The following is a 144,179-nucleotide window of genomic DNA, read 5'->3' on the forward strand; positions in this document are numbered from 1 at the left end:
GGAGGGATCCAACTGTTTGTGTCAAAATACTTACCAAACAGGGGAAACTGAGTCACATTTTAGTGCATCAGATAAGTAATGGAAACTTCTTGATTCATAAATGCAGTACTATGAAAATGCAAAAGCTGCTTCATGGAGACCATGCGACTCAATGACAATATTATGGGGGCTCAAAAAACAGTGTAACTCAAATCAATTTCCTGGAAGTAATTTCAGCTTACATTTATGTATCACATGCAAGTTTACAAAATGCAGCCCATAATAGCATTTGCCGCAATGACACTGGGAGGGAGATGGGGTCCAGACGGCCATTCCACTCATATGGTGTGGACACTGAGGCCTGCACTAACTGCCGCGTGTCCATTTAGGAAACAGACAGTGGGTCCTTACTAGGGACCTGGCTTTAAAGGGACCCGGCTTTCAAGCAGCACATGGAAACGAAAGGCAGTGTCTCTGCCGTCACAGCTCAGAGCTCCGTGGGAGAAGCAGGGGGCTGACTGTCAGATGCTGTGCTAAGTGTCACGATGGGGACAGCCAGCCTGCTGTGGGCCCAGATGAGAGGCACATGCCCTCGCTGGGGAGGGGACAGGATTGGGGGCAGGTGGGGCAGCAAAGGCTTCCTGGGGAGGGTCTCTCTGACTGGAGTCTTGTTGGAAAGAAGGTAAGTAAGAGCAAGGCACCTTCAAGAAACGCGAAGTGTTTGGTATTGCATGGCACAGGAAGTATTCCAGAAAATTCCAGTGGTGGCCATACAGGGAGAGTGAACTGGACGGGACACAGTCCAAGGCAGAAAGCTGTGGTGGTCTCCCCAGGCTCACAGAAGACAGACACTGAGGCTGGAGCAAGGGGTGGAAGGAGAGGCTGACCTGCCCCTCGAGTGGACAGGTGTGTGACTGAGGGGAGACGTGCTGTGTCTGACGTTGTCTGTCAGAGCTGGGGCCAAGCTGAGTGTGGTGAGGACCCACTGTGGATGGAGACGACCTGGGCTCCAGCCTGGGTGGACAGAGGGAGAGTGCCATGTGAAGGAGAATGAAACTGAGGAGAAAGGCCGAAAGAGCAGGTGAGACAGCCAGGTGAGGAGGGAGGCTGCAGAAGACATTCCATGGGAAGATCAAGGAATGTAAGGAACGCGATAGTCCAGGGATAGTTTTCAAAATATGCAACCCTTGGAGAAGCGCACGGAAGTAGTTCTGGATGAAACGTCACGCTGACTGGAAATTATGTAAAACATTCAAATCAAAGCCACCATAATAACAAAGGAAAAGGTAGCAACATATCTTGGCAAATGTAATTGTTGAATCTGGATGATGAAGAATATATGGGTCCGTGTGTGTGTGTGTGTGTGTGTGTGTGTGTGTGTGTGTGTGTGATTTTCAATAGAGAAAAGTTAGAATGCAGAATAAAAGGAAAGATAATTATTCAACTATAAGGTCCTTGTCTGCCTTCGCATGAGACGTTTCCATAAAGTGGGTGGTGGTCTTCAAATCTAGAACCGGAGGGATAAAGTGATCACAGACCACTTTTTTAGGAAGACTGACTTGAAAAGACAGGACAGGTGGGGATCAGAGGACCTAAGAAAGTTTTTACTTGGTGGTTTCCTTGGGAAGACAATGTCTCGAGAGTGAAAAGAAGAACCAACAGAGAAGGAAAGACAGAATCTGGGAGAAACCAGCTAACAGATGCACACATTCTATTTATGACACACCTGGAACTCACACCCAGGTCTTCAGAAATGTTACTGTCCCCGTGTATTGTTAATTCTTAACTTACAAAAGGTCAGCGGAACTTTGATCCCTCTGAGACAAGAGCTCAGAAATGCAACAAGTCTTGCTCTGATCCAGTGTTGGTCCTGCGTCCATCCCTTGAACAGGAGTGACAGTGTCTGCACCTCTCAGCCGTCACCCAGGGGTCAATGGCTGTCCAAGTGCTTTGGAAGCAGTAACGTGTCACACACACACCGTCATCACTACTGACCTACATGCACTGCATAGCGGAAGAACAAGAATGGGGGTGCAGGTCGAGCCCTCAGCCACTGTGGTGTCCCCAAGTGATTGGCTGTGTCGGTTTGGGTAAGTTGCCCGTCTCTGGTCTTCTGTTTTTGTCACCTGTAAAATGAGTTAATAATGCCTTGTTGGAAGCGTGCTGTGAGACGTGAATGACATAACTAGATGACAACATCGACCCCAGTCCCTGGCACACAGGCAGTCCTTTCAAACATTAGCTTTCTGCTGCTGCTCTGAATTGACCTCTCCAGACCGAAAGGTTACCACCTGCACCTAGACGGAGACACTTCACTGTCTGAGCCGTCAGTGTGACCAGGTCCTCTCTGGACTTGTCTGTCTTAGCTGAAAGCTCTCACCTCTTCACGCTTCCCCTTGCACGTTGACTGTCCCCTCTGGTTTGTCCCTAGGTCTTTGAACTTGAATGATGACAGGTACACACCGGGGCCTGGGAACAGGGCACGACAACTCCATTCAGTGGAGCTATTCTGTGGGTTTTGTCGCAGTATCTTGCCTGCTGATGCACTGTTGTTAATCTCTTTGCCTGAAGCCTCACTTTGAGTTAATGTCATCAAGGACTAATTGACAATGATCTCGGTCCCTTTCCTCTGTCAGATTTGACAACTCACAATATGTTCTGAACGCACTGTGGGGAGTTTCCCAAAGTACGTTTCCTTAGGCTTTGCCTTGCTCAAGTTCACGTGTCACTTTTCTCTCTCATATCAAGATATTCTTCTAGATTATCCAAGTCAAGTAAGGTTTGATTTCAGGTGCAAATTGTTTTAATCGTAAGGCATTACCTCAATCGTTTTACGAAATGAAATTGTCTCCAAAGCTTCAGGCCAGTGGCATCTGGTCTTGGTGACATGTGGGTATTTGGGTGATTTCATTAGATCCCTGACCTCTGTCCCCAAGTGGACTCCATGCATCCTCCAGCCACTTCCCTACAGCCTGTGTCCACTGATTTGAACCTGCTTTGGTGTCTGCTTCCTCCCCCACTGTGAGAGCACCAAGGCAGGGTCCACTTGTCCATTTTCTCTCCCAGTACCTAGAGCTATGCTTAGTGGTGGCAGGCATCCAGAACTGGTTGAATTTATGTTACAACCTTTCTGTTTGACTTCTACAGTTTCCAAGGAGCCTGGAATCTTTGGATGGGACGAGGCCAGCATGTCCATGGGATTGCGATTCGCTTGTCTGTGCAAGGACCCCAATAATGACTTCTTCAAAAAGAAACACCAGGCTTCTGCGCAACCTCCCCGGGGTCTGGGAGCTTGTGACTGCAAGGGGCGGAGTGTGCCACTGTCACAGGGCCAGGTCCTCAGGAGTCCCGGGTAAAGCCCAATGCAGCGGGCACCTTGCTCCACTGGCCATGGCTCTGCGATGCAAACCCCCCCCACACACACACACACACGTGTCAACTTGCTGTTTCTCACCGTAGACTGCAGAGACCACACGACTGCCCTCCGGTCTTGTGTGGAGCCTCCCTTCCCTAAGAGACCCCCCTTTGCATTCCTGTCACCCTGTCCTGGAAACATTCGTTTGTCTTCACCGCTCTTTAATGTGATTCCAGAACAAACAGAACATGACATAGGGGACTGGTGAGGCACATGGTCAAGTGGGAATGAGGTTTCTTGTGTGACCTGAATACTCCTCTTCTACTGACAAATCTGGGTACAGAAAAAGTGAGATTCTTCTTGTCCTTTAAAAGTTGGCACTGGTGGCAACCAAGCTAAGGAAGTGTACGGATGCCCTCCTCTCAGCAAACCTCCATTCCCAGGGCAGGGCTTGGAGCAGGACTCAACGGAGTATCTTCTTCCATTGAAAAAAGGGGGAAAGAAGAGAGGCTTCTCATAGCAATCTTCCTTTATCTCTCTCTTCCTCTCCCCATAAAGGACAGTGACTGGAGAGGTGTGTGACTGTCATATGCTCCCAGGTTCCTGCAGGCTCCCCACAGCCTGGAGCCCCACTACGGCCTGTGCACCAGCTGGCAGTGAGGAAAGGAGACAGTCCAAGGACTTGTCACGCAGGCAAAGACCAGAGCAGTCCACATTTTCTCTGAATAACTTGGCTAATCTCTTAAACAGTAACTTACCTTTTAGAAGGCTGAGAACATGAACTGCAGATTAGAGATGCACCACGGCTGTTTTCAAACAGCATGGCACTGAGCGAAAATGAGGTGCTGTCGTGGTGAAGAGCAGTACCCAGGTCCCAGGCAGGCTGTGTGCATGTGGCCATGCCCAGCTCCTGTGTCACGCACGCTAAGTGACAAAGGAGACACAGCGAATGCTCACTCGCCATCTTCCACATAATTCCCGCTGGCCCAGGACAACCTCTGGTGCACAGGGGCACATCGTGTATTCACTATTTGGTGACCAGTGGGTGGACAGAGAAGAAAGCTGCTTTCCTGGAGGAAGAAGCATGGTCACTTGCAGGACCCGAGAACTGGGGAAGGTGTGTACCTGGGGTTTGAACACGGGGTCATCACAGCCACGTCACCTGGAAGGAAGCGCCAGCCACCTCAGCGGACACAGAGCTTTGGGCTGGGACTGTTTTTGTCGCAGCACAAGCACCACCAGCTTTTCAGTTAAATCCACTACATGTTGGACACCGGCGTCACCGCTTCTTCAGTCCTGGAGGAGTTGGGGTCTCACCCACCGCGTCTCAAACCTCACCTCCGACGAGGTCTGTTCTGCACGCTACAGAGCTGCCGGCTCCCATCCCGGAGGCTGGAGGGGAGGCACCGCCAGCTGGTTAGCACCCTGCGGACCAGGCACCGCCCCAGCGACTCACTGTGCATCCCCCCCCCCCCCGCGCCCCCAGCACAATCTGAAAGCCACGTTCAAGTACCTACCTCATCCCTTCTTTTTCCTGCACATTGAGACAGAGTTATACTGTTTAACTTTAAATGCATTTTATCTATTTAAATTAAAATGCTGTTAGTGCAGCTGAGGGCCCCAAGTCCCGGGTTTGCTATCTAATCAGAGAACCCCAGCCCTCGCCCCACTGCATCCCAGGCTCTGATACAAGAATTTCCTCTGGTTTGTGTCCATTCCCGTATGTGCTGTGTGGTTTATATTGCAAGTACAAGAGCAGTGTGTGTGTTTGGTGTGAAAGTAAGTATTGTGGGTGGGGGAGAAAAATGAGAAATACATAGTCACCTTTCAAAAAAAGAAAACCAGTGTGCATATATCCTGGAGTCCACGAAAGATTTGGAAAAAAAAAAAAAAGAAGAAAAAAACCACTCTGGCCATCCCGGCATCTTCTTAGATGACCTGTCTTGTGATTCATCCTGAAAACTCTTCCGCTTAAAGAAAGAAAGAGCACGATTTCGGTTTGTGTTCCACCAACAAGAATAAAAACCACAGATCAAAACAGGCTGTGAAAGGATTTCAGCCACCTCCCAAAGTAGGGGAAAAAGGTCTTACAAAGCTCGAGAACGCCAAGATGTTTTTATTGATTTAAAATTCCAATAGAATGAATATGTTTTATCTAAATAGTTTATCACACAACTGAAACAATTGAATTATTTTTTTCAGAAATAGAGTTAAATACATCACTCTAGTTACAAATTCTAATATAAAGAGTACAAAATATAATGTTATAAATTGTATTTAAAAAAGAAATACAAATTCTATGGTCTTTTGCATTTTACCGCCTCAAAGTATAATCAGCAAAATTCATGAAGAATGAACACTCGCCCTGCGTCACTGCACAGGCGGCCATGTGTGCACACGGCGTGGAAAGCCCTAGCCTGTCGTTGTTTCTCTGTCTTCGCGCAGTAAGTAGAATGTTCTACGACGAGAACTCAGGAAAGCTAAAAGCAGTATAGCAACACATGCACTTCAGACACGGAGACAATCCCAGAGAGGAAAGGGACAGCTGTACAAACGTGGTCCTCCTTTGTGTACATTTCTGAAACCTCTCGGGGTTTGGGGTTGGTAATTCATCTTGTTTTCATGAAGGAATGTGGGTGAAGAGAACGTGGCCATGAAAATCCGGGAAGTGCACTGTCTTCCTAGCACAGACTAAGAATGGCTGTCACTTTCTGTGACACAGAAGACACTCGTCCCCTGAGCTGCACTTTCTCTCGGTGGAAAGAATGCGCAGCTGCCCAGACCAGCGCCATAAAGAGGCGAATCCTAGCACGTGCTGCATCCACGGCCCACCTTAAGGAGTGCCAAGTCCCTAGCCTACCAGTGCATGTGCCTTTACAGAGATGTTTCTAGAACGTCACAGAACCTGGGGCAGAGTGGCCAAACGTAAGCACGGCTCTTGTATGACATACTCGGCAAAATCACCCTTCCTTTAGCTTACCAAGTGGCCATATGGAATTCCCAGTGCAATTTCTATGAAAATCTTCTTTGCAGGAAACCAGTGTCTTCCTTGGTTTAAAAAATAAATAACTATTGGGGGGACCTCTTAAAGCATTCCATACGTTTCAAAACAAAAAAGGCAAAATCCTCTTGGCTTGAAAATCGGTATTTTTTTTTTTTGACCAAGGTGAAATTTATCCATCTAAGATTGCCATAAGACCTCCCCGGCAGAAAGTGACAGCTCAGTGGACGATTTCCCAGAGAAGATGCCTAACAGCTGATGTGTCAGAGAATTTAAATGTTCATTCTTCGAATTAAGGAATATGAGTGAATCACCTGAAAGATTTCTACAAGCTCATTATTTGTGCATTACTTGAATTCAATGATGAGTAGGAGACGTGAGCGGAGTGGAGAGGGTGAGGACAGCAGCCCCCAGCAGGAGCGTAAGCCAGAGCAAGGTGGGGGCGGGGGACATACACGGAGAAGCTGCAGTGGAGACACCAAACCCTTTATTGTCTAAGTTACATCAGACGCCAACACTGTAAAAATCCTGTGAAGAATCAAGGAAACAGCAGATTGCTAGAGGTAGTAGAAAGTCTGTAACAGTCAGAAGGTGACTTACAGGACAGCTCATGCGGAAATCATCATTCGAAAAAAGCAAATCAAAACATATTGGCTAAATAAATAAGGAAACACAAATCATTAAATACTATGGTCGAACTGACATAAACGCGTTTACAAACCAATACAATACTGATGATCCAGGGAAGAAAGGAACCACAGTCAGGCCAAAAAAAGCCCTGTCTTGGAGGGGGGGCATTCTCGGAGGGTCCCCTCCCATCTGTTTAATTAAGCAAACACCTGCTTTCTGAACTCTATGTAGCTCACGATCATTTAGACGGGTTGGGTCACACACTCTGCAGCGGGGCTCCAGGAATGCAGCCCCTCTCCACCAGGCGCCCTGGAGAGGAGTCTCGGGAAGACCTCCCAGCTCTGCGTGCCAGCTGGGCTCCCCGGCCGCTTCCGAAACAGGAAGAATGGACACGACGCCTCCGTGTCACTTTGGGCACAGAATTTCTTTTAATAACTAAAACACAGAGAAACCGACGGGCTTAATCACTATCCCCTGTGCGTTCCTAAACGGTCACCGTTCACTTTCAGCCAAGAAACTAAAAGCCAGGAAATGCAGAAATTATCATTTGGGGAAGAAAGTATCAAAATAAGCAAACATCAGTCAACAGAAAGGCATTCGGATTTCTAAGGTGGACAGAGGAATGTATCTGCAGCTTTGCTCAAAAGCACTTCACAGAACAGTCAGTTACAGTCGCTCAACAGTATCTGTAAGGACATTCCTACTTATGCCAATACGACAGGTCACTCTGGTACATACCTGGTGTAAGAATATCAAGAAAAAAACAAGTAAAAAAAATTAGAGATATACACACACATATATATATGCGTCTATATGTATGTGTGTATATATGCACATATATGTATATATAAGCTAGCCAGTTACTTTGCATTGTTTGCAAGTGTTGCAAAGTAACTTGAACCGTCAAGTAATTTAATCTCAGTAACAAGGAGAATCCAGAACCAAACATTAACTAATATCAACAACAACAATAATAATATAATAACTCAACAAATCATTAGAACAAGAAAACCACACTTTAGGGTGTGTGTGTGTGTGTGTGTGTGTGTGTGTGTGTGTGATTAAACACATCTTTGTATCAGAAGCCCATTTTCTACAAAACCTGCGCTAATCCATTACTGCATTAAGTAAACGGTTGCTCTCACCAGTATTAAAGGTTAGGATAATTTCTGTACATGTAAAATTATTGCTTTTTTGAAAAATATATTTAGCATGCTCCTTTTAATCCATTTCCTGCCTTTACAAAATTTCACAATTAAAAAAAACCTAGTAAAGCTCTTGCAAAAAATTTCACAGAACATTTTCATTCAAGGCAGCAGTAACTTTTGATAATGCATAAAATCATATGTGCAAAAATCTGAAACTCTCAGAAATGTTACCATCACACATAGTGTCACGGTGCTAGGAAAAGGAAATATTTATATCTGTGGGGTACACTTTTCACTGCATACAATGCAAGGCTTACGGTCCTTTGTCACGGTCTTAACCCCCCACAAAAGCTTTGCATTTGTGTGACTGAGGAAGAGGTATATATAACCACCCACCCCCAGGGGCCTGGGGACCTCCACACTCTGGGAACAAGGTGTTCATCCTGTGGAGGGCACCAGGCCCACAGAGGAAACACACCTGCTTGCTGGGGTGGTACAGGGAGAGAGGGAAGGAGGGAGGGCAGAAGGTTCCAGAGCCCCAGCACCCTGGTGATCTGGGGCCCCCAAACCCGCCCAGTGATTCTGCTGCCGTGACTGACAAGGGGCCAGACTGGGAGGGTGCAGTAGCCAGGTAACATGTTAAGACGGGCAGTCTTCCTTTGTGAGCAGTTTGCAGAATGTAGCCCTGTTACAAAAGGTCCTGAGAATAATCAGAGAAGCCTGCTTTTCTTAGTGTTCTACTAGCGCTCTTCCCGAAGCACAGCATACGCACTCCCGCAGCCGAGCTGCCTCTGCCGGTCCGCTGGGCACACATGGCACCAAGGACGGATGGCGCATGTGGGGAACGCAGCGGGCTCCCGAGGGGACAGGGGCGCCATCGAACCATGGACCAGTGAGGATCTGCCACCAGCCCTACCGCGCCAAGCCTGGTTCGCACAGCACCCGAGCCACCTTCTTCCTGTCTTCCATTCACTCACACACCCACTGAGACGAGACAGGAGGGGCCGGAGTAGAAGACTCGCAGGCTGGGCGCCACCATGTGTCCCCACAGCCCCCGGCAGTCCCGCGGCCGGGGCAGCTTCCGTCACCGTGCTGAGCGGTGCACTCTGTCCAGTACATGCAAGAATCCTTTCCAGTGTCTCAAACTTGTCTTCAACAACACAGATGCCTGGGACTCCTGCCGTGCCTGCCAACACCACTGTTTATTAGAAGGAAATACAGGGCTCTGGGTGACGAGCACATAAATGCATACAGAGTATCTACATGAAATCCTAGAGCATAGCATCTTCATTTACTTCTAAACGTTCGACAAGGAGAGGCCTCGCCCGTCACGCGCGCTCCACGCCAGCACAGCAGCTCCGGGACTGGACGTGTTGGGTCAGGAGTGCTCCAGCTGGCTCACGGGGCAGTCAGGGTCACTGCTGGGACATCCAGGAGGGGCTGCTCGTGGCTGTCACAGGGCACCGGGGTGTGCTGGGAACGAGTGTCTAGGTTCCCTTTCTGAGAGGCACTGTCTGGACGGTGTCTGTGTTAGCATGGTCTCTCCCCTGGAGGAGAAAAGAGGACAACAGAAAAGTTCATTTCTGCCGTTTGGTTTCCAAGTGCATTTTTCCTATTAATTTGCTCATCAACACCCCAGAACACAAACAATGACCTTCACAGAGCAACCTAGTCGGGTCGGCAAAGACGCCTGACTTTAGCTGTAACTGACTGTACACGAGCATGGGCATTTCTAATATGACTTTCGGCCTCACCGAGGCAGCTTTTACACAACCACCTCCCATCACTCAGAGGACGGTCAGATTCCTATCATGGTTTCCCTTCTAAGAACGGCAAATACTCCTGTCTGAACCAGCTCTGGAGAAAAGGCTCAAGAGATGGCAAGGCAGGCTGGGGGCGGAATCCAGAAAGCAAAACTGTAGTGCCAAGTGGGTTTGCAGGTGGATGACAGAGCCAAAACAAGGCTGAATTTGGGGGCCAAACCAAGAACAGCACAGCTCTCACACAGCCTGTCAGAACCCGAGCGCACATTCTCCAGTTTCCATAACTAATCACCATGTTAGGGGAATAGCAGGGGCGTTCTGAAGTCAAGCGCTCTGCAGGATGAAAATGAGAACAAATGTGAGCCCGCAGCTTTTAGAGAGCGCTTACAAAGGGCACTTGAAGCGTCGCTGTTTGAACAATGGAGTTTACAGTCTGAGGACAAAACAACAGGCGAGATTAATCTTACTGAACTGCGTTAACCTTCAGCAGAAGTCTTGATGAAGTGAGACCGACCACTCAAAATTAACATGCACACATAAAACAGAGCCTCCATGGAAAATTCTAGCTGGTTTCCAGCCATGCCTCTAGAAGCCCCAGTTATGGGGGCCCAGGGGTCTGGTTGACAGAACGAATTATGTGCTTTGCGTTCATTAATAGTTTCAGAAAATTCCTATTTAAAATTAGCCCTGCCTTCATGACAGCTATCAGACCTACTAGTGGACGGACATCCAGTGGACCTCAGAACAACCATCAACAAAACTCTCTGGGGGCTGGGGGTCGGCACAGTGGTATAGACAGCAGTTTATCTGAAATGTAGGAGGCAGGAACTGCATGAGAGATGTGAGAAAACTTCCTTAAGCAGGTGGTAAACTCCTGCAGTAAACAGAGAGGGGTTTTCCATTTTTGCACAGTAACATCACGCCATGGAGAACAATCAGGAATAGGGGTCTCTCAGAACTGGTTCTAGATACGATCGCGGAAGGGAAACAGCCTTTGAGTTCACATGAGCTATTGTTGTTAGGTGACTGGCCTTGGACGTCTCTAGGACGTGAGTGTCCGTACCAAGCAGACCACCCGGGGCTTTCACGAAGTGCGCAGAGAACGTGTATGAGCATGTGTGTTGTGTGACTAGATTTCGTGTACACAACATGATCACACCCCCAGGCATTCACCTGGGCGTCTCTTCCTTTGGACCAGGAAACACACACTTGCACTTGGCAGAGTAAAAATGGCCATGAGAGAGGTAACAGGAAGACGGCTCTCTCCACAGAGGACTGACGATTTAAACTGCAGGACTCAGACACTTTTAGAAACATCTATGTTAGAAGGACTAGAAAATCTGGATAACCTGAACAACACGGGCGTTCAATTTAGTTCGTGAATCTAGACACGTAGGTGCCTACTTTCTCCTTACAACTGAAGGGTTGTGTTCAAACAGAATCTCATTTTTGAAGAGGGTCATTTTCACTTGCTCCGTGGTGACCAGCATTCATTACTGGGCACAGCCTGTGTAAGAAAGGAAGGACGTTGATCTGAGAAACCAGGAGGGGAAAATGCAGCTATGGAACAAAGGAGTCACAGAAACACGTAAATTAAGAGGAGACATGATATTTGGAACATACACACACGTTGCTGTTTTCTTCATACAAAGTAAGAGTCATCAGAAAATAAGAAGAATGCTTTCAGAAAATTTGGCTTCTCTCTTTTGCAGCTGTGTGAATAGTGGGCTTTTCAGTAACGCGGAAGAAATATTATCTTTCTCGAAGGCATTTTAATGTTGTGAGGATGGATATCAACTTCTGGAGCGTCACGAGGTCTGCTCTTCCCTCTTCTGTCTTTATAAGGGAAGGGAATCTGTTTGTGCTCATGTGTGGGGGTCGGTGGCATATACACAAGAGAAACCTGCCCCCGGGGACACACAGGGACCCCGCAGCCTTCAGAGGACTGTCAGTCCCTGCAACAGGGCTTGCATCAGGCACACGTGGGATGATGTCACTGCGTAGTGATGCCACATATCACACCTACTGAGCACAGCCTTCATCCAACTCGCCATAGCAACCAGGGGCTCAGGTTAACGTGGGTCATTCTGGATAAGTCACTAGTAATAATCATGAATTTCGTTAGTACATCATACTTAGAGAAAAATGGGTAATGCATTGTAAGATGTTGGTTTAATAAGACAAATGAGCTGAATTTTGACATCTGCTCTGTGATGCTGAGAACCTAGAAAGTTTTGAAAAGAGATTGTGTGTATGTCCAAATACACCAACCTACGTGATTCCCCCACCATTGGCATTATAACACACATAGCTAAAAACGAGACAAATTAGGTTGCCATTTGTTTTCTCATTTCCTGCTATTTTGATTAATGGAATTATTTCTCCAGCTTAACTATTTTAAAACAACATTTAGAATAATAAGAAATAAACTATTAATCATAGTCTTTAAATTTTTGCAAGGAATCTATAAACAAATCAAAACTCTAGTTTTCCTATTTTAGCAAAAGTCGGTCTGGTCTTTTAAATCCTAAAACCAGAAGGTTTGGGGGAAGAGAGGGTTAATTTTTCTTGGTTTTAAACTTTAACTTCCTTTTTTTCAATTGAAGTGTATTGGGGTGACAATGGTTAGTAAAGTTACATAGGTTTCAAGTGTACAATTATGTAATATGTCATCTAATTTCTAATGTTTAATAAACATATAATAGAAAAACAATTTATCCACAACACTGAGAGATCCTCCCAGTTTGTTTGTTTTTTCTAACACCCACAGGACAGTGATACCCATATTTTAGCACATTATTTTCAAAAACTGTTCTTTCTAATGATGAACATTGGTGATTGCTAGAAATTAAACATCTACCCAATCGTGCTAAATATGTGACAAAGCATAGTGACAATGACAACATGCATGAACTCCCCTTGGCATTCAGACCTCTGCTTGGAATCTGAGCTTCCCTATGACCAGACTTACCTTCCTACCCTGTTTCCCCAAAAATAAGACCTAGCCGGCCAATCAGCTCTAATGCATCTTTTGGAGCAAAAATTAATATAAGACCCGGTCTTATATTATATTATAGTAAAATAAGACCTGGTCTTATATTATAGTAAAATTAGACTGGGTCTTACATTAATTTTTGCTCCAAAAGACACATCAGAGCTGATGGTCTGGCTAGGTCCTATTTTTGGGGAAATACGGTAGCACACAAACGAGAGCCTTTATTCCCAAGAGTTGGAAGCACTATCCCCACAGCTGTGGATGCTTCAGTCGTAAAGACAGCCCAAACCCTTTCAGCATAAATGCGAAAGAATGAGCCGCCAAGAGCACAGCGAGTGTGACCATGAGCCGCCCATCAGAAACGCTGTATTTAATCCACTAACTTTCTCTCTGTTCCCCTTCCTCACTGCCTATCAGAGGCACGTGCGTTGAAGAAATGACTGCTTCTGGGATCTCCTACATTAAGTGCATGTTTGTAACACAGAAGAGGCTTGACCGGCGTCTGTAAAGAGATCGCTACCAAAACACATCCAAAGGAAGTTACTTCATTCCTGCTCAAAGCTCACGTTCATCCTGACCTACCTGACTTAAAGCAATGTCTGCATGTGGACCTGGGCCTGATGCCCATGGAACTGCCTCACTGAGATACAGGGTGTATTATGATGCTAGAATGAGCCAACACAGAACAGTAAAATACTAACATGGCAAAGCAGGGCAGGTATATACATGGAAAGGTGATATCTGTCCACCAATGTGGGGTCTCCCGAGTGGAGAGCAGCACATCAGGAAACCTCGGCTAAGCTGATCACACTGTTCCCAAACACATCATTCTCCGTATCCTGCCTTTAAGGAACAACCAGCCAACAGTGAGAAAATCAAGCCAAGCCCACACCACAGTGCAAGCACGCTGCAGGGTTCTGACAGCTGGGAGACACCCAGTTCAGAAAAGAGCCGTGAAGGTTAGCTCCCTAGCACAACCTGCTAGCCAGCTCTCGGGGATGGGTGGGTGGACACAGGCATAAATGTGTACATGTGCACTTCACACACGTGTACACCACACAACTGCTCACCCTGTGCCTGAGCTTCCGCTGGCTATTAAGGACGATGGTTCACTTTTAGAAAAAATGACAACAGCTAACGTACCGTGTGCCAGGCATGGCCCGCTTTCCATTTTAATTTTCACAGCGAGAACATAGGAAGTGCTGCTGCGGTGACTGTTTTATAGACGCGACGCAAGCGAAGTTAACAAGCCTAAGGCAGAGGGTCCAAGTAAGTGCCGTCCACTCAGTGACCCAGTCTCTTAACCACGTGTGTTATCTCAGTCTTAGAACAGCATCAGCTGAGCTGGAGGGAACTGAAACGTCGGTCGGTAGCTATGAAACACAGGTCTTTTCCTCCAGGATCATGCTTCTCCACTTCAAACCCTTTTATAACCTGCCTGTTGCACATTAACCTGCCCACTTGGATCCCCAAGAGGCATCTCAAACATGATCGGGAAGTGGTTTTGTCCCCCCAGGCCACATTCCAGGCTCAGGGAATGGGGCCTCCTGGGAGCCGTCGTCTTGAGCCGGGGCCTGGGGTTGACTGACCCCTTCCCGTCCCTCACATCCCACATCCGTCGCTGTGTCTGCCACGTGGCCAACATCTCCACACCGTCTGCTCCCCCCCAGCCCCACCATGACGTGGGCCACCTCTATCTGTCACTGGGTCCCCAAGCACCTCCAAAGCTGTGCTCAGCCAACTCCAGCGGCATCCATTTCCACAGAGTCCAACCTGATGCTGCTTCTGGGTACGACACCGACGATGTCGTCCCTGGCTCAGGGTGCTCCACTGCGATGGGGAGGAAATGCCCAAGTCCTCGCACAGCTGCCCGGTGCCTGTGCGTCTCCCAGGCTCGTGGCCCTGGTTCCCGCCCACCTGCTCCAGCTCGCCCTCCTCTTCATGTGGTTCCTGCAACAAAACATGCCTTCCAGCTCCACACGGGCTCCCTGACCCCAGCACAGCCTTCCAGACACCCCAGGGCCTTGTCCTCCACTGTTTTCTTGTCTAAACCACCCACCGGCCTTAAAAACCATAAAAGCAGGAAAAATATTGACCGTTGTCTCCCCAGTACCTTGACTGTCACCCCAATGTTACAGAGCCTGGCACACTGTAGGTGCTCAGTTAACGAGTGTAAAACTGAATTCCCAAACATAGTTTCACTTACATAACTTAGCATCTGGTATGTCTATCTGTCAAAGTCCATCACCTTTAGGTATCACAGTGAGTAACTCCTGCACGAATACACAGGACACTGAACTGAGTGATTAAAAAATAAAAACCCGTGAGCCATGCTTCCAAAGCCCACAGGAAAAGAATCTGATTTAAATACTCATTAGGGAGTGTTGGTACAGCACACTCAACGTAGAGAAGAACCTGATTGATGAGTATAAGGAGTCCTGTTCTAGACTTAAGTGACATAAATAGCTACAGAATCGTTCCATGAACCCACAGTGTACCCCAAATCTAACACAGCAGCCGTGATGTTTGTCAGCACGGAGAACTACGGGATAAGAACGGACATCAAGATGTAAGCCCCTGCCTGTTGTTGAGGTGTTGTTCAGTCATCCTGGCAGACACATCTCCGCACAAATACTTCAATTCCAAAGGATGTTAAGGAGAATGGAATTTCCTTAGAGAACGGAAGATCCACTGATCAACCAACAAAAGCCACTTTAAATGTAAAGGAGGACAAAAAATACTATCAGAGGCCATGGTCTCAAATATGGACTTAAACAAACTGGCCACCCTAATGTAAGAGGCATAAGCCCAGCTCAGTCTTCCGGTCATGGCCTGAGCAACCATAGTGGTGACACCGAGGGCTTTGCACGGAGAGTAACAGTTACTCAGCCGCCGTACGTACGCCGGAAACCAAGAGTTTAGCTGGTAATGAGTCCAAAGCCACAAGGCAACAATACAAATACACCTTTGTCTACCACTATCAAGGGTAACACTGTTACGAATCCCCAGCGTAACTACAGGCAACCCAGAAAAAAATGCAAACACAGCCTCAGTGGCTTGCTTTGTTGATGTACTTCTCCCTCTGACAGAAGCATTTTAAAGAGGCTGAGGCAGAATTAATATGCAGCAAATAAACTGATGTGTGTTCCCGGAGAAATCTCACTGAGTTATTCATAGATGTGCCTGGCACTCCTGCCCCTGTCAAACACTCATCAAAAAGCCACGTCTTAGGTGGATTTAATGGGTCGCCTGTGCATGCAGGAACCCTTTGGATTGACTCCAGTTGTAATCTCAATATGTAATTCTCCAATTATGGCATGACCTTGCTGTGACTACATCCCACAAACACATCAGTGGCTCTTGTCACAGGAGGGTTTGATTTCTGTTAAAAAGGAGAGTGCTACCTAATTCCAGCTGAGGTCACACATGTTCGGAAATCTTTTAATTCAGCATTCAGCGAGCTGTTATTTACTTCATGAAATGTCACAGCATCATGAAATAACTGCGTTACATTCTAAAACTACGGGTTTTTGTTAAGAGAGAGAAGTCACTAGAAATGGTAACAAATGGCAGGCATTTGTCGATGATATATGAGGAAGGGCTTTTACCAACAAATGGGAATTCTAAAACTGCAAGAAAAACAAAGAGGAAATCCCTGATCGGGGACTCTCCATCCTAGGGCCAGTTCCATCATTAATTCACGGTAGGCCCTCGGTAAAGCCGCGTCATATCTCTTACCATTCTCTTCTGACGTCTCAATAACCCTCACCATCATCGACAACCATGAACCCACCGACGGTCATGTTGGCTAGCGCAGGGCATGCTACCTCAGTGACCAGCTGACACGGGCATGGATGTCTACCCTGGTGGCACAGAAACCCCTCTTCATTTACAAAGGGAAACATCTGCAGTTACAGAATGTTCTAAGGCAACTGGCGAGAAGGCAAGAACATTGTACCAAAAATGCTTCTGGGAGAAGGAGAGGGTAGGCGTGGCATTCTGCAGGAGGGACAGAAAGGAAGGAGGCTGTAAAGCGCGGCTCTCGGCCCACCTACGATGGCGTGTGCGTCCCTCCTCTAGAACAGTGCACTGAATGCCAGTCCCTCGTATCCAAGAGTCCTGCCATGCAGCGTGGACACTGAATGGTTACGTATGAAGGCCACACGTCCACGGTAATTACTACGCACTGCGTGTGCACACACAGGTGCTTTTATGCATCGTGGCCATGCGCCTGGAAGCGACGTGCCAAGGACCCAGCCGTGAAACACCAAACTTGGTGAACATTTCTTAGGCTGAAGAAATGGGGATGAGGCATAATTTCTTCTCAAGGAAACTGAGATGCAAAAACACCTCGGGTGAAAAGCATGTCTAGTGTGTTAAGGCACCACCAGTCTCTACCAGTTCCCTCGCCCCCAGCAGGACCGAAAGCAGCTGCAAATCCTGGGTCAGGCGACCTGCCGTGTCTCTCGGTCACCTACTGCTGTCCCAAAGGCAGGGCTCTAACACAGCACGTGAAGGTATCTGCAGACGTGGGGGAAGCACCTTCATTCGAACCCAAACCTCCAACCAGCCGGAAGACCTACTTGTTTGGGGGTGTCTGTGGAGGAGGCGTGGACGTCTGCACCTCGGAGACCATTGGACTCAAACACCACTGTGGGAACAAGGGGAGTGTTAGCAATCGATGCACGTGTCCTCCGATGCCCCACTTCACGAGCCGTTACAGATTAAGCACTTGCACGAAAAAGATGCCAGCGCCAGCCTGTGGCTGGTAAATACCAATTTACCGGCACACTTACTGGAAGGCGCTGTGACAGAGCTGCCTGGGGCCACTGCCCTTTTTAATTCCAACTTCCTGCTGAAGAAAGCTGTCACTGACAACAGTAATTATCAGTGTGTGTGTAAAGGGACCGTCCTCCCGCATTCCTTGCCATTTGGCCCCTGTCATTTTGCATCAGACTGGCTCATGCATGACCCTTCCCACTTCGAGAAGGAGCCCTCCAGCCTCTGTTCTGCCTGGGTCCATGCAGGTCACAGGCTCAGCTCTCAGCCTGATAGGGTCTCAGGCAGCATGTTACAGAGAGGCCAGCGACTATGCATCCATCACTGACCGGTCCGAAGGGTCTGGGTGGACAGCAGGGCCAGTGGGGGAAACCGAGCTGCACGTCTCACTGAATGGCCTGTGATGCCGGTATGTGTGGCTGGCAGCATAGCTCATTAGCATATTCACTTCTGAGCAGTCTACTCTAATTAAAATGGAACATTTGCAAACAGGCTTATCTCAAATTAAACTACGTGGCACTGGATGCAAAGAGAAAACCATTTCAGGGGATGGATGAACAGTCTGGCGTCTAATCACAGAAGGGGGTGCGTCACCCCTCACCTCATAGGGCCTGAGGTCTCAGTATGTCAGGGACTGTGGAGAATGAAACCACCCGCAGAAGATGCCCCCACACCCCATGCCCCTGGGTACCCGGACAGTCAGAGGACCAGGGACCGAGGGCAGGCAGTACCTGAGTGAGCCCGCATGTGGGCCCGGAGGTGGCTGGGCTGGTGGAAGCACTTCCCACACTCCACGCAGACGAAGTCTCCTTGGCGGGCCTGTGTCCGGAGTGTCCCTGGGTGGTGGTGGCCGTCAGGTGCAGGTGGGGGGAGGGAGGAGAGAGGAAAACATCATTAGTCTGTCTGATGTGTCGTGATGGGAGGTACCTTCAGGCCGTAGGTGACAACTGTCAGCCTTCCTCCAGGCTCTACTGACAGCCCAGGCACAGGCAAGGCCGCCAGCGAGCATAAATTACAAGGAATTAAAACCGGCTCCCACAACGGGCCCACCCTGGTAGCTGTCAGGTGTGCGGGGCTCTGAGCAGCTGGATGCTCGCCCAGCCATCGCAGGCTCTGTCAGCGGCACGTCAGGCATATCGGAGCGACACAGGGCCCAGACCAGGGGCGGGGACATGGAACCAGCAGGGCTAGGCCTCTGTCACTCACCAGGATGCTGGGCCAGGAGCCAGGGGGCTGAGCCATCAACACCCCGCCCACCAGGCCCCTAGCTGTGCGGCCCATGCTGTCCCCGGGGAACCCAGAGGGGACGGCTGGGAATGAGGCCCAGCTTCCCACACTGGCCTCACATTCCCTTCTGACCCTAACTGACGCTCAGCCTTTGTTGGCACAGGGCCGCAGCGCACGCCGACTGGTCTGCCTGCCTTCTCTGTGTCTGGGAGTCTCTCTGAAGAACAGGCTGCTTTTGCATGGAACGGTAGCCCCACAGACACTTCCCTGGGCCTGACTTTCACAGGTCGGCTCAATGGTAACTCCGCTCACTGGGAAAACATGAAAACAAAAATACGAACTAGAAAAAGGTCGCGCTGTAGCAACGCGATGCTCACTGGGCTGCCGTCCATGGACCGAAAGTCTGACACTGGAATGAAAGGGCAGCGAGAGGGTGACAAAGGGTCTCAGTCACATTAACTGGAACCGAAGCAAGAGGCTGCTCCCTGTCCTCATTCAGAGGCCTCAACAGGTAAAAACAACATCACACATTCTTACATTACAGATCACGTTCATGGAGATCAAACAAAGAAAGGCATGAACCACAGGGCAGAGCGCGTCAGACTTGTCCCGTGACAAATCATGACCATGAGCCTCAGAGAAACTTACGCAGTTGCCCACAAGGTTCTCGATTTCCCACGGCCTCTTTCAGGTAAAAAAAGACTAGGACACATTTTAACGGCTCCTCGCCCCCCGTCGTGCGTGGGACAGCGCTTACCAATGGTGACAGGGTGCCCCATTCACTGTAAAACATGAAAACCAGGACTCAGCCAGTAGCTTCAGGGACCGGCCTCTGTGCCTCCTCCTTGGAAGTTTTAACGGAGCAAGTTGGTGGAGGAAAAGCGCAGGAGGGCTGCCCCTACCCATCCCTGCATCCTGGGCCCAAGTGGGACTGGAGGCTGCTGCAGGTGCCACACGCCCATTCGGAGCTCTAAGTACACATCTGGTGTGCACGCCTCCACTGCCGGCTCTGTCGAGAGCTAATATGTCTTTTAAGAGCGCCATTCCTTCCTCGTATTTTGGTCTAGGAACATCTGAACTTCAAAGCAATTTGCTCCCCAGTCCTTTTCATTGTCAGCACACGCCAGCGGGACACGTATGGGGCATTGAGAACCCTGTGCTTGTCTGGGCTTTCCGAGCAACAGCCTGACTGCATCTCAACGTAGCGCCTCCCTGTGGCTACGCAGAACACCAGTTAGCGATGGACACACAACATTCAAAAACTAAGTCACTATAATACTTTTCCTAAGTCATGCCTATCCAAGCTAGCAGCAGAAAAAACACAGCACTTTCACTCACCCAGTCTTATTTCCTTGCATTAAGTATGCACCAATGCGTGCACACGTGTGCACACATGCACACACACAGTTTTCCCATGCATTTTCCCATGCCATTTTCTCTTTACTTTTTAAACAAAAGACCCGTGCCTTTTATGGTCAATAATATTATGCCAAAGCTACTCCAAAATTCTGAGTTAATTAAAAAGGTTGCAAACTTCATTTGAATTGAAGACTACCTGGTGAGCAAACAGCTCTGACACTCTGACCTAGAAACTCAACGTGTATGTAGAAAGTGGACTCAAAAGTGAGGAAGAGGCCAGGCCAACCTTCCAGAGGCACATCAGACTCTTCTTTGAAAAGATCCTACAAAGAGTCTGAAAAGACTCAAACAAAAGAAGTACAAATCTTTCATCTCCATCGTATGTGTCCTGGGTATAAGTAATTTTTTGAGTCCCAGTAAGAAAGAACTGATATATTATTCTATCTAGCAGTATCCTATCCTATTACCGTTAATTTTTTATTCTAAAATTCATATTATCACATAATATAGGCTGACTACAACTTCTGCAAACACAGATGATTTACTATTTTATTGCTGCTCTACCAACACACCATTTACGTCATATGCAAATGTTTGCAGACTTGGTAGCCACACTGTCACATGGTTACAGAAAATGTAGCGCTTTTCAAAGGGTTAATCAGTGAGCCCCTAAGTGAAGCGACAGAGGTCATTTCCACATGAATCCTTCCTCTTCTGGCAGGGTTTCCAGATTTATTTCCACACATCATTCAGTCAAAATGCATGTGGGGAAGAGGTCCCTGAGAATTGTCTTAACTTCTGAAAAACCTGATGTCTCAGAGGCATCAGCTGACAGCAAAGTCCTCTGTTTGAAAGGAAAACATCCACAGATGACAACACAGAGCCTCACTTCAAGCTCCTGTGATGTTACAGACACAATATGTAGCTCTTCCTTTGGGAGAGTCTCTTCCAGTATTTCTGCTCCCAACTGCAAGGTGGTGCAAGGTGGTGCAAGGTGGTGCTACAGCAACATGCTGGCTCAGTGACCTGCATGAGAAGGGGTAACCTTCACTCTGCAGATGACACCCCACCACGAGAGAGAGCGAACGCGTCAGACGACAAAATAAGATCCAAGAAGTGCTGACAGACTCGTAGGGTAAAGTCCAAGAGATTATTTTGAATAGCAGTGAATTAAGTAAGATTCTAGATTTGTGATGCAAAACTCGAGTGTCCAGGTGCTCGGAAAGAACAGGTGCCCAGCAACCCGTGGGAAACAAACACCTCAGTCACAAGACCGTGCAGACCTGTAGCTGCACACACTTCCTAAAATGCAGTCACAGAACTCTCTCCATGACAAGAAACAAATCCTCTGATCACCTCTCAAACACACAGTCAGACCACATCAAGGCTGCCGCACTTCCCTCCGGATACAACATTTTAAAACCGTCATAAACTTTCAAAGGAGAAAGGAACCAGTGATGGCCCTGGAGGCCAGGTAGACACCCATACAGGCAGGAGGGCTTCAGCAGGAGGGCAGCCAGGAAAGGCTCAAGGGACTGTCCTGTGGGAGAACTCGACTGGTTCTGAATGGCCCCCAAGTTGGCACCAGCAGCCACACGGAAGTCCAGAGGAGGGAACGGCCTCCGGGGAGCGGTCTCCCCCCTCGCTGAGCCTCAGATCAAACAGCATGGCCGCTGCACAGGCTCGCCAATGCGAGCTTTAGCCGAGCTGCCCTCAGTCCCTCCCTAAACATGGAGACCGTGATCCTGAAACTGCACAGTGGTACAGAGCAGCCACAAAGTTTAAAGCATTTCCCCCAAGAAATCCTCATCAGTGAACGGAAATACCACACATGGGGCTAGACCTTACCGTATTTCAGTGTGTGCACTAGAACCGGAAATATCCAAGAGCACAAATGCATTACGGACAACTGAGCACTTTTTCCTTTTAAAAATAAATATTTAACCTCTCCTTTTAAAAAAAAAAGCCCTAATTCATTTTTTAAAAAATTAAAGACAAGGAAAACATCTCAGGCTACTTTGTATTTCAGTCTCCATCACGTGAAATTTTCAAAACCTTAACTTCAAACTGTCTTCTTTTATTGGAGGAGAAACTAAAACACAAAAACGCAGGCCACAGGGAAGACCAAAGAGCCTTTAAAAGAGGGGGTTATGTCCCCTAGGTGTGAACTGGCAGGTTTAGGTCTGCGTAGTCCGTGCACGTTATTAAGAATGTAACCAGCTAAACTCCAGTTTACTGGGTGGGAGTCATTAAAACACGGGTGCAAAATGTCTAATTCACTTGCTGGAAGGGTGGAATCACAGGGAAGGACTGCACAGACAGGTGACAGTCACCAGGATCACAGGTGCCGACTGATACTCACCTGTCCTCTCGTGTCTAAAACGTCCTGGCTTTAGAACTCAAGAAAACCCATTTCTAAAGAACAGGCTGGCATCAGATCCAAAAGGCCAACCACTAGACTCTATTCCATTTCCTAGCAAATAATCTGCAGGATTGGAAAATATGGCTGCAACTGTATAACTGCAATCTGAAAAAGTGAAAACACTGGGCTGCACAGTCGCCGCGTTTCACCAGCTACCGAGGGCCGTCTGCCCAGGTACAGCCTATGCACAGAACAGCTGTGCAGGGAGACGGGACGAGAACATTAAAGGGGACACACCGGTGCTCACTGAGTCACGTGACCACCTCGGCATAAAGCCTCTCACGGCCTCTGGGCGTCCAGGCTCTCGGCTTCTTTCTGGAAAATTCACAGGAAGTGCTGGCCCTGAGCACATGCCACAGGGCTCAGTGCCCCTCGGCAGAGGAGCAGAGGCCAGCCTCAAGCAAGGATGGCACAGTCTTGGAGCCCGGGACACTGGCGTTTTCTCCTAGTCAAAAAACACCCTAGTTTTTCCCTCTAACGCTGACCCAGAGGCATCGCTTGTCACGCCCAGGTGGCCCAGGCACCTGTGGAGCTGGGCAAGTACCCAAGTCACAGGAAAAAACCAGGAACTTAGTAAGAGACCGGCGCTGTGTGTCGGATACCACACACGGTAGACTTCAGGTGCTCTCTGCTGACACGACATCCCCTGAACCATGAACACGTCCCCCAAAGTGCTTCCAGCTTCCTGGACTCTGAGGGACTGGATCTCAAAGGTCACTGTGAACGGTGAGCTGCTTGAAGAAGGCACAGGTGTGTGCTGTCCAAAGCCGGTTAGGACCACTCACGCAGTGAAGGCAGACTAAGCGCCGTGGGGCTTTCATTTGTATGAAGTTTTAACGGGAAACACTCAGATTTGCAAGTGTGCTGACTGTTAAGTGACAGCGACCTTCAACTTACGGTCAAGGGCATGGTCAATAGAGGTGTGGAAAACTGCTGGCAATGCCTCATTATTACTACTTATCAATACTGCGGTAGTGGCAGAAAAGGAAGATTACGATTTAAAGGATATTTTTTCCAGAATCTTAGCATAAGTCAATTCCCCAAACTTTATATGGTACATTCATAGTCTGCAAGGCTTTGCTTACTAAGGGTGGCATACTGGTATTTTTTAAACTATATTTGTATGTATAAAAAAGAAAAAGTAATCACTTTTTGAACATGCTTGTCTTTTTGAGAGACCAGGGACAATAAGCACATACAGATCCTGTTTAAAATGACCAAGAAAGTGAAGTGCCATCAAGGCTGCTGCTCCCGTCAGATGTCAGTGTGCCAGGGACGGATCTGCATTCGTACAGGAGCGTCACCAGGGGAGCGGCCCTGCGGCCACAAGGCCAGGTGCCCGAGGACAGCAGGTGGCACTTGCCAGCAGCAGAATTAGGGGGAAACCGAGCTGGGGCGGGCAGGGTGACACCGACCGCTCTGGTCTGCTCTGGGACCACAGATGAGGCACGGACCTCCTGAGGACAGGCTCCTAAGGGCGGGAGCCCAGTGAGGATGGTGGTGCCACAGTGCCCACGGCACCCACGCAGGCGGGCAGGCGGCCCACATGGCTTACCTCTATGCTCCAGTGCAGGGCCGTTGGCACCCCAGCTCTGGTAGAGAGTAGCAAGGTCCTTGGGAATGTACGTCTTAAAGATACTGAGTACGTCCAGAGGCTTCTCGGGGCCCTCAGGTGTGGGTTCCTGCTTGACGGCCTGCAGGACAGACGAGGACCGCAGGGCAGCGTTCCCTCTGGAGCCCTGGCCCGCCTTGGAGGGGGGCTCTCGGGGAGGTAGAGGGGGGCCCCCGTCGCCTTTCACGTGAGGCTGACCCTGAGGCTGAGGGCTGAATTTGGCTTTCAGTGGTTCCGGGGTACTGTGCTTATTTGGGGGGCCAACGCTGGCCCCCGCCGGCGGCATGATATACTTGTCCCCCAGCCTGCTGGGGACTGGAGGCTGGGAGCCTGCCCGGGCGATGACCGTGGGCGTGGGGGTGGCACTTCTGCTGGACCCGCTGCCACCTGCTGTGGGTCCCGGTCTACAGCCGGCCTCCTGCTTGGGCCTCGGTGGGGGCAGCTGGGCCAGGGCTCCCGGCTGCTCGGGGCCCTGGCTGTGTTTGGTCTGCCGAGGCCCCTCAGAGCCAGCTGCCCAGAGCACACAAGGGCCCCCAGGATGGCCCTCCCTGCTCTTAGGTGTGCCAGTGGCCTTGGTCGTCCCACCCAGGGGCAAGGAAGTGCCTTTGAGCCCTGGTGCCCCTCCCGGCACCTGGGTACGCGTGAACCGAGCGATAGGCAGAGGCTGGCACTCTTTGCCCCCGAGGGCAGGTGGGGGGCCCGTGCGTCCGCTCCGGACGAGGAAAACCAAGTTGTTTCTGATGCTTTTATAGCCATTGGGCGGGATCCATGGTGGGGCCACAGAGCTGCAGCTGACCCGATGCCAGATGCGCTCATGCATCCACAAGACCTCGGGGTAGTAGGTCTCATGGCTGCAGTAAGGACACGGGTGGACGGCCAGCGCCGCCTGCAGCGAGGATGCCAGCTCCCGGTGGCCGCGGTCATCCCGGGTCGACCGCTCACTGAGGTCCAGCGGGGTCAGTTCTGGGGCCAGCGCCCTCTCCCCCCCGGCAGAACGTTCCCTGTTGTGCAGGTCACACGGCTTCTCCTTCCGGGACGAGAATTGCAGATCTGCTCTTTCCGGAAACATCTGATCCGAATGCAAGGGGAAGCCTGCCATGTCCCTGGGGCCGGGGCCCTCCTGCCTGGGGTGGAACACTGGCATCTGCAAATCCATAGAAAACCTGGGCTGCTCCGGCCTCTTGCAGCTCTGTCTGCCGCCGTCTCCGAGGAGGGACACACAGGCCGTGGTGTCTGCCCTGGGCCCAGCGCTGTCTTTTCCTGATGGGTTATTTCCAAGGGTGTGACTTTGGTCTCCATTGGAGAGCTCAGTCGGGGCTATGTCTTCGGAAAAGCAGCAGCGGTGTGGCTTTCCCCCTGGAGGATCAAATGTAAAACGTGAAGTTACCATTTCTCATCAGAACAGAACAGGGAACAGAACCCGGCACCGTGGCACGCACGCGGAGAGGCACGTCCGCCTCTGAACTCACAGCGACTCTGAGGGTCTGCTGGCGACAAAGCTCTGTGAAGAGCTGGTCAAACTGAAGGGCAACTGTGGTATTTTGGGTGGGGCTTCTTTTTCCAATGGATGAAAATGACTCGAGAGACTGTAGGGAAAATGAATCGGCTGCGTGTCTAGTTCCCTGCAGCTGCACAATCCCTAGTGAACAGAGGGTGACGGGTTCCCCTAATACCAGGAAAAAGACTTCTTGGCAACAGCATAAGGCTTCCCATGATTTCAGAGAATCTCCTAAATTCAGGCACACCGGGGGTCCCTCTGGAGTGCCACAATCACCCTGACCACTTTAAGGTCAGGAGGCGCAGAGAGGCTGACACGTGGTCCGCGGCCACACAAGGCAGGGCCAGAAACAGCTTACTGCGCCCAAGGGACCCCAGCTGCCTCAGAAACCCCCACCGATCAACTTGGCCTGATCCCCAAAGGGTCCCTATGACTCACTCTCAAAAGGTCCAACATTCAAGTCCAAAACCTAGACACCAAAAGTTTCCCTTGGAGGCATTAGAGGAAAGGGGTGAATCAAGCCATTCATCCCCTCCCTTCCAGGCAGGATGCCCGAGAGAAACAGAGTACCTCTGAAGGGTCCTGCCGGAGTGCCTGTGCGAGAGAGATGGCCTGGGCGCACAGAATGCCTGCCCCGGGAGGGCTCGGGCTGAGGGGGGCCTCGTCTCTTCCCAGATGGATGCCACATGCTGGTAAGACCACTGCCTGCCATAGGCCGTGCCCCTGACCTTCTGAGCCAAGGTTTTAAAGCCTCTGCAAAGTCAGACGAGACTACAGCCAAGTGGGTTCAACAGGACTTAAGAAAAATTCCTGAGTTTGCACTGATGACCTTGAGTTATTTAAACCTAGAAGTCAAAATTCAGAAGGTGTACAAATGTCTCTGGGTCTCTTAAACCTTCCTCATCAATACGCCCTGGAAAGAGGGCTGTCTAGTCACGGCTGTGCCACAGAGGGATGAACGGAACGTGACGTGTTCTCTGGTGAGAAGGCCCAATACTGCTGGCTTTGAAATAAGATTTCTTTGGGAGATTTTAACATTCCCATGGAATGTCGGTATCTATGTACCCAGAATGCTCTTTAAATATTTTCCAAGTCTATTTTTAGCATTAAGACTCAGGAATCCCCGTCTATTCTGACGGGACCCTCAGGAACCTGCCAGTCACACGAGGGAGTGCAGACAGAGGCCCGTTTCCAATTAGCAGCAGGTAGTGAGCCGCTCACAGGCAATTCTAAAGGGTTCTGTCCACGTAGGAAACAGGGCCAGTATGCAGTGGTCAGCAGAATGGTGAGAAGATAAGGCAGGGGAGAAATACACTTTCTGACTCCTGCCGGTTCCCAAAAGCTAACACTGAAGTGCAGTCAGGTCCACTCATCTGTCTTCTGATGGCTGGTCTCCGTCAGAAGGCCCTGCTAGGGAACAGGCGTGTCACCTGCAACTGGAGGGGAATGACTCAGCCTTTGATTAATTCAGTCTGATGCTCGCTATGTGAAATTCACTTTTAAATTTTCATAGAGAGCAGCATCTGGGGCTAGGGGACTGGTGTTTCCTGTACTAAAGGAATGTGGATTTGGGAAAACACATGCCAAAGGCTGTTAGTGGAGCAGGGCCTGTGCAACCTGACACTGTGCGTCTGTGGGGTTTGCAAAGCATCTGCCAAAGCCCCAAAGCACCACGTGCTCCCAAGGACTTTCAGACACCACAGCAGAAGACCCAGTGCCTCTGACCAGACGCAGAGTAAGAAACTGAAAGCAAATGACATCACACCGAGTTATCGAGTCATCATGGGCCAGGGGCAGGGCTGTTATCTGAGGAAACTGAGAAAAGACCGTGCTGTTTTCCAGTGGCCTTCTCACTCGGGGAGGACAGTTAACAAGGGGGCAGGCACATGGATAATTTGAGACCAAATGAGGAAAACAGGAGGGCAGCTGAGGTGCTTCTTCAAACTGGGCAGCCTGAGGTCATGACCCCTGGAGCTTTCTAAGGGCTTCAACTTCAAAAGCAGACTCTTGCTCAACTCAGAGAAGCACCAGCGCCTGCCCTCTGCTCCCCGCACCGCCGCTGAACGGCCCCTGGAATAAACCTACTAATTGAGGGGACCGCACAGCACTGCCACCTACCACTGTGCCGCTTTTGCAGGCCCAGGTCAGGCAGGCCGAGATGACCTCCAACCCCTACACCCCCACCACCACCCCCAGTGGCCCCAGAGGGTGTAGGACTCCGTTGTCTGGTCTGCTTCTCCGGTGCCACTTCCAAGTCTATGCACAAGGGCACTGCATCTGCAGGGTGGACTTCCCAAAGAACTAAGGTCCACCACCTCCACCATCACAAAACGGGCCTGGCCCCACACTGTCCCCATGACCAGCAGCCCTCAATTCACCAGGCACCCCCAGCCACCAGACGCTACTCTGCCAGTTCTCACGAGTCACCATGCTCAGTGAACACACGGCCCCGTTAGAAGCAACATGCACAAAACACTCTACTGGACTTACATGAGGAAAAAGAGCTAAGAGTTTCAAGCATGGCGTGACATGCTTTAGGTAGATAAATGAACTTGACCATGACCAGGAAGCCAAGAGCGGCATGGAGGTGAGAACACAGGCTCAGACAGCAGCTTGTCAGGGCCGGTACACGTAGCTCAGCTCTGCCATGCGCCACCCCTGGGTGCTGCAGCAGGCGGAGAGCCTGTGGGGCACCAATGTCCCCCAGGAAGCATGCAGGGCATTTGCGTGACCCCACACATGTGCATCGCACGTGCAACACACCAGAGTAAATGCTGCCACACATGTGCACACACGTGTACACATGCACACACATGTGCACAGTCATTTTCCCATGGCCTGCTCTCTCCTCTCCTCAGCCCAGCTGGTCCTGCCCATCACCCACAGACACTTTCCATTCCTCCAGTGCTTTCTAAATAGGACCTTCCCAGATGTGGTTTTAAAACTCCAGCACTGAACAGACCCACATCCCAAGTCTGGGGTTGCCGGGCTCACCTTGCACACACTCACATACACACACACTCACACACACACGCCACGACCTTTGGAACATGAATGCAGTGACCAAGGGCACTTCAGAGAAAAAAAACACTCCCCTTTCGTTTTTTTCTTTAATTATTTTTTATTGTGGTAAAACGAACATAACAAAAAACATACGTTACCCATCGTCAGTGCTCCCTCCACTTGCATGGCTGCTCTGGGCTTCGCTGTGCAGGCTGGATTTCGTCTTTACACCCGTTTGGAAAGGAGTGAATTCTTAGTGCATATTAGGGCCCCTTCTTTTTTCCCCCGCTCACGGAAAACACACACGGAAAGCAGGCCTGTGCACGGTGTGCACCAGAGACCCTCCGGTGCCCAGAAAACAACAGCTGGGGGCCAGCACACCTGGTCCTGTCCCAGCTCAACTAGGGGTCCGGCACAGAGCTCGGGCACTGGGCTCTCCTCCTCGGTGGCACACAGGAAGGGAGGTGGCATTTGCAGAGGACCGAGGACCCCATGAGAAACGCGTGTCCTCCCCTCGTGCTCTCAGCTTCCGTTTCTGCAAAACGGGCCCTCGGATGGTTAACTCTCTGCCTGCAATGCTGCTTCTCACATCCTCTAAACGAGGCCCCTCTAGTGTCTGGCTTCCCTTCCTAAGTGTGTCCCCATTTCTGCCCCCCTTCATTCTGCTTCATAAAGGTTACTGCGGTATTTACTTGCATGAGTAAAGGACACAATGTATTAATCCCATAAATGTACAAGATTCTCCTGTCACCCAGACTCTCCAGGTTGCTGGGAGCACTATGACGTCCTATCCAGAGATCAGGCTCTGCCAAGGGTTGGTGACACACAGCGCAGAGGGTCTGGTGACACCAGGGCAGCACTGCTGTGGTAACACTGGATTCTGCGTGATTGCTGGAGCTGTGGACCCTTTTGCCACCAAGTTAGTAACGCCACACTTTGAGCTCTTAGAAAGAGAGGGCTCTCCCCGGCTCAGTGGGGACTGAGAAGTGAATGAACAGACAGGAAACTGCAAACACTGCATTCACACTGACATCAGCGATCGAAGTTCAGGAGGATAAATGGGGGTGGGGTGGGGGCACCATCTTAAAGGCTAAGAGAAGGCAAACATTCAAAGCTACTAAAATTATACAGGGAAGAAAGCTTGAGAGTCATCAGGGAGAGGCTTTAAAAAGAAAAGTCAGTGAAGCTGCCTGAATTCTAAGGCGTCGCGGGAGCAGTTTCCTCCTCTGACCCCAACAACGGTGAGAGGGTCACCATGAAGAGGCCCTTTTGGATTTTTCCACTCATGTTCACTGTAATTTCCTTTCTGACAGATAAACTAAGAGAGCCTAACACTTTAATATTTTTCAGTGATAGTCTACAACCAACACTTTCCCCCACATTTGACACTTTACTTATGTAGTTAAGCATCTTAAATGTTTTATTACGCAATTCTGGCAACCACAACTCAGTTGCACAAAACACCCAGATACTCTCCACACCCTCTTTCCACAGGACAGAGGAGGAGGAGACTGGGAGGATGAATGGACCCTGGGAATCAGATTCTCAAGGGACCCACCTCCTGGCTACCTGCTGGAACCAACGGCCCCGCCCCTCCCAGCCTGCTCCCCAGGGAACCCATCTGGCCTGCGGTCTTGCTTCTAGGCCTTGGACCTGGGCGAGAACAGCTAGGGATTCAGAGGAGACACACAAGACCTGCCAGCATCCCTTCACCTCAGCCCAGCAAGCGCAGGTCAAATGCATTTGTAAATAAATCCTTTTTTTCCAGGCCGACCACGGGCTACAGAATATGGAGCGACGTGGCTCGTGTGCACGCCTCACCCAAGGGCAGTGTGGCGCACCTGCGCACTGGCTCTCACACACCTCACCTCACTTGGCACGGCCGAACGTGCATGCCAGAGGGTAAGCGGGGTGAGGGTGGGAGATGAGGGGAAGGGGGATCAAATACATGGTGATGGAAGGAGAACTGACTCTGGGTGGTGAACACACAATGGGATTTATAGATGATGTAATACAGAATTGTACACCTGAAATCTATGTAATTTTACTAACAACTGTCACTCCAATAAATTTAAAAAAATAAATTAAAAAAAAAAAAGAAATCACACCGAACGGCAAAGGAAGTAGTGTGTAGAAATGTTAACACAGATATAACACATTTTTCAACTGAGCAGGTAAAGCCTGTCTTGGCGTTCTGGTTTATAAAATAGGAATAGTTTCAAAATATGTATCCCAGGTTTAGGGGGAAAAAACAAGGGCACCATGAAAGCTTCTCATGGTACAATACGGTTTTCCCTTCATTGACAAACAGCACACTGGTCCGTCAGGGGCCATCCTGACCATCTCGGGGACAAGTGGGGACGTGGCTGGGCTTAGAACACGGAGATGAACTGGGGGCCAGGACCCCAGGGACAAGCGTCCTGTGTGTGCTGCAGGCTGCCCTTCCACAGCCCCATCCCCAGTTTTCACTGTGACCTAGAGGAAGAAACGGGACTGGACGAGCTTAGAAGGCCCAGGACTGACACTCAACTAAAGAGGGAAGTCCAAAATCTTCATCTAAAGATTTCAACAGGGAACAACACTCAAAACTAACAAGATAAGGAAACACAAGAAAGGAACGGTCTGGCTTTAGAGCTGTGCTATGAAAAAGACTCCAGGTTCCTAGGGGACCACAAGCACAGTGGGAGCTGCCCTCTCCAGGGTTTTACACCAAGTGACATCACCCTCAGCCACTGCCAGGGCCCAAGGGCACAGACCGGAGCACAGACAGCTATGGAGCCCAGCCTAGGCTCTGAGACACACATTAGGGAGACACAAGGTGAGTGGCTGCATGTCCAGTGCAGGCCTATGGGCAGACATTTCTGGAAACCAAGTCATACAAAGAGTGACTGCAGGACCTTGGACTGTTCCTCCTAAAACAGGGCGGTGGTTGGCCTGCTGCAAACCTTGACATTCACTCAGTACAGAGTGAACGAACGAACAAAGGAGTGAACTAGTTCATAGAGGGTAGCATTCTGGCTGCACACGAGAATCTCTAGGTAGAACATGAACCATCACTATTAAGAAATTCCCTAGGTCGGTGCCTAGACCATGAGCCAGACTTTGGGGGAAAGGCCCACGCGTCCATCTTCTTCTAAGAAACCTCTGGGCGACTCTGATGGTGGCCAAGCTCAGGAATGTCGGGGTCACTACAGGATGAGTCATTGCGAGTCACTGAGAATGGGTTTTGGGGAGGCCGACGCGAAGGCAGGGCTGCCGGAGCACCCGCGAGCCCTCTCACTGAGAGGTGCAGGGAAACTGAAGCCAGCCCCAGGGACCAGGGCCCGCCCGTGCACCCGGCTGCCCGGGGTTGCCTGCAGTCCTTCTGCTCCGAGGTTCTCAGAACTGTGCGCAGAGCGCTGCCCAGCTGCTAACAGCAGCCAGCCGCAAGTTCCCACGCCGTCATCAGTGCCAGAGGCTCTTTCCTGTAGGAGTCACTGAGCCTTACTGGATACTGCAGGCATGTTGGAGTGATGGAAGGGGGACACTTTTGTTAAAGAAATGCTTTGTCATTGCTTAGTTTATAACTTTAAAAACAGCAACTTATTATTCCACCCTGCAGACCTCTCCTGGCGTGTGCAGGGGGGCTGGCCTCCGGTCTGCCAACCACTAAAGAAGGAAAGAAACCTTTCCTAATGCAACACACCAAGCCCAAAGCCATGACGCCTGCTCTTACTGTGAGTCTTCCCCCGGTTACCAAACACCCTCAGGAGGTCCCTTATCTAAACCTGTGGTCACCGCAAGCAACTCTGTGTCCGGTGTACATAGGACGTTTTGTACGGGTTGACGTCTCGCTGTCAGCAGATTTTTGACCAGTCTCCCCAGTTCCTCACCTGAGACAGCTCAGTTGTGAACACAGGTGATGGATTCTGATATGAACACAAGCAACTCTTATTATTATCAGCTACAAATGTCTATAGTGGAGTCAGAGGAAACGGAGGTTGGTTTTTCGGTGCCGTGGTGGGAACGACACAGGTGTTGGTCCTCACCTTTAATGAGGACTCGAGCTTGCTCACTAACCCAGCCTGAGCCACGCTGAGCCCTCTGCACCCGTGACCTGCCTCCCGCACCCCATCCAGGAGGCAAATGCCAGAATCTCCATTTTGCAGAGAAGGAAACCGAGGCAGAAAGCAGGCTAAAGGCCTGGGGTTGGGAGGTGGTGGGCCCAACCCCACACGTCTGTGATAACCCTGCCTCGCTGTCCACAGCCTCACACACACCTGCTGCGTCCACCGCTCGGAGGCCCAGGGCCCCAAGGAGGGGCCTTGCAGACGGAGGAACATAGCTGGCCTGGGGGGGTGGGGGGGGGAGGCAGGTAGGGTCTTGGAACTGAAGATTCTTCTACTAACACGTGTAACCATGAGAATCACAGGTTCTGGATAATTCCTTAGGGAGTCACTTTCAGGAGGCTGAAGTTAGGGCACTTGTCCCCAACCACAACTCATATCGGAAAATCGCCTGGGAAACCTTTACACCTGTAGGCGCCTAGGTCACCTCCAGACCTATGGGGCTGCATTAAAGAACATACACTGCGGGAGATGGCCGTGGGTGGCCCGATGGTCAGGGGAGGCCGGACATGAAGGTGTCAGCGTGTCCACTCTGGCCTCAGCCCCCCACCCCCGGGGAGCCACACTTGAGCGAGCCTGTAGGCCATGATCCAGCAGACAGACCAGGAAGGCAGGAGGGCACAGGACTGGGCTGCAGCCCTGTGTGGCCGAACAGAAAATGCCAAAGGAGTGACCGTGTAAACAGTGTCCCATAGCTCAGCCCCAGCTCTCGGCTCTCAGATGTACGCACCTGAACCGCCACCAAAAAGAATTCTGTTCCAATGCAGAAAGTCAGCTGAGGACTCAGACATGACAGCCCTCTACAGGGACCCAGCAACAGGAGTGACGTTAACCCTTTGTTCTCTGTCCCCATGAACATGAGGTTGGACAGAAAAGAGGGAGGGCCGTACATGATAAAGAACTCTAGTTTCCAAAGGAGACGAAAACGGTGCGACAAGTGGGCCGTGTCACCACAATGACTGCAGGTTCAGAATCACTCAGCAACAAACAAGGCTCTGCAGTGGGCAAACAGGGTTGTTCACCCAGGAAGTGGCGTGCACAGGTTATAAAGATGCTCCAGGTAACAGAAGTAACGCTCACCTGGGAGGAAGTGAAGCAGAGCTGAAGGAAACCTCAGAGCAGGTGCCGAGGTGGAGGAGGAGACCACTGACCCGCACACGACCATTGCCAACCGCCAGGCTTCCCGTCACACTGAACTATGGGGAGTGAGGGGGGACGAGAACCACGCTGCAGCTGCACAGATCTCAAGCTTTGCCCCTCCCTTGTAACGTCTTCTGCTCTAACTAAACCTGTGAATAAGCATCTGCTCGAACGAGGCAGGGCAGGAAGACTTTACAAATTTTGGAACAACGTCACTGGAAAATCCTGCATGACACGTTAAGATGTAATGGAACAAATGCCAACGTGACACAGGGACGTCCACTCTGCTCACGCGTGTGCACAAACATCACCCTGGCTTCCAGCCCACCACGGGCCTCTGGGTTGACTGTCCCCTGACACACTGCCCCCAGACGTCAGAGCTCCACCATGCAGGAAGGAGCCACCCCTGCCACCGCTGCGAAAGCAGCACGCTGCGCGCACGCACCCCGGCCTCGGCTCCTGCACGTCCCTTCCTTGGTGTGTGTATATGTCATTGTCCGCCTCTCCCCAATGGATTTGAGCTCCAAGAAGGCAAAGCATGTTTCAGTCCCTGCTTAGCGCCAGCACGGGCACATTGGGCATGTGGCAGAAGGGACACCATCATGTGCTGACGAAAGGGGTGGAATAAGTCACTTCCTGTCCAAGACGGCTGTGTGAGGAGACGGTGTGCACACCAGCAGCGTGAAAGGACCAGCGCAGTAGGAGTTAATTCAGCAAGAACTCCCGAGGGCCTGCAGCGACCAAGAGTCAAGTGCAGGCATGCGGCCCCCGGGGCGTAAGGGGCGAACTACTAAGCCAGTGACCAGTCTGGTTGTGGGTCCCTTTGAGTGGGTCCTAGGAACACAGCACATCTAGTGCAAGGCCACTTCCCGAGGTGGGGTGAACATCAGGAACCCAGGCTCCCGGCGGCCTGTTCGCTCTCTGCGGGATGCCGTCCTGCGTTCCTCACACCTGACAGTGCCAAGGTGACCCACCTTGGGAATTCCTTGCTCCACAAGTGAAATCGGACACCTGCTTGGGATTCATGAAAAAAGGTCTGGCTGGGGCAATGCCCTCTGTCTGGCTTTTGCAAAAAAGTTAAGACTGCATATTACTGAGGACTTCTGTCTGCGGCCAAGTTCCCACAGATCCGAGAACTGAACTCTGATTTGTGTCACGGCCACAGCATAACTCAGGCCGTCTTTGCCGAGAACTCCCAGTGTCATCAGCTGAGCCATGAAACGGCATGCTGATAACCAATGAAATCAGGACTTGATCCGTGAAGGTAAACTACGGTACTGACCGATACCCTACTCTTGTATCCCCGTAGACTGTCTACAAAAAAGATAAACAAGATTGTGTAATGGTTGTTTCAATGTGGAGTGAATCTGGAATACAAAAGCACTATTTAATCTTTCGTTTCCCGGTTCAGACAGGGGCACACTGACACGAGCACGTGTGTGAGATGGGAACGCGCTCGGACTCACAGGGGTCCGTCGGTCTGTATCGCGGTGTCTCAGGGGATGTGGGATGGGCCGCTCCTTTCGCATGTGGCCCTGTCGAGAAGATGCTGGACAATCAGGTGCCATGAAGCCCTGGTTGCTGTTTCCTATAACTGAACCAGATTTGGGTTGGGTGCACTTCAGGCAAAGCAGTAAACCTCACGTGTGCAGCAAGTTTCCAGAACTTGCCAGACTGGACCCCAGATGACTTCGGGTCATACAATTCTAGAAGAGGAGCTTCTCTCCAAAATAGGATACATACGCACATGACTGCCCTGCCACCTCCTGGGCCCGGATGTCTGAGACGGGGGACCTCACGGCTCCCCCCCAGTGTGCTGGGCAAGGCTGCCACTGAAGCAGGCAGACACGTTTTGTTCCAAGGCGCTCCTGACCAGAAGGCCAGCCGGGCACAGCCTGAGGGGAGCTTCTATTAGCACCCCCATCTCCTCACTTCAAATCCTGACATAGTATTTGTAGCGATGACCTCAAATGCCAGCCAGTACTCGGGGCTGGCAGCAGACCTCACGTTCAGGTGCATGGTTCTGCAGCCCCACCAGCTGTAGCTGTGAGACGGTCATCATGTCCCTCCTAAGTGTCCCCTTTATTAAAAAGATCCACCAAACTACGTCTATACAAGTGTGTGGGGGGAGTAGGCATAAAGTAGCCCAAAGCCAAATTACACTAGCAGACTGGTACAATGTCCCCCCTCCAACGACTGCAAGAATTCCCGTAATAGGAACTACTCTATTAAAAAGATCTTTGAGATTTCAGCAGTTAATTCTATTGCTTGTGAATTTCTAGTCACTTTTGTAACAAATATTATAGCTACTACAGTCTTGATGTGACAGCAAGAACAGGACAGTTTTAAAATATGTTTCTCAGAAGATCCTTCATCTTTTCACCTTTTTTTTTTTTTTTTCCACCTGTTTTAAAAAAAGAATGACTGGGAAACCAAAAAGGATACAGGGCAGAATAAAGGTTCAATGTTTTTGAGAGAAATGAGAACAACAGGCATGATTTAGTTGAAATTTGGGAGTTATTAAGATAAATGAAATGCAAGAAATTAAGTAAGAGAAGTGGGCCAGGTGTCTGGGAAAGTCCGTGGAAAGACATTTCAGCTAATGAATCTCAGAAACGAAACAACTGATCCTCAGCGAAATGTGGTGAAGAGCTATCGTCCAGCTCAAAATGAGATGCAGGAGCATTACTATCAGGAGATGTTTTGGATATGAAGTAGAAAATACTTAAGAAAAAGTTTGGGCTACAACACCCACAGGGCTTTTCACTGAACAAACCGGATTTAAGCTTTCTGCGAAAGAAAAGAAATGCTGAAAAACACTGCCACGGGCTGGTTTAATCTGGAAGCTCTCCTTCTGGAAAAATAAAGGAAAAACAGCCAAAGACAGACTTAGCATCCGTGTGCTTATGCAGAGGCCACCAGGAGCCTGTGTCCCGGGGACCTACTTCAGTGGCTGGTGAAAGAGGAGGCTTCCAGCAAACAAGGAGGTCCTGAGATTCCCAGGACCAGAAGCACCACAGCCACTGAGGTGCAGGTGAGGACAGGGCCCGCTCCTCTCCTCACAAAAGGGCAGCTTCGTTTTCCACAGGCACTAATAAAGCAGTGCCTCTAGTAGCCCAGTGTCTGTCAAGGATGGTTCAGGCCTACAGTCAGAAAAGTTTCTTTTGAAGAAGTGCTTTAAAGCTCTTTCACTTACTATGCATGCAATGTGAGCTACAAAAATAGTAAGAAGAAAGTCTAAGTGAAAAGGAAACTGTCTTTTAAAGCTCTCTGACTTACATAATGATATGGGGGCAAAAAATGTACACATTTTAAGAGATGTTTTCTATGTATTACTTTTCAAAGTTGAATTGTATTACAGTAGCAATATGTAGTATGACATTCACACAAAAGATGGTGTTAATCAAATGAATGCCAGCGTCAGTCATTGCATTACAATGTTATACAGTTTTTTTTCCTTTCTTAAAATGTGTACACATTTCTTTTGGCACCCTCTGTATATAATACTATAGAGAATACATACACTGTGAACTATAAAAATGATAAAAATAAAAAAGTGTAAATGATAAGGAAACTGACAGGGCTAAAAAGAATATGTGACAACTGAATAGTCATATTTTAAAATTTTTATGTGAACATATATTTTATTCCCTAAGGTTTTCTGTATGATTGAATACAGTTTACAAGTTTTCATTTTAAATAATTAACGTGTTAACATAACTTGCAAAACTGTAACTTATTTACATTAATAGAAAAATGTATCAATATCTTAGCACCTTGGAAGCCATGCTTTGATTTCTCAAGAAAAACAGGTCGAAATTAAATACAGCATTTCTGACTAACCAAAGTAACCACATTACACAAGAAAATCTAATGCTTAGAATCTTGAAAATAATTTTCTCAAAAGCTTTCGTAGCCGGTGAGTACAAAATCAACTTTTTAAAGGTTAATCAAATATCTCCAGGTCCACCCACAGCTGTCAGTTACTAAACACTAGTCTGTCCCACCATAAAACAAAATCACATTCCAGAAACCTAGGGTTTACTAACTGCTTCCTCATTGGCTAGACCATAAAAACACGTCACTAGGGTTGCTGTGGTTGTTTTGTTTTAATCTAATCCATGCTGAAGTGAAAGAATTCAAGTCTATTTTCAATGTCTCTGGACATTTCATACGCTTTCCTTCACCTCCAACATCTAATAGCAAACTGTAACTTGTCTGTTTGGAAAAAAAAACAAATGCAAGGAAACGTAAAAAGAAAAATGGTTAAACAAAACTCCACAGATGATGCTCTTCACGAACATTTCCATTTCACACAGGTAAAAAGAAAGTAAATGAAACCTTACAAGGAGAATCCAAGTAAGTGTTGCAAAGAGCCACTTAGAGAGCTTACGACGTGGCCAAGGAGGCGAGCGCTACGGAAGAGGGCTGGGAGCTGAGCACAAAATGCTGTCCGTCCTGCTCCACTGGTCCTGCTTCCTGCAGAGAGGAGGCCAGGATGAAGCATTAGGAAGAGGGCTCTTCACTGAAACTGCCCGGGGTTTCTGCTTCCACACGACGCGTTAGAAGAGACCAGGAGCCGAGCGAGGCTTTGGGACACAAGGAGCCCCGAACCCCAGCAAAGCCATGATTTCTACGAGCACGCCTGTGGTTTCAAAGTTTTTCTGCAGTTTAGTTATCCAGAAACACAAGGTTCAAATTCTGTGTATTTACAAGGAAATTATAATGATCTGTTTTAAAAAAAAAATCAAGAGCATGGACTGGTGTAGTCTCCAGATTGAAAAGCAGGCACGTGTCTGACTGGCTGAACAAAGGCCGTTTGGCAGCCTGGGCCTGTGCGGGCTGGCGGTGCGGGCGCAGCAGCGGCTCCCGGCGCGGGCGGGACGGCCCTGCCCGCGCGTCACCACCAGGTGGCGCCTGCCCGCAATGTATGACCGAGCGGGGCCTGGCGCTCGCGTGTGGTCCCGGACGGCGGACGGGGATGGAGAGGCATCTCCTTCCAAACGACAGGTTTGCGTCAGCACAGGGCGAACAGCGCGAAGGTGCTTAGAAACTCCCCGCGCGGCGCGGGTTCCTGCTCCTGACGCCGCTTCCACGCTGGTTTGCGCTCCGCGCAGTGTCTTCAGAGGATTGACAAGCAGGGCGCTTTCAACGAAGGGCGCACGGAAGAATGTGGCAAAAATAAATCCATAGGCATCACACATCTATGCGCATCACACGCGGGGTTATGTCACAGCCAGCCCAGTACCTTCAAAGGTCGGATTTTTTTTTTTTTAATTTATTCAATGATTTAGCGATTGACTTAAAATATTTTAGTAGTTTAGTAACTGACTTGAAAATGTTTTAGTTTTTTGTGTTTGTTATTTTTGTTGTTTTTCTTTTTTTTTTTTTTTTTTTTTTTACCTTGGCTTCAGAGCAGTTCCTTTCAAAGTTAAAACATAGAATGTCCTAAGGTGTGTGAACACCGGATCCACTCTAAGAAGTCGGGCCCTTGTCTCTGTCACCTGGAGACTCGAGTCTAGAGGTCTGAGTTCCAGTCCCAGGGCCACGCTGATGCGATGTCTGTATGGAAAATCCCCTCGTCCCCTCCAGCCCAGCTCGGGGTGACTGCCCTTCACTCAACAAGTGAGGTCTGCCCAGCCGTGTCCTTCCACATACTTTCACAAGCAGACCACCGTAGGCCAAAATTAAAACCACGCTCATCCTCCGAGTACTGTCATGTATCTTCTAGACGACAGACTGCACGTTCTGGGGACAGCTCTTCCGGAGCGCCGGCAGGATTTGCTGCCTACATACGCTCCAAGGCAAAGCTTCATCACGGCCAACTAACTACAGGAACGAAACCTCTCACCTGGTCTCGCCAAGCGCCTCCCTGAGGGCCCATGGCCCCGACCTAGCACTGAGTTAGTGCGTGAGACAAAGCCAGAGCACAGAGAGGTGGCCAAGGGGACTGTGCACCGAGTCAGCGACAGCTTGTCTAGCTGGTGATCTCGTCCCCACTGGAAGGCTGGGCACAGTGGTCTTACAGCCTTTTATCATTATAAACATGTGAGTGAGTATAAAATATGTATATTTTCCCTCTCTCCCACATGAAGAGTTCAAATTATTATATAAATATTAAATCTCAAAAGTTCCACTCCACCAGAGACACTCAGTAGAAAGAAATGCTTTGTATTTTACTTAATAATGCAGCAGCTCTTCCCCAATCCCATCACTAAATGGTTTCTGTAGGAGGAAATCTGTAATCGCGAGCAGCTTCTAAGCCGCATTATAAGCTGAAACAACAGGGCTGTAATTACAGTGTTCTTCGTTAAGTGCAAAAAATTAAATTAAATTAAAAAGCATATACGTATACATAGCTCTTCTGTGAACGTCTTCATTCCTTAGGTTTGGTTTTCTCTCCTTTTTTATATAAAGACGAAATAAACGTATTCTCCCTTTATTGTGTGTATTTAGTTTTGCTCCGAATTTATAGCGTATCTTCAATTCATCCAGTTTTTAAAAAGTCAAGACAGAAAGATTACAAGCCGCAGGGAAATAGTGTCGCTCAGAAAATCTCTGGAAAGCCCCAGTTACTAACGTTTGTTTTCTCAATCATTTAGTCATATTTCTATTTTGAGAAGGAGTTGCAAAATCATACTTCTGTGATTGTTTTCCAGAAGCACTTGGCTAAGCAGGAGCCCTGAATCTATGAATTTAGAAAAAAATTAAAGCCAAGTGAAGGGTTTTCCATCAAATTCTATTCGCTGAACTGAAAAGAAGTGCCCTCAGCCCTGTCCGTCTGCCTCCCACAGGCCGGCATCCCCTCCCAGGCTGTCTAAGGCGGCTGTGCAGCTCCAGACCATGCCAGCCAGCCCGAACTCCTGGGCCCACTACAGGGAGGGCAGGCGTCTGGGGCAGAAGTGAGGGGTGCATGGGCCAGGAAACAGCTGGTCCCTGGTGTTCATCCAGCCACCGACACTCCGAACCCTTTCTCCCTGTTTAAGACCGTGAGTGGCTCTGGAGAGTAATGCAGAAAACCAGCACTTTTTGAGTCCCAACTGTGTGTAGACAGTTTCTCGACAGCGATAATAATATGTGCCTGTGTGCGCACGTGTGTGTGTATATGTGTATGTGTGCATGTGTGGGAGGTAATGGGTGGCCATCCCAGAGGGTGCAGCCCTCTGAGGACATATTCTGAGGGCACAAGTCACGTCTCCGCCCCATTTCTACTTGCTAAAGATGTCATGGTGGTAGGTGCTTATTAACTCATTTAAATAAAACCTTAGGTGTCACTGCAATTCCTCAGGTGAATTCAGCAATGAGCAAAGCACACAGAGCCTGTCCCCGAGAGCGAGATGGGTGCCAATCAAATAACCAAGAGCAAACTGTCCATGGTGACAAAGGCAGCGGGCCCGGCCAGGTACCTGGGGCCCGGGAGGTACTTCCTCAGCTCAGCCCATTCTACAAAGCCCCTGTCCGGGGTAGTTCCTGCTCTCAGAAACCTGTGTGACCTGCACTCTCCCTCTGTACCAGGTGAGGGGAGATGCCTTCAGGGACAGAACGGTCCTCCAGAGAATACTGTGCGTTCGCTTCTGCAAGGGGCAGGGTCCCTGATCACAAAAGGGGAAGTGATCTGAAAAACTACAACTGAGCTGAACGTCTAAATTCTGCTCCCAAAGCCACTTTTTAACAACAGCATCCACTTACACATTTGACATCTTACACTATTTCTTTCCTCTGACCTAAAAAACACCTTTCTCAGGCTATTGCGTTTCTATCACCCTGAATCTATCACCTCCATTTCTCTCAAAATGCTGGCAGCTTACAATTTCATAGAGAACTGAAAAAGACCCTGATCCAGGTGGCAGATTGCAGCCACAGGGGTGGAGCCATAAACCACATTTAAAAATAGATTGTGTTCATGTACGTTAATTACCCACAGAGCCACTGGGGCACCCTATCACTGCCCTGGAAAGCACCCGGCCAAAGCTACACCCTCTGCGCCCACTGGCGGCATTTCATCCCACCCACTCTGTCTGCGTCCCCATCTGTCCTGATCCTTCCTCCACACACACACACACACACACACACACACACACACATGCACATGTGTGCACACAAATAGCCACACAGGCACTCGCATGTCACATGTGTGTGCACACACAGTCACGTGGGTGCTGCCTCGTGTGCAGTCACACATGAACAGTCACGTGTGCACATATGCACTGCACACACTGTCTTGCACATACTGTCACACATGCACACACAGTCACATACACGCACACACACAGTGTCCCTCGAGAGAACCAGTGTTTGGGTTGGGAGGCCCTCAGGGCTCACCACTGTCCAACCAGATAATTACACACATGACGCTGAGTCCTGAGAACTCGCTCACTTTCCCACAGCCAGACAATGACAAAGTCCAGAATTTAAAACCCAGTGAATACACTATTCTTTACAAGGAGGAAATGTGTATGCATGTGTGTGTGTTGAGGCTATTTTTAAAAGCTGAGAGCACCCTCCATACCCTTAAAAACTTAGTGACAAATCTTCGGTGCCAGCATGAGCTAAGCAGCAGAGACACAAGGTCCCATCTTGTCTTGTATTCACAGACTTCTACTGACTTTATGATGGCATAACTCACACACCAAAGCTAAAACATGTAGCTGCAAAAATGAAATGGTTATTATTTTTAGAAACTGGGAAAAATTGTATTAGTCACGCGCAATTGTCACGATGTCTTCAAAATCACAATTCTTCTGCCGAGGACCCAGAGGAATGATGAGCCGGTCTCTGCCCAGTGACAACGGCTCTGCCTCAGCCCTGTGCTGGCACGCTGCCCCCAGTGAGCTCGCGCGCCGAGCGTCCCAGAACCCACAGGGTGCGACAGCCCGGGCAGGAATCACAACAGATCCACTCTGCCAGGTGTCAGGACGCAAGGCAAGGACCACGACCTTCCTCGCCGGCCCAACGGCTTTCAAAAAGCCTCCACCACGCAGGTACTGACTGGTAGCACAGGTTACTGAAAGGCAGCTAAGCAAATGCAGTGAGCAAAGTAAGGACCCACTGAGGCAAAGCGCCCCTTCTCCACGTCTGCCTAGCTGGGAGTGCACTGGGGACACTTCACGAGGGACTCCGGCTCAAGCACCCCACTCACCCCACTCCAGCCCCTACTTCCCAGTGCTTTTGATCCCCAGTATGTGTGTGTGTGTGTGCGTGTGCACGTGGGGGCTGCATGTGTGTGTGTGTATGTGTGTGCATGTGTGTGCATGTGCGTTTGTGTGTATGTGTGTGTGCATGTGGGGGCTGCGTGTGTGTATGTGTGTGCATGTGTGTGCATGTGTGTTTGTGTGTATGCGTGTGTGCATGTGGGGGCTGCGTGTGTGTGTATGTGTGTGCATGTGTGTGCATGTGTGTTTGTGTGTATGCGTGTGTGCATGTGGGGGCTGCGTGTGTGTATATGTGTGTGCATGTGTGTGCATGTGTGTTTGTGTGTATGCGTGTGTGCATGTGGGGGCTGCGTGTGTGTGTGTGTATGTGTGTGCATGTGTGTGCACAGCAGCCCCCAGTCGAGTGTAGAGCCTATCAAGCCATGGGAGACAGTGCACACGTCCTCACAGGGCCTCCTGCCCCTTGCAGACAGTACAAGACCAAGACTCAGGATCCACAGATACTAACTTTCCTTGAAAGCACCTGAGGAAATAGCTTCCCTGGCCAAGGTGATAACACACCCCTCAGGTAATAGGGGACACAGTTCCCAAGGAACAGGGTCTGCCAAGGCGCCACAGATCAACAGACACCACGATGCCAGACCCCTATTTATCTTTGAGACGCTCACACACATTCCGACAGCATCATCAGCGCTGTTTAAATGTCAAGGGCAGGGACCAAATGGCTAATTTTACCATTTTACCATCAAGGAGAGTGCACGGTACCTAATCAATGTGAAATTAAGGATTTGGGTAGAACGTGAAAAAAAAATGTTCAAAAAAGACTATAAAGTGGCAAGTAATCTACAGTAAGACCTCCATGTCGTCAATAGTTCTTGGGGACTGTGACTTTAAGCAAAAGGACATACAATCAAACCAATTTTCACGTAGGCTAATTGATTTAAACAAGAGCTAGGTTGCTATGGTATATTTTGGGTCATAAAAGCGTAACCAAACTCCTAAGACCCCAAACACTTCTAACATTAAACATTGAAATAAATGTGAGCTCTACAGACATTTAAGGAAGATGAACAAAAACAAGGAAGGCCATTTTCTAACCCACTTCTCCAGCTCAGGGCACCAGGCCAGACCCACCCTGGACATCGCCCTCCACTGCAGGGCCACTCACACACACCCTCACTGGCTCATGGGGACAACGTGGACAGGCCACTCACCTCACCGCACACCTTGGGGACACGGGAGGAACCCGGAGCAGCCGGAGAAAACCCTCGCAGACCTGGGGACAACGTGCACACTCCATGCACACAGTGAGCCCCAGCTGAACATCGACTGTTTTCTCTTCAATGTTATAACGCACCAACACTAAACGAAACGACGTTATCCAAGGACCTGCTATACAATCCCAGTAAAGAGACCAACTTCACACCTGAATTAATGATGGTGGTAGAGGCCATGCGTGTACATGCACCTGAGAGCTGGTTGCTGGAAGACTTAACGTGACCTGGCTCTTCCCTCCCGCCCACCTTCAGGATGGAAGACCCACTGAGCAAAGAGGTCATGAGCAGAGACCGGAGTTGGCCTGCGATGGGGGCCACTCGGGGACCGTGACCCGGGGCTTCTCCCCTCCTCGTAAACTGGGGGAAATGACATCATCATCGAACGAAGCTGTGAGAGGGCTAAAGGAGACGCTGGTCGGCAGCGCACCTGGTACCTGGTACCTATCCGACCCTCAGAAGCGCAAACCTCCGAGGCGGAACTTCACAGGCAGGAAGCTGGCTGGAATCTGGCAAACCTAGGGTATGTGACCACCTCCCTCTGCCGCCCCCACTTACTCTGCCTGTTATTACACACCAGGGTGGGTCTGCACGGGGATCCTGCACCCAGGGGACAGCTGGCAAAGCCTGAAGACTGTCTGGGTTGTTACTGGGGTTGAGGGCTACCAGCATCTAGAGGTAGAGACCAGAGACACTGCAAAATGACTCACCACGCCCTGGGCAGCCCAGTGCAAAGTGAGCAGTCCGCATGTCAGCAGCACAGGGGAGAGCCCTGGACTGGGCACAGACCCCACCGGGTCCCCACGGTGCCATCTCCAGGACAGGAAGCCCAGGAAAAGAATCAGGTGCAGCACCGTGGGCGTGACGACGGGGAGGGGCAGGGACGCGGACGCCTGCACCAGCCACAGGCTCACTCACAAGCCAGCAGGGCCGGACGACGCCAGACAGAGAAGGAAGGTGTCGGTGGGGGTGGCCGGGACAGCCCTGATGCCCCCTTGGCTCCCCGTCCCCTAAGATTTCCCAGACACTCGAGTCTCCTGTGTTCCGACAGTGTTTCTACTCACAGTTAATTTAAAATCCACAGTGAAGCATTCATCAGTTACACAGATAACCACAGTCATAAACCCTTTCATGTTTTTACAAAACGTCCCCATCTCAGTCTGTGATTCAACTAAAAAGCATGTGATGGATACATGTGTCCTTTTAAGTACAGGGTCACACAATGGCATTCACACTGGACAATGGCCTCTCACTGCCCCGTATTTCAGCTGGGGTCAAAAGACAGCTCCGCTCGACAGGAGCCCACCTGTAATCCCATCGGGCAACAGGCACATGGAGGCCGGGCACAGAGCCAGACATGTCCCATCTGACTGGTGGGGACCCATCTGGGTGAACGGCTTCTACTCCAACCAGATACTAGCACACTCTGACTAGGGTGTCCAGGCGGGAATTCCCACCCATTCTCAGAAGTTCTTTTCACTTTTCCGTTCCCAAATCTCGAGATATAAACTGTTTCCTATTCTCCATGATGAATCGTTTCCACAAAGTGACAGCAGATACTACCAACCACCTGGGTTGAAGGAGCCGATTTTCCCGATTTCCCGACCAAATTTTCTCGGGATTCGGGAACGGAAAAGGAAAAAAGCAAAAAGTATTCCCGAGAATGGGCAGGAATTCCCACCCGGAAACCCTAGCACTAAACAGGAAAAAGGCCTAAGAGATATATTGTGAGTAGTACGTTTATTTCCCACTGTGGGTATTACTGGGTTCAAGGAGCTGATTTTCCTGAGCAACTGTTCTTGGGATTCGGGAACGGGAAAGTGAAAAATATTCCTGAGAACAGACGGGAATTCCCACCTGGAAACCCTAACTCTGCCATATTAAGTAATCCGAATGTCACTTCTGGCGCTAACTGGAAGCAGTCCCAGCAGAGGCCGGCTGAAGCCTGCTGAGCAGGCCATCTCCTGTCACAGAGTTCCAGCATCCCAGATCCAAGGTCTCGTCTCGTTCAACCGAGGGGGACGCTCCTCCGTCACTTCTCAGCTGGCCGCTCCTCTGGGGTGGGCATCCCCACAGGCACTGCAGCCATCCGTTCTCTGATGGCAGTACCCTGAGCCAGTGTCCTTGTAGGCTGACACAGTGATTTCACCGCCAGGTAACTCCTACCTGGGTCTGCGCTCTGAAGCCTCAAAACCAAACCCAAAAGCCTGAAAACAGCCTTCACACCTTCCCTTCCCCACGGAACCTTCCCCAGTTTGCTCACCTGTCTCCCCCCATCAGGGGTTCTAGGCTTTCACCAAAACCTTCCCACAGACCCAGGTGATGTACAACTTCCCAGTCGTCAATAACATGATTCCCATTTTCCCTGTGGCAGCAGCGGGTCCCAACCAACTCCACCAACCCCCCGGGAACAGGTCTGCCTGCTGACAGAGGCACAGAACAGCCTGGCCACCTCCCTGCCCCCGACCCTGCCGGGCACAGCGTCAGAGGTGTGGGCGTGGGAAGCCCGGCTGTCTCATTTACAAGTGAGGGTGGACAGGTGTGGGCCTGAATCCCCTTCTGTAAACGGGGGCTGTGCCTCCTTGGTGAGCAGCAGCCAAGCCATGGGTCACCACTGAGTGTCGTCACAGACAGGCAGCCATTCCCTTAATTCCTGCAGACTTTTGATGGTAAAATAAAACACAGATTCAGAAAATATGTGAAGCCAAAGCAAAGTTTAATAAATTCTCTAAGGGGGGAACTTATAACCACACCCAAGTCAAGGAGGAGACATTGCCAGCCCCCTGGGAGCCCCGCCGCTTGGCCACGGAGCACCCTCCACCCCGTCCCTCCCAGGGGGACGTTTCTGCAGCAGTCGCTCTTACGTGGTCCAGCCTCCCTGGAACCACAGCCTGGACTCGTCCAGTTTTACTGATGTGTCTCTTCAGTCTCTTTAGCACAGCGGGAGCCCCCCACCCCGTTCCCCTAACGATTTATTTCTAGGAGAGCACAGGCCCTTGTCCTCTGTGCTGTCCATAAACTAGACAGGGCTGATCGCACCTCCTGCTTCCGCTGGTTCTCCCGTCCTCTGTGTTTCTGACAAGTTGGCCATGTCACCATTTCTAGGAAGAAACACCTTTTCCCTCTAATTTACTGGGTGAGGAGGGAGGAAGCATCACATTAAACCTGAGATGAGCCCACTGCATTCTGGGAGGTGAGCAGGGACTTGGAACTTAGGGGGACAAAGCTGGTGGAAAGAGGGAAGTATCCCTGAGATTAACACGTTTCCTGGTAGGTAACAGTGACCTCTCCGTAACCTTCAGAATGCTGAGTTCCTACCAACAGAGTGACTGTTTCTGAGGTGACTATGGGTTCCTGCCACACCACCCGCCAGAACTTTCTCCAACGACGCCAAGTGCTCTACCATCCCCCTGTCCCACAGGGTCAGCACATGGCCTGAGCAGTCTCAGGGTGCCCTGTGTCCTGGGAGAGCACCCATGTCAGCCTCCCTCCCAGCACCCCTGGGGTGAACACCTGACAGCACAGCAGCCACAGTTTCCTTCCTGAATAACTTCCAAAACATGAAAATTAACCGACTTCCCCAAAACACCACATATTTCAGACAAGAAAACTTCCAAACAGTTAGGCAAGCGGGGCCTTGCTTAAACTACATCTTTCTTAACCCCAGGAGTTCGAGGCTGGAACCCTTCCCTTGGGACGGGGGACGGCGAGTCTGTGTACAGGACAATGTCCCATGACATGTGGAGAATGGCTGCAAAGTCGAGAGATGAGGCGAAATGGTAACCGCTACACGCACGTCGCAGCGTGTCCATCCACCAAAAGGACGAGGAAGTAGAAGAAAAGTGTTGGTAACGGCAAGAGAGTCACAAAGTACAAAACCCAAAAGCACCAAACACGACAAGTTGTAAAACGGTACCCTGGCTGTGGAGAAGGCGCCTTCTGGGCCTGGAGACCCAACACCGAGTCCTCATCCAGGATCTGGGAAGACTGACCAGGGACTCGGCGCCCCTCAGCGCTAAGGGCGGAGGTGGAGGCTCTCTCACCACACCAGGCTGCTCTACACCCCGGCGAGGCTGAAACAGCCTCACCACCGGCACCGCCCCTCCAGCAAAGCTTTTTAAAAAGGGTTTAAAACACCACTTTTAACATCAGATGCCTGAACGAGGAAACTAGCAAGAGCATGTAGTCATCTTTACCTTAAAATGAACACGTCGCAACGCCCAAGAGAGGCAAACCCAGGAGTTTCTGGAGGCAGAGTGGGGACAGAGGCACTGCTGCAGCGGGCTGTCCGCAGCTCTTTCTGGAGCAAAGGACACCGACGGTTCACTGTTCCCTGATTACGCCCCATTCCTGGGTGTGGGGCAGAGGCAGCAAAAGTCACACACCCACCACACCGCTCCGGGCGCTTCCAATTTTCTCAAATTGCTACAATATGTAAGCAGCTTAGAGAGCTATCAAATAGCTTTAGGGCGTTTCTGTAACTTTTATTTAAAAATAATAAACGCTGAAAGAAAGACTTTTTTTTTTTTAGAAACTCTGATGCCATCAAAAGTACATTATCTTTTGTCCTTCCTCTGAACAAGTTCACTTTGAAATTGTATTTCTAACAGAATATTAAAGTCTTGCGTGCACATATGGACACATGTATTCCTAAGTATTTAAAGAAGCTCGATCATTCATTATTGTTACTTACAATCCTGCTGTGAAAAACCTTTTTTTATTATTTACTTCATTTATCCTGAAACAAGACATTTTCCTTTTTCTTGAATAGCATACTAGCATGTACCTAAGATTTAACTGAAATAACAATCTTTCTTGAAGTTGGCATACTAGCTGTGTTTTCCTCCAGAGAATGATTTGAAAGTTGGCATCCCTAAAAGTTAACGTCAGGGTTGACGGGTCAGGTGACAGCCCGGCAGGTACGCTGCCCCAGAATGCACCAGCAGAGGGTGGAGCAGGGTGGTGTGCACAGCACCCTGGAGCCCCTGGTTCCTGCCGGACTCCCTGTGAGCCACTGCCGCCCACTGGCACTGTCCACTGAAGGCCGCTTTCCAGGTGTGCGTGCATTTCCTTCACCCAAACAGGGTCCCTACTTTGTTAGCACTGCAGGAGCTGCTTGCGGGACTTACCTTCTGGCCAGAACGGCAAACTTAGAACAATTATGTGAAAGGTAAAATACGCCAGTCGATTCAAATTTGGATCTTAAATTATGGTCTTAAATTTCTTAAAACGGCAAGTCAGAAGAAGGACCATGTAAAAGTGTATCTTCCATTCATGTTCCCACTAAACATTTGATAAACACACAGAGTCTGGCTCCTAATCTACTTTTCAATTGAAGTGATATATCTACATATACAGAAGGTGCAAAATAATGTATACACGTTTTAAGAAAGAAAAAAACTATTAAAATTGTAATACTCAATATACACTGATAACAAAAGATGAATACAAGTCACGTTTGACTTCTGCACTTACAAGAGGTGCTCAAAGTGGTTCCCATCAGCATCCAGACACTTCTGATAACAGTGAACTACTGCTTGAGCAACGCTGACCAAAGTGTCCACTTATATACATGTTTTTGGTGCCCCTGGTATACGTATACGTACATAAACATTCATGTGATCACACTAACATATGCTCACACACCACATACACACTCACAGACACACATTCACATGTACATACACACACACTCTCACACACTCTCACCCACCACAAGCTCACACACATACACTGACCCACTCACATTCTCTCTCTCTCTCTCTCTCTCTCTCTCTCTCTAAGTGAAATGCCCCACCATCAACTGTGGATCAACTGTGTTAGATCAGTTGGGAGCTACCAGAGTGGAACTGTCAGAGAGCAAAGCTAATGAAGAATTTGAAGGCCTGACTCCCTGAAACGCAGGTAGATAAGCCAACTTATGCTCGTGGTGATCACTTAACTCTAAGGACATAACAGCAAACCACTCCAGCGTGGGCACCTAGCTAACCTCACTCACTGTCAATCTTCCCTTCTCTGCACCATCGCCCTCAGACTACCAGTCAGTATGTTTCATGGCCAAGGGAAAAGCCAAGGTCAAGGGGAGGCATTAGGGAGGCCCGTCCGTCAGTCTGTCTGGTTCCGTGGGGCTGGTCCCCCAGCTCCAAGCTCCGGCAGTTTGTGAAGCAGGCTGGCCTCAGCAGGGGGGGCTCTCCAGAAGCAATCCTGCAAAAGGAACAGAGTCTGGTGGGGCCTTGGAGCCAACTGACCTCCACCGCCCAGGAAAGAATGCTTCTGTGGAGCTCACTGGAAATTACATTCCTCTCATTGCAGCTGCACAGAGAAACTGGCTGGAGAAGCTCCAGAACTATAAGTCCCGTGTCCTGAAGACAGAGTTCACTTCAGAGTCTCTGACGCCAGCTCAAAGTCTCCACACTCAGCTCCCACGTGGTGCAAATGAAGCCTCAACCCTTTAACAAAGCCCTTCTTAGAAAATTAGCATCCATCCCACCGAAAAAAGGTACAGCTTTAAATAGTCGCTCAGTCCCTCCAACCAAATAGTTCAGCTTGCAATTGAGTCGACATGCTGGCTGGTGGCACCTTCTCCAGTGACTGGAAATTAACTTCACTAACTTATACTAACAGAGTGGGTTGTTTCTAACAATATGTCCTTCCATACGAAATGTACGATTATTTTGAATAAAAGGTCAACTTCCAGCACCACACACTGAATTACTAAATCTCACTGAAAGGGAGGGAAAGACTCAGGAAAAGACAGACGTTCACCAGGAATGAGAGCTAGCATGCAGCACGACGTTTTATGGAAGGAATAAAAGTTCTGTCGCTGGAAAGCACACTTCTGTCCTCCTGGAGGAGGCCCGTTCCACAGAGAGAATGGTCTCTTCTGTGTCACACTGTGGAAAATAACTACGTGGGCTACTCTCTTTTTAAGGCAAAGCCGGTGGTGTCCCCACGCCCATTATGTCAGGATGTGTCCGTGGGCACAGCCAAGGTAGCAAGTTGCACATGTTCCAGACAAGGTCAAAGCCATGAATTTTCCCGTTAATGAGCACAAGCAAGATCCATAAGTTATCCAAACTCACTGCTTAGGGCTCTTTGGTTTTTAATCAAATGTTTAATCCGGGTTCCAATCATAAAACTTAATCCAAACCCAAAGGCCAGATTAGAAAGCTGCAGTGTGGATCCTTCTGTGGGTCTCAAGAAACTAACCATTCAGACTTCAGCTGAAACGTCTCTGACTAGTCAGTGTAAGGCCGTCTTTAATAAGTAATAACCACACACCTGAACCTGTACAGTAACTGAGACCACGGTTTAAAGTGTCATATGAAGGAAACTCTGAGTCTTCACCATTGGGGGGAACACACCGTTCCCTCCTTCGTACATGCTGCCTCCTTCCTGCTTGATTCTAAATAAAAGAACACATACTCCCTTTCTTCTCTCTCCTTCCTCCACGTTAAGGGGGCAGCAGCTTTCATCTCAAATTACAGCTGTTGTTAATAATCAAACCAAGAGGAGAGGAGAGGAAGACAGGAATATTGAGTCATTCCATGCTTGGCAAACGTATCCCAAAAGGCCTCCATAAATAACTTGGAGAACTCAGGGTCAGCACGGCCTGGGATGCTGAGAAGTAAACAGATTTTCACGATGCTTCTCAGCCTGCAACCATTTGATGGCCGCTGTAAAGTTCGAGATGAAACCTGGCAGCGCTGTCTGGAGCTGCCTTTGAACTGGCTGCTTCCACTCTGACAACTACTGATGGTCCATCTGGTCCCTGGTCCCGACTTCAAAGTGCAGGCTCCCCATCCAGCCAGGGCACAGATCTGGGAGCACATCTCAGCCTTAAATGTTTCCCTCTGCACACCTCCCAGCTCTTTGCACGTTTTATTAACCCATAGAAACATGGACACCAAAGCCGTAAGGACGACTCCAGGAACCCTGAGGAACTTCCAAAAGCTGAAAACTCTTCTGCCTTCACCCAGTTTCAAAACATTCACGCCGTTTTGTCTTGACCAAGGATATTTGCAAGCAATGCATCAATTTCACAAACACACACTCTGTTAAAATATTTAAATAGGTGCATAATCCAAGGACATAAGGCCAAGAAGTAATAAAACTGGAAACGATTTTCTTCTCCCTTTTGTTTGATGTAACTAATTGTATTAACTTGGAAGCTTTTGATTAGAGAAAACACTGCACTGAAGATTTTATTATTCCTAAAAGAAAAAAGAAAACGAAAAAAAACACAGTTCCTTTTATGGAATTACTGCTGTTGGTTGAGGAGCTGTATAAATTTTAGAAATTCCTAAATCTGTATTTACATCATCTCAGCCTCTGAAGGGAATGTTTAAATACTGCAAAGAAAAAGAGCTCTCACCTATTAAACACGAAGGCCCACAATTTTGCTATTTATCACTCAACTGGAGACTTTTAAAATCAAAGTGTAAAGAGTTTGTTGGTAGAATAAACGTCAGTAAAATACAGTCTTTTTAAATTTCTCTTTCCCAGTGCTTTCGGAGCACATTGTATCGCTGCCGGGGACAGCATCCTTCACTAACAATAACTCACCAAGATCACTGCCTGAAATAAACTGGCCTAAGATATGGGGGGAAACAGGACAAAGAGAACTATTTCTTGAGTTAGCCCTACATGTGACCAAGGCAGGTGGAAACAAAATCCTCTAGCAACAACATCAGTGTTTCACGTCACCACTCTCCATGTCCCTGCGGAGAGCTGTATCAGTGCTGAGCAAGAGGGAAATGAACAATCACTTCGGCTACATACAGGATTTCGTCGTGACGCCAGAGCTGAATAAATGATGACAGACCCAGTTTGCCAGTAGTGGAAGATGACAGTGCCTTCCTCTTTGAGATAACTACAGAAATGACACACGGAAAGGAAGTGGGGGCTGCAGAGAGAGGGCCTGATGGGACCCACCTCCTCCAGTCCAGTGACGTCATTCCCAGGTGAGAAATGAGAGACGCAGAGTCTGCGGTGAGCAGGCTTGCAGCTGCTGGGCCAGGCTCCGCATGGATGCCACGGGTCTAAGAGAAGACACTATGTCACAGCCATGCCTGCGTGGGCAGGCTCAGTCTCTCAGTGCCAGAAACGAGTTACTTCTCCACTGTCTGAGCCCCTGAGGGCATCAACCATCCAGAATTGTACATTAGGCTGTACACAGAAGCTACCAATATATTACGTTTAAGAAATGGTCTGGGGGCTAGCCTGGTGGCTCAGGCAGTTAGAGCTCCATGCTCCTAACTCCAAAGGCTGCCAGTTTGATTCCCACATGGGCCAGTGGACTCTCAACCCCAAGGATGCCAGTTCAATTCCTCGAGTCCCGCAAGGGATGGTGGGCTCCGCCCCCTGCAACTAAGATTGAACACGGCACCTTGAGCTGAGCTGCCTCCCGGATGGCTCAGTTGGTTGGAGCGCGGGCTCTCAACCACAAGGTTGCCGGTTCAATTCCTCGACTCCCGCAAGGGATGGTGGGCAGCACCCCCTGCAACTAGAAAACGGCAACTGGACCTGGAGCTGAGCTGCGCCCTCCACAACTAAGACTGAAAGGACAGCAACTTGACTTGGAAAAAAAGTCCTGGAAGTACACACTGTTCCCCAATAAAAGTCCTGTTCCCCTTCCCCAATAAAATCTTAAAAAAAAAAAAAAAAAAGAAAAAGAAAGAAAGAAATGGTCTGTAGCACTATTATTTTCCAGATGTGTGCAGGTATCTGCATGTACACACAGGTAAGATATAAAGGTGTTAAATGTAGATGAAAAATGTGGACCAAAGGTAAAAATAGAAAAGTGAGCCAAAACGTCACCATAATTATCTCTGAGTAGTGATATCTCTGAGTAATTATCAACTATAATTATCTCTGCATTTTCTATGATTACATTGTACAAAATGTAACAATAATATCTGTCAGAATACGCACAACAGAAATACGAATCATCTCATGGGCTTCGATAGTTGTATATCCATTTCTCACCCAGGTGCTGGGAAGTTCTGCTGTGTGTGAGACCCCAGTGTACGGCTGAGGCCCCCTGGGGGACGGTGTTGGCAGGGCAACCAGCCAAGTATGGGGTTCTGACACCACCCACAGCTCTCCAGCTCTGTGATGCGTTTGCTTAAGATTTCTTGAATACCTGCATTTCTGCAGTTTTTCATTCTTAGTGGTCACTTATTAGTGCTCCTATTTCCTTAAAATCTGTGGTGGGCGTGAGGTGTCAGTGAGCCTGCTGGGAATGCGTAAGGGGCGGCCCCCATGTCCAACCACAAATGCTCGGTTCTCGGATCAGTGACATTCTGGAAGTGCCCCGCACCTACCGCCCCGCTCCTCTCCAGGGCACCTCACCACGTACTGAGATCCACAGAGGGGATCTGTCAGCCTGTTAAAACCAGCAAAATACTAGACACAAGAGACGATCCACCCAGCTGAAGCTGATGTCATAAACTGCCTTCATTTTAAGGGTAAGTACAGTATTTGGGGAACTATTTGTATGTGTGGTGGCAAGGGTTATGTTATTTAATGGAAAAGAGTGGATATACTTTTTAAATTTTCTAAATCTGAGAGAGGATCAAAAGAACTTGGGATCAAAGGAACTTGGGCACAAAATCAACTCTTGTTTAAAAAGGCGTATGCTTCACGAGCCTTTATTCCACCTTCAAATGTAGGTGGCACTGGGCAGGGGGAGGTGACACCTCCTGAATGTTTTAGATTCTAATAACAAAATATTAATAAGCTGGCTGTTCAAAAATAAAAATACATTTTTAATCAGAAAATTTTACACGTGGCAGTTCAGCTCTGCATCAGCCACAAACGGGTCCCTCACCTGCAGCAGCAATAAAGTTATAGAACTCACAGACCATGCACTCTGATAACAGACCAAAAAAAAGGGGTTATGTGTTGTTTCACGAATTTTGAATTCTGGTGATTCCCAGAGGAGCTAAATAGAAGAAAGAGGCAGGAGACGCTCTGTGACAATTCTGAAGCTGATCTCAGCACTGAGCATGGACCATTCTGAGTTCAGTGCCTCCTAACGCTGTCTCCTTCTCACTGATCACCATGTATCAGAAACATTATTCTTATATATTACGCCCGCACAAGAGATTTTTTAAAAGTGATGACAAATTAGAACACTGTGTGCTCCCGAAAAAGGAGCTGGGGACAGAGCTGGCGGTTAAGTTCAGGGCATCAGAAACGGTGCAAGACGAAGACAGGGACAAGTGTGTCCCGACCAGGACAGCTGTGGCCCAGCTGCTGCAGCCCTGACCATCCCGGGGCAGATGACCTGGCCCCAGGCCTGCTTGTGGCAGGGGCAGAAAGTGCAGTGAGGGACACCGATTTCCTGGGTCGGCTTGGGTGATGGACACAAATGAAACTGACATGTCCCATGTCAGAGCTTCCTGGTCTAGGGGACAGGTGACACGTCCCGGGCTGTCAGGCTTCACCCTGTCTCAGAGCTTCCTGGTCTCGGGGACAGGTGACACGTCCCGGGCCGTCAGGCTTCACCCCGTCTCAGAGCTGGACAGAATCAGTCTGCGGCCTGCTGAGCTCTGTTTTTGCAAAGCTGCCCCCAGATCCCTCCCCCACCCTGAGAAGAATCTGCTGAGCTCCTCAGGGGTCAGTGTGAAGGTACATGGGCACACAAGGTCCATGCTCTCTAAATGGCCAGTGTCTTCTTCAAAGCACCCAAGCCAGACAGAGCAGGACCCACCGGGGAACAACGTACTGACATAAACTTAGTGAAATCTTCGCAAGTGTCCTTTTTCATTATAAGTATCGCCTACATTTTGGCAACACTTCCTGTCATCATGGGTTTTTCTGCCTGATGCATAAATCAAACTGTGTAACTTGCCAGTTAAGGCAAAGGGGGGTTTTTGTAATCTTAAAAGCTAATGCACTAGACTCTCAATGATTAGTATTGTAATTTCAGATGAAGCTATGGCTACCTGTGTACTGTCAAATCAACCCCAGTGAAATTCAGTTGAGTTATTACTGAGTCATGTGCCACAGATGACGTTTCAGGCAGTGATGGACCCCACAGATGACAGGGGTCCCACAGATTTAATGGAGCCGAAAATTCCTACTATAGCACAAGGCATCGCTCACGTGTGTGGTGATGCTGGTGTAAACATACCTACCGGTCGGATAAATGCAGCACGCCCAAAGATGCAGGATGTCACCCTTGCTAATGATCAGCGACGTGTTACTGGTTTACGTGTTTACTATCCTACACTTTTTATCATTATTCCACAGTGCACTCTTCCCACTTATTAACACAACTTTGCTGTGAAACAGGATGCTGTGTGCGCTGACAGCAGCCTCATGCATCTCGTGTTTACCTGTCTGTTGATTGTATCATGTCTCTTGTGCTGATTTAATCTCGTGTTGCTTTGTGCAGTAACAAGCTGGGCAGGCTGGCAGCCCAGGCTGCCCCATCCAGCCCAGGTGAGCCACAGGCTGGACCACCAAGGTGTAAGTGCACTCGGCGATGTCTGCACGATGATGAAATCGCCTAGGGACACATTTCTCAGAGGTGTCCCGTTGTCACGGTGTGTGACTGTGTATACTAATAACGCCACACACCCTTTGGTGGCACTGGTTAGAACTCGGTAAGACACTGCTGCTCGCTGGAGACGTGGAGGATACACCCTAAATGAGGCAAACGCTGTTGTAGAGAGAGTCGGGACTGGGCACCAAGGAACAGCTCTGTCCTGGCCACACGACCACAACCAGTGTCTGTCCCCCAGCAGAGCTGCTGTTCCGTGTCTCGGGCCTCAGCTCCCTGACCTGTGGGAGGAGAGGGTGAGGCCACCCTGTCCACCTGTTCAGGTCTGGGGCCCTGACTGAATAAATCCCACGGGGGAGCGAGCACGTGCAGGCCCGCACCCGAGAATGTGTGATTGAGGAGCTCAGTCTGGAGGCCACACAGGATTCAGAAACGCAGGTCAATGTGACGGTTCACACAGGAACAGTCTCGAATTAAATGAGCTAATTATTAGGCAGTCCTAAGATTACGAGAGAGTGGGACTCCACACTTATGGGAGGTGGAGAGCTGAGGATACTCAGATGACACCGACTAAACAGGAAGAGGCTGTGGAGCAGACCCACCTGAGCACAGACCAGATACACGGAGGGCACTGGCCCGGGCGGGAGGGACGGCCAAGGACGGCCTTGGGAGACAGGAGGGGAAAGGCCTGTGTTTCCAGTTCCACCAAGGAAAAGACGAGCTAAAACAGCTCAGTAAAGGCAAGACAGAAATCTCAGATTATAAAATATGACAAATGAGAATGAATAAGAAAAACCATCTAAAGTAATTCTCCCCTGTACAAATCTAAGAAAAGCAAAGATAATTCGTTTTTGTAATTGGTTTGTTGAGTGATATCAACTGAAAGAAGACAAGATGTCCCGTCAAAACCCACGACTTCTACAACTCTCAACACTTCGTCTCTGTGCCGTGTAGAGCCTGTGAGGAAACGCTGTGCTGTGGACACCTGCAGGCTTTGGACGGAAAACTCAGACGCCAGGATTCCGTTCAACAGCAAGCGGTACAGTCTGGTGAAGATGATGCAAACCCAAATTCCACTGCGAGGTCCCCGGGGTTCTTCCCAGAGACATCCCCAGGAGGACACCCGCAAGCTTCCTGACAGGCTAGAGAAGGGAAGGTGCACCGACCGAATGCTGGGGTTCCTTAAGCTGCTCGGGGACAGAAACGTGGCACAAAGGCATCCCTGCACATTTCCACCGATACTTGGTGGGAACTGACAGGAACCGGCCTCAAAGGCCCTTGGAGCCACAAAACATAGCAAGACGTATGTTGGCAGGAGGTGACACTCACCCCTGAAACGCATTCAGGTAAAGTTAGGACCCTCAGTTGAATCACGAAGGTCTCACCTCAAAGTAACACTAGGTTCCAGAACCTTCTATTTCAATTTTGGACCAGCCTTCTAAAACGAAGTTGAGATCTCTTTGTATATTAGGTCTGAGGAATGGAGGAGCCCACTGTCTTCATGACTTTTTCATTTGTGCAGTGGAACCTATGACTAATACCGGGGTTGCCAAAAAAATACATACACGTTTTATGTGATGTTATCTGTGTATTGTTTTTTGAAGTTGAAGTGAATTACGGTAGCAACGTGTAGTATGACATTCGCTCAAAAGATGGTGTTAATCAAATGAACACTAGCAGGACAGGCAGGACAGTCAAAGAAAATGGCGGAAGCACGGTGGTCGTCTGAGAAGCGGAAGAGCCTTTGAAGTGGTGTTTGAAATTTGAGACCGTGGTGGAAGTGCAGTGACAATGACAGTGTGGGCGGCAGGACCTCACTTCACACCCCTTGCCTTCTACCTGTGGGGACCTTGAAGGACGCGGTGAACCGTAGAAAACGGGCCACACTGGCGGTGCTTCGGGAAGAAACTGAAATGGCATGCGCAGCGATACAAGTGGACACTTGGGTCAGCGTTGCTCAAGCAGTAGTTCGCCGTCATCAGAAGTGTCTGGACGCTGACGGGAACCAGTTTGAGCACCTCTTGTAATTGCAGAAGTCAGATGTGACTTGTATTCATCTTTTGCTATCAGTGTATATTGAGTATTAAAATTTTAATAGTTTTTTCCTTTCTGAAAATGTGTATCCATTTTTTGGCTCCCTCTGTGTGTCAGTAAGTCTTCAACTGTTCAAACACAGGACAGGGATTCTCAAGGGAATGGGGATTTGCCATGGATTTCTCACACATATGTGCTTCGCATGTTTTTAAACCAAAACTAAGCAAGAATAGACCATACACAGACAAAATCAATTTAGAATCAGGAGAAACACATCCACTAGCCCACGTCACCGCAGGGCACATTTCCTTACACTGCTTTGGGGTAGGGGGTCGTAAGTGCTACCCCATTTATTTACTATGATTTGTGAAAGCCTCGGCCTACAGGTCAGGTACCACTGAGGTCCCAAAATATGTCTCTATATCTGGGCAGCCTATATCTCAGGTAGGAGCTAACCAAAAAATTCCAGGGTCTTTTTTAAATTTTGAGTTAAGGAGCGAGGCCCAGACAAGTGACAAAATGTCAGTGGTTAGGCTGGAGAAACTCATTCACAACGTAACTTCTACCTGACTCCGTGGGTCATCTGCCAATGTCCCACAGATCAGTGGGAAGGCCTGGTCTGTATGCTACACTGGGGACACTGGCACCCCACATGGAACAGAGTCACGTAAGGGAGACCCACACTCGGAACGTCACCTACCAAACTGCAGACAGACAATACTTCCTGCTGTGGTGACGGACGTGTGAGTCAGGGAGCGGGCCCCACAGCAGTTCTCTCTAGGACCTACTTCAGATTCTGAAAGGAAACTGCACACGTCAGGTGCCTTCATGTTGTACAGTTGCTCAAACATGTCACACCATCCTGATGACCTACGTACAACTGTGCTAGAAAATGCTACGTTATTTTTTATTAGTGCAAACAGACTAAAGGTAATTGTTTCTTTTGATTCTCTTTTTTCACAAGCACTGTTCTGGCCCTTAAAACAGCCTGTACCTAGGTTTAAAGTTTTAGCAAATAAACTAGAAAAAGAGCCGTTCTCCTCTTTTTTTCTCCCCTTTTCTTCTTCAGCTAAGTATTCTTGTAATACTCACCGGTTGTGAGCTAACCAGCATCTCCTGTCCAGGAGTAAACAAACACAGTGCAGCTAAACAGGCTTTACTCCGCCACTAGCAGGCCACGGAACAAGACCAGACATTTCTCGAGTGCATAAAATGACATAACCTGCCAGGAGAGACCTACCTGCAGAGACACTCACCAGAGAAAATACAGGACATCGGGTAATCTGAATTCCTGACATGGGACAAATCATTGTTTAGCAAAGTATGCTCCAATATTTCGTGGGGCATTCTTATACTAAATAAATAAATAAACAAAATAGATTCATTGCTTATCTGAAACATTTAACAAGCATCCTGTATTTTTATTTACTAAATCTGGCAACTCTACCTTGTTCTCCCCTGAAACAAACACATTATTTGAATGAATTACTTCAAACAAAGCACGGCAGGAGTCAGAAACACTGTCCAAAAAATGTGTCCAGGGCTGATGTCGACACATACACATTATGGATCGAGAGGAAGGTTCTCTGTCTTCTCTGTGCAGAAAGGTCAATGTACTGAGAAGACTGGACTGGACTCAGGGAAAATGGAGGGAAGCTCGGAGCAGACGCTAGCACCACCCCGAAAAGACCTGCAGAACAGTGTGCTCTGACCAGCTGGTACTGAGACAGCCTCTCGGGGCGCCTGGCCCCTAAGGGTCCCTTCTGTGCAAGCACCCCATTTCTCACCCAAACCCTGGCCTGAGGCCCTGCTGCTGGGGTGGGCTTTGAGAAGGGGGGGTGGGCATGTCAGGACTGTGCAAGAGCCAGAGAGAGAAGAGGCAGAACTCTGGGAGGCCCAGAGCAGTCTCCAGCCCCTCCACCTCTGTCCTCCCACCTGCCTTCTCCCCCAACCCGAACGCTGCAACAGAATAACACTGACAGCAGAGTCACATCTCGGCGCCAACACTTACTCTCGGTGCAATCTTGAGAAAGCATCCCCGAACCTCTAAACCCTACTCCCACCTGGATGTTGAGACTAACACCCACCACACTGGGCTACGAAGGAGGTTCACCCAGCCTCAGACGCCTGGGCAAAGGGGCGGGCACGTGGACATCTCTGGGTGACACATCTGATATTTCAAGCCAGTGGAGAAAAGCCTGATGATTGAAGAAATCATGGTGGGAAAATGGGAGAGCAATTTGGAAAAAACTTTTAATTGCCTCAGAGAACACGCTGGAAGTTCCTCATGGATGAACACAATGTGGGATGAAGTAAATGTACTAAAGCAAATGAGATTTGTTCAATGACAATATTATAACAGTGGGGTACAGAACGTCCTCCTAAGTTGTGTATAAAACGCAAAAACCATAAAGAAAGAAAATGATTCTGACTTCCTAGAACTTCTTCAGTAAAAGACTTCATAAAGTAAAAAGTCAAATGGAAAACTAGGAGAAAGTATTTAAAGCAAACAGTGAAAGATTCATATCCACAATATATAAAGAGTTCCTATAAATTAATAAGCAATGGATAAATACCATGTTATACAAATGTGCAAAGAGCATGACCAGGCAAATCACACAAGAAATACAAATAGCCAACAAACATGAAAACACGCTGACTCTCACAGAAGCCAGAAAAATGGAGATTAAAGCAACAAAAATATAACATTTTTCCTTTTCAGAGGCAACTGTAGACAGGCCGTAACAACCAGACTCACTGACGAGTGGGACAATGCACACAGGTGGATACGGGAATCATTATAACTTCTCTGGTGGTATCCACAGAACGACACAGCATTCAAACCCTCACACCAGCAATTTCATTACACGGACTGCTCGTGCAGTACTCTATAAGAGTTCTCGACAATCTAAGTCATCAGCACACTTACTGCAGCACGATTCGTAATGCAATCGTGGAAACAACCTGACTAACCATCAGTAGACAGACAAGTCATGATCACGCTCCCCGTTCAAGAAGCTCAAGAATGAAGTGGACATGGCAGATTTCCAAGACACATCGTCAGGGAAAACTTGGAACAAGACAAACAGAATGACCTCATTAGGTATCAAACAAACAAACAACAAACCTACATATGCATACATACCTACATACATAAAGACATTTTAAAGACCTGGAAGATACAAAATAAAAGTATTTTGAGCAGCTGAGGCAGGTGAGGGGAAGGCAAGCAAAGACGATGTTTTCTTATTTGTGCAATGGGATGGATGGATGGAAAGATGGATGGATGGATGGATGGATGGATGGATGGATGGATGGATGAGATAGCTAGACAGATGACAGAAAGAAAATGAATCTGGATTGTTCTCAATGGGTTTGTGAAAGGACCTGAAGATTTTATAAAGAATGAACACAACTCTAAAATCAGTGGCATGCTAACATGGTCAGGCCCAGGAAGTGTCCCTGCTTCTCCTCCACCTGCCATCCCGTCCCATGACGGACATGCGGCCTTGGGACAAAGCAGAGGGCACGGCACTGTCAGCAAGGGAAGTGAGCGAGCAGGGCTGGACTGCAGGCCTCCGCCCCTCCTCTCCTCAGCTCCTGGGGGCAGGAGAGCCTAGAGGTGATGAGCAGACCTCAGGCCAGAAGACCTGGTCCAGGGTCCCTCACCTTGCCCTGAAAGACCCTCCTTCCCCACCAAGGGCATCGGAAGGAGCTGAGAGGCGACAAATTCACACTGCAACAGGGCAGGCAGGCTAGGGTTGCCCAGAAGGAGACAGGCCTATGCGAATGACAGCAGCGGCTGAAGGCGATGGTTCCTGGAACTCCTGTGTCCAATAGCCTTCATCTGCGATTCTGTCTCTGGCCTGGGAACAGAGAAGAGATGACAATCCTCTGAGACTGGGCATCGTGACACATCGTATGTGCTATGTGTCTGGTGTTCTGAGATGCCCTGCTTCCTTACTGCCCATCTCGCAGGAGGAGGCAGAAAACAGGGAGAGGAGACAATGACTGACGGCCTAGTGTGTGGGCGTGGCCAATGCTGGACCAGCCGTCAGCAGGAAAGGAAAGAGCAGGTCCCTAGCGCCACTCCAGACGAGCCCGCGAGCTCACAGGCGTGGCGCGGCTCTGAAAACTTCTACAGACACCTGCAGCATCACCTGCCCCCCAAAATCAGATCTTTAAATTCAAAGAGAAAGATCTCTAACTCAAGAAACAAAAAAATCATGAAATTCTGACCCAAAATTCACAAGAAATTTGGATATTTAAAAAGCATCTAAGAATCTGTTGGTCAAGTGCTGTTAGCTTTCCAGGCAGCCCTTTCTAAGCAATTTATCTCTTCCTAACCAACTTCCAAGCATGATGCCCTTCCATCATAGGGGCTTCTAGACAATCCCAGGAATTGGATTCTAAAGGGTGTGTAGGCTGTCTCCATGGAAACGCCAGACCCTCTTCTCCTCCTTGGTATATAGCACAACCTGTCCAGAATGTTCGTATTCAGAGTTTCCAAAATTTCCCGAGTCAGGACTCCACAATTCCTTTCATCACCCCTGAAATTCAGAAACTTTGTAAGTCATCTTTGGTGACACACTATAAACTGCATTTTGAGGCTACTGTTGATATTTCTCTATTAGTCAAGGAGGTTTTCAAAGGTTTGTGCCTTGATTTCAATCTTCATAGCCCTGCCCTACCAGATTTTATCATTTTGGGGGGAGAAGTACCCCATAACATTTCTTGAAAATAAAAATTGCCAATCCACCCCACCACTATCAATCTGTAGTCTAACACCAAAATAATCTATATAAATCATCTCATGAATCATGCACTAATCAATGTTTTAAAAAACTATTAACATTATAGATGAGTTTTAAATCAAAGGAACTATGGTAACTAGCGGCCTGACCCTCATTTCAATACCAACAGTCCAGTCCGATAACGAACTATTCTGATAATGCTTATATTGGGTTATAATTTTGAAGAAAGCTACCATTCTCCTCAGAGGGTTTCAGATACTAGATTCAGACACGCACAAAACTTTCTAGAGGAGAGCCAAGTCATCAGAGGGCACCACCGAATTATCATTTTAAATGTATATTCCAATGACCAATTAGGTTATTAGATAAACACAGTAATCATAGTAACTTCAGAACACAGCTTATTCACCGTGCTGAAAGTAATTATCCTGCAGTTAGAAGAAACACCGTGAGTAACGCTCAGATCTGGAACGTTTTTACAAGAACACATTTGGCATCTAGCAGTTAAGCCCAAATGTCTTACTGATTTGTGAAAATTCTCTCAAATTAATGGCTGCCTGTACAAATAAACCAGGAGATGAGGCGTCCTTTACATGGACATGACTACACTGACAGTGCCCGCAGAATCAGGTACAATTCCAGCAATGAAAGCATGACCGTCTAACCTGCAATCCAGAAAATACCCCTAGCTTTTTTGACTCTCGTAAAAAATTTCATATGCAAAGGCTTATGCAAATTGTGTATGCAAATACAGTCTCATAGGAGTAGCTTACAGAGTTTTCATGAAAAATGGGTCTCAGATTATGTCTGAAAACACAGGACATTAACAAAAAACAACAACAAAAACCCTAAACTTATACAAATGAAAAATTAAAGACACATGCCAGAGACACATACACAACAAAATCACTTAGCAAATCAAACCTAACTGCTCAAAAAGAGTCTAAACTTACTAAATAATTCAGTTTACCGGCCAGCGCTTGGTGAGGAACCCTAACTCCTAAAAGTGGGGCTGTGCCAGCGCTGGGAGCTGCTGCTCCCGACCTCTAGAGCCATGACCCTGCACTCCCACTGCCAGCAGGCTCAGCTGGCTGGGACAGGACGGCCTGCATTTCCCAGCAGCATGAGAATCCAGGGCTGGAGCCACAGGTCGCAGGGGCCAGCGGCTTTGTAGGGTCTCTGCAGCTTGTCCTCACTGCACAGGAAGGACTGCCCCAGGAAAGGACATCCGCTGGGGGCTCTGTCTAGTCCCTCCAGACGCTGTCCCAGCACCCCTCACAGTTCCCACAACACTCCTCACCCACTTGCAGGCACCAGCTCTGGTGCATGAAAGCTGTACCAGTGAGTGCCCAGCACCACCTGGGTGGGGGATCAGTGATGCTCCTCTCCCGTGTTCCCTGGGCCCTGTGCTCAGCAGGGTTCACGTGGGCACTGAGTCCAGAGCCCCCCTATTTCTGCTCCTTGCCTGGACTGATGGCTCAGGAAGATGCCCAGGTCATGGCACCAACAAGAGTGCCATGGTCAGAAGCCGTGAGACAAGTGCCTTCCCAGAAGCCCCATCCCAAGTCTGCTAACGCACCAAAAGGTGCTAAAAAAGTACTGACCTCCTGCCTATCCCAAGAGGCCAGGATACTATTTCACCTTTAGGAGGCACTTTCAACTTCAAAACTTTGTATGCGCACAAGGCGTTCCCATTAAGCACTATGAGTGGAGTCACTGCTACTGTTACCAGTCAGCGTTACTGTTCCTAATCAGCCTCATTGATACTGTTACTAACCGGTCTCATCGCTACTATTACTAACCGGTCTTTGCTACTGTTACAGATGATGTCGCCTCTAGAGAGCCAATAGAAACAATTCCTGTGCAAAGAAACCCCCTCCTGGAGGTAACGCTTCTCGGCGAAGCGCACTGCAAACTTTAGAGGTGAACCTAATTCATCCGACTGGGGCTGCCAGCCATTATTCGTGCACCCCTTCATGTATAAGAGGCCACATCTCACGGGACTGGGGTAAAAGACCCAAATTCAGCTAAAAAGAGTCCATACACTTCACAGAAGGCGTGACAAGTTCAAGTCTCAACTGGAGAAGACCAAGAACTCCTCATGACGAAACAGCAAAGGTAACATTTAAACCCTAGGAAGAAGCCGAAAATCACAGCCCTCGACTCCCACGCCACAGACTGGAAAACTAAATCGAGTAGAGCAAGGACTGAGAGAAAGGAATTTAGGGTGTAAACAAAGGTGGGAATGGTTGGAACGTTGTTACACCAAGTAAGACTCTGTAAACACAGCACATGCATTTTTATTGGACTCGAAGAAAACCATGAACCCACTCAGTGTTTACCACAAGCAGCCTTCTGGGGCAGGACGAGACCAGCACCCACCACACAGAAAACTAGTTTCTGCAGAGTGCAGCTTGGCTGCCCCCGTCTCATCCCACCCACAGAGATGGCCTGAATGCAGACTGGGGAGCTGGACCCTGGGCAGGGTCTGAGACATCCAAGACCACGTGCCACTACCCCTCGAGTGGCAAACTAGGGCAGGAACCCCTTCCTCAGCTGGGAACTGGACCCTGTGGGCCCCAGTTGCGGTTCTAACTCTGTGTGTACAGGATGCCCGGGATACACCAGGCATACACAGGAACCCGTTAATGACAACGCTTTTCCCGGGCATCGCAGCCCCCACACTGTAACCATGGAAACTGGACACTGATGGGGCTGAAGAACTTACTAGAGACACACTGCTCCTCAGTACAAAAAAAAAGAAAGAATTACCATGTAGGCACCCAAGCTCCCCTGCCTTCCACCAGCCATGCCGTGCTTTGGGAATAAACACACCGGTCAGCTTCAGGCAAATTATAAGAGCTCCCTGTGCCTCAGTGTCCTCGCTGGTAAAATGGGGGACAGACATGTCTCAGTTTCCTCCCAGCTCTAAAATTCTATGATTCTATCTTCTGCCAAAAAATACAAATAAAAAGTGAGAGAGAGAAAAAATCAAGTGTTTGAATTTTGCTAGCAAACCAAAATGTTTGCATGGTGTTTGTTTGACGATACTGAGATCATAGATCCACTATGTGTTCTCGGTGACAGGAAGAAAATCCCAAAGCAACACCTCTCGTGTCTGATGTCTTTCACAGCATAGTAAATTCATTCTGGAAGGTCAGGGACATGGTGTGCTGTTCAAGCAAAGATCAGTATGCGCCCACGCGCAGATGACCAACGCCTGGGGAATCAGAATCTAGTGACACACACGAGATGTGGCTCTCCTCGTAGCTCGATCTGCATCCGCTAATGCAGAGCGTCCGGGTACCACAGCGCCACACAGACCATCACCTCTGCGCCTGCGTGAGGACCGTGCTGGCTGAGAGCTGCTGGTTGCTAAGATGCTGGCTAAACCACAGAATCCTCCACGCGAATGTCAAGTGCACCTGAGTGTTTTTCTTAAGGAACTTCGCCGTGTTTTGCTAATGAATTCGAATTCAGTATGAAGTTTTCGACTCCTCCTTCACCTGCTCCTGACTAGATCAATTCCTCGGTATTCGGGACAGTGTGAAGCCATTTAGTGTTGTCACCACTCTGTTAGCATTTTGTGGCCATTCTTCTGTAATCTGGAGTACACCTGCCCCCCGTCCATTTCCGTCTCTACTGTCTAGAGTCTGCTCGTCACCAGGCCCCACGTGGCTGGCTCTCTGGCTGCTGTGTGACTTGTTTCCCGCTCAAAGCCTCGAGGGGCTGGGATGGGCCTGGGGCTGGGATGGGCCTGGGGCTGGGATGGGCCTGGGGTTGGCCAGAGCATCGCGCACGTCACGGCCTGGCTCCGACACCACTGTCTTCCTAGCGGCCGACCCATCTGTTTTTGAACACTTATTAGATATTATGCAAAATGACCCTCAGGCTGCCGGGGCACTGAGGAAAGCGGGTGGGTGCTGGGCAGAGGGAGACTGAGTGACCTGGTTTTACTTGACCAATTCCACAGCCCCAAACCACGTGGACCCCTCAGAAGCACCACTTCCCTCCCGCAGCCATTCTAGGACTGGTTTTCCACGGGGAACCATTCCCAGAGACGCCTGCCTTCCACTCCCACTTAAACTGCCATTTGGTCTCCCGTCTACACCTGGGACTTCCCTTGGTCTCCCTCGATTCATTCTTTCCTCTTCGGTCCACACCCTTCTTTGTGGCATCATTTTTGGCCTCTTGGTGGGACCAGTGATGAAGTCCTCTGTTCAGACAACAGTCCCTCCCCATCGTGGAGTCTAGGTCGGAGGCCAGAACATAGCAGGCCGCAAGGTGGGTCCTTGGGTTGCCTGCACTGGACCCTCCCAGCTCCAGGGGATGGGAACAGAAGGAGAGAGCGTTCCATGAGCACGTGTCTGCTCCGGCCCTGAAGTCAGCTCTCAGAATAAGTAACCACAAAAGTTTCCCGCCCTGGCAGGCCCGGCCTCCCCACCCAGGGCACCCCGCATTCCTCATTCCCAGCTGTTAGCTAGATGCACCCAAAACCCCATTACAGTGGGGGACATACAGAAACACTGCCCCTCCGCCGTGCTACGTGTCCACGCTGTGTTACAAAGGAACCAGATGGTTGCTCATCCTCCGCTGGCTGCATGACCGCAGTCTGGCCCTCCCCGCCGGCCATCCACAGACAGGGACGAGTGGCCAGTCTCTCAGCTCACAACTTACAGCCAAAAGACTGGATCTCCTTCCTATCAGGCGGGAAGACCATGAGCTCTAAGATGTGTGAGAGTGTCAGCCTGGAGAGGCAGCCAGCACAGAGGCAGGAAAATGGAGACTCGTAGCAAATCTATTTCTTCCTTTACTTATCTGTTGTCCCTTTGGCCAAACTTTCTATTTTTGAAAACTGTCTCCTTAATACCTCAATCTCCATGTGATGCTGATGCTGTGCTGCTTGTCCTAAGCCCTTTATCTTGCCAGGTTGAGCCACGGAGTTTGCCATCTTGTTTGGTCAAAAACAAATACTTACAATTTTGCATGACGTCATCTAAATCTTGGGGTTTTACTATTAATTAAGAGAAAGTGACTCTCCAGAGTTAGAGAGGGTAGGTGCAACTGACTGTGGATTCGATGTTCTGGAAGAGGTTAAGCTGGGGTAGTCACATAAGTTTCAGCCGAAACGACACCCAGATTAAGAGCAGGGACAGGCGCCTTGTATTTTGCACTGAGGCAGGTGCAAACACCTGTGATGGCCCCCAGCACCAGGCAAAGCGATCGGGAGGTGCTTCTCATGACGGCACCAACTCTAACGGCCCAGGTGCCTGGGCAGACCCTTCCACACATGCTCAGGGGCCTCCCATCACCCCTAAGTCATCGGGATGCTTTCTGAGCAGAACACGACTTCGGCTTGTTTATTTGTGAAGCAACGGTCACTCGTCCTCAATGGTAACTTCTAAGTGCCCTGAGTCCGCTTTGTGTTTGGAAATGTCATAAACGTCAATGATATGCTCTCTCAATGCACCTCTTCCCTAATGAAAAGAATTCATTTTTGTGAACTCCAAAAGCGTACTTTCCATCCACGCCAGGTCACTTTCTTGAGGGAGGATTAAAGTCTAGCTCAGTAACACATTTCAAATTATTGACTTTTATTCACAACTTTGTTCTACAATTTACCTTAGTGATGAGGGCTGCCGGCACCCAGTCTTACGAGGAAACAAACATCTGTGACAATCAGAGTTCTCCAAAGGAGTCAACGGTAACATTCCACAGACAACGAACCTTTCATGAAATAAAGACGTTTCTTTCGATTAATCTGATAATGCAAATTATCTCCAGATGCAGAAGTAGCACTCACGTCCACTCCTGAACGTGCAGAACTCTCGGGGTAAGATTATGGCGCAATGCAGATTTACTGGAAGGATCACAAAGATTTGAATTCTACTGTCAACTTTGCTGCCAAAGGAGCTGATTCATTGTTAGGGGGACGACGGTGATCTTTTGTCCCCCGATTTCTCCATATTTGCCCTAGTGATTTTAAGCAGTCACCCCACCAAAGTTCTATGAGAACTTAAAGTCATTTAAAATGTCTAAAGATCTAAGTAATCCTTCAGTAACCGGAAAAGAGAGCATTTTCCAAGGTTGCACGCATATCTTTAAGTAAAGAAAGGCACAGATCCTAAGACAGGACACAAAACACCGGTCTGTTTTTCTGAAGTAGCTGCTTCAGAAACCCTAGCCAAACCCTCTAATGAGAGTATTTCATGAGTATTAAATCTATATAACACGTGTCTCTCCTTGCGGTGCATCCATGAATCAGCAATTTAATGCTCTACTAGACCATTAAAGGCTGCTATGATTGAAAACTTTGTACTTTTAGGAGGAAAGATACTGTCCTCTGGGGCTAAAAAAAGGGACGCGAGCAGACCTAGAATGTTCTTCAACGGTTTCTGCCTCAGTCATGCCATGAATTTCTTTTTCTAGTTTCTCAATAAGCTACAATATTCTGGTGAGTCTATTGGTGACACGTGAAACTCAACTACCATATACGATGTTGTTACAGATTCAACTGTGGCATTAAATGTCTCAAAACATAAGTTACATATAGAGAAAATATATATATACTCTCATTAAGTAAATGATAAATCTCTAAAATTAGTGAACCTGAGAAGAACAAAGTCTAATTATAGTGAGACTAGTTTGATCTTTCCAACATCTTGACTGTAACAGCACTACTGAATTAGCTTATAATTAATCCCTTGACTGCCATCACAATCAATGGGGACCAGGCCCAAGAATTTCTGCAACTATTAAAAATATCTGTCTTAAAGTAGAAAACAAACAAATAAATAGGATTTAGAGCTACCCTAATATTTTATGCAACGTGCTCCAAACAGGAGTCATTGTATTACTGGAAAAGACCAAGAAAAAGCTCTAGTTGTGAAGTTTTTAAAAGAGTGAAACCAAGAATTAAAATGCTACCCTGGGTCACAACTGGCTTCTCCAGGTTTTACATGATAAACTGTTGGAAGAATCCAGAAAAGCTCCAGGAACAAGCCTGGTGTTTCCAGAGAACAATGTAGCTTCCTGCTGCTCCTGACGGCTAAGGACTAAGCAGTGAAATGGGAAACGCGGGCCCAAGCATAATGTGTGACTGTGCCCCTACACACGTGCGTACACACTTAGGAAGAGAAACAGCCCCGCTGAAGCCACTGGGCTTCCACCACCCCTGACCTCTCAGGTAAAAGCAACAGCCATTAATAGGTTTTCAAGGAGTGAGGAAACATTCCTGGTTGTGTGCAGAAAGTTACAAGTTCTGTAACTTGCAAGGAACACCCAAAACAAAAAACAATGAAAAGTATCAAAAGGTTCACAACTGATAAAAAGTAGGAAGATGAGGACAACGAAGTTTGCCAAGCACCTTTAAATGTTTCCATAGCTGCTGCTTGGAAAGTAAGCTGTGCCAATTAGCTGTTCTAAACCCACAGGGTTTACTAGAATCCAGGGAGATTAATTATAAGCGCACACGGATTCGAAGGTACTCTTTCACTGGCTGCCTGATGCGGGGCGGAGCGGACAGAAGAAGTGTACGTGTGCGTGCCTGTGCCTTATGCGCCTGTTCCCTGTGTGTGCTCGTGTGTGCACACTGTGTGGTGAGACAGCGAGGCCTGGGACTGCCCTGGTGGGAGGTCTGCCACCTGTTCTTAACTCAAATGACTGATGTCCCAGAGAGACCACCAACTCAGTGGGTTACAGGTGCTCATTTATGCAAACATGTATGGGCAGTGAACAAAACGGAGCGTGGAGTGGAGTTGATAGGCATCTGTGTCTGCACCCGCCAGACCGAGCTCAGGGCCACCTGGGTGCAGGCCTGCCTGCCTGAGCCCAGCCTACCTGGACATGGGGTACCTGGGAAAGGGCTACTTGGGCACAGGAATATTTGGTGCAGGACAATAAGCCACCCGGCTACGGGGCTGCTGGGCCTGGGCCACCTGGGTGCAGGGTTATCTGAGCCCTGACTATCTGGGCATTGGTTACTTGGGAGCCAGGTCTATCTGGGCACCTGGATCACCTGAGCCACCTGGATGCAGGGCTACTGGGCCTGGACCTCTTCCGTTCAGACATACCTTGGGAAGGGATACCCAAGCACAGGGCTACCTGGGAGCAAAACACTGAGCCAAGCCTACCTGGCCCTGAGCCACCTAGCTGTAGGAATTTGGGGCCGGGCCACCTGGGCATGGGGCCACCAGGGCATGGGATATCTGGGCAAGGGCCACCTGAGTGCAGACCCACCTGAGCCCAGACTACCCGGGCATGGGTTCCCTGGGCGCCAGGACTACCTGGGCCTGAGTCACCTGGGCGCCAACCACCTTAGCCCTAGCGGCTCGGGCGCATGTGCTCACCTGGTGCAGGGTCAGCTGCGCCCTCCTCTCCGCTGTCGTCTGCCGCCTCCTCTGCCAAGCCAGAGCCAGGGGAGTCGGCGGCGGCGCAGGCCGAGCCGGGGCTGCTGGGCTGCGAGGCCGAGTCTCCCTCACTGAGCGAGCCGCAGCGGACGCGGGGCGCACGGTCTGCGGGGCTGTCCCTGTCGCGGCGCGCGCGGCGGTGCACACGGGAGTGCAGCACCATCTGGTGGTAGGTGCGGAAGATCTTGCCGCACTCGAAGCACTCGGAAGACTTGCCCTGGCCGGCGGGGGCGGCGGCGCGGCGGCTGGGGCGCGAGGTGGGCCGGGGCTCCGGGGGTCCCGGCGCCGAGTCCCCAGGGGCACCTGCCCTCTTGCGTGGGGGGCCCTGCGTGCCAGGCTCCAGCTCGCGCTTGCGCTTCTCCTGGCTCACCAGGATGTACTCGCGCCGCTCCTTGTCGAAGGCCACGTCCCCAGCTAGCGCCTCGTCCCACGCCCCGTACTTGAGGTACTCAGCCGGCTCCGCCACCTTGCCCCTGGTGGCCAGCTGCCAGGCCTGGTAACTGTTGACCGGGTCCAGCTCGGCCACTCGCTGGCCGGCCTGTCCGAGGGCGGGCGCAGCGGTCCCGGCCGGACACAGGTTCAGGCACTGGAGGAAGAGCTCCTGGGAGTGCACGGGGCCGAGCGGAGCGCCCTCGCTGGCTGGGACCCACGTCCGGCCCGCCTCCACCCGGCGGTGCACGGCGTTGTGGGCGTTCAAGCTGTCCAGGTTTGTAAACAGGTTCCCGCACTTGGTGCAGACTTCGTAGAGGGCCAGGCCGGCGACGATGGCCTCCTCCTGCACCACGTTGTTGATGGTGGCGATGGGGTCCAGATCGCTCTTGGGCCTGTTCTTGCTCCCCGCCTTGGGGCCGTGCGCCTTCATGTGGTTTTTCAGGAACCACGGCTCTTTGAACCTCCGGCCGCAGATGTGGCAGCCATGGTCGAAGGAGCCCCTGTGCTTCTTCATGTGCGCCTTCAGGAACCAGGTCTGGCTGAAGGCCTGGCCGCACACCTCGCACGGGAACTCGCCGGGGGGCAGCTCGGGCTTGCCGTTCTCCACGCAGGCCTCGGCCCTGGGCCCCTGCGCCGCGATGTGGTCCTTCCCCACGTGGCTCAGCAGAGACTCCTCCCGGAGCGTCACGTACGGGCACAGCCGGCACTTGAAGGGCTTGTGCGCCTGCTGCACGTGCTGCTCCAGGTCCTTCTTGCGCTCGAAGCGGCTCCTGCAGAAGGAGCACTGCGCCGCCGCCCTGCCGTCCTCCGCGGCGCCCGCGGCGCCTTCCGCCTCCTTCCTGCTGCTTCTCAGCAGGATCTTGCTGCTGTCCCCCTGCGTGGCGCCGTTCAGGATCCTGTTGCAGGCAGAGGTGCTTTTCGTGGGGCTGGTGCAGCCATCCAGGCCCTCAGACACACGCATCTCGCCGGCCTCAGGCTCGTGGCCCTGGACCAAAGTCCCCGTGCGGTGACTGCGAATGTGGATCTTCAGGTTGCCCTTCTGGGAAGCCCTGTGGTCGCAGTAGGGGCACTTGTAGGGCTTCTCCCCCGTGTGCTTGCGCATGTGCTGAGACAGGGAGCTCTGGAAGGGAAAGCTTTTGCCACAGATGCAGCAGCTGTGGCTCACGGCCTTGTCCCCGTCCACCTCCGGGCTCCTGCTGGCCCTGGTGGGGCTGGGGCCCCTTCTCAGCTCCGTCTCGGCCTCTTGGTTGCGATCCATCTTGGGGACAGGGGCTCGCCCAGCCCCAGCGGGCACGGCTGTCTGTCAGGCAGGCCTGCGGGAGGAGGTCTTATCTCTCCATGTTCAGAGGAGCCTTCTGCCGCCCAGCTGCAGAGATGCGCCTGCCACGACGTCGTGCATTTCCTACCTGGACAGCATGGCGGATGGCCGCAAGCACCTGGAACAGAACAGACACGGAGAGCTTAGGAACAAGGCTCCCCATGGGCACAGGGACCCAGTGACATCCACAGACGGTGAGAAACACGCCTCTTCTTAAAAATATCAACCTAGTCCAAATTAAACAGGCACCAACAAAAATCATAAGAGACATACAAGGAGCTGCTTTCCTTTCAAAGATCAAAAATTAAGCAATTAACTATTGATAATAACCATGTGCTAACTCATTAAAATAAAACACTGGGAATGATTTTGCACTAAAGTAATTTTTATCAAAAAGATATAGTCTTTAATGAAACGCTGGTCAGAGTTCCCACATGTGTGAGAAACAGCTACAGGACGAGGAGGGCGTGGGACTGAGGAGCAGAGAAACGGAGGGGACGGGACGGGACGGGTGGCAAAGAACAGTGGGGGGGCGGACGCCTGCGGGTGGTGAAGGAGCTGCAAGGCGGTCCCATTGGGAAGGCACTCACTCAGGGTGCAGGTGGTGGGAAGTGAGGCTTCAGTAAGAACACAGCTCATGTAGTAAAAGAGAGGCAGGAAGGGAGCCCTCAGCTCCTTCACGATCTGTGCCCCAAAGCAGCCGCTGACGCTGGCTGCCCCACCGACACCACTTCCAGGTGTGTGACCACGAGACCATTTCCACAGCAACATTCGGTCTTCGCCGCCTCTTAGAGAGCCCAGATTCCTAGGCGCACCTTACAATGCCCTTCCTGTCATGGTCCTGTCCCTTTTCTCCTGCTCTCCCCCCAAAGGCACCCTAAATTCTGGCCAGAGGGTTGAGTCCTAGGTGCAGAATCCCCTGACGACCCCGGGAGGTCAGGCGGCCTCCCCACTTCTCCACAGGCCAGATTCCCACAGTGCCTTCTCCCCAGGGAGGCTGGTCCTGCCTCTCCCTGGTGACAGCAGGTGTCACACTGCTTCATCACCGGCACTTTCATGCCTGTCTGCCCTCCAGAGAATGAAGGGCAGGCGCTGGTTTGAGCCACTCCTCCAGGCACCTGGGCGTTTCCAGCAGCCTGAGCACAGGTCTCCGCTGAGTGGACAAGGGGTGCCCAGTGCTGTACCTGGCACCCAGCGGGTAAGCCTCTGTGCTGTGGGAAAGCCAGCCAAATGCCTGTAAACCACCACGTGAGCCCCAAATGGTACACACTGAAAAGCCACTGTGTGCATTCCAAACAGGAATTTCCATCTGACTTGTGAAAAGTGGAACATAAATGAAACAGTGAGCCCACGAGAAAGGATGGGAGACCGGTGCCTTTCAGGATGGTGTTCCGACGGGAGGCAGGAGGGCGGGAGGCCGGGGGGAGCCCACACAGCGACCCAGGATGCGGAGCTTCGTTCTTCTCCTCTCCCGGCAGATGTAGAGTCACTGCGGGGCAGGCTCTCCACACTTGCACCCAGGGGAACCCAAAGGGCAGGTTTTCTTTCAAAAAGCTCCACGTGGACAGGAAGCCATGTTTTTAGAGTCCCAACCTCTTACACACTAAGAACTCAGACTGAAAAGCTGACAAAATGTGAGGAAGCTCTGTGTTTCTGGTTTTGAACCAGTGTGTTGATGCCCATTTTCTGTTCAAAGATGAGAGGTTCTCTCCCGGAAGAACCTGGCCAGCGACTCCCTGCTTACTCTGGGTGGTCCCACCTGCCATGTTTCCACCAGAGCAGACACTGAAAAGAATACTGGCCACAGAAGGGAGGGGCGACGGGTGCATCCGCAAAACACGCCCAAGGCGCCGGGTTCTGAGTGCCTCACGCTGTCCTTCCTCCACTTTGCCGAGGGTAGAGACGCCGTCCAGCACAGGCCTTGTGAAAACCCAGCACCCCTCCCGCTCCCTCCAAACGCCTCCTCCTCATATCCCCGCACAAAGGTGAAATCTGAGTTAGAATTAAGCATTCTGAAACCCCTTTCAAGAAAGCCCCCTGTGAGCAATGTTCCCAGGCACGTAAAGAAGCAATGCAGTCTGATCAGCAAACTCTGGCGAGTAAAGGCCAGAAGCCGAGCTGCACAGGTGTCCTGTACCTGTCAGACTAGTAGATGCACATAGAGTCCTCCTGACGGGACCGGGAGCCCCAAAATCAATGACTCCAACAACATGAATGAATAACCCCCACAAAAAAAAAAAAAAAAAGGAAAAACAAAGGTTAACGAGAACACGTCTTAATGACATTTTAAGCTAATTTAAATTATTTTTCCAAGCAGTTTTAGTCTTAGCACAAGTTTGTGGGTGGCTGTATATTATTTAGGATGATTTTATAAGGTAAATGGTTGGCACACATCCGCTTCAATCCCAGGGCTTATTTCATCCCCTCAAAAGCTGAATGTGATGTAATATATAAAAGCATGAATAAAACATACTGTTTATATTTAACTTAGTGACCTAATCTGGGTATAAAAATCTCAGGAGTTTAAAGAACCATACAGAAATGAGTTTATAGAGGGGGAAAAAACAACGGAAACACTGGAAACTGGTGGCACTGAAATAATTTTGGACTCCACTGGACCACTAAGTTGGTCCATAAAGGATGTGAAAAGCCACCACGTTCTCCAACTCAAGGCGCTCTTTCCAAGCCAGGTGGCAGCTCTGGGCTGGGCGCATGGGGACCCTTCTCCGTGACATCCAGGTGAGGCAGGTCCTGGGGTTTCGGCCAGTGCTGAGAGGTACAGAGTGGACCCTGGGAGCCCTGACCCCCCATTAGCCAGCTGCCTGGCTTTCAGGGGGCATCCTTCACCCCCTAAGCACAGCTCCTCGTCCATTAGGTCCTGAAAGTCAGGACATGACATGAAGAAGCCATGTGTCCCCCCAAACCCTCCTCTGATCACCACTCATATCCCCTGAAACAGCGCAGTGAACAGTGCGTGAGCAATACCACACCCACCTAACAATGCACACCCACCACACCCGCCTGACACTGCACACCCACCACACCCGCCTGACACTGCACACCCATCACACCCGCCTGACACTGCACGCCCACCACACCCGCCTGACACTGCACGCCCACCACGCCTGCCTGACACTGCACGCCCATCACACCCGCCTGACACTGCACGCCCACCACACCCGCCTGACACTGCACGCCCACCACGCCTGCCTGACACTGCACACCCATCACACCCGCCTGACACTGCACGCCCACCACACCCGCCTGACACTGCACACCCACCACACCCGCCTGACACTGCACGCTCATCACACCGCCTGACACTGCACACCCATCACACCCGCCTGACACTGCACGCCCATAACGCCTGCCTGACACTGCACGCCCACCATGCCCTCCTGACACTGCACGCCCACCACGCCCGCCTGACACTGCACGCCCATCACGCCCGCCTGACACTGCACGCCCACCACACCCGCCTGACACTGCAAGCCCACCACACCCGCCTGACACTGCACACCCACCATGCCCGCCTGACAGTGCACGCTCACCACACCCGCCTGACACTGCATGCTCATCACACCGCCTGACACTGCACACCCATCACACCCGCCTGACACTGCACACCCATAACGCCTGCCTGACACTGCACGCCCACCATGCCCTCCTGACACTGCACGGCCACCACGCCCGCCTGACACTGCACGCCCACCACACCCGCCTGACACTGCACGCCCACCACACCCGCCTGACACTGCAAGCACACCACACCCGCCTGACACTGCACGCCCACCACGCCCGCCTGACACTGCATGCCCACCACGCCCACCTGACACTGCACGCCCATCACGCCCGCCTGACAGTGCACGCCCACCACATCTGCCTGACATTGCACGCCCACCACACCTGCCTGACAGTGCACGCCCACCACACCTGCCACACCTCCGATGAATACCAGGCAGCGTCCTGCCCTCCAGGCCATCGCAGCGGGTCACAGGTGATCACAGCCCCGGCCGCCTCCAGCATCCAGGCTGCTGGGAGTACAACAAGGTTTAGTGTGACGGCACCGCTCTCCTTCTCTCCGTGAGGCCTCAGAACCCCCTGCATGTCTGCGAAGGCTACCCGCGGCCAAATTTGCTTGCTGAGAAATCCATTTAAGTTTTCGACTCCCCAGCACCCTGACCCCCAGCCAATGACTGGACACGTTTCCTCAAGAAACCCAAAGACTACAGAATATAGTTTCTATTTTCTCTCAGGCTCCCTCTGAAACTAGCTTCAAAGCTGTGCCTGAAGCCAACACGGTCCCCATCACAGGAGCAAGTAAGGGCCTGACGGCACCCCCGTGACCCCCAAACAGCTCTTCTCCCTGGGCTTCCACTTCTCTGCCACCCACCTCCATCTTTCAAAATGACCCCTCTGTAAATCCCTGTGCCAACTGCATGGGGTGCATTTTTAAAGAACTGAAAGAAATTTGGAAGGGAGAAATGTAGAAATGGAAAAAAATGCTGTAACGGTAGTAACTATTTCAGCCCAAAACACCATCTTCTTGAGGAAATCATAACATCAACAAAACTCCCTCTCAGCGGCTCCGTCCGGGTGCCCACAGCACACTGATGAAGCTTCTTGCAAACCTTTAAAGAAACAGTCAAAAACGTAATTCCTTCCGTGCAACCAGCTCTCCTTCGTGGCCAAATCAACAGACCTTTGCGATCATTCTTTTCAGCTGCCAGAAAAATGGCTATTTAAGACAAAGTCATCACTTCTTTTCCCAAAAAGAACAAGAATGCTGTCATCAGAACTTCAAAGTTAAAAACGCGCCCTGGGCAGCTGTCCCAGTAAGAGGGGTCATGGGGACGCTGTCAGCCTCCTGGCACCACCGGCTTTGCTCCTTTTTTCAAAAGCCCACCGGCCTCTGAGAGGGAGGGTCTCAGAGGGTTTCTCCCCATTTACTTGTGCCCCTGGTGGGGAGTGATGCACCTCCGGATGCCCCCCGTGGACGTGTGACACTGCTCGGGTCCAGCCTGAGGCATGTCACTACCACACTGCCTCTACTTTACTCTTGCAGGCAAACGCTTTGGTGTTCCGACTCTCCCTGAAACACACCACCCTAAAGATGACGAGCCTCAGCAAACGTGTAAACAAATGCTGGCTTTTTACCCAGAGGGAATAAAAAGCTTTCCAGCAATACAAATATTGGGGAATGGGGGAATGACGTACGACAAACGTCACCCCCAGGTATACGTGCATGTGAAGTACAGCCCCACTGGAATGCAGACGCGTATTCTGCTCATAATGAATCATAGTTTTGTTATTGTATTGCAAACTTTTTCCAAGGCTGTCATTGGAACCTTGCCAGACAAGACTGTAATTTAATTGTTTAAGCATAAAAATGGCTTGCTGGTTAAGGTTTTAAAATAGATTTCCAATGAATGTCTCAGTGTGTGTGTGTGTGTGTGTGTGTGTGTATGTTTCCGCAGAGATGCAATGAATAGTTTGAAGCTACTTTTTTAAAATGCCTTATGTAATTTTCAATACATTCTATTTTTAAAAAGGTTATTTAGTCACATTTATAAAAAATAGGAATAAAATGTTTATTAAAGAAAATAAAAAATGTGTATTTACAGCAAAACTGCATGATAATGGATGTGGGGAGGGGTTTAAGAGGGCAAAATATAAAAGTTATGAAAATAAAATTGTAGCTAAACTTTCAAAAAGAACCAAGTGAACACATAAAGAAAGCACTAGGTGTGAATACACACACAAGGTCACTGCCACACCTCAGATACCCTTCGCCTGCATAGCGCATTGGAAATGAAGAGCCTTTCCCAGGCTGCTTACACTCACTGAGTTTGGGGTGAATTTAACCTGTGGGCACTCGTCTCATCGAATAAATCGCTTCTGAATGTGAGGACCCTGGGAACTGTGTCTTCGATGTAACAAAGTCCAGAGAAGTCACTTCCTGAAGCGCACCAGGTGACCCACTGAACTGAGGACAAGTGCCCACCGCCTGCACTAGGACTCCTGTATGCAAACCCTCTGAAGCCAAGCTCCGGACACAGCCTGCAGGAACGGCCCTTCACCACAGCTGAGGGACCTAGAAAGACCTAAGTGTGAACCTCCTACCAGCACAGCTCGTCCGGGCTCGGACCCCACAGGGCTGCGTGACAGGGTCACACTTAAGAAGGGGCTCATCATAAGCCCTGCGGGCCCACTGGGCGCCGGGCCACGTCTGGGAGTCTAAAGTTTAAGGGTGACTAAGAAACAGGCTTAGCTTCCAGGAACCCAGAAGTCAGAAAGAGAAATACTGCATAACACAGTTGGAAAACAGCGCCCTGGCCATCTCCAGCAGGGCAGGTGGAAGTGTCTGGAAGTGCAGGGAGGGAAGTGATGGCTACACTGGCCAGGCACAACTAAGTCTTCCAAAGGGAGTCCAGGCTGGTCTGGGATGAGCACTAAGGGTGCAGGTGACTCCCTGGTCCCGAGGACACAACCACAAACACGATGGTCTGCCTGAGCTCCGCCCTCTGCCTCCGCCAGCATCCAACCATAGCTGGGTCCCATGAGCTGCATCTGCAGTCTCAAGCCAAAAATCAGTTCCAGAATGCAGAGTGGGCTGGTCTCTCTGAGACGTCACGTTTCCATGCCCTTCGGGTGAGACCCAAATCCTCCCTGCCTCCACCTGTAGGGGCTGGACCCCTGCACCCGAGTCCATGACCAAGCGCCCTGCTCACATCCCAGGACTCGGTGTGGCCCCAGCCCTATCCCAGCATGTATTGGACACGTTACTGTTACTGCTTCTTTAATCCGTCACCCACCTGTGTGTCAGATGGCATACATTATGAGGGCAGGCTCACAGAATATCTCGCTCTCTCCCCCGAGTGCCCGGCGAGTACAGGGCCAGCCATAGAGTGGGCAGGCACCACAGCGCTGGGAGAGGTAGTCTAGACCTGGAGCTTCGAGGTCAGACGACCGGAGGTCAAACCTGCTGTGCCACTCACTTGGATCAGCTGTGTGACTCTGGGCAAGTGTCTTAACCCATCTGTTCATCTTTAAAATGTAAATGGTGGTAATATGACTTATGGTATTTTGTGAGATTTAAACTAATGCACACAAGGTATGATGTTTAGCATACAACACGTGGTCCGCACATGTCAGGCCCCATAATTAATTAATGACTGTAGAATGAATGAATGAGATGGCAGTGCAGTGCCCAAAGAGACCTGGCCACTGGCAATGACAATATTTGGTTTGATCAATTCAAAAGGACACACTAACAAACGCTTAGGCGGCTAAACTTGAAATTGCTCCATAGTAACCCCCGTGGAGTCACTGGGCCCAGGTGACCATACTGTCACAGGCTGTTTAACACCATTACCAAGTCCCCTGTCACCACAGACACGGCCCAGGGGCAGCTCCAGGCCCTCCTAGGAAGACGCGCATTCCGGACTTGGGACTGGACATTACCTGACCACTGCTGGGACCTGCCTTAGGTTGCTATCGTGAGCGGAACGTCTTACCTCAGGTGGTTTACAAAAAGGAGCAAGAAGGCAGATACACGTACATCAACATACTAACAACTGCAGGCTCTAGATGGTGGGTGTGTGCATGTCTGTCAGCTACTCTGTTTTTTATGCATTTTGGAAGTTTTTCACAGAAGAAGTTAAAAGGAATGACTCCTACTTGTGACCCCAGGAAAACAATTGAAAGCAGAGCTGCCCTGGGGGAGCCTGTGGCCCCCCACTGACCTCCCCTCCCTCCCCCCCAGGCCCCCAGGAAGCTCAGAGGGTTCTAAGGAATGCAGTGGGGAAATTACCTTTTGCTAATCCTAGCATTTGAAATTCAATGAAAAACCGTCTGAACAATATGAAACTGTTCAAATGAAATGCAGAGTTTATTTTAAGCAACTGCTGGTTGACATGGGAGGCTTGGGTGGCCACAGGCAGTGAGTGCGGTGTCACCAGCAGCCTGCGCTTACCTGGGTGTTCAAGAGGGTGGCTCCATGGCTTCCCAAGGCACCCCCAGGAATGCCGCTGTGCTTTCTTACATGCTTCAAACAATCACTTTCTGACCAGTTAAATACGGCGTTATGGGGGGAAGGAGGATAAAACACCCTATATTTTTAAACAGTAAGCATGTCTCTTATTCTATGGCAAATCTTGCCACCTTCTGCTGTGTGAATTAAACCAACACAAAGCAAAAGCCATTCAGTTTTGTACTGATTTCCCCCAAACTATCAAAGTCAATTCTATCAAACTCTTACTCTGAAAAAAGAGTCAGAAGGCGAATTTTCAAATGACCTCTAACATTTAGAGTAATTTTCATAAAAGAGCAACGCCATATGTTTCTTGAAAGTGACCCAACCCTGACTGGTAGACACAAGCGAGGCTGGGGGGAGGGGGGGCTGCCGGAAAACTGGGGGCACTTCCTGCAGGGAGACATGTTTCTCACGTTAGGGAAGCTGACCGGAAGCTGGTGCTGTTTGTCAAAGACTCTCTAGGGTATTTTTCATTCCTAGTCCATTGAGCAACCATATCGTGATACTTAGAAATAGTTTTGCTTTCCTGGGTGCTATGCTTTCCTGGTCACTTATCCTTCCCTCTCCCTCTCTTCACCTTCGGGGAAACAACAGGCTCCCAAAAGGCAGAATTAGTGGGTCCGCGTCCAGCATGCAGAGCACCGGAGACCAGAGAACTTAGGAAATGTGGGAACGGAGAGGTAGGGGACATGCCCTTACAAAGACAAGCTCTCCCAGCAGACAGAAGGCTCGGGACACTGACGGGGGTGCAAAGGACAAGTCCCCGAGTCACAGGAGAAGTCTCCAGCTCGGCCTGCGGTGCGCTTCTCAAGGGCACTTTCTGGGCAGCCCGTGTGCGGTGGCCACAGGGCACACCCACTGGGTGCGGGGCTGCACTACACTAGGCGTTTGTTCTCCTGCAGACAATGAAGCGGGCTTTACGGTTACACTGTAGCGTATGAGCCCTGAGCTAAAATACATCATGAACACCCTGCCGGCACTGATGAACTGCCCAGACAAAAAGCTCATTCTCTGAACAAATGGGGAGAAATTCCAGAGCAACAATAAGGAGTTCCTCTCCCCACACACCAATCTGCCTGCGATGAACAAATCCAGGCTTATCGTCCCCAGACTAGGGTCCGAGTGGCTCCATAAAGTGACCCATTCATGGCGGGGAGAGTAAGGACCACTGATGACCAGGCCTTGAGGCCACTCGCTGGGACCAATGAATAATCCATTATGCGCCAACTACATTTCCACTCTAACAAGAAGTGAAAAAAACGGCAACCAGAATCGGCTGCATTGACAAGAACCCCCCCCCCCTCAACTCCCCCACGAGGGGAAAAAAGACACAAATCCACTATCCCAGGGCCTAGGAGCGCACAAGTGCCGACAACAGGTCTCATTTCCCAGCACCCAAAGAACCACGTGCGCCCATATTTCTGCCCCAAAACATTCGTTTTAAAGGTGAGTCTCACCCTCGCTTTGTTCAGAACACGAGGTAATGTGAACAAACCATCAATAGGACGGTGACAAAATTCCATTTTCTTAAACAAAGATCTCCTTTAAATTATTTAGCACCTCCAAATAAATCAAAACACGTGCCACCATGCTAGTCCCCAAATGTAACCATGCCACAGACTGTGCATAACAAGGTGGGATGACGCAAACTCCCTCATCATTTAAGCAAGACTCACATTGGTTCTGTACCTCCAACCACAGCTTTAGAATCGGCGCTCCATTTACAGCCAAAGCGCTCGGGTGACCTGAATGCTGTTCTGCAAGTAGGTTGCCTTTTATGAAGTTGTTTACCACAAGCTGTCAAAAACCCAAAGAAATTCCTGCTCAGAAGAAGAGAGAGGGGTGCCACCTCCATCCACCTCCAGATGCAAGGTACAAACAGAAGACGGTTTCCTGACAGTGAGGATCGTATACCATCATGTTTCCGAAAGAAAACAGAAAGTAACATTAAAACACAAGCTGCCCAAATGTCCTTTTACTAAACCACAAAGATTGGGAGTCAAATCTGACCTTGTGGAGAAACAGCCGAGCAGATGAGTGTAATTCCCGATCACATTCAGAAAGTCCAGGAATAAACGGGGAGGATGTGGCATGTTGCTCCTGCAGGCATAATAACAGATCCTGAAAAACCCAGAGTCGAGTCCATCTGACAATAAAGGAAGGCATTTCTTTTCTATCAAAAGAAAATGAGTGCCCCTTATTTTCTCTTTGGTCTCCAAAATGAATGCATTAGGGTGATCTGTTTTCCATTATTTCCCAAGTCTTACATTAAGTAGTGACTTTGTCAACTTATTTGTCCTTGAAAACGTAAGCCTCACCAAACTGCAAAAGAGAAAAACAAAAGGAACAGGCGCTAGGAGCTCGTTCTGTGATTTTCTGCAGATAAACGTCCTGCTGGAGCCCCTGGCCTGCTGCTGGGAGCAGCCCCAACGTGACTGCCTGCCGAAAGCGGTCCTGTCACCATTTCCATCAAGAGCCCTATTTTCCAGAAGCTTAAAACTGCATCTCCCCCAAACTGGGCGGCTCCAACGAAGTCTGTCGTCACTGAGGGACTTCTCAGCTTTCAGAAAACTAGACCAAAAAAAATCACTCGCTACTCATTACATGAACCACAAAAACAGTGAGTTTTCAGTTTGACTCTTTTTACATCCTGCACCACAACGATCAAAGCCCCCGTTTCGAGTAATTCAGAAACACTTGAAAGCTTGGGGAACACCAGAGAAAATGGAGACGTCTATATTTCTATTTTTAAAACAAACATGGACGATCAGAAGGCCTCAGATAAACTACAGGGGGGAAAAATCCCCCTGAAAAGGGGCATATAGGTTGTTAGTGAGCCTGAACTCTAAAGTGTAGAAACTATATCCGATCCCGTATAATGTAAATATTTTTAATTAAAAAAAAAAATTATCAGCAGTGAAAACAAACAATCATACAGAAAGTCACTCTGTTTTCTTACTATGGAACACTTCCTGGAGTACTGCACATAATTTTTGAAATTCCATTAGTTGATTACAAAACACATTTTAACTGAAATTTGTTTCTATAAATAAGCTGTATTTTATACCACATTAACCAATAGCCAAAGGCAGTATTCCCCCCCCCCAATACCCACACTGACCTATGTTTCAGCCTCTTACCTAAAACCAACACGTCTCTCCCAGTCTAAGAAAACGGACTGCAATTAATACCTGTCTGCCATTATCTCTCTCTTCCGTGCTTTTTGTGAAAGAGCCCAGAAGTCCCCACCATCAAATGAAAGGCAGAATTGTGCCCAAGGACACAAAGAGAGAGAACGATGTGCAGTCAGCCATAGGCATCCTGTTAAACATTACCTTCCCAGGTATCCTGCTCAGCCCAGAAGCCGGCCCCCATCCCTTCATTAAGAAAGAGCACATAGGGGGAAAATGCGCATTTCAAGCATCGCTCTTACTGAATTCTAAGCAAGTGCTTATGAACGTCTTCTGGGAAAATAGCCTAACATGCAAGACATTATTTAAGATTCTGTTGCCACTGTGCAAACACCAATCAGTACATTAAAAGGATCAAAGTTATAAAAGGACAAGTCCCCCCAAGTGCTTTACTAGGTGACACGCGTGCATGTAACCCACATCAGTTTTCCAGACGCACGACAGCCAGTCAGTGCTGGAGCACGACCCGGGTGTCACTGACGCCCAGCACCTTTGAAAGCAGCTGGAGACTTCAGCCTCCGAAGGACAGAGGTCTATCAGAGCGTGTTTACAAAGAGCAATTCGTGACAAGACCATGATGTCACATGGCCCCGGGACTTACCCTGCACTGCCCATCTGAAAACACACTTTCAAGCACACTTCGTGACAGACACATCACTGCAAGTCCTGGGGTTTGAAGATAAAAGACCATGTATACGATTCTCAAAAGGAACAGAAAAAGACAAACACACAAAATTCCACTTCAATTCCCCATAATAATGTCCCTGTGTTTGTTATTCAGCCACGAAAGTTAAGAAAATGCAACAGCTGAAGCCATCATACGCCACCTTGCAGAAATGAGGAAGGGGAATTTTTTCTGAAGCAAAAGCATCTTACCCAGCAAGAGCTTTGGGGGAAACGTAAATATAAAATACAACGAGGCATGTTTTTGAATTTCAGAGCTCCTAGCCCCACCCCCAGGTCCCTGGAGAGGACACATGTGGAACTTGAAATCGAGTGTCTCTGCCATCTGCCGGGGCAACCTGGGAAGAGAGTGTGTGCTTTCGCAAGCTCACCAGCACCCTGTGGCGAGCAGTGACAGCAGCAGTCTCCCCAGTTGCTGGCGACACTTTCCAAGATCCAGTGGCTACATCTGGGTCATCTGTTTGTTTCCGGCTCAGTCCACACTGAACATGAGAGCCAGAACAGCGGCATGTGCACTGGTTCCTTCTGTCACCACTGGCCCTTTCCTTCCCCTGCTGCTGGCCCCCACCTCCAAGCACACAGCACACATCACACTGTACCCCCTTTCTCAGGTCTTCTCAGGGCGTGCTGTGAGCACATGTGCCAGGCACTGCTGGGCAACAGACCGCGGCTCCAATGGCCCCCGCACAGCTGGTGGAGCGCAGGGCCAGCAGTCCCACGGCCTGGGCGGCCTGCTCCTGGGTTCTCAGGGACCGTGGCGGCCAGTCAGGGGCATTCGTCACTCAGGTGTCAGAGTTCACAAAAACCAGCCACGCAAACACCTATTTGGTGAAAGGACAGTTACTAGTAAACCGACTGCAGCACACGTGACACACAGGTCAGCCAAGTCCATGCACAGAGATGCCATGTTGCTCCCCGGCTGCGATGTGCCAGACGGGTTTGTCAGGAGCACAGACCTCTTGCCACCAAAATAACGAGGTGCTGGGGACAAACGCAGCGGCTCTGACGTGTGTGCTTCCCACTCAGTTACCTGAAGAGCCGCTACTCCCGTCTTAAGGGGTACAGCTGGTGACAGAGGCCGTCTTGCCCCCCACGTCCCGGACGCCAGGGCAGCGTGTCACTCGCTGACGGCAAACTACAGTCCCGCACTTACGGGTGAAGGCAGGTCCCATCCACCTGAGATGCCAGGAAGCCACTCCTTCCTCAGACACGGGCTCTGTCACTCCGCCCGCCAGTGGGACTCAGATGCCCTCAACTCCGGCCACCAAACTGCTGCTTGTCTGTACCCTGGGGTCAGGGGCAGCGCGACCTCTTTAGGGAAACCTGGACTATGGCTGAGAAATGCAAAAAGGGAACAGCCCATCTGGGGCCTTGCTTGACTGAACACCCCAAACCCCACCTCTTTTATCCATCAACAATGAAGAACAAGCTGGTCACCCACAAAATCAACCTGAAGGTGCCCAGTGCCAAATCACATGAACTGGCGTGTCCTTTAGGCACACATCAGCCCCAGGTAGCTCCCTGGCCACCACCGCTGCCACCGGGAGCTGACCTGGTGGCCTCTGGACTCCCAGCAGGTAAGGCGACTTCAGGTTACTGCACACGGCGGGGTTCACGGCCAAACCCTGACCCTCAGAACCAAGGACAGAGGCTAAGGTGTGCCTTCTGTATTCGCACATTTCCTGCGACCCACAGGCACAATTCACTGATCACCCGGCAGGGGTAAACACTGTTGGGCTGTCAGCTCTATGCGTAAAACCCTGTCACCAAGCTGGTCACACACATGTCCACACCCCTTTCCATTTCCTGGTTTATATTTACTCTGGGTTTTGTTTTCCACTTTTCCAGAGTGTATCTTTCTGCACTAAACTTGACCGTTTGCAGGGAGCTAGGGGGCCTCCTGTCACGCTCGGCACGGCCCGCTGATTGTGCAACAGGAAAGCCACAGAAAGTGAAAACGTCACCGCGGTGCTTCAGACTTGTCACTCCACTGAGCTAGGCTGACAGGGCACCGAGAAGGGTTAGAAGCCCCACCACACGACACCACACACAGCAAACAAAAGGACGTCTGTCTGAAGCATTTACAGGTAAGCACACATCATTCCACAGGGACACGCAAAGAAGAAAGATCTGCCTAAGTTCCTTGCACGTTAGATCTTCCGTTCTGCAAAGTTCTCAGGAGCTACAGGATTTGTAAGCGATTTTACACTTCTTCTTGAACTGAACCTGCCTGCACTTAAGACGCATACGCTACTTGCTTGCTGAGGTGACGGCAGTCTTCTGGAACTTAGTTCTTAAGTTTCTTAAGGGAAACGACACTGAGGAAAAAACCCAGAATAAGCGACAGGAAACGTTTCAGGATCAGAACCAAGGGTAAAACCATGCTGTCGGGAGTGATGTGTAGACGCCCCATGCCGATGGGCGGAGTGTGCACAGCGGCTCGGGGAAAATCAACTTTCCTTTTTGAACACAAGCAGGGTCCTTTCTTAGGAACGTGTTGGTCCCTTCCTGCCATCAACCAGCAGGGCAGTTCCTTTCAGTGCCGCTCTGAAAAGACAGCCTCTCTGGGAAGCAAATGCGAAGTCCCACCTGACTTCTGAGGAGAGAAGCTTCTCACTCTCCTATGCGCCCCAGGACTTCTGAGCTGTGGGATCGAAATGATATCCACGCATCTCACCCGGCACATTCTGTCCCCGCAGCTCCCTGTGGGCTCACGTGGCCAAGAAACGCATGTGGCCCCGATCCGTGTGTAGATGGCACACATGGAAAAGCCGCCGTGGAGGGAAAAGCTTTCAAAAAGCGAGCCTGAGTCACGCCAAGCTGCAGAGGCCACGTCTCGCCAGTGTGTGTGCTGGCACACGTCCCAGGTCCCGGCACATGCCCACCCCCTACTCACAAGGGCTCGGTGGGAGACAGGAGCAGCCATGGCCCACAGGGACCGAGCGTGCACATGCGTTCTTCTGACCCAAAACTCACTCAGAAACACACCGCACGTGGAGTGCCAACACCAGTGCTGTAAAACACGCACCCACAGCCCCACGAATGCTAGCTTCCTAACGGTGCCATTACCTGGGTCACTGGCACACCGGGCCCTTCGGACAGCATCCCTGCCATGTCCCACGTCCTAGGACAGCCCTGCCGGAGGTCAGCTCCTCCAGGGCACAGCCGTCACCCTGACTGGGAGCCTGCTCGGAGCTCCTCGCTGAACCCAGACAGCGCTCACCACTGGCCGCCATCCCTTATCCCTCGGCCTTCCAGATACAGGGTCACTCGCCACCACCCACGCACACATGTCGTCCACTGAACAGCTAGGGAAGGGCCAGCAGGTCAAGCTAGGGTCTGCCTGGAAACCTGCCTGCACACTACTCAGGACCCTCCTGTTTGTCCACACAATCCTAGGGACACTCCACACACAAAGCCTGTTGCCGCCCTCTGCAGCCTTCTGGCTTGATGCCAAGACGACGACGACACCTGGCTGGTGGCCGGGCTTCCTGTAGCAACAGAACATCAAGCAGGGCTGGACGCTCGCTGCACAGAACACCAGACACTTTTCTTGGAGGGAAGGGGCTCTGTCACAACCAGGGGAGACCTGATGCCTGCAGTCTTGCCGAGTCTCAGATTAGGATGGTGGTGATCTGCCTGCACACCCTGCCAGCAACAACCTGCAGAGACTCCAGCGGAGGGAGCAGATGGACTGGGGAGAGGTGCCACCCGTCCCCGAAAGTGCAATCACGTCTGAATCACTAGATCCTCGTCTTTTCAGCGCCATCAACACAAGACAAGGAACAAGTCCACTAACGGCTGAACGATGCGTTTCTGTGCAGGGCCACATGTCCTGGCCGTTCACATGTCCATCCAAGGCAGCAGGTAGCAAAGCTCACCCAAAGGCTGAATGACATTGAACTTCCACTCAGACATCACCAGACGTGCTTCGACCTCCCAATGAAAGGGCTGCACTCTAAGCACAAAGCAACACCGGGGCCACGAGCACGCTCAGAACGCTGGCTGTCAGCCGAGCATGGGGACCATGGCCTCTGAGAGCCAAGTCCACCTCCATGAAACGACAGGCAAGGTTCCGGGCAGCTGGCAGGTCAGCCACTGGCCAGGAACAAAAACGGGGGGCAAAATTTGATGGACCCTGTTTTTCTCTCTTTTTTAATGAGCCCAGTAGCTCCTGAAACACAAGTGGAGTTTTACTTGTACTCCTGAGGGCAAGAGTTTCTAGACTAACACAACCCATATCTACTGTATCTGCATACGTCCCAAGAAAGAAATCACTGAAAAAATGCTCCAGTGAAGGTTAGGGCTACACTTCCAAGCCACAGGACCCACGTGACGTACTGTCTCCCTGTTCACAAGTGGTGATTCATTCCTTTGTTTTTCTGGAAGTAATAGAGGGGCAGGAATTGATTTTTACAACCTACTGAACTTGACTAGTCAGTGACAGTTTACAATGGCCATCAGACCAGGCAGAGGTGCCGTTTCTAGGGGAACACGGGTCACCACCACCAACAGGACAGTCGTGACAGTATCCTCAGTGAACAGCGGTGTGCTTTCCCACTCCCCAGGCCGCGGCACACTGAGAACAGGACCATCTGTCTGGCATATGGCGGGATGAGTGGACAAGGCCTCCTGCAGCCTCCTCACCACACGAGAGGTGGCCAGCACCTCACACGCCTGGGCCACACCCCGTGTGAGAAGTCCGGGAGCCCCTATTCAATGTGGCCTCCAAAGGAAATTGGGGGAGTCAACTGCCAGCTTCACTTTCTGCAACTGTCAGAAACTTGTTCACAGAACATTTTGCAATCTTATATTCCAAATGGAAAATAAGAAAATGAACAAAAGTCTTTGGACCAGTGCGTGGGCCATGGCGGGCACGCAGCAGACCTCTTCAGGTCCCCAACCCACGATGCAGGAATAGTGTACACGCTCACAATGGACGCACAGGGAAACCATCGCCAATCACGTCCCCACAGGTGTGGGTTCCGGTGTGTGCATCCCATGGCCCACACAGCCTAGGTCTGACCACTCAGGTGTCTGCTGAGTGCCCCTCCCCCCGGCCAGGGCTGGCTCCCAAGTGCTGGCCTCCTCCGTGCATGGTGACGCCAGTGAAAACTCTGCTCCCTCCTCCTCTGACACTAGAATCAGAGAATGTCCCCAAATTCCGACATAAAACATGTAAGCTCTTTCTTTGATGCTATTTTGCATCAGAATATCTTTGAGATTACTATCAAATCTAGTATTTTCTCTGGGCTTCTAAACTCATCTTCAGAGTGTTTTGTCACAGAGCTTTCCAGGCTCCCCAGGTGAGCCGGCCCTGTCCACACTGCAGGCTTGGCTGACCACTGCCCATCCCAGGCCAGGCGCTGCTGGGGTCCCACAGGACAGCATTTCAGTTTCTCTAACTCACACAGACTCCTTCATGCAAATTCAAATCAAACCATTTCAGGACTTTAATAACATGGCAATCCACACAATAACAGGAGAAGGAAGACAGCTGCATCAGGGCACCTCTCCTTATAAGGAGCGACAAGCCCACACACTTGAGCTTGGAGAATGTCTGCTGAGGTAGAAACAGGGAAAGTGCATAGGAGCCCATGCTCCGCCTGTCACCCAGTGTGCAGACACAGACGAGCGTCCCCACTCTGTAAAGACCCACCCACAAACACCGAAACCTTCCTTCTGCCAACACTCATGGACATTCCCCACCTGTAAGCAAAACGGGCATCCAGAGGCTGCTAAACGGATTGACCCGCGTCACCCATGGCTCCTGCAGCAGGGAGGGCAGCTGTCCTCACCTCTGAAGCACTCTGTCCCCAGTCACCACCCTAGGAGGAGCAAGCTGAGCAAAAACAAGTTGGTTTTACTAGTATGTGAACTAACATCCTTCCATCAACGCTTTGCAGACAGTAAAAATGAAAGTGTGGTCTCTCCCTCGTGAGCACCAAACTCTGAGATCTGCTGACACAGCCGTCTCTCGGGGAAAATTCCTGGACAGTTTTGCTGCAATTCACTCTATGATCCTGTGTCCTAACAAAAAGGGGTGACACGGAGGCTTCACAGCTCAGCCTTCTTACAAACTTCACGCCATGCCAGGAAAAGCGACCCTACGCCAAGGTCAAATGAAAACCTGTTGTTTTGAGCTCCGCGCTCACAATCCCAGGGCAGCAATATTAAACAAGAAGGCATTCTAACTGAAGCAAATGACTTTCCTGTGAATGTGTAAGTAACAAGACCCTCAAAGTGCCCCCTTCAAGCCTTGTCTCAGGACAGGAACTGTCTGTGTCTGAAATGAGCACAAGTCCACATTAAAGTACATTTTTAAGACAAGTTTGCTAATGGCATTTCTTTAAGAAGAGAGTAAACGGATGCAAATGCACAGGGTCTTCCTGGGGCCATGCAGATGTTTTCGGAATAAATCAAAGCACCCAGAGGGCAGCCGGGCGACACACTGTGAGGTTAGCAGTGGGGTTAGCGCCTCCAGGTGGCTTCTCACTCCATGTGTGAGTCACAGCCAAAGGAACGGGAGCCCTAGACAGCAACAGCACAGACTCAGCTGTGGGGACAACCCACGCGGGTTACTGACTGCACCAGCTCCAATCTGGACTGGCCATCAGCACAGGGTATGGACAGATGGCAACGGAGACCTGCGCTGGCACTTCTCTACCCTGCGAACATGTCACGCCTGGCCACCAGGAATGCCACGCCCACCCCACAGGTGGCTTTCCCCTCTGGACCACAACCTGTAGAGCAGCGCCAACACACCTCCCTCTGCATCCTCTGAATTTACAAAGCAGACCGTGGGGTCAGGGCTCACACCTGACCAGCCAGCTACACTGCCAATGAAACAAGCATCTCAGGTCATTCTTGGTCCCTAGTTTTCCAGGGTCACAGCCTGTGCTTCTCTTCTCACCCAACTGGAAAGGCACTCGGCACAGATTTCACAGCGAGCTTTAAGGGGACACTTGCAAACATCTTCTAAAGTCTAAGATACAATATGTATGTGGCCTGTGCCATAAGCGGTGCGTAAAAGGCTTTTCTTCTCAATCCTAAATTACACAAAGTTTTGTTTTTTGTTTGTTTATTCTTTTTAATGAAAAGAGACAAGTGGGACACCACCAAAGTAAGGTCTCATGGGATGATTCCCTCTCCTCCCACGATTACGCATCGTGCCGTATCTCCAGGCTCAGGAGCTGAGCTCTTAGTTCCCTTGAAATAACTGTGTCTACAGCACTCGCGGAGCCCCTGGCTGTGTCTCACGCTGGCAGCTGGGGATCCCGGAAGGGTTGCTGGGAAGGGTCACTGTGACCAGAGGTGCTGAACTCCAACGTTTACATGGAGTGAGGGGGGTACCAGCCTTTCCTGTACCCCTTGCCTGCTCATTTAACTTATGAAGAGGTTGAGAAGTTTCCTTTTCTCATTTCCATTTTTAAAGTCATTTAGTCAACGCAGCTTCAGGGACGTGAGACGTTTCATCGTTTTATCGCACCCTGGGGCAGAGCCAGGTGTGAGACAGCGTAAAGTCTGAGCCTCCTTGGGGACGCACAGCACCTGCCTTGGGACGCGGGGATGTGACCCCAGTTGTACGTCATATGTGCATCTCCGGGAGATGCTCCCGTGGGCCCCACAGCTCTCTGGGTGCCCAGCATCCTCCATCACACACCAGAGCTGGACACACAAAAGGGCCATTTACACAAACTGTCTCCTGGACAAATTGTTTCAACGCTTCAATGTCTGGGTTTTTTCAGCTAAGCACTAACCTTTTTCTGACTTAGCTTTTCCTTGATTGAGACGAGTTACATGTCTCCAGAGACAACACCCTCCCTCTGGACACCTCAGGCGGAAGGGGCGGAACAGGGAAGAGGAAACATCAAAGATTTCGTTCAGTGGCAGTCGTTCTTTACTCACGGAAATTCAAAGGAGAAAAGGCCTTTTAAAAACCTCTATTCCCCGTTCCCCTTGGGCCAGGAAGTGGGTCCACGTCTGAGAAGCTGAGAAAGGCTCTGGTTCTGGCCCTTTTCCAGGCGGTGCCTGGGAGGAAAGCTCTAGAAGCCACCATGTCGTGAAGAGCGGACGGGACGTCAGAAGAGCACCTTGGAGGAACACACGTCAACGCCTTTGCTGCTGTCAAGCAATGCAAGGCGCAGGAAGCAGAGCTGGAAGGACCCAGAACCGTGAGCACCTTGAAGAGACTAACCCACTCGAGGCGAGGAGCTGCTCAGCCCCGGGCGTTCCTCCTGCTGCGGGAGCACAGGCCAACCAGAGAACAGGACCCGCACAAAGCGAAAGCACACGAGGCGCCCGAAGAGGGGAGAGGACCCAGGGCCCCTCATTTTGCCCACACTCTCCTCTGCTCAGCAGCCCCCCCAATTCAAACGTTCAAAGAACAAACAGCACATAACTTTACATTAAAAACTGACCCACGTGTCACACCGTGTGTTTTCAGACCGTCACCTCCTTCTCTGTGACTTCTCACGTTCTGTGACTGTGTAAGCCTTGTTGGAAATTAGGCAGGTCCCCTGGGAGCAAATGTTAATTCACCCTCCTGTGATATATTTTAGTGATGAAATGAATTACTCTTATTACTATCAGGGTCCTGCTAAAAACAGGCTCCATGCCATCGGACACACGCACATCGTGTCTGCCTCTACCCACCAGCCTGATGCCCTTGGAGTCAGGGGTCCGTGCCCTCCCCCACCTTCACAGCAGTGCCCACCCTTCCTTGGGCATCCAAGCAGGGCCGGCACAGGTGACACCAAGACTGAGGTTTGCAGTCAGGTTCCAGGGACAGCAGTGTCACCAGGGCTGGGCCAGGGTCTCTGGGGAGCTCTGCTAGATGTGGGGATCTCCTGTCAAGTGACATCACACAACTAAGTGAGGCCATCTACTAGTTCCGCAGAGGCCTCACCACCCTGGCCTGGAACGTCCCAGTCACAGTGGACGGGGCCTCCGGGTCCCAGAAACCCTTGGTGTGGCCCCGTGGAGCAGTGGCCGTTGGAGGGGAAGTCCTTCCAGTCCACCCGGGACCAGCACCATCACACCTGGGAGGAGTCAGGGGCAAAGGGTTCGGTGGGCAGCGGCGACATCCCACACCGGTTTAGAGAACAGGGACGCCCAGGAAAGTGCCCTGTGAGGGGGTGTCCGGGGCAGGGTCACCCACAGCTCAGCCTTGTCACCTTTCTGGGGAGGAGGGGGCCGGAATGGCAGGTCACTCCTTCCTTCTGAGCTCAGAGGGCTGTGGGTTTGCTCAGCGTAATAACCTGTGTAATAACTATGCACAGCACAGCCTCCCTGGGCAGCGACATAACAAGTACCAAGTCATCGATGAGGAGCCGTGACCCGAGCTTCTGGCCTCTACTTGCTGCTTTCTCACTCCCCGTCGCACACTTCTGCTTAGAGAACGAGAAAACCTTGAGGAATTCTCACCCCAGTGCGCGCCCACCTGCAAACAGATCCCTTGGTGCCCACAGACACCGGCCTCCCGAGCAGGAGGGAGTCCCTGGCATGCACACAACAGGACACTGACACTCACCGCAGCTCAGCCGACGGATCAGAACGTGAGAAACAAGGCACGCTTGCCTCCCACCTTCACAGCAACGTGTTTATTTATCTGAAGTCAGAGATACCAAAGTGCAGACGGGCGGAGTATTTCCACGTGGTGAGGTGCAGCCGACCCTCGGTCACGTGCTAAGACACAGGGCACACGCGCTGTGTGTGCAGCACATCCTGTCACGCCAGGGGCATCGACACAGACACATGTTCATACATCTCTCCAGCCATGAAAGACCCTGAGTCATAAACGTGAGAGATGGATGAAAAGATGACGGGAAGAGGACTTTCCAGTCTGGGAGTGTGGCCACGTCGCCAACTCCCCACGTGGGTCTTAAAGACATTTCAAGTTCCTTCTTCCATAGTTTGGGGGGGTTAATGAAGGTACAGTGTTTCCACATTTTAGCCTGAATATAAATATATAACTGATGTCATCAAGTCAGGGTGTGCTAACGTCCCCCTGCCTGGGAAGACAAGCTTCTTCCTTCTTCCAGAAAACACACAATTAGTAACCGTGGTGCAGAGCTGGTTTGGGCCGGTCACCAGCCCCAAATTACATCCAAACTCATTATTATTAGGGACCTACTGTCTGGGTTTTTTATATATTATTAGGAAAGACACACTCATTATACCTTTATATTTAGAGAGCGTTTAAAAATAAGTTGTAGAAGAGGTCTATGAATGTACGTACGTGTTGAACAGAGGGGACAGTTACAAGAAAGCATTCATGCTTTTCGGTTGCATACTTTCCCTTCCACATTGAAATAACCAAAAACCTAGTAATAGTTTCCACTACTGCATTTAGGGTAAAAGCGCTTTCTTTCAATGCAAGAAGAAATTAAACAAAATTACTGGGTTGGGCCAAGGGAGGAGATCCACTTTTTAGATAAAAGGGATTATGGTGCCTTCAGTCTCCTGACTAGAAACTTTAATATTTTTTAAAATAAAATTCCATGTTGGGCTGAAACAGAGACTTCACTTTCTATTTTTATCTTCTGCCATTTCAAAGCCCAGGAATCTGAACTTAGGTTAAGTGACAGGCTTCTCAGGGCATCCGACAGAGTCGTCTTATGTTCCCCTCAACGGCTAATACCCGTTAATTACAAAACCCAGCGGAGGCACTGAACTGTACACTTAAAAATCACTAAAAAGGCCAATTGTACGTTATATGTATTACCCCAATGAAAAATGAAAAATAAACAAATGTGTTGTAAATGCTCCAAATCATGTCAAACCCTTTAATAGTATACTCCCTGAAAAGCCCTACGAAGTAGAAGTGAATACTATTTACAGGCATCACTGGGTGAATAATCCACTGTGAAAAGCATGTGAAATACATTAATCTTGAAACAGTGTTACCCCAAACGAGGCTTACGCAAGTGTCCGAGGTCATCACCAGAATCCATAAGCTGTTTCTGAAGAATTTTTTCTAGACGAGGCAGCCAAGTTTCCCGGGCCACATTTGGAGCGGCCTGTTGTTAAACTGTATGTCCTCTGCCGTGAATCTTCTGGGCCAAAAATCTTAAAGAAAAGTGGGCCCCTCCACACCCCCAACTTTTGACTTGGCTCTGGAACAAATCAAAAGTCTGAACAATACAATTCTAATCCGTAGCTGTGAAGGGCTCCAGAAAGGGTGCACTTCTGTCCAACACAAAAGTGCGGTAACAGAGCCCCTCCCCCCGCCCCTTTACCCTGGAGGCTTGAGACGCTCCCACTTATCTTAGATGCAGCATGTAACTGACACTGGTGTGGGCTCCAAGGAGCCCTTTCATGAACCAGCTCTGGAATGTCCTACTTCTTCCTGGCTGGAAATGCCATAGGAATCCTAGTCGGTGCTCCCAGGTTTAGTCCAAGAATTTTAACCCATTTCATTTTTTATTACAAACATTTTACAACCACTCTCAGCCAAAAACACTGAAGTTGTGACTTAATTCACATTAAGGACGTCTCCTCTATGATTTTCTAGAAAGCCCTCATTCTGCAAGGCTTGCCCTGCCCTTGAAAATATTTCCATAATGTTCAAGAAACCTGATTTTTAAAATTCCTTCTATATTCCTTTCTCCTTCTCACTGCTGTTCTTTCCTTAGAAGTGTTTTTGTAAGCTGATTAATTAAAGTCACTTTTCAGACACTTTATTCTACTCACATCAAAGGTAATGATTTACATCATTCCTCACCAATCTGTTCGCCAGAAGAATAAAGAAAAAAATACTATTACTATTAAAAATGTTGAAAGAATCACCCTATCAATGAGCAGGACGTATCGTCAGTTCACAGGTTATTACGCTGAGCAAACCCACAGCCCTCTGAGCTCAGAAGGAAGGAGTGACCTGCCATTCCGGCCCCCTCCTCCCCAGAAAGGTGACAAGGCTGAGCTGTGGTGACCCTGCCCCGGACACCCCCTCACAGGGCACTTTCCTGGGCATCCCTGTTCTCTAAACCGGTGTGGGATGTCGCCGCTGCCCACGAACCCTTTGCCCCTGACTCCTCCCAGGTGTGATGGTGCTGGTCCCGGGTGGACTGGAAGGACTTCCCCTCCAACAGCCACAGCTCCATGGGGCCACACCAAGGGTTTCTGGGACCCAGAGGTCCCGTCCACTGCGACTGGGACGTTCCAGGCCAGGGTGGTGAGGCCTCTGCGGAACTAGTAGATGGCCTCACTTAGTTGTGTGATGTCACTTGACAGGAGATCCCCACATCTAGCAGAGCTCCCCAGAGACCCTGGCCCAGCCCTGGTGACACTGCTGTCCCTGGAACCTGACTGCAAACCTCAGTCTCAGTGCTGTCTGTGCCGGGCCGGCCTGGAAGTCCAGGGCCACGTGTCCCACCTCCCTGCACTCACCATGTCTACCCTGCATCAGCTCTTGGCCATCAGCCTCCCCTCCCCCCCACTGCCCACCTGGGAAGGCCCCCTGTCCCTGCAGCCCCTGCAAGGGACCCAACTTCATCCTGGACCCCCATCCAGCTCTCACTATGTACAGTATATCAGCGAGTGTCCAGGATCCTACCTTCTGATGTCAACTGGCCTCCGGTCCCTCTTCTACTGTCTCACGGTCACTTATCCAGCCTCAAGCACCAGGCTTCCCGAGGACGGCCGGGCTACCTTCCCTAACAGCCGCTTTTCCCACCCCCAGCTGGTGAGCCCCCCACAGCAGACCGCTGAGGGGTCCCCCGGAAAGCTACCCTCACTCCTCATGATGCTCTACAGACGTGACTATTTGTCCCTAATGACCTCTTAGACATCAGCCCTCGGCCGCACCTCACTGCCTGCCATCCCTCACAGGCTTCCAAACACATGCGGGCACACACGCACATACACACTCACACACACACACACTCACTCCCACGTGTATACACACATGCACGTAAGCACATACACACACAAGCGCTTGTGTGTGAACACACACAACTACACACACACACTGGCACGTGCTCCAGCACACCAGGCTGGGCTCCCGCAATACCAGGCTTCCTCTGCTGGCAGGCTGGGAACGTTTCCCTTCGCTTGGAAGCTCATCCAGCACCGTCCCTGCTCAGGGAAACAACTGTCCACTGGCTCCTCACCAGCCTGTCCTTTCCTAGTTGGAAAGGTGATGCTGTCACACAAAAGAGGATGCAAGAACTCACAAGCAGAACAAAGTGAAAAAATCTGGTAATGATCACCAAACCCAGTAAGCAAAGACATACACACAGAATCAAGTCTAAATAACTGTGATCTACACAGAAAATAAACATGCTATTACATTTCTTGAAATTAAATATGTATAATGTAAAAATAATAAAATAACAATAATAGACTAAAACAACCTCAAAAAAGGAATTACAGTGGCGATGTGGGGAGAGGGGAAGAGCTGAGGAAAGACAAAGAAGGAAACTGAAGCGCTTTTGTTACTTCATGTTTCCCAACGAGGAAGCCAAGTTATATGGTTACTGAAGCTGGTAAATTGAGAAACCAGCTTAAGCAAAAGTTATAAATACAACCACTGGTAGAACCGAAAACATCAGACATTCTATATACCTTTTGATTTCAAAAATTAAAGGAGAGAAAATAATGCATGGACTAATAAACAGAAAACAAAGGGGAAAAGAAAGAAAGCATAAAACAAGATAAAAGGTTTTTTAAAAAAAATAGGAAAGAAGACAAAATCAATCTGTTTTAGCAAAAATACATATGGAATAAATTTACTTATTAAAAAGGACTCCATGACAGGGTAAAAAACTAAATCCAATTGTGTGCTTTCTACAAAAGATACCTAAAACTGAGGAACTCAAAAAAAAGTAGACAAAATATACAAGAAAAATGCAAATAAAAGCAATAATGAAAATAAAAATATCATTAAAAGTTTAATTCATGGTTTTAAAAAGGCACTAAACTGCACAAAAGTCTTAGTAGAATTATTAAGGGTAAAAAAGAGAAATTACAGAGGATTATTCTAAATCCCTGACAGATAACACAGGATAAAATATATAAAGCGAACACCCCAGGGAATACACGGAAAGATCAACCGAGAGGAAGTGGGTCTGGGAGAAATGACCAATGTCTCTGAAACCTGGCAGATGAAAGAAGCAAAAACAATAGCAGAGGACTTGAAATAGAAAGTAAGGTTTACCTGACAGGTACGCATCAAACCCCAAACCTGCCTCTTTGCTAAACTGGCAACGAAACATGAGGTGACTCCATATGAACCACAAAGTTCCAAACAGTAGAAATAGCACAGACCTCAGGTGCTCCATAGGATCCCACTGTGACACCAAAAATTAACAAGTAAAAACAGCACTGACAAAAGTTCAGCCATTTTGAAATTTTTAAACTCTCCATAACAACTCCTGGGCAAGAGGAAATCAAAGTGCAAGTATCAAACCTCTCCTGAAACTTCTGCCTGTCAAAATGCATTGGATACATAGAAAGATGAGAGTGTAACCAGCTACTGTGAACACCAAGAAAGAAAACATACAAATGAAACATTCAATTCAAAAAGTAACAAAAAAGAATCAAAATCCTTAAACTTCAATCTCACAAAGTAACAGATCAGAAAAAATGTAAAACATAAATAAAACCAATAACCAGTTCTTTGATCACCCCATGGGACAAATGATTAGCTCACCTAATTAAAAAAAAAAAAAAAAAAAGAGGGTGGGGTTAGGGGAAATTAGGTTTACTGATCACCAAACAAAGGAAAATGAAAAAGAATACAATGCTTTTCAAAACTCTAGGTTGATAAATTTGATAATATGGATGAAAGAAATGATTTTCTAGTAAAATATAAATATGCAAAATTTACTCAGGAATCAACAGAAAAAGTAACTAGACCAATAATAACAAGCATAAGAAATCGAAAGGACTGTTACACACATTTCCACCCATGCAAATGCCAGAAGGTCAGTTAAATTCACATACCTTTTGAGAAAGGCTATCTGAGATAGGCTATTTGAATGTTTCTGGAGCAAAAAGAACTTACATATGGGGTAAGATAGAAAAAAAATAAACAAAAAGACAGTGGCAACACAAAACACAAGGCCATTCTAATAAACAGAAAGCTCTTACAAAGCAACAAATCAAGGAAAACTCAGTGGAAAAATTAACCAAGTAAATGAACAAGCGATTCACATGAAAAATAAAATGACTGCAAACATAAAGAATAGATGGACATCACTTAAAATGTTTTAAATACAATGAGATATTTTTCCTATCCAGTTGGCCAAGATATAAAAAAGACTGATAATATCAAGTGTTGACAAAGAGAAAGCCACTGCTCCCATGACTGCTGCTGGGAGAGTGGAAGGGGATTTTGACATCTTTGCTGGGAAATTTGGCAATATCAATCAACATGCCCCTTCATTCCAAAAATCCAATGAATCCTCAAAAAATGAGCCCGCGAGAGCACAACCCTGCACCAGAGCTGGTCACTGCACAGGCAGACAGAGCTGCCAGCGAGGACATGTCCACCAAGGTGGCATGATAAACACAGGGCCGCTCCCACTGGCTGCTCACAGCCAAAACCGTTCTGGGGGTGGGACCTGGGCAACACTGGGACTTGGGCGTGTGGAGCTCACTGAGGGTGTGCAAGGAACTGCCCCCTACACGTCCCGTAAGAGTAAGCCGTGATGTTATGACACGTGAGCTTCGAATATTTTAAATTAAACTTTATGCATTTTTATCTTTTAAAGCTTACATATGACATATTGAAAACCTTACTGCATGTATTAAGCTAATGTATTAAAACACCTAATCCAGTGATTGGCATGTAGAAGGCCCTCAATAAATAGCTTGCAAAAATAAAATTACATTCGTGTTGTGAAATACCTAACACATTCTTTTGTCTCAACATGCAATTTCCTCTTTAGATTGGAAATATCTGGACGGCAAAGATGAGGAAGGCACTGTAGCTGTGAACTACGCATTTTGTACAATTATCGGGGAAAAAATCATTCAGTTGGGGCCAGAACACTACCCTAAATATTCGACTGTAACTAAGTTACTCAAGCAGAGACGTGGCTGAAAATGAAATGATGTGTTACCTGCGTGACTTCCAACCCCCTCCCGCCCCCCGCCAGCTCCCTTTATGGTACCAAAGGGACAGTGCTGTGTCTTCAGACCCTTTTGTGAACTTCACGTAACTTATTTTTGAAAAACCTCTATTATGTGTCTTAAAAGCGAAGTACTCGTGTCTGTCTTGATCCCCTCACACAAGAGAGTGTTAAGGCATCGGGTACCAGTTGTCAACATTTAATTCTGGTTTAATAATTGAAATGTGTAGCTTCATAGATTTCTCTGGAATAATGACGTTCAGATGGAATCACTGCCAGCACAGGGAATTCCACAGAAGAAACAAAGTGAGCATGGTGGGGGTCTGGGAAGGGAACCAGGCTTGTTCTTAGCTACTAAGCTCTTCTCATTTAAAAACAGCACCCAGCCCATATTCTTAGCAGCAACTTCAGACATCTTAAAGTGAACTAAACAAGGTGACTTTCGAATGAAGATGAAAGAAGTTCTCGCCTGATTAAATGCGAGTCTCCAATTCTGGGTCTGTCTCCCACTAACCTCCAAAACTAATCACAATTTGTCTAAGAAAGCTTGTTTTAATCAGAACACTGAAATTTATTGTAATCCTGAAGTGCCATCTGACTAGCAGTTCCTAAGGCAATCGAACACCTATAAATTTCACATGACTGGTAGAAACCGCCTCAACTCTTGAATACCCCAAATGGATGGCCAACAGGGGGTGACCGGTGACGGAAGCTTAAATTATTTTCAAGGGCCCACTTATGAAATCTAACTCATCGAGAAGCATGTAGGTTTGCAAAACTCTCCAAAGAATTTTAGGTCCACACACTAACAAATGGTGATCCTTACACTAAAGGTTCACGTTTCTCCTTTAAGTAGAAATGTCCCTTAGCCTAAGTTTGCATATGTCCAAAGCACTGCTGAGCCAGTGAAACAGAAAACAATAAATAGTACTTTTTATCAGAGCCGAATAATGCAGACTTGGACTTCGTTACTCCACCTGAACGTTGGTCGATCTTATTAAAAAATAAAAATCTGATTAAGTTTTCTGAACATTGATACTGCAATTCCACACACAAGACAGTAAACAGGAATCTAGTCTGTTTCGACACCATTTCACTATCAAAAGCAGCATTTCAGTGACTGATAGGGCAAGAAATGGAACTTGACCCTCAGTCAGAATAATGAACTACTTGCTGACCTGAACATCTGGATTTACAGGCAGGGAGAATAGGTAAGACACCAAGTTGTCACAAAGAACGGGTTAGCCCCAGAATGAGGAAGCAATATCTGTGTCTTTATGTCTCACCTTGAAAATGTGACAAAACTGAACCACCAAAGAGAACAGCAGGCTTGAGACACCTGGAGAGAAGGCCTAGCTTAGCTCTGTGACCTAACAACCAGGGCTTGCTGGGGCATGCGCTAAATATCCCACCACCCTGTGATTCTCCTCCAGTTTTATACTGGGAGCCCCCTGCCCCCTTCCCTCCCACCTGGCTTCTGGACCACCCCAAACACTCCCCAGCATCACAAAATGGCCCATCGTAGGTCCCGAGGCAGGAGCCCCTCCCGTCATGCCCCAAAGTCACCACTACTGGAGGCTGGCTTCCACCCAAGGCTGTTTCATCACTGACAGCTGCAGTGCCAGAATCAACGGCTCTGACCTTGGATCTCGCTGTCATTCCTAGTGGCTTGGGAACAATACACGAATCATACTCAAAAACTACTATTGACGTGAACGAAAATTCATTCCACTGCATTTAACCGTCATCTCCTCAAACGCATCTTAAAGGAGATTCCTCCGCTTTGACAAAGTTACTTACTCTCTCCCTTCTGAGAAACAGCTTTTCTGAACCATCATTACCCAATGTGAAAAATGTGAAAATCTACATTTTTATTATTCTTAATACTATTACCTTTAAATGGCCTATTAAAAAGGACTGCATACACTTGTTCCAGATGCATTCTGAGGAGGACAAGTTTTCCCGTCCTTCCACGTAGCCTCCTACACACCTGCTCTGACACAGAGCTGGATGCATAGCAGCTGCTGACCCAACCACCATCCTGGTCTCCAGGACCAGCAATGGGGTGAAATGGCAGCAGGTCCATCCATGAAGAAGGTGGGACGGAGCCCTGTGAAACCATATCTCAGTAGTATTCTATCCCCCTAACCACCCCCAAGCCCCGAGTAAGTGTTTTGTGCATGTGCTGCCACTGCACAGATGTACAGAACAGCGGCTGGGCTGGGCCCAGGCTCACAATGCAGGTTGGCCGGAAACCCAGGCCAGTGACCGGCATCTGCACTCTGTAAGTGTGCTGTGGTCCTGCCACACTAACCAACTGAAATGAGGCAAATAATGGTGAAGCAGGCTTACGACTTAATATGCATTATAAATAACATCTACCTACTCAATAGACCACCCTTGTCATCTCTTCTAAAATAAACAGCTGATCTTTGTCACGTGCAAAAAGTAGAGAGAAGCAAATCCCTCCCACACTCTACCTGCTGGATGTAAAACTACCACGAGATGAGACAGAGAATGGACTCAAACCATTCTGACTTCCCTTCTGTTTTCTGAAATTCTCAGGTTTTCTGTCTTCTGAAACCCGCAGTTCAGTCTGCTCTAGTTAGTTGCACAGCATTCCGGCTCCCCTCTTCCAAAGCTGCCAGGCCCTGCATGTGGTCCCGCACTGGCCAGGGAAGCCCGGGTCTCACCCCATTTCACAGATGAAGAAGCTGCGTCTGTGACTGGCCTGAAGTCACCACTACTGGAGGCTGCGTCTCATCACCTGCAAGCTCCTTTCTACACGGCTGCAGGCCAGAATGAACCACTCTGGCCTTGGATGCTAGATCAGAGGCGGGGTCTGGCTGCGGGGAAATACCTCGACAGGATGGCTCTTTGTTAAGAGCACATCGGGTCAACCTACCCAGGACACACAGAGGGACAGACACGCTGCAGGGTCAGGCCCCCCGCCCGCCCAGTGCCCCAACACTGCCACCACTGGCTCCTGGCACGGATCCCAGAGTGGTAAAAGGGAACCTTTTCCCTTTAAGTGCTAGGATTCAACTGCACTATCTCCAAAGTAACATATCTTCCCTCAGTGTCCTTGTTCAAAAATAGCTGAACTTGCACAGTGGGGATTTCTGACTCACCCTCAGCACGTGGCCACAATTGGTGGCGGGGGCTTCCCAAACTTACATGGGATCCCATGGAATCCCAGCCCCACAGCTGCACCATCCTCTGTGGGGGCCAAACGGGGCACATCCAAACTGGGATGAGGTGGAGATGGAAAATACACACCGAATTTCAGACTGTGTTTAAAAAAGGAACAAAAATATCTCAGTAATAATTTTTATGTCATTTACATGTTCAACTAACAACTGGATATATTGGATTAAATAAAACATATTGTTAACATTAATTTTACCCATTTATTTAGCCTTTCTGCATGTGGTTACTAGAAAATCTAAAGTGACAGCCACATTGTATTTTTGTCAGGTGGCAGGGTCCCAGCAAGCCTGGTCAGCACGCAGCAGCCCCCAGGGCCACACACGGCCTGCCTGACACCGCTGTTTGGGTGGCTTGTGAGCTAAGAATGGTTCTTACTTTCTTAAGTGGTTGTGGGAAAAAATCAAAATAATATTTTGTGACAAGTGAAATTATATGAAATTCAGGTTTCAGAGTCCATAAATCACATTCACCGGCTGACATGTGGTCTGGGGCTGCCTCCCTGCTACAAGGCACAGTTGGGTGGTTGCGACAGAGAAGGGATGGTCCACAAGGCCCCAAATATTTAATATCTGACTTACAGAGAAAGTCTGTGAGTCCTGCCCTAGAGTGTTGGGAAGGCAGGCCCGGTTTCCGAAGCTTGGGCCCCAGTGGATCCTAAGATGATCTGGGGAACAACAGAGACGGAGCGCGGGCGCAGCAAGGGGGGGCCGCGGCCCACCAGGTGGCTGGAGCACTAGAGGCTGCCCTGCTTCAAACCCTCAGACCACCCTCTGCATTTCTCTTCCTTAATGGATTACTCAAAATCTCCGCTCATCTTCAGAGCAGACATGGCCAGATACTAATCAGGTCCCCAGCTCAGGGGACCCTCCACACTGGCTCCCAGCTTCTCTTAGGCGCTTCATTTGTAACCCGGGCACCTAGAAAGGGGATGGGGAAGGGGGCGGGAGGGGGACACTGGCCTCCCATACTCTGATACAGCTCCACATGGCTCAGACCAAGACTGAAACTCTCCACGTTTGAACAAGTATGAGGAAGGCCACAAACTCAGAGCAGCTGCTCAAAGGATGGTCCCCTCAGCAAACCCAGTTATGGCACAGTGACCGGGTCACTTAATCGTGTGGGTCCCTGTGCCCTCATGGGGGACAGGGCTAACACGATGCCCTACCCCCTAACTGGTACAATACGCATAAACAGGGCACATAAAGAACTACGGGCAAAGGAAAAGAGGTTTAGAGAGGACAGTCAAGCCATTTACTTGGGAGGGCTGGTTCTTCAGGCATTCCCCATGTTTGGTTCAAGTCTATATACAGAGGGTGCCAAAAAAAAAAAATGTGTACACATTTTAAGAAAGGAAATAACTCTATTTAAATAGTAATACTCAATATATACCGATAACAAAATATGAATATAAGTCATGTGTATACATGTGTTTGGTAACCCCCCCCACAGTGAGTCATTAGTAATAAAAATTAAACTTTAATACAATGGGAAACTGTAATGCCCAATAACTTGGGTCATATTGTCATGGTGATTCAAAAAATAGTTCTCAGTGTGTCGTATTTCGTTCTTGCGCCCTCGGCTCTTTGCATCAGAGCAGCTACCTTTCCAAAGCCACTGTGGCATCAGCCTGAAGAAAACTGTCGAAGACACTGTGTACATCAAACTACGCAGCCTGAAAAACTGTAAAATTCAACAGACATTTCCTGATGGCTGGCCACGTGTTAAAAAAGGCTTTTCTTTCACAGGAGACCCGGTGAGTTTCACCCGCTTGTCATTCAGCATATAAATGGCCACACTTCACCCTGTTTGAGTGGCCAAAAAGATCAGGTTCTAAATTCTGGTTCAAGGACACCCACTGGAGGGGACATACGATCGGGATACGTAATGTCCCCCCACCCCGCTGTGACCTGTTACTCCACTTTCCTTTTCTTGATTTTCACGTATGTTTACGATGAATTTAATATGTAACTCCAAGTGCACCCCACACCCTGTATGGGACAAGATGGGTGCACACAAGCAAATCGTCACCAACCACATGCAAATAATGAGATTTCGATTATCAGAAACTCAAACAAGCCAGCGAAAATTCTCACTCAGGGGCATGAGTGAGATGATGGCCACACAGTGTCACACTAAATACATAAATCTTTGCAATTCTTAGTTGACAATGGTCATAACAGATTTTGAGAAATTTCTAGAAACGTCACAAACTACCTCGGATATAGTTTCAGGTAAATAATGAAAAAGTACTCAGTACTATCCTCTTTAGAAAAGGACAACAAATCCTAAATTTGGGGGTGAACTTACTGATGTTTCCTCTTCAGGCTAAACCTAGAATGTCAGCTATGTTTGTTCACATAGAGAATGCAACAGGAGGCAGGTTTTCTAAGTGGCTTACACACAGGGAAGAAAAATTCACTGTACTGGCCGCTCCCAGTGTCCCTGGTGCAGGCTGAGGGGAGGAGACTCCATGTGCTGGCCTGTCTGTAGGGTCCCCACAGCACCCAGGAGCAGACAAGACGCTGACCAGCCAGTCCAGGAGTGGCTGTGTGCAGACATGTGTCGAACTGCCTTCTGAGCAGAAAACGGGAAACGCACGATTAGCTGTGTTCAGCTTGCTCCTCTCCCCACCTTCTCTTTTTCACTGTTGCCATCTTGTCCACCTGCACCAAGGTGTGGTTAGTACTCTGGCTCACAGCTCCCTCTCAAGCCGGGACCTCTCTGGGCCCCAGTGGTCCCGCTCCATCACACTGAGACGCGACCCTTGCAGACATCCGGGGCTCCCCAACTCTGGTGCTCCATCTGTTGCTGCAGCTGAGAACAGCATGTCTGCGTGAATCTGGGGACTGTCCCACACTTCATTTGTCTTCTCTGATCCCCCTCCCTGCCACTTTTGGGTGGCTTTGTTCTTTTAGGACCTTCCCATGCTAGTCATTGACTTTCTATATTTACTTCCATAAAAAATGATTTTGTGAACATGTTACCATTGGGTTTCCCAAGAAAACATGTGTCACAGCCCTGTGCTGAGTGGCGAGTCTGTGCAAACAACTGCGGGGTCTTTGGTGACCTGGGATTCCTGATTTCCTCCATGTCTGAGCTCTGCTGCGCTGCAGGAGCCTTTGAATGGGGTGACCCTTCAGTTCTCACACTGACACAATACACCCATTGAGAGGTGCAAAAACTCAGTCCGCCTCTTTCCTTCTCTCTGGAGCAAGGGCATCAGAAAGTGAAACTGAGGTGGGGACAGTACACTGTCTCCTATCCTAAACAAGCAGTCACTCGCCGGGTCTACACTGCAGCATGACCCGCTCACAACAAGCGTCCTGAAGGCAGGCTGCTCCTCCTCCTCACTCTGTGCACCAGCCTGTCGTCTCAGGAAGAAGACTAACCTGGGGGCCAGGAGCCTGGCTTTGGATCCATGCATCATTACAGCCAAGTCACTAAATCCTTCTGTGTTTCAAGGCCTGTAACATGTCAGGATTCACCCAAAAATCACGTCTCCGTTTCCTGCCAATTATAACACATAGATTCACCCTCAATATTAACCTTCTGAAACGTCCAAAGAGACATAACTGAAACTCACAAAGAAAAGTAAATCATCTTCAGAGTAAATGTTGTCCTTCATGGTCATTGCCCAAAATCGATTTAATCCTGCAAACCAATCTAAAATCCATACTCAGAGCAGGGAGTGGTCAACTCACTCAGGCCAGGAAGGCCAAATGTAATAACCACCACCTTGTAAGCACCTACATGGGGCCTCTGGGGCCCAAAAGAGCTGATGCACTTTCCAGAAAGGTCCACCACCTCCATGAACAATGGGAAGGCCGACCTGAAGGACTGCCTGAAACGCACCCTGGCAGCTGCCCCTGCACGTTCGTAGCCGACCAACAAACCTGGACTGTAAATCATCTCCCGCATGCAGATAAAATACCAAATTCTAACTGCAGGAAATTCTTTGTGTAACCAAATCCTACAGATACTTAAAAATGTGTAGCTATTAGGAAAATTAACCTTCCCTTCTAAAGTTCAGATTCTAAGCAGACCATAATCTTTCATCAACCTAGAAAATAACTGATAAGCCAATCTTCCTGTAAAACCATTAACAGATTCTGCTTTTCTGTCACCAGGGTAATTTACTGAGGCCAATTTTAATCCTACCACTAAACCACTAATCCCGTGACTCTACAGAATTGTCCCCAAGTTTGCGTTGCTATGGCAAGTACTTTCACATTCGCAATTCACTTACTCAGTCATATTTTTTAAGTTGGCTTGATGAATGAGATCATCTTTCTTACTTCTTATGTGAAATAGTAAAAAGCCATTTTTGAAACAAGGAAGCCACTTGTGCACCGGAGCTGTGCCATACAGGTCACAATCATACTAAACGATCCTTGGTGTTATTCAAAGGGACAAATTATCATCATTACGCTAATGGTCACGCTAAAGACATGAAAAGCTTCGGTAGGATGAATCTAAATCGGGTGGGAAATGATTATCTATGCGAATGGGGGTATTTTCTCAAATTGGCATAAAAGTGTCCTCTGTGTCACTGATAATGTCAATATAAATTATGCGTCACCAAAAGCAGCATTCATTCACATTAGGAAATTTCCTGAGTGACACCCAAGCCCCAGCTTTCTCTGCACAAAGGCCCTTCTGGGGGCCCACATATGAATGAATAGAAATGTGTTTCCTTCTTGCCTTCCAACAGGAAAAACACTGTGATTAAAGCTACTGGGACAGAGTCAACCAGAGACAGGTATCCAGAGACACACTGGCTTGCGTGGCAACACCACAGCCACACAGGATGTTAAAAATGGAGACGGAATCCTCAGCGATGCTCTGTATTAATATATTTCTGAGATATGGCTTAAGAAGCCACCCTTGTGAATTAAATATGAGTCAATCCAAAAATGCAAACCTGTACAACGTTGTGTAAACAAAATAAATCCGGAAGTGAAAACATGACAGATCCGCCTCTAAATAATTCCAGAACTGCACCACAAAAGTTTAATTAAACTATGAAATAGGATCTGTTCACTGATTCGTCCATCCATTAAAAACAAACAAAAAAGCTGTCTTTCAGGGGAGAAAACCCATTTTTTAGCTCTAGTTAAAATCACTGGAATCGTCACAAAGGTAAACAGTGTAGGGCCACCCTCACCAGCCCAGCCCTCAGCCCCATGGTGACCAGCAGAAAGCGGAACTATTCACGTTGGGCTCTGAGCTTTCCTGAATTAAGACTGTCAGTCAACACTTAATGTCAGGTTATTTCCACAAAAATTAGTTCAGGAATAATAAAAGTGACTCTTGCTCACTACCCTGAAACATCAACTGAACAAGCAGCGAAAGCCAGGAACAGCCTCTCTGCAGGACTTGTGCTGCACCCTTCACTGTACTAAATTCCAAAGAACATTCTGGAATGCTTAAATAAATCAAGGCTTAAGGCAGCACCGAGCCAGCTCGAGCAATATAGGTTAAATAGTGCCATATGGAAAGACAGACACATGTTGCCCTTTCTGAAACAAAGGGGGAAATTCCTAAACAAATACCCTTTACTCCACATGGGAAGAGCTGAAGACAGAGGGTTTTTCAAGTGTTACTAAATATTGCTAAAAAAAATTTTCTGAATTAACCATTAAGAAAAAACTAGAGTTTTAACAGAGAACCTCGGTTTTGTAAGAGTCTCCCTTTAACTGTGTCCTGAAAGCTAATACCACGTTAGCCCATCTACGCTCACCATCCCTAAGCGAGCAAGAAAATAACAGACCAGCTGTGTGATGGCTGAGCTGACATCAGCAATTCCCTGGGGTTCTAGAAACAGTGAGACAAGTCTACCTGCAAGGAATAAAACACCAGATTAATTCTGTCTTGAAAATAAAATATATTAATATCTATCCTATTTTCACCACGACGCGGAGGAGCTGTCTGAACTTCACAACAACATATAATATCTAGCTCTTAAAGTGAATTTAACAGCTTGATTAAGTTCCTGACCAAACCACACACACACACACACACACACACACACACACACACACATTCCAGCAAAAGAAAATCTATCAGAATGCATATCTGAAGTAAAGAGTAAAATGTATCTAAATCTGACATAGTTGCCTTTGAAACATTATTTTTTTTTCCTATTCTCCTGTGTGGTATTTTACTCATTACATACATTTACATGTTTGCCTTCTAAAAATAGTTGCATTTCTAATTATTCCTGCTTTGTAATTTTCAGTACCATTTGAAGTGAAGCCTAAATGCCAGATCTTTTTTGGAAAACTACTTTTAAGGAATGTTGAGAGCCACAAAATTACACTTCTTTACAATCTCAATGTATGCCGCTGGAAAACATTTCATTCTGGACATAAATATGACAGCCAGCACTAGCTTTGGACAGAAAAGCTTCAGCTGCTCAAATCACGTGCAGCCAGATTCAAGGGACAAAGAATACACAAACGGACGGTTACAACTGCTAATTTTTCCATTTGGCTCAAATATGCTTCATAGACCTTAGCAGATAGTGCAAATCTCAAATGCAAGTAATGCATTTATCGTACCCATATTCATATGTATCCTTCTTGAACAATTTAAGTCATACCCCTAAAATAGTCCTTGTGGAAGAAAACTAATTTTAAATAAAGATACTTTTGAAAGAACTGGATGAGACATTTTAAATTCATAGTGAAAGTTTTTCTTTATTCTTCCTATAAGGTTAGTTTAATAAATTCTTCATCAATAAACATTTGATTTGATTCTTTTCTTAGAATGGGTTTGTGACAATTTGCCAATATTCCTGAAAACTGTAAAATATGCATAGCTAGAGTCCAGTAATAAAGAGGATTTCCCCCATAAATCACTCCCCACCTCTGGTAGAAAGTGGGGGGAGGGTGATCTCAACTCACTCCGGGCAGAGGTCACCCCTCCATCAAAGAGAAATGTCCTACCTCCCAAACCCCAAACTCACTTGTTTCTGGAACCAGAAAAGACTAAGGCCAAGGCTTGAATCTATCAAATGTCATCACTGTTGTGGCCCCAAAATACATTTAAACCCTTAACAGACTGCTGCCAACATACTGTTGGCCATGGTGGAACGGCTGGAGGTGACAGCCCCAGAGGGAGGTCAGGAGGGAAAGGAGGTACACAGTCGCAGGAGTTAGCACATGCCACCAGTTAGAACAGCCACACCAACACAGGAGTCGAATAATTGCTAGTCCCCAGACTCACAGGGAAGCTGAACAGAGCCCATGGACACATATCTGCGTCCACATCTACATCTGCCTCCTAGAAGCTCCATCCTGCTCTCTGTCTCCGTGATACTCCTGGAGGGGTCTTCCAACCAACACCCATTCAGACTTCAGAACCCATCACATCCTGACACAGCAATTCACTTAAAAAACGCAAATTCACATGAGATGCTTCCACCTACAGGATAAGGGTCTGGGAGTCAAAGATGTGAACGCAATTAATTCTTCCCGTTTAGACATTAATAATTCTGGAAGTGCTGGAGATGCTGGGTGCTGACTGGCTGCTGGCTGGGCAGTGCTGGGCACTGGTGTGGCAGAGGAACAACTGAGGGGCCAGCCCAGCTGGCGAGGCTCCCTCTGAGCTGTCCGCGGGCCCACTGTGCACACCTCTGCACTACATCAGGAAGATGCGAGTTGGGTGAACTCTCCCCAGGCCTCCAGTGGGGGAGGGGTTAGGGCAGCCAACAGATGCATTTTGGAAAGAACTGACTCAGCTCCATCCAAGTGCTAAAATGTATGAACACTTGCAGCGTGTAAGATACCTGCTTTTGAAGACGGAATGTCACGTCTACATTCAAATATTTATAAAGCAGACGATCTAATGAAATAAATTGAACTTTTTTTCCTGCTTTCTTCTGTTAGTTCTGTGACTTCTGCTGAAATCTATGCCTATCATTGAGTTTATGTGTCTCCAGATAAAGTGGTCATCAAACACCAATGAAAAAGTTGTTTCCTTCACATGTAATAGAGATGCTTTATTCAGTTAGAAATCTAGTTACATTATAAGCAAAATGCCAGTTTTAACTATATAATCAATACATGCCCTTTCCTCCAATGTGCAAAATGGAATGAAAATGAAAATAATGTACCATCTTGAACATTTAAACCAAGCACACTATAACAGGAGAGCACACACGTTTGGACAAGCTCCTTCCTGCTGAACGCAACCAGCTTGTATTTCGGTTTCCTATTTCTGTGGCATTAAGGTATAATGCAGCTGAAACTCTAAACACAACCTCCAGTCAGACTTACGGCCACTCCCACAAAAATTCTTTTAAAAAGATTCCTTCTGGTAAATTGCGAACAAGAGCCATGCATATCCTGGAAAATGAATAAACAAAAACCCACAACAGCCCAATAAACTGAGTACTGGTGTTTCAAGAACAATCCGTGACTAAAGTTTACTTAAATCCCCAGGTCACATTATCATTTTCCCGTATTGGGTAAGGCTGAAATCCATCTGTTAGAGCATACCCCATTTTGAAGTGTGCTTTAAATAAGCCTCCTTTTTCACATCATTGCTGCGAAATCTCAACATCCAATGCTCCAATATCTCCATGTAGGACCAAGTAAGGTAATGAAAGTAAACTTTAATTTATGGAAGTGGAGACAACGTGCTTTTAACATTGACCTGTTTCTAAAAACATCTCATTCTATTCACTCCATGTGGGTTTCTGGGACAACATCTTGTCCAGTAAGAAATGTGGGCCTTCAGACTGACTAATCTCTAACTTAGTCAGGCAACTTTAAAGGTTGTTTACAAATAACAATGGGATTAACACTAGTCATGCTAGGTATTCTCAGGTCCTGGGGACTAGTGTCAGTTACACATCCCAAAGTTAAAATTCTTGATCTAGTACGTTTCAATATACTACGCCTTTTGGGAAGATTACTCTGACAAACCAAAGCGTTCTGAAATTAAAATAAGCAACACTCCTGTCCTTCCATCGGTGAATACGGTACCTACCAAATATGCACTCCGCTGTTTGGTTTCATTTTAGAGAGGCGTTCTCACTCCCTTTGGTTAGCTTTATTACACATTCCCCAGGATTTTTTTTTTTTTTTTTTTTTTTTTTTTTTTTTTTTTTGGTACAGTGTTACTGTGCTCTGAAAGTTTCAGTATATTCACATTAGCACATTTAAGAAAACCAAGTCCCACTAATGAACTAAGAAAAATATTAGACATGCTATGTTCGTATCTGAGCACATCAAAACTCCAATTCCATTACCAAAGACTGGGCCTTGCTCAGAGCTGTTTCTCTCAGGCCCGCTGAAGGTGGTATGGCCGTCTCACTGGTGAAACCAAAGATGTCCTCTGCTGTAACCCAACCCTCAGACCCAGGCACCCCCCACCCCCACCGGGCTCTGCTCAACTCACTCCAATTTTACCAAGAGGGGAAAACTATTCAAGTGCAGCACTGGCATGTGGTATATTTAATACTCGGCGGTTTGTGTAAATATATATAACACAGCTACTGTTTCGAAGCCATAATCAAAAAATGCAAAAGAGAAAATGAAGGAGGAACCAACAAATGATAAAATGAGCCTTTTACAAGCGGCAGGAGAAAGTAACCTATCAAATAGCACGCATGCCTAGTTCCTTAAAGCAGCACTTAAAACACTCCTCACCAAAATACTCAGATCACATTAATAGGGCTGCTTGAAAAATAATCTGGAGAAGATCCTGTAGGGGGAAGAGCCTCCCAACCCTGCTTCTACCCCGGTCAGTTCTTTAATGGTGTTTATTATGCAGCTATAGGGTGGAGGTACATCAATTTTTAAATCATGTTTAATCAGGATTGGAGGCTTAACGGCAGGTTCACGGAGAGAACTAATGTTTAATGAAGACCACCACCTAAAGTTCCTTTTGTGACTTGCTGTTAGGTGAGTGCGGTGCGCGGCCGAGAGTCCCGCAGCCTTGCCCTTTGTTACGCAGTGGACCCCGCTGGCAGGCCCGGCCCACGCCCACCAGCACCTCTGGGCTTCCAACACGGCCCCCTAGTCCACGCGAGCTCCTCCCCGCCAAGACCGGTTCAGGGCCCCCGACAGGACACACCCACGCGCACCAGCCCCTCGCGGGCGCAAGGGCCAATACCCTCCGTCAGTACTCACCACCCAAATCCGCGCGGGGCCCCCGGCCCGAGACTGAACCAGGTGTGAGCACTTATGTAATCCTCCTGGGGGCCACGCCTTTCCCACCACCCCACCTCCGCCAGAACAAAGTGAAGTTTAAAATAGAAACCGATTACCTGGCCTCCGCCGCGCCTCGGCCCCCCGCGCGCGCGGTCCGTGCCACGGCGGGGACCCCCGCCCCCGACGGACCTCCGCCCGGGCCAGGCCCCCACTCCCCGGCTGCCCACCCCCCAGACCGCTCCCTCCCCAGCTGGTCCCCCCCTTGGCCCCCACGGACCCCCGCCTTTGTTACGATGCGAAGTTGGGCCGTGGGTCCCCGTCTCTTTCACTTCTTGGGTTACAGTGCGGGCGTGTGACGTCCGCTCCACATGACGGGGGCGGGGGGCGGGGGCGCGGGGCGGGCCCTCCCCCACTTCTCCACCCTGGCCGCCCCGCCCACGGCCCGCCCCCAGGAAGCCCAGCAACAAGCGGCCGCGGCCCCCGCCCCCGGGGCGGGCAGGTAAATCCCCCCGCCCCCGCCCCGCCCCCGCGACGCCCCAGGCCCCAAGCAGCACAGCAAGAAAATACAGAAATAGGAATGATTTAATCCAATGACACCTCCCCTGAGCTGCCCAGTCCTCAATCTGCGATCTCACTGAGGGTGGGGGGGAGGCAGAAACGGGTCCAGCTCGGGCCTGGGGAGCGGAAATGGCCCAAGTGGGAGGCGCGGGGCGGGACACCGCCTCATAACCGAGTTAGGTTCCTGCTGAGGGAGGACGAAGGTCGGCTGAGGTCGCCCATGGGCCCTCGGGCTGACCTCGGTCCGGCCCGGCAGCCCGGCACACCGGACGTGGACTCGGCCGGGGCGTGGGTCCTCCCGGGGTCCCCCATCATGGGTCTCCAGGGAGGGAGGGTGCACACCGGGGTCCTTAACCCGTCTCCTGCAGCATCACCATCCATCCCGGAGTGAGGCAGCACCGCAACTCCAACAGTGACACAGAGACGCTACATGGCCAGGTCTGCTCCACAGCTTCACAGCTTCCGCACACATCACTACCAATATTCCCAGGGAAGCTGCTGCCGTATCAAGCCAGTACCCAACGTGGGGCGGCCGGTGACGCTCCCCGCCCGAGAATGAGCCCATCGTGCGGGAAACGCAGCCCCCGCTCCGCAATCCTGGATTGGGAGGGCCACAGGACTTTTACTGACCATGACCAGGTCACATTCTAGAATTTGCCATCGACTAAGTATCAACTTCCACGGGGAAAATCAAATGTGAAGCTGGAAGGCACATGCTGCCCTTCACTTTTGTATGGAGTTAACACCAGTTTCAACAATCCTGTTCTCTGTATGCTTTGCGCCGGGCGAGTGGGCTCCATGACCCGGACCCCAAGCGCGCTGGGGTGCGCCTGCCGCGTGGAACTGAGTCGGAAAGAACCGATTCCTCAATTGCTGAGCAGCATAATCACATCAGTCTTTTTCCCCTTCTTCAGGTTTTGACTTGAATCCGAAAGCGCCTCTTATGCCCCTTCTTTACAGGAGGACACGCGGAGGAGGCAGGGTCTCCGTTGGACCGCTGCATGCCCACCTAGCTGCACAGACTCAGATAAAAGCGTGTCCACGTCTACAGTACACAGCTGTGCAATTCAGGAGCCTGCGGATGCGCGGGGCTGGTGGGACTTAGTGTGCAGACACATGGGCGCATGCACGCGCGCGCGCGCACACACACACACTCACACACCCCAAATTACCTCCGGGATGGAGAAAGCCGCTACGGATTGGCCGGCAGAGCCGTCACTCTCACTCAGGGGGCAGGGAAACTTCGCAAGGCTGTTTCCTTCTCCCCCCACCCCCCACCCCCACCGTTTCATTTAATGGTAAAACAACAGCAGAGCTCTGAAAGTTAGCCATCTGCCCGGAGTTTGCCTTCTTTAACGAGGGGGCCGTCAGACAATATCATTTAAATATATTTTGTACTTCCACAATGGAAGAAAAGGGAAATTAGCAATCCTGGGAGGGGGCGGAGAGAGAGCTCCGAGGAAGAAGAGGGGGTCATCTGGGAGGGGTGGACGCAGGGTGAAGAGTTGTTCTCAACACCCAAAAGGGACTTTGGCCTTCCATTGAGCTCGAAATTAAAAAATGTTTTTCACAGATCAGGTTATAACAAACGCCGGTCCTAATTTATGAACTCATTATTTTAATTATATTATTTAAGCATGCGCCAGCAATCGTGTTTCCTTAAGAAAGAAGTGACCTATTTTTGGCTGGAGATAAACGATCATGTTAACAGATGTTAATCTTGTAATCTGTTTTTCCTGTAAGCACTTTACATACCCGGGTTTCAAGACCTTAAAAATAACATCTTTTCCAAAAAGACCTGACGTCACAATTCGCTCCCTGAAAAATGACTGTCTCCCGTTTTTTTCCTCTGCAACGATTTCAAAGACATTAAATCTTTTTCACTTTATAAACGCTGATTTGTTCTGCCTCAACTCCCACAGGCTTTTATTTGCATTTCAAATTCCACAGGTTACACCAGTCGCCTTTTCAAAAACTGTAAACCAACAACGAAAGCAGCAAATGGCTCTTTGTGCATCTGGATTAAATACGGCGCAGAATGAATATATTTTACAAGGGGGCTGAGCAAGTTGATCTGTGCACACCCGGAGACTAAGTAATTCTTTATCAAGAAGCCCAGCGGAAGGAGTAAGCTACAGACACACGACCCCAGGAGCTCCTGGTCTGATCCGGGCTGCTGCAGGGAGCGTACTAACGCTGAGCATAAATGGGGCTGACTTACAGACCCGTATTTTCGGGTGAAAGGCTGGATCTGTCTGGTCCCTAACGGCAAGGTCCACTGGGTCCCTAGCCCACTAGGGAGGATTGTCATCGCACACCAACCTTCCTTCATAAACCGCTGTTTTAAATACCCGACTCGGCTGGCTTTTAGCAAACTTATCCATACAAAGTTTCTTTAAAACTTGACGAGGCGGTTTGATCTAAATACCGATCGTAACTATTCAGTATGTTAGTACTCCCTGGAAATGGCAGACGAGGCGCTTTTCCACACACCCCCCCTCCAAACATATACATACCCCACAGCATTCTTCTTTTCTTGCGTATACCCGGGTATATATCGTGATCACTACCTCCCCCACCTTCACCATCACCCCAGCCCCGCCTCAGCCAGGTTGGGTGCCCCTCCGAGGAGGCCCTGCCACCCGGACCCCTCGCCCCACCCCTCTCAGAGTCTTTGCGGGAACCCTCGCCCCCCACCCTCACCCCACCCTAACTTCCCTTCCAAGCTTTCACTACTTTAATGTTAGGGTCACTTACAAGCTTCCAGCTGATGGGCAGGCAGCCAGGGGAGCGAGGAAGAGAAACCTCCCCCCCCCCCCCACGGCGCAAACACGTCCCCGAGGCAGTAGCACCCGGATCCCACAGCATCGAGCCCATCAGCCAAACCCTTAATAATTGAAGCGGCCCCTCCGGCCCCACAGCCCCATCACCCACCTTCATTAGCTGGAGCGTTTTACTTTAAAGTAAGGCAATTTGCTCTTTGTCTCTTAATGGATGGAGAGCGCATCCAAGCTCCCCTCCTCCCGCGTCGCCTTTGACGAAGTGTACAAAGCCAGAGCCTCTTCCGCGCTCCCACCCCGGCCCCCACCCCGCCCCTCCACTGCGGTAAAAACCACCTCCCTGCGCTCGCCTCCTCGCCCGAAGTTGCATCTTCCCTCTCCTGGAATTGCGGAGCCCAGCCACTACCAGCAGGGAAAGCCCAGCCGCCCTCCCCGCGCCCGGTAGCCCCTCCCCGGCGCCCCCCACCCGCGGCGCACACCGCGGTCCCCGGCGCGTCCAGGCCCGGGCCCAGCGCCCCCCGCCCCCCGCGGGCCCGCGGCGCCCCCCCACCGCGGCCCCTACCTTGGCGGGGAGGCGGCGGCCCGGGGAGGAGGACGCGCACGCCCCGCGCCTCTGAAGGTGAAGCCGAGCGCCGGAGGCGCGGAGCCGAGCGCTGCACTAGACCGACCGCGCCAGCTGCGCCCGGGCGCGGGGGACGCGCGAGGGCGCGCGGGGCCCGCCACGAGCCCGGCCCCCTCCCCGCGCCGCCCGCGCGCGCCCCGGACGCGCCCGCCCTGCCGGAACCCCGTCGCCCGCGGGGCTCTGGGGGCTGCGCGGCTGGGGGAGGGGGCCGGGCCCCCGCGGTCGGGCGCAGGCCCGAGGCTTCCCCCAGCCCGGGAATGGTCTGCCCTGTAGGAAACGCACACGCTCCACTATTGTCTCATCAGCACAAAGTTCTGCCACACTGCGGGGAAAGTCTGGAGGCTCGCGATGACTCAGACGCAGCTCATTCTTCCCCAAATAGCACTGAATCACGATCTCAGCCGCTAGTTGCTGCCCCTTCCTCTCCAGGACTCCTTCGCCGCAAGCGCGATACGGGAAGCTGTTTACCCGCACACACGGATCCACACACGCACGCATCCAGACGTGCAGACGTGTTGGGGATGCATTCTCAGCAGACTCAGGCACCTGAGCACCGAGCCTGGAATCCAAAGTGGGGCTCCTTCCCGTGCTCCCAGTGCGGGTGCAGTGCAAACGGCCTGGGCTGTGCGTTTACTCAACTTCCTGGCGAATGTGCTTAGGGGTGCTCAATAGATTACGTCCCGAATTAGGATCAAAGGGTTCTGGAAACACTTCAGAACACGGATTCTGCTGTGTGGCAATTTAAACATGACTGTTGTTTTATTTTTATCCTTGAAAAGTTCAACTCTTAATTTTCAATTTTTCAAAGTCCACTTCTCACCCCAACTACTCTCCGTGGGCCGTACTTAGTCGCAATGACTTAAGTCTGGGAACCGAAAAATCCCAATTTGGCTCCCCAAAGCATTAATGGTACGCAGGGGGTCGGGAGTGGACAGAGGGAAAGCAGGAGGGCGGAGCGTTGGGGGGAGGGCCAGGGGAGCGCCCCTGCTTGGGCGACGGCGTAGACCCGGAGCTGTGGCCTGCGGAGGGGTAACGCCATGCTCTCCCACCGCTCCTGGCCATATTGTTCTCTCTCCTCGTGATAACTCCGCAGTGGAGATGGACTCTGTCCAAGACACCGACATCGCTCTGCTCCACAAGCCGCGCTGCAGTCCAGGCGTCACCTTCCGCGGTGGTATTTCTCGGGGCCGAACCTTCGCTACCACTCACTGCAGCTGCAGCTCCGGGTCTCTCCAACTTAGGACATTTACAACAGAAACTACTACCGACAGCTAAGGGAGGAGCTTGTGCCTGCAAAGCCGGACTCTCTAAGACACAGGGGCCATTCTGCAGGCGTGTGATGTGTGTGTGTCTCCGTGGACGGAGAGGGCAGAGGGCTGAGAACCTTTGCGAGAAGGATCCGGAACCCTAACGTGTGCACTGGTGGTCAGTGAGCCGCACTGACCTGGAGAGCAGGCGGGGTCTGTTGGTTCCAGCACGAACGCCTAAGTGGGACGTGTTCTTGAACAATCAGATTTGACTGATTCATAGAAAACTGTGCAACTGCCCACAGTTCATTACAATACACAGTACAAATGCACACATAGAAGCGTCCTCCAATTCAACTAATTACAAGGATATGAATGGCACATATAGACATAGATATACTGTCACATATACTGTATGTATCACCCACAAAAATTAAAATTTACATACTTGAAATTGTAATGATTTTTGCAGTATTTTCAAGTGGATTTAAGTTGATGGTAAAATCTACTACATTCATCTGCGTTTGGGGGTCTATTAAAAACTACAGTATTTCACTAATAACTTCCACGTGTTAAAAATCGACAAGTTAGATCAAGGAACGGTGAGCAAAACTTCCGAAGTCCTCTACATAAAACTGTGATTTCCGTGACTTACCTCTTTCCTCCATTCTGCGTTATCAGCCACATGTGACTTCACTCAGGGCTATGCCTATTCTACCGTAATATTGTACTTTTAAGAGATTTCCTGTCGTCCACGTTTCTCTACAATGCATGCAGAATCTGAAAATGTAATTGGAGAGATGGGCAAGAGTTATGTTGTGGAAAAAGCACTTTGACGGCCTGCGTGGTTTTGCTGCTGGAGGGAGGCCTTTCCCAACGGCAAGGTGTGTTGAATGTTATTGGCGCACAAAGTCACTAGCAGTGGTCCATCTGTCTATGTACCATTAGCAGCTTGTTCCGGGGGAAAATTGGTATAAACATAAAATATGTAATGAGAGTTCCCATACTATTTCTATGACATATTTAACATTGCCAAAATTTCAACTATTTAATATCTTCAAACATTTCAAGTAGCAATTAAAGTTTAAGGGCACTGTTTCTGTACCAATTACAAATTCCTGAAACTCCCCAGACTTACAAATTCCTGAAACTCCTCTAAACATTATTTTGAAATATTTAGGTAAATTATAATATTTGGGTGGACAAAAATCAGCGATGGTAATGGATTAATGGTTGAATACATAGGTGGCTATTTATGATTTTAGAGCACAATGATTCTGGCTCATGAAATAGGTGTAGGAGAAAACACTTATTTTCCCTTGTTATTGTCTAATGAATTCTTTGTTCAGTATTTGGGACTGCGTCTTCAAGCTAAGGAAAAAGGCATTATAGTGAAAAGGTGTTCACTGGCTTGTCTGTCTAACTTAGGCGGTGGCATGATGGGTGGACATTTAGATAAGAAAGCCTCTTGAAGAGTTCCATTAAAGAATAGCTATGATTAAAAAACAAACACAAAGAACACTCCCCCCACCCCGCAAAAGAAAAGGCCTGTTCTGTCTGAAAGCTGGAAGTGAAACTCTCAAAACTGTAGTATGAAATCCAAGGCAAACTATAACATGTTTATTAAATATGCATGCTCAAAAATTTAAGTGCACTACTGATTAGTAAATATTTAATGGTAATTCTATCTCTGAATTTATTAGGATTTTCTAACTTCTGAGAAAGGAGGATAACATTATGCACCAAAGTCTAGGAGTAATCTTTAGCTCTCCAAACTAACTTAAATTTACAGATTTCAGAGTGGATTAGGGATACATTTCATCTCAATGGTCAACACATTTTTCCAGGTAAAGAATCTTTGAGGAGTAAGTACAGCTGCCATCTGCCTTTCTGTTGTCCGGAGTAGGTAACCATTTCATGTGGAAATGGAAATTGGCTATTTATTTCATCACCAATGTTTTTAAAAATATTACCCCAATCCTAACTTGCTGTTCTTTCCTAGAATCTTTCCTTTTCACAGGCCTTGGTTACTCAGAGAATACGCTGTATTGAGATTATGAAGCAACCTGAGTGTATGAGTGTGGAATTTAACACACGTAACCCCCTGCAAGGACTGCAAAGTTGAGATTATATTTTGAATGTTCTTCTACAAAATGGTTTCAGACTGCTTGAATCTGAAGTTAACTAACAGGATATTTTTAATCTCGGTGTAGGGAACAATCTCAGTCCTGTTTCTTAAATTTCAATTCTGTTGAAGGTGATGAGTATGCTAGTAGTGAAATCGGTAATATGCATTTCCTATAAACACACACACACCCCTCTAATGGGATCTACACCCACATTCTCCTGTGTTTACACTAGGAGAAGTTCTCACCCAGCAGCTTTCTCCTGTGCGGGGTAATTTAGGGTCAAGTTGGCTGAGCTTTACGCTTCATTAGTCATGGTGGAGACCTGCCCGTTGTTTGAAAGACTTTTATGAGGATTTCTTCTTCTGTGTATGGTGTCCAAGTCTGAAAATGGCTTCAACAGGTAGTCAGACCTGAATTTTTGCAGTTTAATAATCACCAAAGCATCTCTTTGAGATCCTATGCAAAATATACCCGTGTGTGTGATACAGAGAATGCCTTACTCATTTTCCTCATGGCAAAAAACTGAACTTTCCCAGGAAACCAGCATTGTTAACAATTTGTCCTTATTTTCTCCACAGAGAAAATATCCATGATGACCCATAATACTATCCTTATGACAACATAGATTTTCTTGTGCTGTTGTTTGTGCATATATTTTGGTTAACAGCAAAGATGTACAGAGTTAGTGCAGAATTGCAACTGAGGAAAAAGTGTTGCAGAAAATACACTAACAGTTCACGGAGTTGCAATTGCATTTTCTCACCATTTGAGTTTTAGGTAACTAATACATCAGCCCTTCACAGCAGGTAGAGGACCCTCAAATCTGTTCTTAATTTCAAACAGAGTAAAAAGACTTTTAGCAACAGCTGGCTGCAGAATAGCTCATACCGAATTCCACAGATGTGTTCATAATGGTTGGAAGAGTTAAAGGAAGGAGAATTCATTTAAGGAAAGACAAATTCAACAAGGAGTCCTATTTGAAAGATTTTCCATGGCAGGGAAGAGGGGAACTTGCTTTTCTTATTACCTTTTCTTATAATCCTACAGTATGCTAATTACTTAACCCATAGGTTGTGACCTATGAACACCCCACGTTCTTACAAACAGCAAAACCATTGACTTCTTGTGCCCCCAAATCGCGTTCTGTTTCACCACGCATAACTGATTGATGACAAGTACACGCTGATGCTGACTTTTGTAAGAGAACTGAAAACAGAATAAGGGAACCAGCAATCTGCCGTTCCCCGTGGGGAGGCTGGACGCACTGGTAATGCAACTGAGTAGGGAAGAAAGTCTCTGAGACCGTTGCGTCAGGATGCACTTGACACATCATATAACACAGTGGGAAGGAAAGCAGAATTTGGCATTTAGAAGGTCCAATGGTAAGGTAACGGAACAATAAGGAAAGACGTGTCAGGATATGGGTGAGTGGTCGTCATAATTAGGGAGTCAGGACACTTGTTGATGAGGGAGGCTAGGTACATTTTTTTGGTATTTCTTCATTGCTAGGTACTTTTTTATTGCAGTATAATATACATAATATAAAATTTACTATTTTAAGTGTACAGCTCAGTAGTGCTAAGTATATTCACAATGTTGCACAACCATCACCACCACGCATCTCCCAACTCCATCTTTTGTGAAACTGAAACTCATACCTATTAAACAACTCCCATCCTCCTTCCCTCGGCTCCAGGCAGCCACCCTCCTCCTTCTGTCTCTACCGATCTGAACGTCCTCGGGACCTCGTATAAGTGGGATCACACAGTGTTTGTCCTGTAGTGTCTGTGTGTTTCACTCAGCATAATGTTTTCCAAGTCCATCCCTGCCCCGGTGGGTAGCTAGGCTCAACTGGCCTTGAAGTTAGAGATGAGGAGGCAATAACATCGCCAAATAAATTGATTAAGGAACTGACTATAATCTCAGAAAAAAACAATCCTCAAGACTTTTTCTTCTTTTACCTAAAACAACCTCGTTATCTGGCTGCCTCTGCTTATCTCTGCCTCCTTCTAAGCGTCGGAAGAAATATGAAAGAAAGCCCGTCTTCTCCCCAAATGGAGACCAGTGCAACTGTACCTGCAGGGAGAAAACCAGAAGCCGATTAAAAATCAGAAAATTAAAAATTGAAATCAACCAAAAGGCATGGAGAAGTGGATGGCCGAGGCTCCCGGGATGGGTTAATTAACGCAGCTGTGCACTAAGGTAACCCCAAGCTTCTGGCCCCAAGAAAAAACTCGGCTTAACAGAATTTATCTTCCTGGGGCCCGAACCAGGACAAAATGGAATTTTTGAAAAAGACAAATAGTTTGATCTCTTATTGAGTCACTAAAATGCACACTTTTGTTGGTGTGTTTTTTCATTACAGAATCACGGTAATCGTGATAAGTAGGAAATAACATTAGGTTGCTAAAACATTTTATAGAATGAAAAAATGTTGAAATATTTCACACAGGCAGTCATCATTTAAAGCACGTGATGACAAAAGATGAACAGAATTGTAAAATCCTGATCGTTCCTGTCTATGCCTCATCCATTCATTTCACATTTATGGCTCCAAACCAGGCACCAGATTAAATGCTGATTTTAAAAGTAGTACTTCTTACACGCTTACAGTGTGGGAAATTTTATGTTGTTTTCTTCTCGCCATAACCTCATGAATTGGGGCCACGGTTGCCCCACGGTACCAATGCAGGATCCGAAGCTCTGTTTTCTCAGAACAGTTTTCGGAACTTGTCACGACTCTTGTAGCCAGTTCTCATTGTGTTTGTTGTTGGTTTGCGCTTGTTAAGTTACATCACATCCTCTGACTCACACCATTTGTGTCGCCCAGGTTGGCATTTGTCACTTACCACAAAGCACTGTTAGGCTTCTGTCCCCATGATGTGTGTTACGTATTTGTGCAGGAACACCTCCTAACTGTGGTTAGAGAATCTCTGTGGAAAGCTTTATTTTTGAACTTGTTTTTAAAGGATTTGGTTGGTTTTTAAAATGTACATAAAATACAAAAGGATATCACAAGCAGTGGGAGGAATTAGTCAGGAACAATACGAGCAGGAAAATAATGAAATCAGGGTCACAATAAGCTCACCTGGTTTAAAGAAGCACACGAGGAGGCAGGTCTACCAGTGCTGTGTTGTCAGAGGGGCCAGAGTTTCTCCGAGCATCCTAACACCCAAAGCAAAGAGGGAAACGCTCTTCTTTACAAGATTTGCACTGTCTGTAAAATAAGAAGTGTGTTCTTCCACAGAAAAACATATGCCGTACTACTGGTATTTAAGGTCTCCCACAATTTCTCAAAAAGAAGAGATTATGGAATGTAATGGACTATATTCCAAACAATATTTTTTACAGAAATATTCAGACAGTATTCCTCACTGGAGTTTGGAGACAAAAACAACCAATCTACAAGTTAGGAAGAATTTACATTAATTACCTTCTCTGCACAGTGGGAATCACTCTCGTGCTCACGTGATGAAATTTTTGATAGAACTTTCAACCACCTACAGCACAAAAAAGATTTTGAAAGTTCAACTCCACTCTGGAAGAACCTCTGCAATATCCTCTCCACTGAACCATGTCTTTCCCCTTCACCACCATACAGTATTGAGCCGTGCAGCCCCCACCCCAGCTGTGCAAAACAACAGGGAGTTTAATGACACAAACACCCCACTCATTTCACTGCCACTCGGATCTTAATTAACCACACAGAGTAAACGCTGGACATCTGTATAAGGGGACTGGGAAAAGTTGGTTATCTAACGCACTGAGAAAAAATAGGGAAACCAAGTGAACAAAAAATTTTGCTCTGTGAACATTGCACCAAACAATTATCTCCAAACTGGACTGGAGTTTCGTCTGGCTCATCTGTGTCTGCATCTTGATGGACTTGCAAAAGCCACACAACTGCTTCTCTCTTTTGTGTGTGGAGATACCTGTTGTCTAACTCAAAGATAACATGTAGAGAATGCTGTAGGTAAGAAGGCAGAAACAAGGAATTATGGGTGATTATTTACAAGTCCAAAAAAACCCCAAAACAATGAATCCATTAATTGTAAAATACCAAATAATTGGGGGACCACAGCACAGACAGTCATTTGTGTCTGTGTGTCCCCATATCAGCTGTGATCAGAACAGGTGACCATGGCACTCCTGAAATAGGAGTGGAGGCTTTGTCCTATGGAGTTATAATAACTACACATACTAGTGCTTTCCCACATATTTTATTTTACTTCTGCTCACAACACAAAGTGAAGTGGCTCACAATTATTAACTCCACTGAAGAATTTAAAACCGGTAGCAAAGTTGTTATGTTTCCTGAGGGGCGTAGTCAATGAGAAGCAGAATCGTTTTGAATTTATGTAATGTTTTTAGAAATTCTACATCTCAGAGCATTGTTCTTAAAATCTGTTTGCCTCACGTACTACAAGAAGTTTTCCTCTGGTTGTCCGAGCTTCACACTGGTCTATTATGACATCGTAAGGCAACTGGCCACCACCAAAGCATTTTAAACAGGAGAAGGACATGATCAGATAAGTTTTTAGAATCCTCTGTTCAGTGAGGAGAAAGGTTGGTAACAGAAATCCAGAGATGAGATACCAGTGAGCCTGCATGCCAGAGCCCGGAGGCCTCTCCCGGCTGGGCCCAGGGCGAACTCTGAAGGAGACGTCAGAGCCAAGAGAGGCCGGTGGCAGCGCTGCCTGGGGTGGGGGTATGCTCACCCCAAGAAGAAAGACATGGCTAAGGGTGTCAGGCAGCTGGTGCGTCCGATGGGTCCACAACAGCCCATTGGGGGATCTCAGGAGAGACGCTTCGGGGGAAAAGCAGGGGCAGCAGTGGGGAAAGTTCGATAGCATGACCAGCCTGCACTTCAGCCGTACTACGAAGGTCTCTGGGTCAAGACAGGTCTTTCTCTCACTGCTGTTTGTCTGAAGGTGGGAGAGACGTGAGCATGTTCAATGTGGATGTGAAGGTGTCAGAAGAAATGAAGAAGACAGAAGATTCTGGGCAGTGGCAGCCAGACCTCTGGGCCAACACCTGGGCTCATTCTGCTCCTGGCTGGTGGGGCCTCTTGACCGGTCACAGTTGACAAATACAGGAATGCCCAAGGGTGCTGGTTCGTCCACGTTTGGGGACCACTAGCTCATGTGTGTGCTGTGAGGGGGACAATCTACTGGGCTTCGCTTGAAAGGACTCTGGAAGTCAAGTTCATCCCCTTTGCTCTGTTTTGGGGACCTGTCCCAGGTCCCAAGACCCATGTAGGTGTTGGTTCTAGACGTTAGATCTTGCTTTACGTTTGCTGCCTCACTTATGAAAGCCCCTCAGAATGAAGAAGTGGAACTTGATGTTTTCCTCTCACCAACTTTTGACCAACCTCAGGGCCTGGAATTCTTTCTCTGAACCTCAGACTAAAGGAAATTGAACTAAAACATAAATTTAAAAAGAACAAGGGATAGAAGAAACAGAGGTGAGGAAAGAGACCAGGAAAACGTATTGCTACATTTTAATAAGTGTTGTTTGTAAACAATTTTAATAATTATCTGGAATAATTATCACCCAAAATCTAAAGACCAAGAGAGATAGAAAAAACATGGTAAGATTTGTGTTTGCATTGGGTGGAAGGTAGAGAAGCTTATTACTGCTGGATATTGACAGAAAGAAAGATTCAATATATGTGTTCAAAATTGTTGAGTAACAACTAGAAAAGAAATCAGAAGGGACATTTGTTAAAAACTAACAAAAAACATGGAGAAAGCAATAAATAACAATACACAATCCAAAAGGAGTTAAAACATATTAGGAATGAAAATAAATGAGAAGTGAGGCTCTAAGATTGGGTTTAAATCTGGCTATATGCTAATCACAAAACACAACCTTAAAACAAAACAAGGTTAAATGTATGTTAGGCAAATGTTAATAAAATAAATTAAATTTAATAAAGAAACAACAGGCAAAATAGAACTCATGATGAGAAGACATAAAAGGGATATTTCAAACTGATCAATGTTACAAGAAGATTAAAGGTGTTGACATTGATACACCTCAGATGAAACCTTCCAAACATATAAAGCAAGCACCAATAAATACCAAGACAAAGACAAATCATCATTTATATTAGGGAACCTACACCTCTAATGGATCTCTTATTTACTTGTTAAGTAAACAAGACTAGTTGGGAATAACACCATGAATGAGGCTGAGCTAATAAAAAAACTAATGAAGAGAGAATGTAGTCTCTCTGCAAACAGGTAGGAAACAGTCATTGTGAAAAAAAAAAAAAAAGCTACAAGGAACTACTGATAAATTCCAAAGTGCAGAAATCATAAAGGCGGTAGGCGGCAGACACAGCTCTGGGCTTTCAGCAGCTCAGAAACCTCCCGCCTGCCACATACATACACACACACACACACACACACGGAAGAAGTGCCCTAAGACTCAGGAGAACTGGGAACAGGGCTGGTTGTGTTATTCTCAGTGCACGTATGTGCAGGCAAGAGCAGAAACTGCACTGGCTTTGTAGAAACTACCACCAGCCCCCATAGCCCCACTCATCTAAATCTGCAGTCCCAAGGTCACTCTGGGGACCAGGTGACTGGCTCTGCCTGCACAATACACAGGGGACTCTTTGGTACAGCAGAGGACATCCTGGAGATTACTTGGTGGGCTTAAGCCAAGACCGGCACTGTTTTTTCTGTTTTGTTTTGTTTTTATATCTTTGATATTTTTTCCTGTGTGGGTTATCAGTTGTTTTTACATGTGAAGGTATTTGATTTTTTTCTTTGTTGTTGTTGTTGTTATTGTGCTTGGTGATTTGCTTTGTTCTGAAATTTCCCTACCAGGGCCCAGCTTAAGAGGCACAAGATTCTACACACCCAGAGGCCAACTTCAGACCAAACCAGAATACTACCGGGTTTGACCTACAAGTGACACACCCAGAGGGAATTCTCTGCAGGCACAAGAGCCCATAGAGGCCAAACCACATTTAAGCGGTCAACCCTCATGCAGCAGAACACCCTGCGGTGGGCAGAGCTAAGTCTCACAACTAGTCAGCCTAGGAGTCAATCCCACGTACTGACAAGCTGAAAGCAATTAAAGATCAGCTTTAACAGGACAATATACACAACACAAGAGTCACCTTTGGAGCACACGCAGAGGAGAAGAAGAAAGTGGTGCAAGTCAACTATAAAGGACACATACTACATAAGATAACCCAGCAAAAGCTAAGAACCCTAGGGGATCTACCTAGTACATTGAAGCCAACACAGAGAGTCAGCCAGAATGGGGAAACAAAGAAATATGTCCCAAATAAAAGAACAGAAGAAAGCTCCAGAATTGGAACCAAATGAAATAGAGTTAACCAACCTATCAGAGACAAGAGTTCAGAACACTGATGATAAGAATGTTTAAAGGAGCTTAGAGACGACATAAAGAAGGATAGAGAAATCATAATGAACAACCAGTTAGAACTAAAGAACACAATAGCTGAAATAAAGAACTCACTTGAAGGAATTACCAGCAGGTTAGATGAAGCAGAGGATCGAATCAGCGACTTAGAAGACAGGTTAGCAGAGATCACCCAAACAGAACAACAAAAAGAAAAAATAATAAATAACAATGAAGATGGTTTAAGAGACCTCTGGGATAACATCAAGCACAACAACATGCGCATCATAGGAATACCAGAAGGTGAAGAGAAGAAACAAGGGATTGGGAACATATTTGAAGTAATAGTGACAAAAACTTCCCTAACCTGGTAAAGGAAACCAACATACAAGCCCAGGAAGTGCAGAGAGTTCCAACCAGGATAAACCCAAACAGGTCCACACCAAGACACACTATACTTAAAATGGCAAAGGTTAAAGACAGAGAGAATCATAAAAGCAGCAAGAGAAAGACAGAAGGTTACATACAAGGGAACTCCTATAAGACTATCAAGTGACTTTTTTAGAGAAACATTGCAGGCCAGGAGGGAGTGGCAGGAGATACTCAAAGTGATGGAAAACAAAGGCTTACAATCTAGATTGTTTTATCCAGCAAGGCTATCATTTAAAATTGAAGGAGAGATAAAGAGCTTCCCAGAAAAGAATAAACCAGCATTGCAGGGAATATTAAAAGGGCTTCTGTAAACAGAAGAAAGATGAAAACAATCTACCAAATTTAAAAAATGGCAATAACTATGTACCTATCAGTAATCACTTTAAATATAAACGGATTAAATGCTCCGATCAAAAGACCTAGGGTGGCAGAGTGGATAAGAATGCAAGACTCTTGTATATGCTGCTTACAAGAGACTCACCTCAGATCAAAAGACACACACAGGCTGAAAGTGAAGGGTTGGAGTAAGACATTTCATGCAAATGGAAATGAGAAAAAAGCTGGAGTTGCAATACTTATATCTGACAAAATAGACTTTAAAATGAAGAATATATTAAAAGACAAAGGTGGGCACTATATAATAATAAAGGAACTGATCCGACAAGAGGACATAACCCTAGTAAACATCTATGCACCCAGCATAGGAGCACCTAAATATATAAAACAGATATTGACTGACATAAAGACAGAGATCAACAGTCACACTATCATAGCAGGGGACTTCAACACACCTCTGACAACAAGGGACAGGTCTTCCAGACAGAAAATCAATATGGAAACAACAGCCTTAAATGACACATTGGACCACCTGGATTTAATCGATATTTTGAGAGCATTTCACCCCAAAGCTGCAGAATACACGTTCTTCTCAAGTGCACATGGAACATTTTCCAAGACAGACCACATGATAGGCCACAAAACAAGTCTTGATAAATTTAAGAAAATTGAAATCATACCAGATGTCTTCTCTGACCACAGTGCTATGAAATTAGAAATGAACCACAGGAAAAAAACTGGAAGACACACCAATTCATGGAGGCTGAATAACATGTTACTAAATAATGAATGGGTCAACCATGAGCTCAAGGAAGAAATCAAAAGATATCTTGAGACAAACAAAAATGAAAACACGACGACCGAAACTTTATGGGATGCTGCGAAGGCAGTCCTAAGAGGGAAATTCATAGCATTGCAGGTCTACCTAAAGAAACAAGAAAAATCACTAATCAACAGTTTATCTTCACACTTAAGGGATCTGGAAAAAGGACAGCAAAATAAGCCCAAAGGGAGTACAAGGAAGGGGATAATAAAGATCAGAGAAGAAATAAATGAAATAGAAACCAGAAAAACAATACAAAAGATCAATGAATCCAAGAGTTGTTTTTTAGAGAAGATAAGCAAAATCGACAAACCTTTAGTCAGACTCACCAAAAAAATGAGAGAGAGGACCCAAATTAATAAAATCAGAAATGAAAAAGGAGAAGTGACAACAGATACCACAGAAATACAAAAAAATTTAAGAAATTACTATGAGCAAATATATGCCAACAAATTTGACAACCTGGAAGAAATGGACAATTTTCTAGTAGCATACAACCTTCCAAGGCTAACTCAAGAAGAAATGGAAAACCTGAATAGACTGACTACCACCAGGGAAATTGAATCAGTAATCAACAATCTCCCAACGAACAAAAGCCCTGGACCAGATGGCTTTACAGGTGAATTTTACAAAACATTCAAAAAATAATTTTCACCTATTTTCCTCAAGCTCTTCCAAAAATCCAGAAGGAGGGAAGGCCCCAAACACTTTTTATGAGGCCACTATCACCCTAATCAAAAAATCAGACAAAGACACTACAAAAAAAAGAAAACTACAGTGCAATATCTCTAATGAACCTAGATGCAAAATCCTCAACAAAATATTAGCGAACTGAATTCAGCAATATATTAAAAAGGTCATACAACATGATCAAGTGGGATTCATTCCTGGTATGCAAGGGTGGTTCAATATCCTCAAATTAATTAATGTGATATACCACATTAACAAAATGAAAAATAAGAATCATATGATCATATCAATAGATGCAGAAAAAACATTTGACAAAATCCAGCAGCCATTTATGATAAAAACCCTTAAGAAAGTGGGAATAGAGGGACCATATCTCAACATAATAAAGGCCATATATGATAAACCCACAGCTAATATCATACTCAATGGGGAAAAGCTAAAACCATTCCCTTTAGAATCAGGAACAAGGCAAGGTTGCCCACTTTCTCCACTTCTATTCAACATAGTGCTGGAAATTCTAGCCACAGCAATCAGACAAGAAAAAGAAATAAAAGGCATCCAAATTGTTAAGGAGGAAGTAAAACTGTCATTATATGCAGATGACATGATACTATATAGAGAGAATCCTAAAGACTCCAGCAAGAAACTATTAGAACTGATAAATGAATTTAGTAAAATAGCAGGATACCAAATTAATATTCAGAAATCAGTTGCATTTGTATATACCAATAATAAAACATCAGAAGGAGAAATTAAGAAAACAGTCCCATTTACAATTGCTTCAAAGACTATAAAATACCTGGGAATAAATTTAACCAAAGAAGTAAAAGATCTGTACTCAGAAAATTGTAAGACACTGAAGAAAGAAATTAAAGAAGATACAAATAGATGGAAACACATACCGTGTTCATGGATAGGAAGCATTAATATAGTTAAAATGTCCATAATGCCTAAGGCAATATACATATTCAACGCAATTCCTATCAAACTACCAACGACGTTTTTCACAGAAATAGAACATATAATCCTAAAATTTATATGGAACCATAAAAGACCCCGGATAGCCTCAGCAATCTTGAGAAATAAGAACAAAGTGGGAGGTATAACGATACCTGACATCAAATTATACTACAAGTCTACAGTAATCAAAACATCATGGTATTCGCATAAAAACAGACACATAGATCAATGGAACAGAATAGAGAGCCCAGAAATAAATCCATGCCTATATGGTCATTTAATCTACGACAATGGAAGCAAGAATTTATGGTGGGTAAAGACAGTCTATTCAATAAATAATGCTGGGAAACCCGGACAGACACATGCAAAAAAATGAAGCTGGATCACCTCCTTATACCATATACAAGAATAGATTCAAAATGGCTTAAAGACGTAAATGTAAGATCTGAAACCATAAAATTCCTAGAAGAAAATATAGGAAGAAACTTCACAGACATTACCCGGAGAAAGATTTTTACCGATATATCCCCTCGGGCAAGGGAAGTAAGAGAAAAAATAAACACGTGGGATTACATCAAACTAAAAAGTTTTTTCACAGCAAAGGAAACCATCAATTAAACAAAAAGGGATCCTACTGAATGGGAAAAGATATTTGCCAATGATATATCCGAGAAGGGGTTAATATCCCAAATTTATAAAAAACTCAACTCCAAAAAGACAAACATCCCAATTAAAAAATGGGCAGAGGACATGAAGGGACATTTTTCTAAAAAGGACATACAGATGGCAAACAGACATATGAAAAAATGCTCAACCTCACTAACTATCAGAGAAATGCAAATAAAAACCACAATGAGATAACACCTCACCCCAGTCAAGATGGCTATCATCGATAAATCAACAAACAACAAGTGCTGGCGTGGATGTGGAGAAAAGGGAACCCTTGTGCACTGTTGGTAGGAATGCAGATTAGTGCAGCCACTATGGAAAACAGTATGGAGGTATCTCAAAAATATGAAAATGGAACTACCTTATGATCCAGCAATTCCACTCCTAGGTATCCATCAGGAGAAATCCAAAACTCTAACTCAAAAAAATTTATGCACCCGTATGTTTATTGCAGCACTATACACAATAGCCAAGTCACGGAAACAACCGAAATGGCCATCGGTAGATGACTGGGTTAAGAAACTGTGGTACATTCATACAATGGAGTATTACGCAGCCATAAAGAAGAAAGAAATCTTACCATTTGCAACAACATGGATGGACCTAGAGACCATTATGCTAAGTGAAATAAGTCAGACAGAGAAAGACAAATCCCATATGATCTCACTTATGTGTGGAATCTAAAGAAAAGAATAAGTGAATGAACTAATCAGAAATAGTTTCGGAGACATAGAGGAAAAACTCAGGGTTATTAGATGGGAGGGGGGGTGGGGATAAGGTGGAAGGTGAGGGGATTAGAAAACAGTAACCACAAGATGGCCACGGGGTCACGAAAGTTATTTTGGGGAATGTAATCAATAATGTTGTAAAGATTTTGTAGAGTATCCGATAGATACTTGTCTCGTTAGGGAGACCACCTCAGGGATGGTGTAGATGCCTGATCACTGCACTGTACACCTGAAGCTGAAGCTGAAGCTGAACAATAATGAATGTCAACTACAAGTTTATATATATATATATATATATATATATATATATATATATGTATATGTATATGTATATGTATATGTATATGTATATGTATATATGTATATGTACATAGTTACAAGAGGCGGAGTACAGCATTAGGAATAGAGACAGTGGAAATGTAATGGCTGTGTGCGATATCAGAGCGATAGTGGATGGGTGGAGGGGGGTGACACAGTGTGAGGGATATAAATGATAAATGTCTAACTATTAAAACAAAATCTAAAATGGTAACAAGAAAAAAAAAGAAACCACTTTCTTTGCTCATCCACAAGAAGCAACTCCTCCTCTTAAAAAAAAAAAAAAAAAGAAATCATAAAGGCGTTATTCTGAACCACAGTGTCAACAACTAGAAATGAACAATACTGTACAAAGATAGCCAACCACGTACTGGAAAAACAGAAATAAAAAATGGAAAAAAAGATTGAAGTCTTTTGTATAACTACAAATTTAAAGATTCTAAGAGAAAAGCCAATCAGAAATTACTACCCATTTAGATAAGAAAGAAGTGAGAGCTTTACATATCAAACATGTCAGCGTGGGATGAACCCCTGAGCGAAGGAATGTTAAGCAGGAAAGCATTTATTATCAAATACATGAGCTAAGCTTTCAACTCAGGAAGTTATCAAAAGAAAAAACGAAATGAAGTAAAACCAACCCAAAGGAAGAAGAAAGAAATTTGCAACAGTCAATGAAATAGACTTAAAAACTAGTAATCAATAATTGAATTGAACACTAAAACTGAAAAAAATTACTCATCAGGTAAGCTTTGCCAAGACTAATCAACAGACAAAAAGAGAATACACATAATTAACCATGAAGAACAAATGCTGTGAAAATACTTTTGAAGTATAAAAGAATAATGTGTATATCAATACATCTAACAACCTAAAGAAATGAATTTTTCCAAAAATGTTTAAGGAATCAAAATTAACTTAATAAGTAGTAACCTTAAATAGACAAATAATACAAAAAAAGAAGAAAAAAGAGAAAATAAACAGATCTTTGATTTAAAAAGGCATCATATTAAATGGTTTTATGGAATTTGTTCATTTACAAATTATTTTTTTCTAATTAGAGAAGTAATACATTTTAAATAAAATATTCAAACATATGTAGAAAGTATAATATATACAGTAAAAAGAGTATCTTACCATCCCCTCTTTTATCTAAATCTCAATGCCTGGGAGTATCTCTACTAACTATAGACATCTTACTACAAATAGGCAGATATAAGTATATATATGATAAGAAATATATATGTTTAATATAGATAAAATAAGAAATATATATATATATATATATATATATATATATATAAAACAAAGAAATAAACATCTATAGACAATATTTCAACAACCTGGGAAAACACCTTCCACCATAGCCTGTGGGAAAAAGCCCTCAAATGAAACGAGAGAACAGGGTACTTCTGCCACAGCCCCACCAGCACTGACGAAATGGCCGATTCCGGTTTCAGTGTGACTGAATCATAATGAAAACTGGGGTTTAAAGCATACACTTTCCAGGCTCAAATTAGCCTGATCATTTAAAACCTACATGAATACCAAAGAACAAACCCCTTTTTCTGTAGGAAGAATTGTTAGCCGTGTTGAGCTCAGAGTCAGGGTCCCCCACTTCCTGCTGAGAGGCATTAGGCAATTCTCTCACCCAAGCATCTTCCATGATGCTCAAAGTTCAAGTGGTGACAAGTGCTCATTTAATCCTTCTAGGTGTTCTAGTTTCCCCAAAGTAATTCACTGAAGTGAAAATCCTTTTCATGTTGGTCCAAATCTTGGTTGGTCATTATCACTTTATGAGGCTGTGCGCAAAGAGCTGGAAAGAAGGAGACAGCTTTCTGGAAGGATGCAATGTGGAAAAGAAAGATATCGAAAACGGAAAGTCAGAATGAACCCAAGATCTCCCTATTTCAACTGCAAGGATCGTCGGTCTGCCTGCGGGAGGCCGTGGATGGCACAGTCATGGTTCTGGAAAAGCTAAGATTAAGACCAATTGAGAGACCAGCTAACTAGTGTGTGGTTTTTTACATTGTTTTTACAATAGCCTGATTTATTACAAGGGGTGTACACAGTGTGTGACAACTGTGACTTCAGGTCCACATTCTCTTCCTTCAACGTTTTACTAGAGTCCTCTGAAAGTCACCCTAAAAATGGCAGCGTCTTTTCAACAAATGAGGGTGGGATCATTGGGTATGCACGTTCAAAAGCATGAGGTTGGATTCCTTCTTCACAACATGCCTCAAAATTAACTCAAAATGGATCATACACCTAAATGTAAGTCCTAAACCTATAAAACTCTTAGAAGAAATCACCATGAACTTGGTTTAAGTAAAGCCTTCTCAGATATGACACCAAAAGCACAAAACAGATAAATATGACCCAATCTAAATGAAAAACTTCAGTGCTTCAAAGAACATTATCAAGAAAGTGAAAAAACTCGAAGAACAGGAGAAAACATTTGCAAACCATGTATCGTATCTGATAAGGGACCTGTCTGTATCTGGTGTATATAAAGAACTCTTACAACTCAATAATTTTAAAACAAATAACTCATTTTAAACATGGGGAAGGATCTGACTAGACATTTCTCTAAAGAAGATAGACAAATGGCCAATAAGCACATGAAAAGCTACTCAACATCATTAGACATTAGGGAAATGCAAACCCAAACCACCGTAACATGCCATGCCATATCCACTAAGATGGTGAGAGAGACTCAAAAGAGATAACAGCAGGCATTGGCAAGAAGGTGGGGAAATCCTTATGCGCTGCCAGTGGGGATGTAAAATGTGGCAGCCACTTTGGGAAACAGGCAGGCAGCTCCTCAAAAGGTTAAACATAGAGTTACCATGTGACCCAGAAATTCCACTACTACATAAACACCCAAGAAAAAGGAAAACATACACCCACATACAAAGTCTTACACCTGGATGTTAATAGCAGCATTATTCATAATATCCCAAAGGTGGAAACAATCAGATGTGTACCCACTGATGACCAGACTCAGAAAATGTGGTCCACGCACTCAGTGGTGTAAAGGAATGAAGTACTCAGGCATGCTCCAACGTGGTGAGCCTCTGAAAACAGCACGCTGCTGGGTAAAGGAAGCCAGGCTGAAAAGCTACATGTGGGGTGGGAGATGAGGGGAAGGGGGATCGAATATATGGTGATGGAAGGAGAACTGACTCTGGGTGAGGAACACACAATGGGATTTATAGATGATGTAATACAGAATTGTACACCTGAAATCTATGTAATTTTACTAACAATTGTCACCCCAATAAATTTAATAAAATAAAATTTAAAAAAAAAAAAAAGAAAAGAAAAGAAAAGAAAAGAAAAGCTACATATGGTATGATTCTATTTACATGAAGTGGTCAGAGCAGGCAAATCCATAGAGACAGAAAGGAGATAGTGGTTGCCAGGGGCTGGGGGTCTGGAGGAAAAGGGGAGTGAGTGCTAATGGCTAAGGGGTGATGACAATGTTTCGGTCCTAAATAGAGAAGGTAGTTGCATCAATGCTAAAAGCCATTGAAGAGCACAGTTCAACGAGGTGAGTTGTATGGTATGTGAATTATATCCAATAAAGCTGTTATAAATAAGGGCAGGCGCATGATCAGTGGTCTTCCTTTGTTATGCACAAATGGGCATTTAATGGCCTGAAAGACAATGAACCTTCCTACCTAGGTATTATATTATATTGCAAGTCATTTTTTTTTCCTCAAGTCTGCTCAAGTCCCCAGGTCTTCTGGTCACTTAGAAAGGGCCAATGTCACAGGCATGAAGACTGACAGCACCGCACCTGGAGGAGAGCAATGGAAGCAATGGCTTTTTGCCCTGAGTTTGCCATGACTAGCTGTGTGACCTTTGGCAAGTATCTTAGCTTCTCAGAGCTTTAGATAGCTCATCTGAAAAATGAGAGGCCAGAACGAGGTAAACCCTCCTACGTTAGAAATCTATGACTCAGATTTAAGATGGCATATGTAAGTATAAACATAATTATGCAAACAAAACATTGTATTTATTTATTTTTAAAAATATGTAACAAAATGTGAATCTTTGGCTGTCTTGTGTGATGGGTGATTAGTGTTTTATTTTTACTCTCGTATGTTTCTCAATTCTTCCATTACACAAGCATACTTAAATTTATACTTGAAAAAAACATTTTTTTAAGAAGTATTGTATTGCATAGGTTAAAATGTGATAACTTGATTGAAACACAAGTCTGTTAAGTCTACAAATATAGATGCAAGACATTTGTCATTTTTCCAAAGTCAGAATAACCCCCAAGTGAGTCTCTTTTTTCCATTCACTTGTACTTGGTGTATTTTAGACTTAAGATTTTAGAAATCTACATATTTTCGTAAATTGAGGTGTGTGAAAGAATTCTGCTTTAGAGTACAACACAAGTCAATTTTGAATGGAGAGATTTGAAATCCCTTGGTGTTTTTAAAGTTGGAATTCTTCTATACAGAATTAAGTTCTGTCTATTTAAACGTGTTCTTGGTTTTCAAATTGAATGTAGGCCTTGGCACATAGTTCTGATCCTCATAATGGATATGCATTGTATACATAACACAGCTCTCACAGACTCCAAGGGAGAGGGGGCCTCCAGCGCATCTGTCCCAAAAGGCAGTAGTCAGAAAAAGAGCAACCCGACAGCTTCATATGCGACACTCACTCACTTCACTGATGGCAAGATGAGAGCCGTGGTAACATATTTATAAGATACGTGCTGTAATGTTCCTACGAAGGAAGCGCTAAGACAGTGAAGACCTCCTTTCAGGTTTGGACTTCCAAACCAGGAAACCACAGTCCACAGGAGGGAGAGAGCACTTTAATTCAGGGGAAAAGGTTTTCTTTAACTGAAGTATTTGTAATGTGTACACTTGTAATGTCATTTTCTCTCTCTGAGCTCAAAACACAAGTCGTGTATTTTAAGAAGTGGCTGAAAATGTAGTTGAAGATCTAAATATTATCCAATATGGCAAGCGGATTTCGGGGGGCATCAAACATCTCCCACATACGCCTCCGTGTGTTTGCTTATTATGACTGGGAAACTGATGGAGAGTTCATCGCGGGCCTCAGAGACAAGCAGCCCCCTCGCAACACCAAGAGGCTGGGAATAAACGGGGTCCCTTGCCTGTCCCTGCAGTTATATCAGTCAGCACCCTACAGACGTCTGTCTTTGCTAATTATTTCTGCACCTCAGAACACGTAGAGGCAGGATTAAGAACTGAAGAGTTGCCCCTGTGAGGTGCCCTGTGCCTGGCTTCTTCATTGTCTTTGTTATTTAAATATCCTGTTGGGTAACTATAAAGACAGGAAGTGAGTGGTACAAAACCTTACAGCGACAGCAGTACCGAGTTTCAGATAAGCAGATGTGCAGGGCCTTTGGGGAGCTGATATGGATTTAGTCTTCTGAAAAAGCGAAAAACTACTACATTTTCTGTGGGAAAAACACTTTCAATATTTCAAAAGGAGCTTTGACAGTGCTGCATAAATAGTCTCCAGTTAATAATTGCTGCTCGGGCCTATAACAGCAGACTTTAATTATTTAGCTCTGTGCTGTATTTGTGTTTCTTCCAAAACACTGAAATCTTGTCTTCAACGGTGAGAGAGAGAGAGAAGAGGAATATTGGAGCAGCACGAAATACACTGCTCATTGTTGGGGCCGGCTCTGCTGGGTTTTCACGCTGATCAGAATCTCTGGGCCCGCCCGCCTCCTCGGGCTTTCCTGCCAAAGGGCCGCTGGCATGGGAGCGGTTCCTGTGTGCTCAGTACCCTGCACTCAGAGACTCGGAGAAAAACGCCTTCCTCTTTTAAAGTTACAGCCAGGATAGCCCCCAGCTGTGTCTTTTTTTTTTTTTTTTCCTGTTTACATATACTTGGTTGTATTTGGGACTTAAGATTTTAGAAATCTACACATTTCCTAAACTGAGGAGTGTAAAAGCATTCTGGATTAGAGTACAAAACAAGTCAGTAACACGTCCAGAATTTCGCTCTCAACTCCTGTGTGCTAACAAGATAAACTAGATGAAATGCAGTCTAGTGACACACAAGATTCAAACTGATACTCTCAGCTTACAAGACTGCAAGGCATCTGTTCTAGTCTTCCCGGGTGAGACGTTGAACTGGAGAACAGGAAGTGGAGAGGATTTGAAGGAGCACTTTTAGGAGGAGTTTCCATTAGTTTCTGAGCTGCTCTGACAGAGAAGAAGAAATGAGCCCTCCCAACCCTCCCCCACGGGGCCAAGGACCGAAGTTCCATTTTCGGCCGCTAAAAGGAGCCGCAGCCCATTACACACACCATGCTTTCCCTCAGCCGCTCAGCCTGATAAATAACTGTGTCCCCTACTTTCACACAGTGAAGGTAACTGAAGCTTAAAAAAACAACGAACACATTTTCTTTCAAGTTTCTCTTGGAAAGATCACAACATTCTGATGAAATTTAAAAGAATATAAAACCCAGTGTTTGGGGGGATTTGCTGCATTTTGCTACCCTATTTTCAGATGGATAGTTTGCATTTAGCACATAATCAGTTTGTTCACAACTTGATTGAAGACCTGCTGCATTTTAAAAGTCCTTTTAAGAGTTGAGAAAGTGATGCGAAGGTATTATTTCAGCACAACATCAACAACAACCTAATTTCTTCTCACTGGTTCAGCTTTGTTTTCCATTCACTTTTTTGTTGTTGTTACAGTGTCAGGAGTTTGTTGTTTTGATTTTGAAAGCCGTGTGCACATTTACGAGCAAACCATTTCAAACAGCTTTTTGGTATAAAACTTAAACTTAATACGCTTAAGGAGGGCATTGTCCGGCATTTGGGTCCCACGTCGCCCACTGCTTTCAAGTGGCATTAGCAGGTCCCGGCTTTAAAAGCTTAATGAACAGGCACATAATGCTCACTAGGCAGTCTTGATAGAAACTACAATTTGGTCCAAAAGACAGCTTTTTCATTTATTTGATTTGCTGATTTCTCAGAATTAGGTCAACTGTTGCTGGTCATATTGATTTATGCTAGAAGCACTAGAAAACATCATCTGGCTAGCTATGTTTCAAGCATCTTAGCTGGATCTCTGTTCCTGGGTTTTCTCAAACATTGGAAAAAAACAAAAATTCAAAAAACAAATCAATGGTCCTTCGGCCACTTGCCTTACCTTGATTTCACTTCAGTAACGTGAAACTAGACACACTTTGCAACACTAGAGTACATATGTGTAGATATTATATTGGATTTTAATAACATTCTCTTGGTTGTGATTCTACTTTGGTTACAACTCGCTCTAGGATTCTTAGTCTTAATCTGATAAACGGACTCATCAGGTGTTACTTTGGTTTGATGCAGAAACTATTGTCATGTTCACCCGTGGGCTTTGCAACACAACAGTCCAGTTTATCCCTAGATCTGTCAACCCCCAAGAAGTAATAGCCCCTGATGCTTGTGGAGTTAAAATATAGGATTAATGATCAGCTTTTAGTGTGCCAATTAAATATTCAGTAGGAGTACTGGGCTTCCCTTTTACCCACATTTTTTAACCCAAATTCTCTGTTGAAATATGAAGTGCAGGTTGCCTCCACCTCACCTAGCTTGGGTCACATTAGAAGGACACTCCTCCCTGGATTTTTGAAGTAAAATAGGAAACTACAAGGAAGACTATTAGGAGAAATGGCATATTTGTAGTCCTACCGAAATCCCACCAAGACTTCAGAGGAGTTAATGATAACTTTCAAACAGCAAGGCCCACATCTCAGCCTAAATAATACAGATGCTGATACCCAGCCGAGCAGTCCTGACTCCCACCCTGGCTGCTGGGCCCAGCCACCCACAGTGGGGGCAGACAGGAAACCAATAGATGGTTTCCATGTCCTACAAAGAAAAGACCATCTCCAGCTTGTTCTGACTACAACCCAAAACGACGCTTTTCCTTGAAAAGCTCAGTAGTCACCTGATTTCCGTAAGCACGTAATAGACGTCTTTGCAGATCTTAAAAATTACGTAATAGTTTTCACCCATGGCAACAACTTACTACGTCCCTAGTTATCATATACACCAAATTAGATGGTTAAAAGCTATCACATAGTTTTGAAACTGGAAAAGGCATTTTAAACTATACTGCTGAAAAGAGCTGCATGTCGTGTCTCTGCCACAACAGTGGACATTTATTTTGCAAAAGGTATTCACATTTCAGTGACAAGTTTAATGGCTGACATGTCTCCTGCTAAATAAAATCCCTTTCTTTCTTGAAAAAAGAGTATTTGCCATATTCAAACAACCTTCTTCCTGCCATTTTGGCAGGTTCGGGGTTTCTCTGGCCCATTTATTTACTATAATGCTGTCGTGTGGGGTGGCCTGCGGGGTCTCAGCTCCCACTCCCCACATAAGAACGCAGGACATGGTGAGGCCAAAAAGGAACACCCACGGAGCCATGGATAGAGGAGTCATACCACTATAGTCTTGCTGGCAGCTGGGTTGGAGACAAAGGAAGCAGGAACCACACTGTCTGCAACCTGCCGTCCACTTCTCTGCAATCTGCAACCCGCACTCCGCTGTGCTAACTGCAGTCCGTGCTTGCCAGCCACCGTCTTCTTGCTAGCCCCCATTTTCCTTGCTAGCCCCTATTCTCTGCTAGCGTAGCCACAGCAGTTATATTAGTGGCCAATGGCTCACTGGTTACAGCTGACGGCCAACTAGCCACAGCTGATGGCCATTTACTACCTGAGCCAGCACCTTTCTATGTGAGGCTGCTCTTTGGGGCTCTGTCCCCACAAATGCACACAATTGATCCTCAAGGCTTTCTCTCTAATTGCTGACTGTTTGAATGATGTCCTTGGTCTTGGTAACCAGGGTTTCCTGAGCACATCCATCTCAGGACAACAGCACGCACAGGCCTGTGTGAATAGCACGCTGTCGTGTGCACACAACTGTCACACCTGCAAGGAGGGCTGCAATGCGGAAGCACACACTGTGTCATGATCACCCCCCCACATTTGCAACCAGTGATGTTTGGGGTCACTCTATATCACTGTGCACAGGGTACCAGAAAGTACAATTAAACTACTGAGCTCCTTGGTCAGAACCAAGTGCTTCTAAACGTCTCCCAGGGGTTTCTTTGGTCATTTCAATGACAATGCCTACTTAAATGGATACCACTGATTTCTAAGAAGGAAGCAATATTGTTAGTAACCTCTGAGAAACCTAAGCCACATGCCGGTGTCATGCAGGGTCTCAGCTCCCGTTCCCTGCACAAGA

The 144,179-nt window shown here is 47.9% G+C and overlaps 1 protein-coding gene across 8 annotated transcripts; it reads right to left on the minus strand.

The window, feature by feature from the left end:
- Window positions 1–5,430: 5,430 nt before the first annotated feature.
- Window positions 5,431–119,638, minus strand: ZNF516 (zinc finger protein 516). Of its 8 annotated transcripts, XM_088798058.1 has the most exons (7): window positions 86,182–86,850; window positions 72,091–74,018; window positions 24,214–25,626; window positions 22,896–22,973; window positions 18,382–18,486; window positions 17,455–17,522; window positions 5,431–9,660 (listed from the first exon to the last, which is right to left on the minus strand). In XM_088798058.1, the coding sequence occupies exons 2-7, from the start codon at window positions 73,838–73,840 to the stop codon at window positions 9,601–9,603; spliced, it is 3,474 nt and encodes a 1,157-aa protein (XP_088654184.1). In that variant the 5' UTR covers window positions 73,841–74,018; window positions 86,182–86,850; the 3' UTR covers window positions 5,431–9,600. The 8 variants fall into 8 exon arrangements, with proteins under 8 accessions (XP_088654184.1, XP_088654183.1, XP_074195925.2 ...); XM_088798057.1 differs by lacking the exons at window positions 22,896–22,973; window positions 86,182–86,850 and adding an exon at window positions 119,499–119,638; XM_074339824.2 differs by lacking the exons at window positions 22,896–22,973; window positions 86,182–86,850 and adding an exon at window positions 119,157–119,428.
- Between the last annotated feature and the right edge of the window lie 24,541 nt (window positions 119,639–144,179).

Source organism: Rhinolophus sinicus, chromosome 4 (genome assembly GCF_057876585.1).
Source record: "Rhinolophus sinicus isolate RSI-liver-muscle chromosome 4, RSI-T2T, whole genome shotgun sequence".
Lineage (NCBI taxonomy): Eukaryota > Metazoa > Chordata > Mammalia > Chiroptera > Rhinolophidae > Rhinolophus > Rhinolophus sinicus.

Excerpts from the sequence above, each read along its gene's own strand:
- ZNF516 (XM_088798058.1), bottom strand. The coding sequence starts at position 73,840 with ATGGATCGCAACCAAGAGGCCGAGACGGAGCTGAGAAGGGGCCCCAGC. Across the intron at positions 18,487-22,895 it reads ACGTGACTCAGTGAGCACCG|GGACACTCCGGACACAGGCC; the intron begins GTGTGTCCCCTT and ends ACCACCACCCAG. Across the intron at positions 17,523-18,381 it reads CCACATGCGGGCTCACTCAG|TGGTGTTTGAGTCCAATGGT; the intron begins GTACTGCCTGCC and ends TTGTTCCCACAG.